At 45.0% G+C, this 143,239-nt stretch overlaps 6 protein-coding genes and 1 long non-coding RNA gene across 11 annotated transcripts in view; 4 read left to right on the top strand and 3 right to left on the bottom strand.

The window, feature by feature from the left end:
- LOC127311998 (N-terminal acetyltransferase B complex auxiliary subunit NAA25) overlaps positions 1 to 12,432 on the bottom strand; it is a 13,455-nt gene extending 1,023 nt beyond the window's left edge. Inside the window, exons 1-18 of the mRNA XM_051342477.2 lie at positions 12,182 to 12,432; positions 10,464 to 10,620; positions 10,257 to 10,375; positions 10,087 to 10,161; positions 8,385 to 8,478; positions 8,167 to 8,285; positions 7,799 to 7,869; positions 7,128 to 7,278; positions 6,871 to 7,046; positions 5,765 to 5,964; positions 5,519 to 5,649; positions 4,658 to 4,734; positions 3,971 to 4,045; positions 3,464 to 3,656; positions 2,906 to 3,025; positions 2,458 to 2,596; positions 2,222 to 2,268; positions 516 to 776 (exon numbers count right to left, since the gene is read on the bottom strand). Of these exons, the coding sequence (XP_051198437.1) occupies positions 516 to 776; positions 2,222 to 2,268; positions 2,458 to 2,596; positions 2,906 to 3,025; positions 3,464 to 3,656; positions 3,971 to 4,045; positions 4,658 to 4,734; positions 5,519 to 5,649; positions 5,765 to 5,964; positions 6,871 to 7,046; positions 7,128 to 7,278; positions 7,799 to 7,869; positions 8,167 to 8,285; positions 8,385 to 8,478; positions 10,087 to 10,161; positions 10,257 to 10,375; positions 10,464 to 10,620; positions 12,182 to 12,328 (2,352 nt within the window). The 5' untranslated portion in view covers positions 12,329 to 12,432. The remainder of the gene's footprint in view (positions 1 to 515; positions 777 to 2,221; positions 2,269 to 2,457; positions 2,597 to 2,905; positions 3,026 to 3,463; positions 3,657 to 3,970; positions 4,046 to 4,657; positions 4,735 to 5,518; positions 5,650 to 5,764; positions 5,965 to 6,870; positions 7,047 to 7,127; positions 7,279 to 7,798; positions 7,870 to 8,166; positions 8,286 to 8,384; positions 8,479 to 10,086; positions 10,162 to 10,256; positions 10,376 to 10,463; positions 10,621 to 12,181) is intronic.
- A 28,824-nt stretch (positions 12,433 to 41,256) lies between these two features.
- On the top strand, positions 41,257 to 46,876 carry LOC127311969 (sorting nexin 2B). The gene is made up of 5 exons (XM_051342449.2): positions 41,257 to 42,313; positions 44,191 to 44,400; positions 44,488 to 44,748; positions 45,806 to 45,892; positions 46,647 to 46,876. The coding sequence occupies exons 1-5, from the start codon at positions 41,369 to 41,371 to the stop codon at positions 46,737 to 46,739; spliced, it is 1,596 nt and encodes a 531-aa protein (XP_051198409.1). The 5' UTR covers positions 41,257 to 41,368; the 3' UTR covers positions 46,740 to 46,876.
- Positions 46,877 to 47,327: 451 nt separating this feature from the next.
- Positions 47,328 to 50,677, bottom strand: LOC127311981 (dehydration-responsive element-binding protein 2B). Of its 4 annotated transcripts, none has more exons than XM_071819691.1 (4): positions 50,454 to 50,677; positions 49,443 to 49,495; positions 49,239 to 49,332; positions 47,328 to 48,563 (listed from the first exon to the last, which is right to left on the bottom strand). In XM_071819691.1, exons 1-4 carry the CDS (start codon positions 50,546 to 50,548, stop codon positions 47,606 to 47,608), a joined length of 1,200 nt encoding a protein of 399 aa, XP_071675792.1. In that variant the 5' UTR covers positions 50,549 to 50,677; the 3' UTR covers positions 47,328 to 47,605. The 4 variants fall into 4 exon arrangements, with proteins under 4 accessions (XP_071675792.1, XP_051198418.1, XP_051198427.1 ...); XM_051342458.2 differs by having other exon boundaries at positions 49,239 to 49,329; XM_051342467.2 differs by lacking the exon at positions 49,239 to 49,332 and having other exon boundaries at positions 50,454 to 50,670.
- A 12,914-nt stretch (positions 50,678 to 63,591) lies between these two features.
- Positions 63,592 to 67,583, top strand: LOC127311946 (uncharacterized protein At5g01610). The gene is made up of 3 exons (XM_051342435.2): positions 63,592 to 63,829; positions 65,559 to 65,613; positions 66,964 to 67,583. Exons 1-3 carry the CDS (start codon positions 63,743 to 63,745, stop codon positions 67,332 to 67,334), a joined length of 513 nt encoding a protein of 170 aa, XP_051198395.1. The 5' UTR covers positions 63,592 to 63,742; the 3' UTR covers positions 67,335 to 67,583.
- A 1,236-nt stretch (positions 67,584 to 68,819) lies between these two features.
- On the bottom strand, positions 68,820 to 87,827 carry LOC127311915 (cytosolic endo-beta-N-acetylglucosaminidase 1). 2 transcript variants are annotated; one of them, XM_071819684.1, is made up of 11 exons: positions 87,307 to 87,827; positions 87,051 to 87,188; positions 86,665 to 86,774; positions 78,850 to 78,961; positions 78,665 to 78,772; positions 78,155 to 78,267; positions 78,007 to 78,088; positions 77,615 to 77,695; positions 77,203 to 77,258; positions 76,719 to 76,854; positions 68,820 to 69,683 (listed from the first exon to the last, which is right to left on the bottom strand). In XM_071819684.1, the coding sequence occupies exons 1-11, from the start codon at positions 87,766 to 87,768 to the stop codon at positions 68,940 to 68,942; spliced, it is 2,142 nt and encodes a 713-aa protein (XP_071675785.1). In that variant the 5' UTR covers positions 87,769 to 87,827; the 3' UTR covers positions 68,820 to 68,939. The 2 variants fall into 2 exon arrangements, with proteins under 2 accessions (XP_071675785.1, XP_051198374.1); XM_051342414.2 differs by lacking the exons at positions 68,820 to 69,683; positions 76,719 to 76,854; positions 77,203 to 77,258; ... (3 more) ...; positions 78,665 to 78,772; positions 78,850 to 78,961 and adding exons at positions 83,197 to 84,040; positions 84,321 to 84,456; positions 84,806 to 84,861; ... (3 more) ...; positions 86,275 to 86,382; positions 86,462 to 86,573 and having other exon boundaries at positions 87,307 to 87,820.
- On the top strand, positions 70,980 to 72,127 carry LOC139830944 (uncharacterized). Its single transcript, XR_011744489.1, has 2 exons — positions 70,980 to 71,394; positions 71,721 to 72,127. It is a non-coding gene; the product is annotated as an uncharacterized lncRNA (long non-coding RNA).
- Positions 78,990 to 82,854, top strand: LOC127311958 (uncharacterized protein At5g01610-like). The gene is made up of 3 exons (XM_051342441.1): positions 78,990 to 79,143; positions 80,828 to 80,882; positions 82,234 to 82,854. The coding sequence occupies exons 1-3, from the start codon at positions 79,057 to 79,059 to the stop codon at positions 82,602 to 82,604; spliced, it is 513 nt and encodes a 170-aa protein (XP_051198401.1). The 5' UTR covers positions 78,990 to 79,056; the 3' UTR covers positions 82,605 to 82,854.
- Positions 87,828 to 143,239: the final 55,412 nt, after the last annotated feature.

Here is a 143,239-nt window from a genome sequence, read left to right as displayed (position 1 = left end):
AGTAGCTTGTGGAACAAAAGGGAAGCATCAAGAATTTCTGTTGGTCCCATACACTACGGGCATAATGTTAAACTGAACAAACCATTCAATTAAGATACGCAAGAGCAACGGATTGCATAATTGACATCATACAGCATTAATAATCTTTAAAAGTAGTTCTTATGCATGTTCAACAAAAAAGCAATAAAAGATAGGGGTTGCTATTTAAACGAACACTTATTGCAAGCACTATTGCTTTAGAATTCAAGATTTAGTTTTGGGAGACTATAGAAGCAACACTTATGCTTTGTTCCTTCTACTAGAACCAGCATATAAAGAACATATAGGAGAATAGTTAGATCTGCCAGCATGTTTATTACAAAATTACCAAAAATATGAATGTTTACTATACAGATGCAATAATTATTCTTGAGATACAAAAACACTATATAATGAAAAGGGGTGACAGGAGTACAATATAGGCAGGCTATTAGGAAAGCTAAACGTAAAAAGGGAACATATATTAGTTCTCATACCTTGATAGACTTCTTGCCTGAAGACATACCAAGAATCATGCTTAGAGCATCATCCATGGAATATCCAATACTCCTAGTATATTTCTCAAGTAAGGTTCTCATTTCCCCAACAGTAATATCAGAAACAGCCCCGTTGGGCTCAGTTTCCCTGAGAGAAGATACACAACCATGCATGGAAAGATAAACAAGCCGGGGAACAAGAGATTTTCTCTCAGTATCTCTCATCTTAGGGCCATCCTTCTCGGTAGATTTGTGCTTGCACTACAATGAACATAAGGGAAGGAATGATTAAACAGAACTTGGTAGATTTATGTAACATGCTGCAAAAATTTCTGCTTAACGGAAGGGAAATATCACTTATTGCATTTGTTCTCATATATCACTCCGATCGGGATTATAAGGGCGGCGCATATCCCTCAGTCGTAAATTTAACCAACGTAATTCAAGGTATATATTTCAAAATATATATCATTAGAAAGTTTAGATGTTCTACTTTCTAATGATATAAATTTTATGTTGCACAATTCATGTTATGTTGGTCAAATGTATAACCTAGGTGTATACGCGCCGGCCTAACAGAGGTCATGTAAAGAGAGTGTTTATTCATCTCTGATTGTCAGCCAGCGATGAGGCAACTTCAACTGCATCCAGGTCTTGTGGCTTTTTTTTAGCCATTCAAAACTGTCGTAGTGTGGTGCACAAGGAAGTCGAGCTGGGTGTTTTGGGCTTTTGGCACATGCTGATATCCAGTCACTGGACCTAGGATCATGTTGCCCATGACAAGCAACATAGCCACCACCACTAGGAGATTGCCACAGGCACACGGACATTATGCATGCTGGTTTTATCAGTGTCGGCTGGTGATGCTGGTGCATGGGCTGCAGCGGTGAAGTAAAACAATATGCTATAACTTTCAGGAATAGGAGGTGGGAAGAATTAAGAACTGTGTTCTTGAAAAGAAGCATCCCGGCTAAGAATAAAAAAAAAAGTAGACTAGGCGATGCGTGGAACCTTGCTGGGTAAGGGTTATTTATTTCACCAGCAAGGTCATCCCGTCACGTGAGGAATGAACAAGTGACAGACCTAGTATTTTCAAGATGGGAGTTTGAAGTTGCAAAATTGCAACTGGACATAAATTATAAAGATCCAGGTCTACACAAAATTCAACAGTGGACAAAAGTTACAATATAATAAGACAACAAATCTTCATGTCTTATAAGTGATAATTGATATCTGATGGGTCATCCTTAAGCTTTAAGCAGAATTCATGCAAAACTCTGACAAAAAAAATAGTGAGAGGCATTTTATTTACAAATTAGGATCAAGTAAGAAACAAAATAGAACGAAAAAATTGAGATGTGTGGTCTTTGAACACATGACTTTTTACATCATCCTGTCAGAACCAAGAAATATGCCTTTTATCTTCTTTTCCGTTAATATATGTCCACTAAGCTACCAATTATTTGCTGTGAAATTCAAAAGTACATTGGTACACCCATGACCTGATGTGGGCATATACAGGGAAAGACCTCGAAAACCACCTTAGGAGGTAGACGTCTAGAGTTGTAGGGACACTCAACCAAAGTAAAGGTGGCTTGATGTAGACTTTTTTCTTCTTCAAAGTATTACGTAATACGATGAATGGAGACGATAAAGGAAAAAAACTTCTTGCTTGTGTAAATAAAGGTTCTAAGAAAATGACATACCACTTTGGCCCTAAAGCACGCAGGTGTTGAATCTTCATCAACTGGTTCTGTAAAACGACAAGTCCATAACAATAGTAAGAACGTTAGAGAAGAAGACACCTAAATGAATAAAGAAAACTAATTCCTGAGCATGCAACATAGTAATTCAAAATGGAGGGAAAAGAAAACCAAAGAGGCGCTAGTGCTAAGAACTAAGAGATACAGATAAACAATGACATGGTACGAGAAGCCTATACCTGAAAGAAAATTTACACTGCTAGTTGGTGTCCACCAAGGGCGTGCCTCGAGATCTTCATTAAAAGTTAAATGTTTCATGTTATCTTCATTTGATAATTCAACCAAGCCTCCTCCATGATTCACATTTTCAAGAACAGACTGCAGTTAGGGACAGTTTATCAGTACAGATCATAAAAAATAGCAGCATCAATACTATAATTTTATAACAAACTAATCAACACCTAAGATATAAACTGTAGGTTCCAAGAAAAAGGCAGGTTACAATAATATGCAGCCCCATTTATGACAACATAATTGTAGGTTCCAGTAATACTAAGTTCAGAATGGCAACGAGTTGAAGAAAACTATGTGCTTTTTTACTCTTCTTTGCAAACATCAATGCAACCTCAATAATTTTTTACTACCTTATCCCCACTTTATGCTTGAAATACAAAAGTAGCAACTAACCTCCACTTTCTCAAGAGACTCAGAATTCTGCTTCAGACTCAGTATTACAGAATCAGATTTTACAGCAAGATACTGCATGGAACGTTGCAAGCGGTCTTTGAACTGAACAAATTCAATTACCTGAGTAACAATGGCACAGAATAATGAGGAAATGAAACATACGATTTCTGTGGATAACGTAAATCCGGCTGTGGTGCAACCACCGACATGGACAATGACTACAAAGGATCCGTTATTTAACGGTATAACCATTTAAATAAACTTTGCCCAACACAAAGCATGGAAAACAAGTCACACGATCTAAGCTTCCATAGGCAGCAACTAAATTATTTAACAAATAATGCAATAATTTAAATAACTAAATATGGCATCCTAGATTCCAGTTTGCATAGCAGTATGTTCCTGCTGGTGACAGGGTATTTTCAAACCCTGGTCATGAACAGTAAGAACAATATGGTGCAAATTGTGTAATTGTACTCACCATCAGCAGGTAAACACAGATTACTATATACTTTTATGTTACACATGCGCAATTAGTGAGAAGAGGCTGTTACTTACCTTTGAGTAAGTACGGTGCCTATATGCAAGACAGGTAAGGTCAGCAGATTCTTTCAAATGATCATCCATGAACTTGAGATAATCCTTAACAAGACTGGCTGTTTGTTGCAAGAAAGGAGACATCAACATCTGTGGCAAGATGTGGTGCGAAACAGACTCCAGAAGAATGTTTTTGACCTCCAGGCTTGCATACCTGTGCAAGAATGTAGTTTAGCATCAATAGGTGATACCTGTTCTGATAGTAACCTCGAGGAAATAAACCAAAAAATGCCAACGCATATACGGGATTAACGGACCAAACATTATACACGAACATAAGATGTAACGGAAGCATGAGGGATGGAACAAGTGAATTTTCTTGTGAAAGCACCTTTACACATGGAGTTATCTAGGACTATCCAAAAATGGTCCGCAGTACAGCACATTAATGTAAGCAGTTTATAACATATGCAGGAATCTAAATAGCGAGAACATTCTTCAAAATAAACATGCAAAGCCAAAGATTACCATTGATGTGCTAATGGAAGAGCTCCCAGGTAAGTGTACAGATGCACCAGAGTAATCTTGTATTGCCAGACATGCCTGAGCAGACAACCAAAATACATATTATCATTCAGCTTCTAGTTACATAAATAGGAACAATACATTTTTCCTTCAAAACCATGGCTTGATTGAATATGGTTGCACCTTGCTTGACATTATCTTTGGCACATTGCTTCATGAAGTGAAACTAAAGCATTTATTTACTAACCATTTGTTTTTTTAGACTTCATCAACAAAACAGTATATTATCACAGGACATGCACACAATTTAAATAATCAATTCACATAAGTCACTGAAATTATAAGAGAAAAAATGAAAGAGATTGTTGCTACTAGAATAAAATCCAATATCTGATCTACTTCTGTGCAAGTACGGCAACAACAACTGGACGACAAATACTCTTATGCTTCAAATGTATTAATCGACGCGGTAACATAACTTGATAGTACATCATGAAAAACTAGATATTTGGCTGACAAATACTCTTATGCTTCAAATGTATTCCATATTAATCGGCGCGGTAGCATAACTTGACTGACAATAAATCAACCGTACAGAATTCCAAGACTAATGATAGTGATAGACAATGGATCTTCTGATCCCATGTTCCAAGTTCCAACAGAAGATTCGTGCATATCAAATAGACTTACTTGCGAACAGTCAATCCAAACTCTAGCACCAAAATTGCTTCCAGTAAGTATCCTAAGTTCCTTGTACGCCAGAATAGCTGTTTCAAGACATAACACAAGTGGTATATTTTAGTGCAAATATTTAAAGGTGTAAGTTCTGCACAGGTATAAATTTAATGTACAAATATCACAATCCTTTCACAGAATTACAAAATTGATGATCGACCATATCATAAAACTACAGGTTTATGTTTTTGTGGGTATGCCATGTGAACCCAGGTTTAGTGAAAATTTTTGCGAGATATTCTGGTATGCCATGTAAACCCAAACACATGTTGCGTTGTGATGCAATTGGCCCTAAGTATCTACTTCCATGAAACTGGTCCTCAAGTCTGTAGCTTTGTGATATAATTAGTTACCACTTTGTTGTTCTGTGAAACTGATATTTAAGTTTGGGTTTACATCAAACTTGTATTTTTGCGAGATTTACACGTATTAAATCTAAAGCACGCTGAGAAATATGTAACTGAAAGTAACTGGATAACAGAATTGTTCTGGCAAGTTCATGCGGAAAAAATAAAGCTCAATGTACTGAGTTATTGACCAGGTGGGTTAACCCGTTTAAAAGATATTTAGCACCAAATTATATTGTGTAATTGTAACTAAATTGCCGACTGCAACAAATGGAAATAAAATCAATTTTCAGGAAGTGAATTTACTACATTAGCTTATCTAAAGTAAACTAGAGTATGAATTATCAATTATGAAGAACCCTATCCAGATCATAAATTACTAAATCGCACTCTTTCCCGAGGATTTGGTGAATTCAATTATTCCCTATTGTACTAGTAAATAATCAGTTACAGCTAGATGCATACATACCTGCACAAGAATACTGCTAGCCATAGAAAGCAGTTCTTCGCCATGCATGCTTTCCTGGGGATCCAGGTCTCTTGAGAGAGGCAAGTTTTTGTAAAATGTCTCGAACATTCCTTTTGCAGTGCGCTGAAGATCTGAATTGGCATATGAATTTTAAGGTACAAGAATAAATGGCTCAGTTAAAATAGCACAGAACAGTTTCCAAATTAAACATATAGAAACATAATAGTGTGATTTCTGAAGGTGGACCTGCAGTTGACTTTGATAAAAATGTTCCCAAAAGTTCTTGAACCTTGAAAGTAGTTATTGTCAAACCCAGTGCTTTTACTGAAACAGACGACGCATCAAATGATCTGGATACAGTATCTAACAACTCGGTTATTTCATCATTCGATAGCATGTGAAGATATATTTCAACATCTGATGATGAGCAAGACAAGTGACCGAATCTGCAAGGCCAAAAGTTAATTTTAGCGACAGATTAGAGATGGATGTGAAACATCAAGGAAATATATCTGTATTTTCAAGAATGCAAATACGAGAAGCTCTGCAGTGTAATACTAGAGATATCTTGGAAATCCAGTAGTACACAAGAATGCACAAATATATAGACACAAATGTACAAGGGACAATATGATATGGACTCAGCAAGCAGCATTTTTACTTTTAGGAGAAAATGGCAACAGGCCAATGGAGATATAGTGTCATACAGGGAATGGAGATATAATGGCACACATTAAAATGTAGAAGTCATTCACATATGGCGTGCATGATTTAGAACTATGAACAGGAAAATTTTAGCTTATACCCATGCTTTTGCAACAGCATGGGTCATTTGTAATGGTTGGCTATAGCCTACAGGAAGTGAAGCAATGTAATGGTGTCAACTATCAAATAAAAAAAAAGCAGTATATACAAGGATGTAGATAGGTAGAGTACACAGATTTTTGGTTGGGTATTTCTGATACCGAGCAGGCAGGAGATGGTACGAAGACAACTTTTCATGAATTGTACACATGACAAGAGAGAGAAGTGAATATAAATAGACAAACATTCAATCAACTTTCACGTTCAAGTTGTAACAATTAATACAAGAATTCATAAACTGTAGTGTATATCAGAACTTCAAGGGAGAGAAGTGAATATACAGACAAATATTTGATCAACTTCCTAGTTCAAAATGCAACAACAAATACAAGAATCCATGAACTGTAATGGATATCAAAACTTCAAAAGCACCAGACACTGGCTTATTGCAAACTAAAGGCTGTGGTTTCAGTCATTCTTGCACATAGTATAGAGTATAAATAGATTCCAGATGGACATAGACAGAAAGAAGATGCACACAGACAGACCTGTGGAAATAGTTCACCAAAGCTTCCATAAACTTTCTATCGTTTGTTTTACCATTGAGGCGGTGTTGCCGTTCAATTTCAATAATGGCTAAGTGAGGTCCTCTGACAAAGTCACCAGAATCACTTTTTTGTAGCTTTTGCACAAATGATAATGCACTTGCAAGGCGAGATTCGACCTACAAACATGTATTTTCAGTAAATCAGATGCAAGTCACCAGGAAAAGGTAAACAAGAATTGCTTCAGGTGGAGGAAGTACCAGCTCCTCACTAAGAGAGGTCTTGTTCAACATAGCCGAACCTACTGAGCAAGAGGAGCAAGTATGTTGGCCAGTGGCTGGCTTAGGCAAGTTCACATCGCGCTCAAGCAAACAGCCTAAATAATGGAGAAAGGACTCCCAGTCATCAGGACTGCCCAGTCAAAAGAAGAGAGCACAATTATCAAAAACTAAACAGAAAGGAAAATTTCCAATGGCTGAATATATGGATAAAATATGCTGCAATAACTTGAGCAAGGAGAAAGAAACAAATGAAAACAAAACAGAGAAATATATAGCAATGTTACCTAATTGAGATTCAACTCGAAAGCTTAGGTCTAAATAAGGACTGCATGAATCTAATGATTTGTTTTAAACCAACATAGGGTAAATTGATGCAATTCTAAGAATCAAACAGCAATCGAAATCGACAGGCCTGGCAGGTGAGTTTGTAGCACATTTATAGTGTTATGAATATCATGAAGTATGATTGTGAAGAGAGTAGTTGGTACTTGGAAGGTGCTACTGTGCTACTCCTTCCTATAAGTAAGCTGTTTAATAGATGTCTAGAACAGCACATGTCTCGGAACAAGTTGATTACGTGTGTTTAAGCAGAAGTTGGCTTTGTAGAACAATTGAGAATACATATAAGTAGTTAATGATGGAAGAATTACCAGGATTCAAGAACCTTCTGATATATCTCAGAAGCAGCCACATAGTTACACGCTTGAGTAAGAAGTCGTCCCTGTCAACTTGAAGTCAGACAAAATGTAAGTGGTTCTCACTTTCATTAGCAAGATTTTTGATAGGGAGACGAAAAAAGGGACAAGTTAAAGGAGTCTATTGTAGGCTGGTGCAACCGACATTACAAGATAGTGTGTAGTGCTTTTCTGGAAACCGACAATAAAAACATTAATGGAGCTTAACATTTTCACTAACATCACAGTTCAATAAACTACTTTAACTGTGACTTGTAATTTAGATGAATAGTATACTATTTAAAAAACAAGACACTGTCAAAGAAAATTGAAATTGAAATTACCTGCGTACGAAGCTTGTCCTCCTCCCTTCCCATAAGAGACCCCAAATCTCCAGAAAGAATTTCTAAAGCAGCATCATACTTCGCCTGTTGTTCCAGAATTGAAATATAGAGGGCGAGCGCTGCAAGTATTATAACCATGTTAACAGAGGATAACACTTCTGCAAGCAAAAAAAAAAATACAACATGGTAAATGGCGCATCTTAGATAAGCAGGGATACCTTCTGGCTCATGTAAACTATGTGAACTTATGTGCTTTTTAAGCAAAGCTTCAGCCAGTGCTAATAATTTCTCACCTCCGCTACTAAAATATGCCTACAATGGGAAAAACAGAAGTAATATATAACAAATTAGCATATACAGAACACATTTATGATAATCATGGCTAATAATACTACAGACTCAACTGATTTGTAGATATGCATAAGTACTGCTATTATATATTTGATCAGATGACCAGGGAAGGGATATGTTGGAGCAATAAAGTTTCACAGTAAAAACTTCCAAGAATTAGGTCACTTGTGTACTTCATGTAATGTGATACTGCATCGCATCAGATGGATAATTCATACATATATATGATCAGAGAAGTGCAAAATAGTGTCCACACTGTAACAAGTTACTGCAGTGCTCCCGATGAAATAACATCACATCTAACAAAACCAGGGGGTTACCTAAAATTAACTTCGCGGCATTGTTGGCTAGAAGAGTTGATAGGTCAACCGTAGTTGGGGCCCGTGAGACCAGCGGCGTTAAAAAAAATTGTTTTCCCTGTCTCCTATTTTCCTTTATCTCCCCCATGACCGACTCCCAATCCCTCCCAATATTATTTTTCTTATCTAACCTCTTTAGTGATTGCTATACAACAATATTTGAGGGAATCGTTAACTGGTCATTGCTCGGTCGGCTGGCGAGTAGAAGATTAATAGGCAAATCGGCTGATTAATCAGTTAATCAGCTGCTCGGTGACCCTCCCAGCAGGGATTAATCAGCCGATTTTTTTAGCAGGGCTATACACACATGCAGCATGTGCCACTCATCCCCTACGTAGAAAAGCAAATTTGCAGATATCAGCAGCTCCGGAAACATCATTGTTGCATACAGTCTGGTTTCATTTTGCATCAGTTTATTCAAACTGCTATAGTAGTCTTATTAGGGTTGGTCCGTAAGTGCATATATCTTACTCCACAAGTGCCTGTGTGTTTTCTCACACAACAATACGATGCAAATGGAAATAAGATCAACATGTGCATTTCATCTCTGAATCAACAAGATATGTTACACTAATACTTTTTATCAGTCAGACTAATACAATTTTGTCTGTTCTAGCATTTCTTAGTTATTCCACAGATAGTTTTATTTGTTCCACCAGCACTCTTCTGAATCATTACACCAACATTTTTACCTATATTACACTAATGATTTATATATTCCTCACACATATTATCTCCTAAACTATAAGTTGTTAATTTCTTAGTAAATCATGAATGGCATCCATAGTACCTTCTATTTCTATACTTACGCATACTTTCATTTGCTCACATCACATTTATAATGAAAGAACTTCGGACAAAAGAATTGCATTTTATTATACACAATGTAGGAATGTGGTATTCTGTTTTGACAAGAAAAATATCCAAAACTAGAAAGGTCCAGAATATGGGAAGTCCAATGATGTAATTATATCGACCACCCAAAAGGTGTCTACTGCATCCCTCTCTTTTGTTCCAACTTCCAACGCCTAGAACCATCACTCCATCAGCTTATACATATACACATATTATATGAGTGTTAACAATGGATTCTTTTTATTTAGAGCTTTATTAAAAATCAGTGAGCAAGAAAGTAACAGTGTGACATTACAATACTTAAAGAAATTTGCAGATGCAGAACTTCTAACTCATTGATATATGATGAACCTACCTGCAGAAGAATACTGCAAACTGACCAAAGCAAAAACCTTTCTTCTCCTACAGTTTTGTACATTCGAATTGCTGTCTGCGAAACATACAATGGTCAGAGAGTCAAAACTGGAGAGTCAAGAACTGAACCAAGGAACAAAAAACAGAGCAACTAGCAAAGTACCATCATACCTGTTGTTGCTTCACATATGAGTACTCTCTGACATAGCAATTAAAGAGTCCCATCATTAATTCCAAGTTATTAGAGTATTTTGTACAAGCATACTCATAGCATGAAGTTGCAAGATCCACTGGCAGAAATATAATTATAGTCACGTGATAATTCAGGAAAAGCGATGATGTTAAAGAGCTAAGACAAATGGCGAAGTATAAACATACATCTCTCAAGCCTTTGAAACACTATCTGTAGTGTACTGAGAGTGAGATCGTCAAAATGGAAAATGTTATTTGAGTACAATAGCTCCTTGGCATTCAAAGAGACACTCAGTGCTTCATCAGCCTTTCCCATCCTTTCCAAAGTAAGAGCCTTGAGGGCCTGAAATAAAACAGTTAAAAAGTGATGTTTATTTGCATTCTAAATACAGCAAAGGTAAAGCTTGTAGGTCTGATCAACACTGAGTTAATCCATTTAACTAAAAAGGATAGAGCCATGAAAACAGTGGTCCAGTTAATCTTCAAACAAACATAAAGTAACAAATAGAGGCCATGCTACACTGTCACAAAACAAATAGAGCATGCTGGCTTTGCAATCTCCAGATTGATTTAGGATACAGTTCTATGATATTACAAACTATAGTTGCGGACTAAATGTTTATGGAAGAGCTTAAGAAGGTACGAACAGTGCCTAATCATAAGTGTCTGAACTAACTGATATACTTCCGTAACTAAAGAGTTAGCATCGTGCAACCTGCTGGGAATAGGAATTGGCTTCGATAATGGGGCTGGGCTTGAAAAAGGCGAAAGGACAAGTTTAAACCAAATGAGTGCGAGTTAATACTTACTCCCTCCGTTCCCTTGATTACGCGTAAAAATTGCAGCACGAGAATTAAGGCGGGTTACAAACCGTGCATGTTTTCCGGTCATGCCCCTAGTTAATAGCTCCTCACATTTATTTCTCTCTCCTTTTTGTTGGGCGGCTTCTCCTTAATTGTAGCTAACAGCCACGTGCACCCAATCACCATCATATGCAGGCACAGCGTCTCCTCTATTCCAGCGCTGAGGAAGGGCAGTTTCGGTTATTAGCTACTCTACAAAACCTGCGCCTTGTTTTGTGGAGATTTTTGCCAACAATAAAATTACGCCTTACTTAGAGGAGCGGAGGGGGTATGAGTTAAGCAAGTGAAAATCACGTATATCCAGAAGTTATTTAGCTCCGCTTCTATTAATAACGCTCCCTTTCCCCTACCTCTCTAGCTTCAATGTCAATTTATTTGATCTACTGCCCGTTTACTACTGCATTCTACCTTACTCCCACCATATTCTCTCCAACTTCCATATGTGCCCATTTACTACTGCATTCTACCTTACTCCCACCATATTCTCGCCACCTTCCATGCAACTTGGCTACGCAGCAATCTAGCGACATCTTGCTGGGGAGAGGAAAGAAGACCTTCAGAGAAACCAACCATGGAGTAGACAGCTCAGCTTAAGGAAGAGTGTGTAGCTTCAGAGTGCCAATAGTTCACCAGGTTGGTCTGAACGGTTTATATTTCCTAGGATAGCCACAAGCTCCCACAGCCCTCAGTAGGAAGCCTCCTATTGACTCGCCCACCCAACCAGTCATGGTGCAAGCGCACATGAACTTCCTAATACGAGTAAAATGCAACTATGGGATGGTCCAGAAGTTAACTAAGCCAAAACAGCTCATGCAAGTCAGTATAAGCTCGAACCAGCAAACAAATCAGCACAACGCACAGCAAGTAATCCAGCTTCCATCCACGCAAGCAGCGCCCCAATCCATTCGACCAAAAATCCACGGCACGCTTCAAATTTAAAGTTGCCGAAGCAGAGCACGCCCATTTCCAAACCAGATTCACCGGGCAGTGAGAGAGAAACACACGAAAATGGGGGGGACGAGGCGGAGCGAGGGGGCTCACGAGAACGTAGGGGGAGGTGGGGTGCTTGGCGAGGAGCGCGGTGCAGAGCTTGAGCGCGGCCTTGAACTGGCGCGAGTCAACGGCGTCCCAGATCGGCCGCACCCGCCGCTCCGGGATCCCGCCGGCGAGCCCGAACTTGCTGGCCATGTGCAGCCCCGCCCCGCGCGATCTAGGGTTAGGGTTTTGGGCCGCCGGGAGGAGGAAGAAGGGGAGGGCGGGAGGCGCGGCGCGGAAGGGTTTATCGAGTCGGGATGTGTGTGACGGCGGCGGTGCGCGAGGCGACCCGATGTGGGCGCGCCCGAGGAAGGAAGGAGCGTGGTCTGGTAGGATCCGGACCGTCCGTGGCTGGATGGACGGTGGAGGTACGTCAGCCGTGTGGACAGGGAGGAAGATGCCGTGAGCTCGTAACCCTATCGTGGGGGGTGTGGAGTTCTGGGCCGTTGAGTTTTGGATGAGCGGTTTAGATTGAGGCGACGGGTCTGGACCGGGAGAACTAGAGCTGCCACTGCACAGAACCGGATGAGGTGACGAGGCGCCACAGAATCTCAAAAGGGTGACAAATGAACCAAACACACACAAGCAAGCAACAGCAACCTATTTCGAACTCACACAGACAAGCAGCATGATCTTCCATCCATTTAATAAACCTAATACAGGTAAACAGTAAACTGCAACTTACAATAAGTCCTTACTTTAGTGATTGTCCAGTCTACTAAAACAGTTTGTTCTTCCGTCAATGTATTGGATGTGATGAAAGACTATGGTTGTACGGTTATGGCTCGCGTTATGTTGTTCTTGTCCACTCCCAACATGCTCGTGTGTATCTGGTTTTTGAAGACTTGCAGCAGTGGCCTTGGCAAGCGGGGATATGGTGCTCCTTGCATGGTGAAAACCCAAAGTCTAGCATTCATTGGTTGTACCGGGCAAGGCTTTGTGAAGGCATTGTTTTAAGAATATCGGACTTTCTCTAGGGCTAAGGTCTTCGATCGGGCAACGACAACGCTTGTGCATTGTTTTCTTCTTGCATGTGTTGCTTTTGGAGAATCTCTTTTGTAGTTCGGGAGTGGTTGGTTCGAGTGTTCTGTGTTTGATCACCGCGATGGGATTTTTTTCTTTTTTGCATCTTTTTGTTCGTTTGTGTGATGTCTTCGGGTGTCTTGTTGGTGTGGAGGTTGGGTATAATTGGTAATAATCTTCGAGATACTAAAATATTCCTTTTATAGAATGGTATCCTTTTCGGAGCGGATAGAGTACTAAAAAGGCGTTCTTCCGGAGAATTCAAAATATGTGGGCAAAACAACAAAGGTCTATTATCGCTTTGTTAGAAACATAGAAATATTGTGTTATCTTCTTAGCTTCATATACTTATGTAACAAGAAAGTTCATTCAGAAGTTTCAAATGAGCAATCACTCTAAAGATCGAGATCATTGCATCGGTCTTGAGGCTGTTAAGTTGGTCGCTGTCATTCTCTTGAGTGGTCAGGTTTTGGGCCTAGTTTTAAACAGAGTTACTTCCTCTGTTTTACAATAAGTGTACTGATTTAATCTAGATACATACATTAAAATTCTTCTAGATATGTTGACATCTAGATAAAGCTGCTGACATTTACTTTAGAACGAAGATAATACTCCTAGTACTTTGTAACATTTACCTTAACGCGAGCTTTGCATTTTGTTGAAGAAGACATCACTCGCTCGAGAATACTGCGCGGCAGTGAGCCACGCTAGCTGCTATCTACGGCCCATTGTAGAACGGAGGCTCGGCAATAACCCGTCCATTTAGCTGGAACCACGCGGCCCATCACAAGCCTCGACCAGCGGCGGCGGAAAGAAAGAGCAGCAATGCACGAGGTCCACGCCAGCGGGCGCTCGCCCATCACGTCGATGCGATTGTGGTGGACCCAGCCGTGTAGTGAGTCACACAGCGCTTCTCGGCCGGGCGGAGCAGGCGACGCGATCACGCGAGCAGCGACGGCCGGTGGCATCGCATCCTCCGCCACACAGGACGGATCTGCCGGGGCCCACCGATCGCGAGCCTATCGTCACTGCCGTCCGATTCCAAGCATCGCCGCTGTTTCTTCCTGAACCAGGCGCTGCTCACAGCTTCCAGCCAACTAACCCGCACCGCCCGGTGGGCTTACCGCATCCGATCGTCTCCCCTGTGTTCGTCTAAGGGCGTGTTTGGTAGATTGGGGGAGCTCAGATTTTCCCTCCTCAATTCACCTTTCGTTAAGAGAAGTTGTTTGTTAGGTCGGTTTGGGTCAACTCTCCACTGCCCAGCTCATCGAAAAACGGACGTGAGCCCTGCCCGAGAGCGAAGCTCAAATCGAGCTTTGCTACTCATCCGGGACGAGCTCATCCCGCAAAACACTGTTCGCCGGTCCCGCGAGACCCCCAGACCCCCACCCGACGCCTCATTTCCCCCCCCCCCCTCCTCCTCCTCCTCCTCCTTCTCTCATGTGTCATCTTCTCTCGCGTCTCCTCGTCAACGCCAGCCACAACCTCCTCGACGACTCGACGACGGCCTGCGCTGCCGCCTCGTCCTGCGGCGCCACACCACGGTACGCTAGGGAGTAGCTCCACCACGCCACGTACGAGCGAGGGGCAGCTTCACTAGGGGCCGATGCCTCCTCGACGCTGGCCTGCCCAGCTGCGCCACGGACGAGCCAAGCCAGGGGCGAGCTCCGCCACTCCACGAATGAGGGCCAGCTCCGCCAGGGGCCGTCGGCTCCTCGCCGCCCGCCTGCCTCCTCCTCTTCGCACCACCAGCGCCGGCTCCAAGCGCCACCACGGGCTCCGCTAGGGCCAGCTCCAAGCCCTGGAACGGCCGCCAGAGACGCGTCGCCATGGCCGGATTCTCCACGCCACGGCTGCGATATACGCGCCGCCATGGCCGGATTTCTCCACGATGCGGTGGTTGGATGAACCAAGGACCCGGCTGCTTTTTATTTTTCTCGTTAGGGACCTATTTGTAAAATTTCTTGGCTCAGCTTCATCTCACCTCATACAAGCCACCAAACAACTTCTTGGTTCAGCGTGGGTGAACACACCCAACCCACGAAACACATGAAAAAATCTGAGAGCAGCTTGTATGAGGTGAGCAAATCTCAGCTGAGAAACACAAGCTGAGGGGACCGATCTACCAAACACACCCTAAGCACTGGCGGTCCGGTGCAAAAGTTGATCGGAAGTGAGCGGCGACTATTGGATTCACCCGGAGTATAAGCCTGCAAACTCCGTGCACCACACTAAGATCGATACTCTTGTCATTTTTAGTACTCCTAGTACCTTTTTTTTTGAGATAACTACTCCTAGTACCTAACATCATACAATGATACAAAGTACTACTACCTCCTGGAATGGAATGCAGGTAAAATTTCACATTCGGATTTTGCACACGGATAGCATCGACTACATCTAGAATTTATGCTACATGTTTTTGAAATTTTTGAATCAAGTTTTTGTTCTTTTTTTTCAAAAAATATGGGGCTCAATCTCGCTCGGAATTTTTTTTTTGCGAAAATCTCGCTCGGGCTCTAAATGGCTGCACCCCTCTTTTGGTGTGAGGGCGTAGAGCTCCAGCAATCGATAGTAAGATTTTTTTATATTTTCTCAACCATAATAAAAATATAATTTTTAAATAAATTTATAATCCTATTTTAGGTAGTAATTATTTCCTTCTTTTAAACAACCCAAAGCTCCTAAAGAATTCAGATTGCCTTTCATTAGATAAGCATCGGAGCATAGCTTACAAAAGGACACCAAATAAACATAGAAATACATCTAAGTCCCCGAATTTTACATGGATGACCCTAGACTAAAAACACGAAGTGCGATTGGGTCCTTGATAGCCATCATCCGAACTAAACCTCGCTGCAGCTAGGGACGAACCACTCGGCACGACAAAATCACCATGGCAACAAAGCCCGCACACCATGACCTCTGTACTGCAGCTAGAATTGCATCCCATCAGGCACCTAGTCCAAGAGGAATGAAGAATCCGCCCTTCGACTAGAAAAAGCAGAGAGTCTGCGGAGACCAACATCCAGCCGATTGCATCGTCGCTCCTCCAAGGAATCTTCTACTGTTTTGCTCGAACATGATCTGTAGGATTTCGATATCTGCAACACCCCTGCTCTTCGACCACCACGATGGCAACATGAGAGAGCAAGTAGCAGCAGAGGCTAGTCTTCTAGACTAGGGAAGATAGGACAACAAGCTTATTGAAGATGGAGATCCAGCCAGACTCCCACACGGACGCCATCCATGATGGATGCCACAAAGCACTCCAAGACGACATCAAGCCAGTCAACACCATGAAAGCAAGACCAAACCTATACCTAATCCTAGCACTACACCTAACGCTACTCTGTGATAGGGGAGGCCGACCTCCTAGCTCATATCTCACCGCCCAGCAAGAGTGGCCGGATCTGGTGGTTTCTGTGAGACTCTCAAATGTGTGGGGAGTGGAATAGAGAAGAGTTCTTCGTAGTAACTATTTCTAACTTACACTAATTGTTAGATCCAAACACTAAAATTACATGCTCGCACAAGACCTATTACACAAGAAGGCGAGTGATGAAAGGGAATATTCTTTTGATGCATGCTCACACAAGACCTATTACATCCTTACTAGGCTTCACTCCAAGCCGAGCAAGAAGGGACGTCATCGATGACCGATGTTCCGCCATTGGTTAGTCCAAGAATGGCATGCCACTAGTATCATGGTATCATTTAGAGGTTGATATCATTTGATATATTCTTATTACCGAGAGATGTCTTATTTGCATTCACGCCGCCTTTTAGTAGAGATGCTAAGTTAAATTCTCTACCAGACAAAAGAATTATGACCGCTTATCAATAGTAGGGACTCAATGTGGACTCATTTACACCTCTACTACCTCTATTCAGATTTAATCGACGCAAGCTATCTACATGCATAAGCTACCTTTTCTACACAAATTGCCTCGATTTAATCCGAACAGAGGGAGTATTTTTAATATTCAGTTAATGGAATCACCATTGTACTACTCCCTCCATCCCACTAAGATTCATGGGATGGAGGGGTACTATGGATACATTGTCCATCATGACAGCTTACTAGGCTGTCAAGTGAATCCCACTTTTTTAGAGACAAGTGGATCCCACTTATAAGCTTCCAAACTGGATACTTTTTTTTTGAAACAAATAATATATTAAGCTAGCAAGCCGCCTCATTAAAAACCTTCCAGTCCCCTTAGGTACCCTGATAAGGAAAAGAGTGCGTCTGAAACTTGCTGCCACCACATCAAAGTTAAGTTACATCGTTTATCAAGATGCTAACAATAAACCTGGGTGCCTCAGCCTCCCAACTACTAGAGCTATTAATAATGAAACTATCCCTAGCTATCTCATGAGCCACTTGATTAGCTTCTCTCGGGCAGTACTGGAAAGAAACAGACCCTATATGTGATCGCATGTCAGTGCAATCCGCAAAAACTGCTGCTGCTTCATTCCACCAAGTTTCTTCTTCCGTACATGCTTGGATCACCTCCAGGGAGTCTGACTCCGCCACGATAGTGCTGCAACCCATCTTGATCGCAAGAGAAAGACCCTCTCTCATAGCTATTGCTTCCGCCATCAGAGGTGAAGCTGCATATTGCAGAAAGGAACTAGAAGCCGCCACAAAACCACTTTGATAGTCACGAATAATAGCCTCAGTCGAGCCTGCATAAGAGTCCACATGAAATGATGCGTCAATGTTTAACTTCACCTCGCGAGGTTCTGGTTTCAACCACTTGTTATCAAATGTCACGTTCTGGCCTTGGGCCGATAACTTTGCCGAGTTCGCAACTATGGAGAGGATGGATATCATGCAACGATATGATGTAGGTACGTGTGACATAGGCATCCCCAATGGGCCTGCCGATGATAGTACCCGGGGTTTACTGAAGGCCCACTACCCGAAGAATAAGAAGACTCGGAAGCCCAAGATATTGTTAGGGAAAGCTAGAGTTGTAATAGGAAGCATTATTTGTAATCTTGCGGGAGGAGTTAGAAACCTTCCCGGACTCTGTAACTTGTACAATACGAATCCCTCGGCTCCGCCTCCTATATAAGGGGGAGTCGAGGGACACAGAAGGCATCGAATCATTGTTTCTCAAACCCTAGTTTGCATATTCGTCGAGTACTTTTCGGCTGAAACCTTCGAGATCTACTTGCCCTCTACATCCAACTAAACCCTAGTCTACAATCCGTAGGCATTGACAAGTTAATACCTTGTCAATTGGCGCCGACCGTGGGGTCTAGAGGCGACAAGGAGCTGATCTCGATGGCACGTTCAAGATCGTCGACTTCATCAGTAGCAAGCAACATCATGGACAGAGGTAAACATATCGAAACTGGTCTCGTTGATTTTATTCCTCACCCGCCCTCCCGTTTGGATGCATATGCGTATCTGGAGGAGCCCATGAAGATGACGTTTGGAAAATTCCACTTCCACGTCGAGAAAGAAGGATCGTATCGTCTCGAAGTTCCGATCTCGTCGGGATTACCAGCGGTTGGTCCTGATTTCTCAAGCGACAAGGAGATTTCGTCGCCACGTTTCATCGGCAGCAGGGCAAGTGAAAAACTCGCCAAAATCTTCAGTGACATGTCCTTCGAGTCATCGGCGGACTCCTATATAAGCGATGATTCAAGCGACACCGATAGCTTCGATTTCATCGACAAATCCATCTCTATTGGGAAGGTCTTCACCAATCTCTATGATGGCGTCACCGAACCAAACAAAGCGAAAACTCCAAAATATCACCAAGTTTATGCCATTGGAGAAGCAAGTCGCGATCAAGAGGAAACATCAGAGGCTTTCGACGATTTGGGAAACCCCTATGTTGATCCCTCAGATCTAAGGAGAGGTTTGGGCACTAAATATGTCGGGCCCACACCACGTGCCAGAGTTCAACTTCCACAAGCAGCCTGGGATAGAGCTACGAAAGCTTTGGATGGCTCTGAACCAATGGAGACAACTGCTACAGTCGAAGAACTGCAAGCTTATCAATATAGACTCGCCCGAGCTGGAAGAGAGTTGGAAAAACAGACAGCTACTTTGAACAGAAGAAGGGAGGCAGCTTCCGCATCAAGCAGGCGACGAGCGGAATTAAGTCGACACTCAGAAACTTCGGGAGATAGTCACAGAGAAGCTCGAAGGAGAGCAAGATCTCGGCTGCAAAATATACCGGAAGCTGAAAGAGAGACTCTAATCCAAAACATCGACATGTCCTTTATGTCAATCGACACGAGGGGGAATATTATCCCAAAAACACCGGAAGCAGGATACATGGCGACACAAGCTTTCATCTTAGCGTCCAGGCCACCTCCCGGAGATCCAAGAGAAGCGTTGTACAACATGGCCATGGCAGGATGTGGAGCCATGGGAGCAGCGTTCACGGCCACACCTCCCGAAGGAACTGCAAGGCAAAATAGTCCGAGACCTACCGCAGCAGTGCAAGATCCACCAAGAGCAAGTAGAGCCAGGGACACAGCAACTCAGGCCAGAGTCGATAGAGCGCGACAAGAAAGAAGGGAACGTCGGCATTCACCAGAACTTGCTGAAGAGGACATGTGTGGACTTCCATGTTTCACACGACGGGTCCGAAAAACTCGAGTTCCATCAGGATTCAAGCTACCCGATAGTTTCAAAAAATTCGATGGCCTGCAAGACCCCGAGGATTGGCTTGTGGATTACCTCGAGACAGTAAAATTGATTGGCGGGACCAGAGCGACAGCCATGCAGAGCATCCAGATACATCTGAGCGGAGCCGCCAGATCATGGATAAAAAAGCTTCCCCCAGGTTCCATCGACAGCTGGGAAAGTTTCGAGGATGTGTTTATCAAGAATTTCCGGTCAACCTGCAAGAAACCTGCGACACTAGAGGAGTTGAGGTCATGTCGACAAAAGCATGATGAATCAATGAGGAAGTACATCCAAAGATGGAACATCATCAAAAACTCGGCAGAAAATATATCTGACGAAAGAGCGATAGATGCATTTGTTGCAGGAGTTCGGCGAGGAGATTTCGTGGAGGACTTGGGGAGGACAAACCCAAGAACAGTATCAGCTTTAATGGAGATAGCAAACAGATGGGCAGATGGCGAAGATGCGGTACATAACAAATGACATAGGTCCCCAGAGGAAGATCGCAGTCGAAATTTTCAAAATAGACGTCGATTCCCCCGTCAATTTTCAAGTTACGATGCACCTGGCCAAATATCGGCTGGCTTTCGGGGAAACAATGGAGGAAACAGTAGAGATGACTACCAGAGAAGTAATGCACAGCAAGGCGACAATAGAGATAACAGGCAAAATAGCGGGCCAAGGTTCCAGAGACCTTTTGTGTCTCCCGAAGAGATGATGAACGGGCCGTGTCAGATGCATTTCTTTCTCGATAGCAATGGAAAAAGACAGTCAGGACACTTGCAAAAGGATTGCCGAAATTTCCAGGCAATGTTAAGGTGGGCAGGACATGCAAATGCTCGAGCAGCTCACGTAAATCCTCAAGGACCTAGGAGTGAGATTCACTTGCCACCTCCCCCGCGGTTCTGAGACGAAAATCGACATCGGCTCGAGAATAGCGGCACTCGCTCCACCGCCTTACGTCGATCCTAACTCTAACGGAGCGGTCTCGATGATTCAGAAAGGCGAGGCCATCCAATAAAGCTCGTAAAGTAATCTCGCGACAGTGTTTATGGCGGAGAAGATGCCACCACCAACGATCGAGTACCTTAACCGGTCGAGCAAGATATCGGCTTCACAATAGCTGATCATCCACAAGAAGTTCCTCGACCAGGGCAGTCAGCATTGATCTTACCAGCAGTAATTGCGGGATTCGATGTATCTCGAGTATTCATAGATGGCGGCAGCAGTCTAAACCTTATGTACGCAGATACGCTAAGGAAGATGAATATTTCCCTCGCAAATTTAAAACCAACCGACACACGTTTCCACGGCATCACACCAGAAAAGCCAAGTTACCCACTGGGGAAGATCAATCTCGACGTTCAGTTTGGGACCCGAGAAAACTACAGGATAGAGAGGTTGGAATTCGAAGTTGTGGATTTCCCGTCGCAGTATCACGCTTTGTTGGGGCGACCAGCATATGCCAGGTTTATGGCGGTACCACATTACACGTACTTGCTTTGGAGGTTACCTGGACCTAAGGGACCAATCACGATCAAAGGAAGCTTCGCTAGCCGATAAATGCGACAAAGATTTTCATCGACTATCGAAACTTTCGGGATGCAGCGAGTACGCAACGTCAAGGCTCATGACTGATTATGATGTGCTGCCAGACGTAGGGAGGCCCAACAAGGAATCAACTTTCAATACAGCAAAAGATTCTAAGGAAGTGCAGATTCACCCGACAGATCCGAAGAAAACGACGTCCATCGCAACAAACATGGACCTCGCATAGGAAAGCGCGCTCGTCTGGAAAATCTTCGCATGGTGTCCAGCTGACATGCCAGGAGTACCCAGGGAACTTGCCGAGCACCACCTAAACTTGGATCCTATTGCGAGACCAATCAAGCAACCTTTGCGGCGTTTTTCGGAACCAAACCGCAAAGCTATGCTTTGTCGTAAATTGATCGACTTAGAGAAGCTGGTTTCATCAAAGAGATATCATCGAGGCCACTTGGGTAGCTAACCCAGTGATGGTGCCGAAGAAAAACACGAAAGTCCTTCGCATGTGTGTCGACTTTACGTGCCTCAATAAACATTGTCCAAAGGATCACTTTCCCCTCCCAAGGATCGATCAGATTATCGACTCCACGGCAGGATGTGAACGTCTTTCCTTCTTGGACGCATATTCTGGTTACAATCAGATCAGATTAAAAGAAGACGACGAAGCTAAAACAGCGTTCATCACACCGTACGGCGTATTTTGTTACAAAACAATGCCCTTCGGGTTGAAAAACGCGGGAGCAACATATCAACGGATGATGCAGAAGTGCCTAGCAACACAGATTGGGAAAAATGTACAAGTGTACATCGATGACGTCGTCATCACATCAAAAAAGGGAGCAACACTAATCGAGGACTTGAAAGAAACTTTCGACAACCTCGACAAATTTTGTCTCAAGTTGAATCCGACGAAATGTTCTTTCGGCGTCCCTACAGGAGAACTTCTCGGGTTCCTAGTTTCAGCAAGAGGGATTGAAGCAAATCCCGAAAAAATCCAAGCTATCGTAACAATGAGGAAGCCAACAAAGTTGAAGGAAATACATCAGTTAATCGAGTAGTCGCAGCCTTAAGCGATTCATCGCCGGTGGGAGAAAAGGCGCTACCATTCTACGCCCTAATCAAACAAGGAGAGAAGTTCCAGTGGAACGAAGAGGCAGATAGGGCCTTCGAGGACCTTAAACGGAAAATTTCGACACCACCAATTCTAGTGGCGCCAAAAGAGAAAGAACCGCTCCTGTTATATATTGCGGCTACACATCAGGTGGTCAGCACGGCACTAGTTGTCGAAAGAGAAGAAGAAGGAAAACTCCATGGAGTGCAGAGGCCAGTATATTTTATCAGCGAAGTATTATCGCCTTCAAAATAGAGGTACCCGCAGTACCAAAAGCTAGCATATGGAGTATTCACAACCGCAAGAAAATTGCGTCACTATTTTTCGGCGCATCCGATAATAGTGGTCAATGAGGCGCCTTTATCCAACATACTCAATAATCCAGAAGCTACAGGCCGTGTCTCCCTTTGGGGAATAGAATTTTCTCCTCGGGACATCACGTATGAAAAAAGAAAGGCAATAAAGTCACAAATTCTACCAGACTTCATCGCAGAGTGGATGGAGTTGCAAAACACAGGACCTCCAGATTTATCGAGAACCTGGACTATGAACTTCGACGGGTCCAAAAGGTTAGAAGGAGCTGGAGCAGGGGTAATACTCATATCACCTGAAGGCGACAAATTGAAATACGTCCTGCGGATGACGTTCCCAAACGCATCTAATAACGAGGCAGAATATGAAGCCCTTATACATGGGATGAAGATGGCGAAAGCCTGTGGCGCAACTCGACTAAAAATATTTGGCGACTCACAATTGGTAGCTCAGCAAGTCATGAACCAATGTGATGCGGTCAATGATAGCATGGTGGCGTACAAAGAGATGTATAATGAGCTGGAGAAGCTGTTTGACGGATGCGAAGTAAACCATATCAGTAGGCTGAGCAATGATGAAGCCGATGTTCTTTCAAACATCGGGTCGCAGTGCCTCGCAATTCCCCCAGGTGTGTTCTGGGAAGAAATAACAGAGAGGTCCACGAAACCGAAGAAACCAACAAAGAAAGAAAAGAGCGAGAAACCCTCGGGGGCTGTGAAAGAAGCATTGGAAGAAGAAGACGAGGAACAGGATCTAGTACTGATGGTACAAATCCCATGGATGCAAGCGTACATATCATACATCCTAAGAAAGACAATACCCGATGATCCAGTTGAAGCAAGGCGAGTTATTAGGCGATCCAAAGCTTTCACGGTGGTCAAAGGAGAGTTGTACAAACGCAGTATCTCGGGTGTGTTACAACGGTGCGTCACACCCGAAGAAGGAAGGATAATTCTGAAGGACGTACACGAAGGAGTATGTGGCCACCACGCGAGCAGTCGAGCTATTGCAGCCAAAGTTTTTCGAGCAGGATTCTACTGGCTGACAGCAATTGAGGACGCAAAGGAGATAGTGCGAACTTACGACGCATGTCAGAGATTTAGCGCAAAACCTCACTCTCCGGCAGCAGAATTAATGCCAATACCCTTATCTTGGCCTTTTGCTCAATGGGGTCTCGATATGGTGGGAAAATTACACAAAGCTTCGCCAGGAGGATACGAGTATATGTTGATTGCTGTTGACAAATTCACCAAGTGGATAGAAGCAAAGCCGATAAATTCACCAGATGCAGCATCAGCAATAAAGTTCGTGAAGGGCATCGTTTTTCGATTTGGAGTACGTCACAGCATCGTCACAGACAATGGCAGCAACTTTACGTCAAAGGAGTTCAAGGCGTACTGTGCAGAGGTAGGCATCAAATTGCACTTCGCGTCAGTTGCACATCCTCAAACCAATGGTCAAGTCGAGAAAGCTAATGGCATTATCTGCAATGGCATCAAGAAACGCTTGTTAGGACCACTGGAAAAAGCTCGACATACCTGGCCAGAAGAGTTACCAAGTGTGTTATGGAGCATCCGAACAACACCAAATACAGCAACACAGGAGACCCCGTTCTTCCTAGTCCACGGAGCAGAGGCGATCGCCGATAGAAATAGAGCATGACTCCCCAGAGTCACAGAGTACAACGAAGAAGTTTCCAGGAAAGCTTTGGAAGACGACGTCGACGCACTCGACGAAGCTCGAGACGAAGTATTGTCAAGGGTAACTAAATATCAGCAGGACCTGAAAAACTACCACAGTCGACGTTTGCGACCAAGATCCTTTCAAGTTGGAGACCTAGTTTTGCGACTCAATCAAGAGCGTACTGAAAAACTTGAGTCACCATGGTTTGGCCCTTACGTCATTAAGGAAGTAATCGAAGGAGGAGCATACAGGATAAAAGACAAGAAGACAGGGGTTCCCGAAAAAAACCCCTGGAACGTGGCACAGCTAAGGTGTTTTTACGCTTAGTGTCAAAATATAGTCCTCCTTGTAAAAATACAATGTACTGAAACGCCCGCGAGTTTTTAGACGCACTCTTTTCCTTTTTCGGGGCACCGAGTGGGGCCGAGAAAGGTTTTTAATGAGGCGGGCTCGCGGTGCTGCAATATAATAAAGATAGTGGAGATATACTTGTTATTCTTCGACACGCTCGGGGGCTCAATGCCTTCAAGTTACAAAATATATACAATATAGATAAACTAGACTTACCGAAATATTTCGCCTTGGTACAAGAATACCTCGCCAAATAGAACATCGGAAGCTAACAACTGTAAATATAGCGTACTCGTCAAAATATTATTGCTTTGGTCTGAAAACCTCGCAACAATATAGAACGTCACCACCAAGACACTCGGGGGCTCATGCCCATTGATAGCAAAATATATATATACCTTCTCGCAATAAGAGAAAAATCTTCGGGATAACAAAATAGTACAAACTCCAGCCAAAAGGCTCGGGGCTAGACGATCAAAAATAAAAACAATACATACTTACAGAGTTGACAGTTTTACAATATAGATCATGTTTACAAAGACGTATCAATGGTGAAACTACAACAAGGAAAAAGGAAAACCCTCAATGGATACCTAGCACATGGTCTATGGTTATTTGTTCATTGGAAGGACGGGTACTGTGCTCGGCATAGCTACCCTTCACGAAGAACTCAGCATCCATCCGAAGAAGTTCATCCATCATATCTTCGGCTACAGGAGTCACCAGATCATCAATCTTGCTCATGTTTCTCTTTTTTTTCGACATTTTAGCCAGGCACGTGGGAACAATTTGATTCACAGGCAATTTTGGATAGCAAATCTTTATCATCATCATAGCAAATCTTGCGCCAGCAGAGAGTTGAGCCCGCACAAAGCCATGGATTCGAGGAGCATCTCGAAATTTTTCCATTAATGCAGGAAGAGTTTCTGGCATCTTGTTGCGAGGGAACATGGTTCCATAAACTAAAAATAAAGTCTTCGTACAGAAGTCAAGGAAGTCACGGACCTGAGCCGCGCGATCTTGGAATCTGACAATTTGGCGGGTACACTGAGGAGTAACCCAAAAGTTAGAACCATGTTGTGTAGCCAGTCTGAGCAAAACATTGGCTCGAGCTTCAACACGTTGATCTTCGGCAGCAGTATCCAAAAATGAGCCTGGTACAGCAAATAAATTGATAAGGAAAAATAGCAAATATAACACCCAGCATGGTTATGAACAAGAAACGTACCTGTCATGTCCAAGCTAGCGTCAGTCATTAGCTGAAGCATATAATTTTCTCGAGAGGAAGCTTTGGTAGCCTCGGCAACAGTAGCATCCTGTGCAGCAATGGCTTCTTTTGCTTGTTGAAGGGCAATTTTTTCTCTCTCGGATGCTTGTCGAGATTGTTCCATCATCGAGAGTTTGTTTCTTCATGGATTGAAGTTGCTGGCGTAATTCTTGCAAATCTTGCGACAAATGTTGTCTTGAAGAACCTTCGATGAGGTTATCATTGACTAGTGTTCTCTTTGAGAAGGAGGAAGCAGGAGAAGTATCGGCAGAATAAGGATTGACAGAGTAGTTATCAAATATCAACTGGAAAAGAAAACACCAATATCAAAGGATTGCATAAGACAGAATTCCATTGATCTTCAAGAAATTTACATGGATATTACAGAAGGAGTTCTTCAAAAGGACTACTAAGGAAACCGTCGCCAAAGCTAATATGGCGACAATAGCTAAAGAAACAGGAAAAATAAAAAGAAGGGGCATTCAACTAGACCTCCGGCTTTGATGAGCTAGGAGTTGAAGATGGCTTGATCCCGAGATAGGACAGGATTTTCTTCGTGTTGGGCTTTGCCGCCTTGATCAACGATCGCCATCTTGTCTGCTCTATCTGTTCTGTGTCGCCTACTTTCGCCCAGTCGATAGTTTGTTGGCTATCAGCGACCAAGGCAACAGTGCTTTCAACAGCAATCTTCATGTTCTCCTGGCGCATCTTCAGTCCAAGATCTCCTGGTGGATTAAAGCACTTGGCAAGAGCAAGGAAAGTTGCGGGTTCCTCTTTCTTCGGGAAGAAATAGGGGAAGAGTCGCGACAACCCTGCTTTAGCTTGATCAATGCCCTCGCGTGCTTCTGTTCCATGAAATTCAAGGAACGAAATGGCGTCAAGAAGAGGATCGTTGTCGGGATCTTCAAGTTCAAATTCTTGAGATGTTTTACCTGTCAAGATAAAAATTTATTGATCAACAAACGAGTGAAGGAAAGAAAGTCGAAAGGATGTGAAGTGGTTCAGATACTTACTGACAAAGCGACGGTTTTGCGACCTTACGCGCTTAATGATCGCTTCCTCGCGAGCAGATTGTGCGGCTACATGCTCGCTCAGCGAAGTCTCGGCATCGTGAAGTTTCTTCTTAAGATCTTCGACACCAGCAGCATCGTTCTTGGCCTTGTCAGCCTCTGCTCTAGCTTGAATAGCATCTGATTCGGCCTTCTTACGAGCCTCTTCACTTTGCTCTAATTTTTGAGCAAGTGCGTTGGCACGCTCGTTGCCTCCCGCCAGTTTTTCTGCCAAGAAAAAATTAAACTTAGTTAAAAACATCGACAACGAAGGAGTAAGAAGGCAAGGGCAAACATAAGCAGCAAGGCATTACCTTCAGTCTTACTAGCATACTCACGGTACCCAATGAATTGGGCACCGATGCGAACAAGCTCTTTGATCATAGGTTGTCAAAGAAGGACAAAGAAAAAATGTCGATATGGGAAAAATATGATGGCACGAAGAAGCAAACAGAAGAAATATAGACAGTGACAAGAAAATTAAGAACTTACATCATCCAAGAGAGGGTTAGAGGAGCTACTCAATTGGAGAGTAGGATCCGGGATTGTTTCAATCCTTGCCCTTTTTGGTGAAGGGACAAGGGGGCTTGGAGGAGGACTAGAAGCGCCGACGTTTTGTTGAGGAGGCGAGGATTCCTCTCCATCAACTGGCGCCTCCGAAACAACTAGAGTATGTGACGTACTCGTTCGAGCAGCCACATCAAAAGCTGGTACTTCTTCCTCATCATCACTGCGATTAAATGTTGGCAGCATAAAAAGCAAGATAGACAAAAATCTTCGAGTACAAAAATAAAAATAAAAAAGAGGTGACTTACGAACTGATGAGGGCCTCAAGGTATGGATCATAAGCTGCCTTCTGATGTGAAGGAACAGCTTCTTCGGCTTTGGAGGTGCCGGAATCTTCGACATCACTCCTTTTCCTTTTGTTCTTTGGAGAAACATCAGGAGGAGGAGATTGTGCTGATGCAGTACCTTCAGAGGCAGCCTCCTTTTCAACAGATCCCGCAGATTTTCGAGAATCTGCGGGTTCATTCACAAAAGAGGGGGCATCTTGGTTGTCATCGGTGACAACGGCTCTTTCCTCGACTTCTCCACCTTCAGGAAGGGGAGGAAGCGAGACAAGATTTGGATGGTTCTATATAAAAACAGGGGAAGATGTCAAAAAGAAGGAGTTGCAAAAATATAGCAAGGCAATAACAAATCAATCGACAAAGTTTACCTTGGGAAGCGCATTGGTGGCGCTGTACGGTTTTACACGACAAGAAGAAGGGACAGAATCTTTTTTGCTGAGAGAGGAGATTTTTCGGACAAGCTTTTCTAAATCCTTGACCTTCCTCCAAATCCGCTGACAACCGATCTACGTCCTCGTCGCCAGTATACTTCCAGAGAGGGTATTTGCGAGCTTGAAGAGGCTGCACTCTGGTTCGAAGAAAATACGCTGTAATTTGGATACCTGACAATTCTTTGCCGCAAGTATTTTGCAACTCATGGATGCGAGTCATCAAGGCCTCTGTCGATGTTCTTTCTTCCTCGGTAGCCTCTGCATCCCAGGAGCGCCGGCGAAGGATTTTCTCGGCACCATCGAAAGGGGGGATGTTGTCTTCAGCGCATCCATGGTTCTCCTCCTGGATATACAACCACTTCTTGCGCCACCCTTGAACTGAGTCAGGGAGTTTGACGTCGAAGTAATCGACTGTGGGGCGAACAGAAATAACAACGCCGCCTATATTATAGGCGACGTTGGGGGAGCCATTGCGGCGACAAAATAAAATGCGCTTCCATAGCGCCCAGTTAGGCTGGACGCCAAGGAAGGCCTCACAGAGGGTGATGGAAATGGAGATATGGAGGATTGAGTTGGGTGTGAGGTGGTGAAGTTGAAGACCATAAACAAAAAGCAATCCACGGAGAAAAGGATGAATGGGGGCGGAAAGACCGCGGATGAGATGGTCGACGAAACTTACCCGATACCCCATTGGAGGGGTTGGGTAGCTTTCTTCACTAGGGAAGCACAGCGCTTTGGGCTTCTTGCTAATCCCTAGCTTATTCAAGAGATTGATGTCCTGAGAGGAAATTTTGGACCTTTCCCACTCCGCGGTTCCCAGATCTACGGCAGCCATTGACGATTCAGGCGTGTTGCGCTTGATCAACCGACGCGGTGGCATCAACAATGGCGCAGGAATGCAGCTTGGAGAAGATGAGCTTAGGAAGTTGTGGAGCGCAGGCGGAGGTTTTGCAAAGAAGAGCAGGAGAGCGGCGCGAGCGGAAGTGCTCGAGGAAGAAGAAGGAGATCTTATGTAGAGGTGCGGCGAAGCGGCGGACCGTTGGATGGAAAAAATGTGTGACAGATGATAACCACGTGGTAACAAGGGTAAAAAAGTATTTTAACACTAAACAAGTTACGGTACGTGCGCCAGGAAAAGTGGAGGACGTGTGTCCCCCACCTACACGACGTGTCAAGATAATGGATAATTTGGGCCCGCAAGGCAGTGGGAGAAAACTTCTCGCCATTTTTGGATTCGCAATCGTGGCTATCGTCAGCAATAACGTCACCTTGTCAGAGACAAAAATTCGACTCACCAGCGGCATAACAAGGCGACATGGAAAAAATATCGGAGAGCCTTTGTTTAAATACAAGTTTTTGATCAAATGCTCGGGGGCTACTTTGAAAAAATGAAAAGATCAAGAAAGACAAAATAGAAACGGCATGAGCCTATGATCAAATACAAATATTTGTTCATAGCCTCGGGGACTACTCCCATCGGGAACGCTGTTCGCGCACCCGAGAAATTATAAAACTTCGGGAGAGAAAGAAAATATAGCGGCATAAGGCGTGGAGCCTACAACCAAGAACAAGTCCTTGATTGTAGCCTCGGGGGCTACTCCCATCGGGAACGCTGTTCGCGTGCCCGATGAAATTATAGAAAATAAAGAAAGAATGGAAAAATGAAAGATAGAAGAGCAAAAGAGTATATTTCGAGTTATAAATAACTCTGCATATACTCCCATCGGGAAGAGCAATATAAGTCATCTTTGACTCAATAAAATGTGCCATTCCAACAGCCGAATAAGCACTCGACAATATATTCTCAGAACGCCAAAGTTGCGATCAATTTCTGAATGCCGCAAAACTTTGCAAAGGTAAGACCCCAGATCCGTTCTGTGAGGCGTGGCGCCGTCTCTGACGTCGGTTTGCTACTTTTATCCGTATCAATAGATACGAAGAAAAATCCTAACGGATGCGTTAGGTACCCGATAAATATAACTGGGACTCGACAGAATGGTAAGACCTTGTTGCGGTCAAAACCCACCGGCGGGCAGCGACGGGCAACACAGTAGAGCCGGGAACAACTTAGGGCTGCGGCTGGCCCTGGTCCCTCCGAGCGACGGCCCGCAAAGCCTCTGGTACACACGTCCGATGCTGATGCAAGGGCGTGCCACCTGACCTATACCTGGTCAGGAAGGTGATGGAGATGCCTCGCTTAGTTTCCTGCATGGCATACACGTAAACATTAAATACGAGCCTCGATCGGCTCTCAGGTTATCCTGTGAATCGGCTCAAGGAGCCGATCCACCCATGATTCGTACGAGGTGCACAAATATATGGTGGTCCTGCTTGATCAAGATAAAGCTAAAGTGATCTACGACGATTTAGGGTTTTCACCGCATAATCGGATCATCCTACTCACGATTGGGCCTCGCGGCCACGCACGGTGATCGTAAGCCGATCCTAGACAAGGCCTAAAAACCAACACGAGGTTGATCCCCGGAACATCCTGTCTAGGACTAGCAAACGACACCCTACGTGCCGCTGGATCCTCCAACCCTTTGTAAGGCCTAACTATTGCAGATATTAAACTAATCCTTGAAGAACAAGGAGCAACCGTAACGGATCGGATCTACTAAATAATGATCAAGCGGGGTGCCGCCCCCACACCTAAGATAGGTGTGAGGGCGGCTAGATATGCAAGGGTTGCACTACGAATAGCATATGATACGAAGAACAATGCTAACCCTAACACATCTATGATAACTACGTTGCTCGCCATCAAAAAGACTTCAGTACGAGCAACGCATGAACAACATAAAGCTTCTGCTGCCTAGATCGCAAGATGCGATCTAGGCAGCATGCTGCTTACCGGTAGAAACCCTCGAGACGAAGGAGTTGGCGATGCGCCGAGATTGATTTGTTGGTTGAACGTTGGTTGTTGTTTATTTCATAAACCCTAGATACATATTTATAGTCCAGGGGACTTTCTAACGTGGGAATAATCCCCACCGTGCACGAGACAAACTCTAACTTCTAAGATGCGATCTACTATAATACAGATACACGGGCAATCTAGCCCAAACTCTTCGTGTAAGGCCGCTTCAGAGATCTTCCACGTGTAATCTTCCAAGCCCATCTCCCTTACGGCCCACCTCCTGATTTGGCCAAAATCTGGTGATAACAGACCTTAAGCGGCACCTGTCGAAGTTTACACCAGTATCCCGAGATCATGTCCAGGGACGTGATTTTGAAGTAGGTTTTTGCGGATTGCCACTAGAGCAGTTAACTAGTACCTGATCCGTCAGATGAACTAGCCCCAACTACCATTATCCCTGCAAAATATAGAAATTTATGTGAAGAAATATAGAAAGGTTTTAAGTTGTCGAGTGAAAATAAACAGTGGAGATTTTCCCTGACTCTACGATTCAAGCAAAATCTCGGGGGCTACTGACATAGGCATCCCCAATGGGCCTGCCGATGATTGTACCCGGGGTTTACTGAAGGCCCACTACCCGAAGAATAAGAAGACACGGAAGCCCAAGATATTGTTAGGGAAAGCTAGAGTTGTAATAGGAAGCATTATTTGTAATCTTGCGGGAGGAGTTAGAAACCTTCCCGGACTCTGTAACTTGTACAATACGAATCCCTCGGCTCCGCCTCCTATATAAGGAGGAGTCGAGGGACACAGAAGGCATCGAATCATTGTTTCTCAAACCCTAGTTTGCATATTCGTCGAGTACTTTTCGCTGAAACCTTCGAGATCTACTTGCCCTCTACATCCAACTAAACCCTAGTCTACAATCCGTAGGCATTGACAAGTTAATACCTTGTCAACGTGTTCTTCGCGGGTTCTTCTTCTTCGCATCCATCATAGATACCAGCTTGTAACTCAAACAAGTTCTTTAAGCCCCACATTTTCCAACCCTTGGACATTATTATCTTGCACCATCAATAGATTCTCCAGGACTGCAGAACCTGACCGATCCACCTGGGTAGCTTCATCAATGATGTTACTAATCCCCAAATGCCTCCAAATCTCCTGGGCTGCTGGGCAAGTAAAGAGGAGGTGCAAAACATCCTTAGGTCCCAACCTGCAGATCGGACATGCACCAGAAGTACCAATATGTCGGTTGGCTAGGATGCTCTTCAACGGAACAATACCATGCAAGGAACGCCAGATGAATACTTTCACTTTGCCCGGAATTTTTAATTGCCAAAGGGTCTTCCAAACAGGATTAAGCGCTGAGACACTTGGTCTTGCTAGTTGATTAGCCGATGTTTCGTAGTGATGGCGCCATTGAAGATGATAGCCAGACCTGACTGTGTATCTTCCATGCTTGGTAAAGTGCCAAGCAATAAAATCCTCGAATCCTTGATGATTGATCGGAATTTGCATGATTCTTCGGACGTCCAAAGGGTTGAATAAGACATTCAGCAGCTCCTCATCCCATGTACCAAAAATCGGACTAATGAGTTCGCTCACCCTGGTGTACACCGCGCCCGCTCTCGGCGATAAAATTCGTCTAGATGGGCTCGAGGGGATCCAGGGATCCTCCCAGATTTTGATATTGTCTCCATTGCCCACTCTTCAAATATATCCTCGTTTAAAGGTCTGTAGTCCCGCTATGATACTTTGCCAAGTAAATGAGCTTCCAGACTTGCCTTCTCACCTTCTCTATATGATTTGACAATTCTGGCTCCATCCCCTCGGAAACTGCAATGGCATTAAATCTCCACCAGGCTCCTCATTATTTATCCGTGCCGATCGATTAGCCCTCTTCATCCCCTTCCTCTGTTCTAGCTATCGGCACCCAAAAACCCTCTCCCCCTGTAGCAATGTCTTCCTCTTCCTCTGTCTCCTCCGGCCTCTCCCTCCAATCCTTCTCTTCGAGCGAGCCGGAGTGGAACTCCGATCACGGACCAGACGGCGACCTGCCTCTGACCGATGGGGAAGACGACCTCAAGTTCCTCATCGAAGGGGAGCTGATAAGCGAAAGTGAAGATGACCTCCATCCCTGGGTGAAACCCACCTCCTCCGACGGGAAGGGGAAAGAAGTAGAGGAAGAAGAAGAAAAAGAGGAGGGCGGCCCCTCCTCCCCCGCTAAGCTTCTGCCGGCCAAGCGATTCCGCGCTTGGGCGGACAGCGAAGACGATGATGATGACGAGGAGGAAGAGGAGGAGGATGAATCCTCCTCCTCCATCGGGTACCCACCGACAAAGCGCTTCCGCTCTTGGGCGGATAGCGAGGATGATGATGATGACGAGGAAGACGCAGCTCCGGCCGAGGGCTGGGGCAGCAGCGACGAGGAACTTCCTGGGAGCAGCGTCGACGACATCGACGACGGCGACGATGAGACCAGATCCTTCTTTTGAGAGCCATCGGCTCTTTCTTGTAAAGCTGCTCCTTTGAATTAATGAAAATTGTTCCTTCAATTCATCTTTCAATTAATCCAATTTCAATCCTTCCGCTTGCCACACCAAGACCGATAGCAACGTATCGGATTCTTTTTCCCTTAGACGCCCATGAAGCCAGACTCAAATATCGATTAGACCGTCATCCTAGCGCTTCTCGAATTCAGACTGCGATTTGATACCTGACCATAAATTTTCGCAATCCCATAGCCGATGACCATTCATCGGCTATTCTGAGAATCCAGTCCCTTCCCTTTCTTGCAGCAACAGGACGGTCCAAAACCTGTAAAAGCCGACGGCCTCCTTTTCCGGCTCCTCTCCGTAGCTTTAGCAGTCTTCTTCTGCAACACCTCACTGCTTTCAGAGAAGACCACGATGCAGGGTCAGCCGATGCAACTCCAATTGGCTCCAAAAACAGAGCATCTACCAAATTAGCTGCCCCCCGAGCCTTAATCAAGGCGAGAATACCAGCGAGGATGCACAGGTCAAACCAAAAGGCTTTGACCTTAGGCAATCTGGCAATCCGAGATAGCCACCACGAAGAGTCAACCGAGCTTGCCCTCATTGATCAGCTTTCTTCCGCTGAACGTCGATGTTGTAGATGAAGCACCAACAACTTAACTGACGCAAAGGGTTGAGCACATAGCCGGCAGGTCTTGGTCTTGTGTAACTGTACTAGAGTCGATGACTGTGCATCGGCTTTGTTCCTTAGTTCTAAAGTCGATGCCCTTGCATCGGCTGTAAAAAAACCCCCAATATTTCACTGCTTATGTGTTTATCTGCACATGCTCACATGTTCATCTGGTTTAGGTGCCCCCCGAGTCGAATCTGTCAGGTAACTGCAGATATCGGCTCTGTAGTTCAGCCAAGGCATTGCATTTGCACGTCGGCTCCGGTATGACCAAAGTTGCCTCTTCTTAACTCCTCAGCCGACGTAAAACTGCTGCCAAGTACATCGATGTTGAGCCCAAGCAGAACATGTGGTGAGGATAATTTTTTGACCGATTGCTGGGATCGGCCTCCACATTGATCGAAGCGCTTCAATGAAGGTTTTGTAATGTTCCTTCATAGATCTTTGGGGCCGATCCCAAGGACCGGCCTCGCCACGTTCGCTCATCGGTTTATTCTTGCTACACGGTCAGGCCGGTGGACAAGACCATCCCAACCTCATCCTTTGTCATGTCGATGCACTCGCTGTCGTCCACCTTGAGTGCATCGTTTAATCCTGGAGCGCTAACCTCCGAAGGAAGGATGAACACCATATTTGTGCCAGCCGATGTATCATCATCGGCTCTCCTTTGCTTGGGGCGCCACTCCATTTTCCGTGGACGACCCTCTTTATCCAGGGTCCGCTGAACTTTCGCAGCCAGATCAGGTCGCGCCTTCCTTAGCGTATGCAAGTATAACCTTTCGGCTTCCTCCAAGCCGCGCAATCGCTGAACCCTGCGCTTTTGGGAACGGCTGAGTCCGTCAGGGCACCACCTTGGACGGTGGTACCTGTCTTCTTCTTCTTCTTCTCCCTCGTCTTCTGAATCCTCGAGATCTTCCAAACGAGGGGACTCAGCGCATTTGCTTTGTGTTGGGAGAGGCCCTAGACGTTTGAATACGGACACGTTGGCTGCCTCCTTCTTCTTCTGGTTGCATTCTGGGCAATTGCCGATTATGGGCAATCGGCTCATTCCTGAATCCCAGCAGTGTCTGAAGAAGGGACAGTCCCAGTGCCTGTCCTCGTCGCCTTGCTCCCTTGTCTTTTCCTTGGCACAGCGCTCGTGCTCCTCCTCATCGCGATCATGCCGACGATGTCTTCTGGCTTCCCTAGCCAGACGATCTCTTTCGTCCTCATTACTGGATCGTCGGCGTTGGTCATACTGACTCACATACTTGTTGAGGAGGTGATCAGAGAGGGGTCGCTGATATCTTATGTTCTTCACTTCTCCCTCTGTGACGTAGCGCTTGCCATCATGACGGAGCCGATCGCGTGGAGCGGCCTCCTCTGTGTCCTTGCTATGAGAGCAGCTGCCCTCGTCTCCATCCTTGCCAGCGTGGTGTCCAAGTCCGACCATGTTGATGCTGAACGAGGATCCTGGCTGGCAACCTTCAGGGTAAGTGCATTCCACCATGTTAACGGCGGGGAAGGGTTGGGTGTCGACCTTCATGGCGTACTGGTTGAAAATCAGACGTCCTTGTTCTATCGCCATTTGGATCTGCTGACGCCACACCCTGCAGTCGTTGGTGGCATGGGAGAGCGAATTATGTCATTTGCAGTATGGCTTTCCATTCAGCTCTGTACCGTGGGGAATTTGAGACCTTCGGGTATCTTCAATCGCTTCTCCTTGAGCAGGAGGTCGAAGATTTGCTCGGTTTGGTTACGTCAAAATCAAACCCCACGGGCGGACCTGGTGGCTTAACCCATTTGCGGGACACGGGGTTGCCCCGAGTCCATTCAGCCACCGCTACCTCTTGATCTCCCGCGAAACTTCGTCTTCCTCTGCCTCGACCGGGACTACCGCACGCTTGAATTTGTCCTGGTACAAGTCCGGTGGCGCTGTTCATATGCCGACAGCTTTCGAACCATGTGCGCCGGTGAGGGGTAGTCTGCTTGGGAGGCCATGTCCTTGAGCGGCGCTGCAAGGCCTGCCATCGCCAACTCGGCGCTTCCTTTTCATCACACGAACCGAATAACATCGGTTCCTAAGATTCCTGAAGCGCTGGATGTATTCTGTCACAGTTTCTCCACGCTTCTGACGTATTTGTGCTAGATCGGCAAGGCCAGACTCGGAAGCCTCTGAGTGGTACTGCGTATGGAACTGTTCTTCCAACTGCTTCCAAGTCCGGATCGAGTCTGGTGGCAACGAGGTGTACCACCCGAAAGCCGATCCCGTGAGGGACTGTGAGAAGAACCTCACGCGTAGTGGATCCGACACTGAGGCCGTTCCTAGTTGTACCAAATATCGGCTCACATGCTCGATGGAGCTGGAACCATCTGATCCACTGAATTTGGAGAAATCAGGGAGCCGATATTTAGGTGGCAGCGGGATCAACTCGTACTCGTCGGGGTACGGCTTGGAATAGCCGATTGCCCTCCTTTTCGGCACCATGCCGAATCGGTCTCTCGATATGGTACTGATCCGATCCGCTGTCTTTGGCTGCAGAGTTGAACTCGAAGATTCGCGGGGTGGCGTACTTAGCCAGCCATGCTTGCTTTTCCAGCTACGAGCCAACTGCAGGAGCTGAGCTCTGGAGGTTCGTCGGGGTGGCGTACTTAGTTAGCCACGTCTGCTTCTCAAGATCTGTCGCTGACGTTCCTCCTGTTTTCCCAGAAGTCCCTGATGTTGTGGCCTGGTTTGTGAGCGCCCAGTTACCGCAATCTGGCACATACGTGCACATGTACCCGTGAGGGATCTCCTTAGGTGCCTCATGCAAGAACTGGCAATCACTAGGGTCACCACCGATCTTGTAGACGACGAATGCCGGTGAATTCGGCACTTCTGGTGCTGCCAACGCAAATGGCAGCGGTGGACGGGACTGGAGTGGCAACTCTCCTTGATGCGTCCCGAGAGCTGGTCCTGACGGCGAGTACTGGTGCCTCATGATCTCCTGGATCACCCGAAGAGCGACACGCTCCAACGTGTTTACCAGGTTCTCAGAGTGGCGGTGTAGCGAGTGAGCCACCAAGTAGTTGATCTCCTGCCGCAGGGACTGGTGCGTTCTTCGACGGGCGTAGAGGTCTATCCCATCGAGTGCACCATCAGCGAGAACCCCTTCCACCTGATGCCATGTGAACGGGTTACGTGGAAAGAGCCGATGAGGTCGGCTTCGAGGATTGCTTTGACCTCGTCATACTTCTTCTTGAGCTCGTCGGTCAGATCCTCGTACGTGACTGGAGTGCCGTCCGCCATCTCAGATGTAGATGGCGATGTGGTTGATGAAGAAGCTTGTCCCACCGGGCGTGCCAGAATGTGTTGCGGTCAAAACCCACCGGCGGGCAGCGACGGGCAACACAGTAGAGCCGGGAACAACTTAGGGCTGCGGCTGGCCCTGGTCCCTCCGAGCGACGGCCCGCAAAGCCTCTGGTACACACGTCCGATGCTGATGCAAGGGCGTGCCACCTGACCTATACCTGGTCAGGAAGGTGATGGAGATGCCTCGCTTAGTTTCCTGCATGGCATACACGTAAACATTAAATACGAGCCTCGATCGGCTCTCAGGTTATCCTGTGAATCGGCTCAAGGAGCCGATCCACCCATGATTCGTACGAGGTGCACGAATATATGGTGGTCCTGCTTGATCAAGATAAAGCTAAAGTGATCTACGACGATTTAGGGTTTTCACCGCATAATCGGATCATCCTACTCACGATTGGGCCTCGCGGCCACGCACGGTGATCGTAAGCCGATCCTAGACAAGGCCTAAAAACCAACACGAGGTTGATCCCCGGAACATCCTGTCTAGGACTAGCAAACGACACCCTACGTGCCGCTGGATCCTCCAACCCTTTGTAAGGCCTAACTATTGCAGATATTAAACTAATCCTTGAAGAACAAGGAGCAACCGTAACGGATCGGATCTACTAAATAATGATCAAGCGGGGTGCCGCCCCCACACCTAAGATAGGTGTGAGGGCGGCTAGATATGCAAGGGTTGCACTACGAATAGCATATGATACGAAGAACAATGCTAACCCTAACACATCTATGATAACTACGTTGCTCGCCATCAAAAGACTTCGATGCGAGCAACGCATGAACAACATAAAGCCTGCTTTGCCTAGATCGCAAGATGCGATCTAGGCAGCATGATGCTTACCGGTAGAAACCCTCGAGACGAAGGAGTTGGCGATGCGCCGAGATTGATTTGTTGGTTGAACGTTGGTTGTTGTTTATTTCATAAACCCTAGATACATATTTATAGTCCAGGGGACTTTCTAACGTGGGAATAATCCCCACCGTGCACGAGACAAACTCTAACTTCTAAGATGCGATCTACTATAATACAGATACACGGGTAATCTAGCTCAAACTCTTCGTGTAAGGCCGCTTCAGAGATCTTCCACGTGTAATCTTCCAAGCCCATCTCCCTTACGGCCCACCTCCTGATTTGGCCAAAATCTGGTGATAACAGACCTTAAGCGGCACCTGTCGAAGTTTACACCAGTATCCCGAGATCATGTCCAGGGACGTGATTTTGAAGTAGGTTTTTGCGGATTGCTACTAGAGCAGTTAACTAGTACCTGATCCGTCAGATGAACTAGCCCCAACTACCATTATCCCTGCAAAATATAGAAATTTATGTGAAGAAATATAGAAAGGTTTTAAGTTGTCGAGTGAAAATAAACAGCGGAGATTTTCCCTGACTCTACGATTCAAGCAAAATCTCGGGGGCTACTGACATAGGCATCCCCAATGGGCCTGCCGATGATTGTACCCGGGGTTTACTGAAGGCCCACTACCCGAAGAATAAGAAGACTCGGAAGCCAAGATATTGTTAGGGAAAGCTAGAGTTGTAATAGGAAGCATTATTTGTAATCTTGCGGGAGGAGTTAGAAACCTTCCCGGACTCTGTAACTTGTACAATACGAATCCCTCGGCTCCGCCTCCTATATAAGGAGGAGTCGAGGGACACAGAAGGCATCGAATCATTGTTTCTCAAACCCTAGTTTGCATATTCGTCGAGTACTTTTCGGCTGAAACCTTCGAGATCTACTTGCCCTCTACATCCAACTAAACCCTAGTCTACAATCCGTAGGCATTGACAAGTTAATACCTTGTCAACGTGTTCTTCGCGGGTTCTTCTTCTTCGCATCCATCATAGATACCAGCTTGTAACTCAAACAAGTTCTTTAAGCCCCACATTTTCCAACCCTTGGACATTATTATCTTGCACCATCAATAGATTCTCCAGGACTGCAGAACCTGACCGATCCACCTGGGTAGCTTCATCAATGATGTTACTAATCCCCAAATGCCTCCAAATCTCCTGGGCTGCTGGGCAAGTAAAGAGGAGGTGCAAAACATCCTTAGGTCCCAACCTGCAGATCGGACATGCACCAGAAGTACCAATATGTCGGTTGGCTAGGATGCTCTTCAACGGAACAATACCATGCAAGGAACGCCAGATGAATACTTTCACTTTGCCCGGAATTTTTAATTGCCAAAGGGTCTTCCAAACAGGATTAAGCGCTGAGACACTTGGTCTTGCTAGTTGATTAGCCGATGTTCCGTAGTGATGGCGCCATTGAAGATGATAGCCAGACCTGACTGTGTATCTTCCATGCTTGGTAAAGTGCCAAGCAATAAAATCCTCGAATCCTTGATGATTGATCGGAATTTGCATGATTCTTCGGACGTCCAAAGGGTTGAATAAGACATTCAGCAGCTCCTCATCCCATGTACCAAAAATCGGACTAATGAGTTCGCTCACCCTGGTGTACACCGCGCCCGCTCTCGGCGATAAAATTCGTCTAGATGGGCTCGAGGGGATCCAGGGATCCTCCCAGATTTTGATATTGTCTCCATTGCCCACTCTTCAAATATATCCTCGTTTAAAGGTCTGTAGTCCCGCTATGATACTTTGCCAAGTAAATGAGCTTCCAGATTTGGGTCCTGCCTTAAGAATATCCCCCTGAGGGTAATATTTAGCTCGGAGAACCTGCGCACATAATGATCCTGGAGCATTTATAAGCCTCCAAGCCTGTTTAGCTAACATTGCTAGGTTGAAAGAATGAAAATTCCTGAATCCCATGCCTCCTTCATTTTTTGGGTAACACAGTTTCCACCAAGCCATCCAATGTATTCTTTTAGAGTTTTCATCATCGCCGCACCAGAATTGAGAAATAGCATCCATCATACTTTTGCAAATACCTTTAGGAATTTGGAAGACAGACATTGCATACACTGGGATTGCTTGTGCCACAGCTTTAAGCAAAATTTCTTTCCCTCCCATAAAAAGCAGCTTTTCTTTCCAGCCATTTATTCTCTGTATAATCCTCTCAATGAAATGTTTAAAACAATCACTTCTGTCAGCGCTTACCAACGCCGGTAACCCAAGATATTTATCTGATAAGGCCTCCGTGTCAATATGCAAAGCTTCACAAATTTCAGCTCTCACTAGTACATTTGTATTTGGAGAGAAGAAAATACTTGACTTTGATAAACTCACCATCTGTTCCAAATTTGCATAGTAGGTATCCAACACTTATTACAAGGAAGTTGCATTAGTCATATCAACTTTCATACATTTTAGTTTTTCAGTTGGGTAGGATCTCAATAGTAGACACCTTTTTTAAGCTTAATCCAAAGTGGAGTGTTTTTAATGCGGTTCGGGCTTGCTGTTCCTTCCGTGCACGGTAACCCCAGCTCGTAGTCCGCATCCACCACGTGATCGTGTCACGTATCCCAACCACGCGGTAACCCCACCGCAACAAACCGCCGGAACCTTCGTCTTCGTCTCCGCCTGCCCATCCCCACAACCTCCACTCTCCGGCACGCTCGCCCGCCTCGCCTCGCCGTAGCCCTTGCCATGATGTCCTCGTCGCCGCTCGCCGGCGCCGGCGACGGCGACATGGAGTCACTCCCCCTCGCCGCCGCCTCCGACTACGCCTCCGTCGCCTCCACCTTCGACCCGCTCCTCTCCACCTCACCCCCGTCCCCTCCCGCCCCCGCCCCCGCCGCCTTCCCCCTCTCCCGCGCCTCCTCCTCCTTCGTCGACCCGCCCTCCTACGCCGACGTGGCCGCCGCCTCCTCCCCGCGCTCCGCCTCCTCCTCCCCAGCCACCCCAAGATCCGCGCGCGCCGCCGCGTCCTCCTACTCCCACATCGCCGTCTCCGACCCAGAAACCGCGGCCGAGCCCGCCGCCACCTCGCTCGTCTCCGGATCCGCGCCCACCTACGTCTCCTACCTCGTCACCAGCGCCGCCGCCCACCCCTCCGCCCGCCGCCACGCCGTGCGCCGCCGCTTCCGCGACTTCGTCACGCTCGCCGACCGCCTCGCCGACGCCTTCCGCGGCCACTTCGTGCCCCCGCGCCCCGACAAGAACACCGTCGAGAGCCAGGTCATGCAGCGCGACGAGTTCGTCGCCCAGCGCCGCGCCGCCCTCGAGCGGTACCTCTGCCGCCTCGCCGAGCACCCCGCCATCGGGCCCAGCGACGAGCTGCGCGTCTTCCTGCAGGCGGAGGGCAGGTTGCCGCTGCCCACCAGCACCGACGTCGCCTCCAGGATGCTCGACGGCGCCGCGCGGCTGCCGAGGCAGCTGCTTGGGGAGGATGCCGTGGCGCCGCCGCAGGACGTCGTGCAGCCGGCCAAGGGAGGGAGGGACCTGCTACGGATTTTCAAGGAGCTCAAGCAGTCCGTGGTCACGGACTGGGGTGGTGTCAAGCCGCCGCTCGTGGAGGAGGACAAGGAGTTCCTGGAGAAGAAGCAGAAGGTGCAGGATTGGGAGCAGCAGCTCAGCAGCGCATCCCAGCAGGTAATTTCCTAACTTAGCTAGGACAGTGAGGCATAAATACTAAGCTCAGTAGCGCATCATAGTAGTAGATTATTACTAGTTCTGCCCATAAACAAAACTCGTAACCTGCTTTTATTACTAGTTGAGTGATGAAATGCCTCAAATTTTCTAATTTCTGAACACTCTGTTTGTTGAACAACAATGATCTTCTCCATTATATCTAATTATTAACAAACTACGGTGTTCAACTATCTAAACATTCTCCTCCATACATGTTTGACCAATGCAAGAAGATAGTGTGGTGCATTGCCGGAGCAAAAAAGCTGCAGGTTCTTAGGGAATAGGTTGTGGTCGTTAGCTTTTCGTTCTACATTCTGCTACGTACCAACATATTTGTGGTCACTGTATATCATTATCTCTGTTGAGGGAAAAAGTTACAATCTTTCGATGCAAGTCACGCAATGCCCATGTAATTGTAGCACTGTCCTGTAATTACTATTTATATCATACTACGATACTAAGCGTCTTTGCGCTTGGTCATTTTGTGTAGAACTAGAATGCTGGGAATGCTCAGGTCATCTGATGGAACGATCTTTCCAATTAGGTTTATCTTTAGGCTGCGTCTTAATTCTTGTGTTCACCAATCAGCTTGTCATTGGGGTTCGGGAATGTTAGGGCCACAAAGATAGAATATAAAGAACCCACCACTTCAACGTAGGTATCTTAGTTCTTTGGTTGCTCAAAAAATTGTAACTTTTATCTCACGCAAGATACAAGAGCCGACTTGGCATGAGTTCAGAAGCAAGTGAGGTGGGCTACTGGATGGAAGCATTTAATGTAGTACGAGTAATTTTTTTGTTGTGTTTGTAAGGTTTCATGTAGTTCATCACTAAATCGTGTGAGCTCATGGACGAAGAAGATATGGGAAGGGAAGAAAAATCACATCTTAGATGGAAAGTTGGTAAAATACAAATGGGAATTCATTACCACACGCAGAAATAGTCTACCCACAAATGATTGCAATCGTATGAAGTACTTACTTTATTGTTCTTAGTGTGCCAAACACATGAGCTAGCTCATCAACTTTATGGACCTACTTTGCTCCCTGCTGTAATATTCCCCTTCAATACTACCAATATATTTATTATATCATGACCCATACATACACCCCCAATATGTAGCATTAGCACACCAATTATATGAGGTATGACCGTATGAGATTGATAGGACAGCATATGGATGCTATGATGTTGCAGTTAGTTCAGTGCTGAAAATGCATAAATTTGGAGAAGTATGCGGGACGAGTTAGTAGAGACATAAAGGTTTTAGAGTCGCTTCACTGCAGTCAACTAGTACTAAATATTTCTAAAGTGACCTATGCAAATCTTCTGTTTCCTACTCCCTCCGTTCTTTTTTAATTGACTCAAATTTAGTATAAAGTTGTACTAAATCCGAGTCAATTAAAAGAGACCGGAGGGAGTATCTGTAAAGGCCATTGTGGTACTGTGCCTATCTCCAGTATGTAGTCTTTTTTTGGTTTCTGATATATCTATGCTTGAACAAGCGTTTGTTTTCTCCTAGATGGAGTTCTTTTGGGTGTATTCTCTCAATTTGATCCAGAATTTGCACCAACATTATACACTGGAGGGAATAATCATGTCAATTGAGCCCCCAGGACCACACTACTACCAGTTGTAACTTGTAAGACTAGTATATACCTGGTAGCATGAAGCGAATAATTGATGGGGTATTTAACTTGAAGTAATGTCACTTCATGCCAAAGGGTGCATACAAAAATTTGGTGGAAGCTTTTGAGGAAGTCTTGGTAGTGTACACCTGGTGCTGTTTGAAGGTTGTTTATCATTGGTTTATGAGTTTGTTTTGTTTCTATTTCATAGGCTGAAGCACTTGTCAAGGCTCAGCAAGATATGGGTGACACAATGGGTGCTCTTGGATTGGCATTTGTCAAACTTACAAAGTTTGAGACGGAGGAAGCAATGTACGATTCTCAGAGGATAAGAGCTGTTGACAGCAAACGTATAGCCACAGCAGCTGTCAAAGCCAGCAGAACATGTCGAGATTTGAATACACAAACTGTTAAATATCTGGTACTATTTCAATTCCTCCAGTTCTATTTTTATAAACTTTCATAGCTATCAAGTAATTATATTCCATGGGTCGTTTCTTTTTTGCAGGATACTTTGCATGAACATTTGGGGATTATGCTCTCTGTCCATACTGCATTTTCTGACCGGGCAAGTGCTTTGTTAACTGTACAAACGCTTATGTCAGACCTTGCATCACTACAATCAAGGATTGAGAAACTCGAAGCTGCATCATCGAAAGTGTTTGGTGGTGATAGAACTAGGATGAGGAAAGTTGAAGAGCTGAGGGAAACTATAAGGGCTACTGAAGATGCTAAGTGCTGCGCGTTAAGGGAATATGAGAGAATCAAGGTAACTGGCATGCATTTTCTGAAAGATAAACTGATGGATATGCTTTCATAACTAGCAATGAGCATGTCAAGGCCATTGGCTGTGCAAGCATCACTACTACTTTTAGCTGATAAAAGTGTGATGATATGTTATATCATTAGTTTCTTTGCTTTTGCAAGGAATCAGTTTCTAACAAGAGTTAGCTCAGCTTTGGAATAGATAGATTCTGCCACTTCCATATTGAAGTTTCTAGTTGAGCTAGTTAATAACTTTGTTGAACATTTTACTTCAGTTGATATCTTATATTGTGTAAGATACTACTCCCCGTCATGTCAACTGTAACAGTTATTCCAGTATGGTGTTTCCTATACCTATATTTGCAAATCATTTAACACATATTAACTCTAACCTGGTGCTAATAGTTGAAACCCACCTAAAAAGTTCTCTCTTCTAATTCTGTGGCCCCTCTCTTCTGCCGCTTCAGGGCGTTTTGTGCAAAATACTGCCTATGTGGCACCGTGGCGGGGGTCAAACCTCCACGCGCGTGCAACCCAAAGCTGATTGAGCATAGGACCTGTGGTGAACAACTTAAATACTTTTAGGAACCAGATGTGCAGTTTTGGAGAATTGGGAGCAAATCTACACCTTTGGCAAAGATTAGGACCTCCGATGCATTTTATTCTTTTTCAACTATTCGGTCGTATAATTGGAACTACTAGTCGAGCCAGCATAGGAAATACTGTTGATCTTCCTACTTTGTGAGCATGCCATATATATTTCTTGTTTATCTGTTTGCATGAATCATAATGTGCAACTAGTGCAATGAAACCCTCGAGGGCCCATTTAGAATTTCATTGGAATTCACCCAGAAGACAGGATTTTGTGTGTGTTCTGAGCAGAGGTCCTTACTGGCCCGTAGGTGGCCAATATTACAGTGGTGGCCGTAGCTTTGTTTCCTTCGATGAACTTGTTTTGAGCATTGTGCTTTTTATCTTTTGCAGCTTTGCTTAGGTGCCCAATGTATGAATATTTCAAATTTGTGGCAGATATCTTACTCTTGTTTACACATATTATGCAGGAAAATAACAAAGTTGAACTCAGCAGATTAGACAGAGAAAGGAGGGAAGATTTCCTGGAGATGTTGAAAGGATATGTTACAAGCCAGGTATTATTTCAGATATCTGAACATTGCATTAGCTCTTTTGTGCAAACGTTTAAACCTTGTCAGGACTACTACATGGCACTGTTCTGTACCTTAGTGATTAGATAATTAATTGTTACATATACTAGAATTTGCTCACCAAGAGTACTTTGTGGAGTAGATCACACATGCTAAGCCTGCTGCCGAGATGTTTTTGTTTTCTGAGAAACCTTTGGGTTTTATTAATTCGCTGGAAAGATCGTGACAATAATATATAACAGGGCAATTGGAGAAACAATAAATACGTAAGTTAGTCAACCAAATTTAGCTAAAGCATGCGGTGCTGTGAGCCTGTGACGCCTCATTGCCATGTGCTGGATGTCCTGCGTCTTTGCCTCGGTGAAATCATTAAGCATTTTGGTATCTCATGGACCAAGGACCTGGCATGGACAGGTCCTTCCGCAACACTACCAGGCACCTTCAGGCCAGGACCTCCGCTGTTTCAGGATGGCAAACAGAGAGCACAGCGATTCAGTTTTGGAAATCAGCGTTCTCAATGTGTAGCCTTTTTAGCTAAAAACATGTCTTCGTCATTAAAATAAAGTAACAAATAGAATTGACAGTGAGTAGATCTCTTAATGTTGTATCATCTGCTTTATTTTGTTGTTTCCAGCCAGCTTTGCATATGTTTACTCTTGATTCTAGTGGTTCCTTCTTCTATACATAATATAATATACTGCTGTTTAAACCTGTTCTTGACTATTCGATATGTACACAGGCCGCATATGCAGAGAAAATAGTCGATGGTTGGGAGACGGTAGCGGAGGAAACAAGTGGATATGGGAGAAGATCAGATAACATGACATCTTAGTATGTGGTTTATTGGATGTGTGTATGTACAATGTAATTTTAGGATGCATTGCGAATAGAAGAAAGATGGACCCATTTAATATTTTCTCAGTTATATATCATCTGTCTCAGCTCAGATGGCTGGGGGTTTGTTTTTTCGCTTCTGCTTTATTCTTGATTGTGTGGAATTTCTGTAACTCTCAACCAACTAAAACTTCACTACTAAACGTGAAGCTGCACTCAGGAAGGTACTCAACTTAAGTGAAACGTTAGTCTAATTTCCACCAGCGACAGAAAAGATGGTTTTGTGATCAGGTTTGATGGTCAATATTTTACGCAAGGAAAGAACCGGTGAAGCCAGAGTTGTCAATTAAAAAGTTATGTTCCGATATTCATAGCTCATTGGCATTAGATTTATTTGTTCCTGCCCGATTAACCTGAACTGATTCTGGTTTTCAGACCTTATCAGCAACTAACGTTATCGTGGCTATAGTGAGCTAATACTGCCTCAAACACGGTTTGGTCTCAAATCAGCGCAACAGATAAACGACATAAAACGAAGCAGAATACCATCAACAAAACTGAACAAAATAAATAGGAGACCAGCATATGGTGAAGGAAATGCACTGCATTCACTTCTTTTCTTTCATTTCACTTCTCTTCCAAAGATCGTCATACACGAATTTAATTGAAACATAAAGTTTCCATGCCTAACAGAACTACAAACAAAGCACAAAAATCTAGCTTAACAAGCTTATTAGTTCTGCCAAGGAATCCAATCCGGTTGACTGTTTGATCTTCTTCATTGGAGCGAACCAACACCAATGTGTCTGGCAGATGCGCTAAGCCGACCAAACGCCACAAACATGGCTTGGCCGCTTGAAGGAATCACAACCCCTCAAAGAACTCGCTTAGCTCAGCATCATGGAAGCCAGGGTTGTACATGTTCCGGTCCTCTGATATCCACACTGGCAAGGGATCAGCAGACTGTAGCATGCCCTCCAGCGTGCTTGGGTCAACGCCATCCAGGTACAGAGGTTCCTGTTGGGTCATCTCTGCGACAGTGTTGGCTCCGTCCTGGCACTCGTCCCAGGAGCCCCCAGTTGCAGCCTCAACTTCCACTGGGTCGGCCTCCATCATTCTCAACAGCTCTTCAATATCAAAGCCTTCATCCTCCCAATCTGGTAAATTGGAAATGGGCTCCAATGGCTCAAAAACATCCTCTTGAGATGTGCTCCTTGAAGTGCTTGAGCCAGCTTCAGGAACAGAATCTTGTTTGCCGCAGTCAGAGATGACAGATTCCAGCACATCTTGTTGAGACCTCACTGGACTTGAAATCTCATGAGCTTGAAGCCAATTATGTGAGGAAGACGCTATGTCAGTGTGGTTAGATGTTGTGGTAGACTGGCATGATGTTGAACCACGGAGTAGAACACCTTGAGTGGCAGCTGGTACAGCCACATCAGGAATTTGTCCATCCTGCAGTGGGAAATTAGTGCGGGCCAGTGGACCATACATCGCCCTGGCTGCCTCATCGTAAGCTCGAGCCGCTGTTTCGGCAGTAGGGAACGTTCCGAGCCAGAGCCTGCTGACCCGATTCGGCTCCCGAATTTCAGCAACCCACTTGCCCCATGTCCGTTGCCTTACACCACGGAACCCACACTGTGTATTCTCAGGCCCGCCTTTCCCCTGCATACAGCCCTTCTTTGAGCCCTTTGCTGGTGGCCGCCTCGCCCGCTTTGCAGATGCTGGATCGCGCTCCAGCTGTTGGTTGACCTCTTTCCATCGCCTGATCGTCTCAGAGACTGAATTAGGCCCGTCACGAGATCTCCGAGGTCGCTTTTTCCTGCATAACAAGGAATAGCAGTTAGTACTTTGATTCTCTTCAGTAATTCATTCACCCGATTCAAGTACAAAAATCAATCAACCAAAAGTACACAATATGACAAAACCTACTACAACAAAAAGACAGCATCTCCACAGAAACGTTCAGTTCAAACGACTACCAAAACTAGGTGCCACTAACAAACCATCTCCACAGGAACAGGTGTACATTGACAAGTAATCACTTGCCTACAGACATACCATCTCCTCTACTTAACACATCTTAAACCCAAGACTGTGCAACAACTAACAGCATACAATTTCTACAAAAAAATGACTACCAGTGTTAAATCATTACATCTGCTCATTTAAAGTATTCTGAACTAAAGATTGTGTTACAACTAACCAGAAATAAATAAAAATAAAGAACCCTACAAGTCAAATTTTTTGTTAGTCATTATATCTGTTACTTATGGTCTCTTATATGCAACTTAAGAACAGTTGGAAGTTCGCAGTCAGTTTGATTGAGACCACATCCACAGAAAGTGATACCATAAACCAACAGTTAGACCACAGATCGAACAACTATTTAGAATCAACTATTCAAACGAACTGGCCAACGGTCAGCTAGAACTCAGTCATAGCTCACATGCTCTACAATAAATAGAGCAGCCAGACACGGAACGGTTCAACACACCGCAGAATAGACGCAGCCACTGGCGGCGCAGGTCCCTTGGGGTTCTGCTGCGCCCAGAGTGCATATTCATTACAGGGAAGAGCACTGCTTCCTGCTGAAACACAAACAGTTACTTGAGCTGGTTCTTCGAGCGTCATAAGCGAGGTACCCATCTCAGTCATACTTCATGTTTTTTTGTGTACGAGAGTGATCAAAGCATCATACCTATTTGTTCGACGAAAACATGACTCCGGGTATTTGCCTCTGCTCCACATGTTCTAGTTACCGAAAAGACAAGACAAACAGGTACAACACGTATCAGACACTGGATATACCAAGAAAACTGACAAACAAGACAACAATTTGACAAGAGAATACATCAAGTTAAGACCAACAGCACCAAAACAAGTTAATAACACACGTTCCCGTTATAGTTAGTACCGACTAAGTTACATAAACAACACTCCTAAACCAGGAAACAAATCGGCCCATGAACTTGCACAAATGTTTCTGTGGAGATGGAACTGGCTAAAGTTTTAACAATTTCACTGCTAGCTGCAAGTTAGGTAGCTCCTAGTAGTAGTTACTAATACACGTTCCAGTTAAGTTAAGTTAATACTGATGACTAAGCTACATAAACATTACTCGTAAACCAGGAAAGGGAACCAGCCGATGAACTCATACAAAGTTCCTGTGGAGATGGCACTGACTATCATTGACAATTTCACTGCTAGCTACAAGAACAGATCAGAACTAACACAGTAACACTTGTTCTACCAAGACCCAGACCAGACAAAGATCATAGCTGAAGTACACAAGCACCCAGTATCAACCTGAAGTACAGAAGCACCCCTAGTATCAACCTGAAGTACGGAAGCACCCCCAATTTCGGGGCCTCAAATCGATTTCACCCAAAGGATGACTCGCAACAGCACCCAACTCGAAGGACTACGACCCCGGTTCCCCAATCATCACCAATCGTAAGAAGGGACTCCGTATCCTACGCGACACCAACCAGATCTGAAACCCTAACCCCCAAATTCCTACACCAGAAGCCCCCAAACCGGCGAAACAGCACCGATCCGCCCACCCAAACCCCCGATCCCAACCTCCACACCACGAATCAGGCCAACCCCCGACGGATCGGACCTCACCCCCCACCAATTCCGAACCCTCGAAAACAGCACAACTAAACCCTAGCATAAGCAGAGCATGTTCCGGGCAAAAAGATCTCACCTTCCAGGCTGGATCGCCGGGATCTCGAAGGTGGGCGCGTACGGCAGCGCGGCGGCGGCCGCCGCCGCAGCCGCCTCCATCTGGTTCACCGTCATGGCCGATCCGAGGATCGCCGCGGCTCCGGGGCTCGCTATCTCGTCGCCGCCGATATTTTCTGCTCGCGGTGTCGAGTCGAGATCGAGTTGCGGAAGAGGGGAGAAGGAAAAGTCGGAAATCTCAGGAATCCGTGGTGCGACGCCAATTTATAGCCGGGTGGTGGACCGGGCCCACGGAACTATCTAGCTCACTCGGGCACGGTTTGGGGCGACCGGGCCCCGCGTGTCAGCGACGTGTGCGCGTGACGTAAGCGGTGCCGTGGCGCGTGCGGAAGCTTCGCGAGACTTGGTCCCGAAGCAAACTCTGCTTCCCACTTGCGGTTTTTTATTGGGTGCTGATTGGGCAGAGGCTCCTCTGGGTGGGTTCCACGTGTAGGACACGTTGGATCGTGAGATTCAGTGTGTCGTGGCTGCTGCCTGCTGGATTTGGATTGAGCTTCGGTGACTTTGTCAGGGTGACTTTGCCGTGACTTTGAGCGACTGATATGTGGACCCTTTATTATTTAGGCCTCACTTGATCCCACTTGTAAGTGACTCAAAGTCACTGACTTTAGGGGCTGGCAAAGTCACCGAAGCACTGTCCGCTGGATTTGGACTCGAGTCAGTCAGTGAGTCGTCTGCAAGAACGAAGAAGGGAGATGATCGAACTATGCCCGGAATACTTGATTAAGGTATATTTTCTTCTTCGTGTATGTTCTAGCAGTTACTATTTCCTTAAGCATCAAGGCACTTTCCTTATACAACAATATACTCTCTTTAGTACTCAAGGTATACTTTCTTCATCGTGTATGTTCTAGTTGCTTGATCATTAAGCATCAAGGCACTTTGCTCATACAAAAATAATACTTCTACAATCATACTCCATCCCTTCTTTGTGAGCGAACGTGTATTATCTAGCGAACAAGAGTTTCTAACTTAACCTACCAACCTCCGCCATGAAGTTATTACGCATGAGATCATCATCGACAACGCCATTGTCTTCCGTGGAAGCGCCATGCTCGGATCCTACACCTTACCTAACAACTCCCGTGCAAGTGGCTCATCCCATTCTATAGGTGGTGGTTTCCGTGACCATTTTCAAGTTTTGCTAATTATTAATCTTCAGTTTCATTTATCTTTGAAGCCTTTCTAGGGAATTTTGTCAAATTCGTTACATAATGGTTGACCACATGGGCGTACCCACGCTGTGCTACCATGTGTCACATGACACCGGCTAAAATCTCATTTCCCTGCTATATTCTATGCATTTGTAGCGTATGACACCCCCACCTCTAAGTGATAATTATGCGTGACTCATAAGAGGACGTCGGGTTGGTTTTGTTCTAGCTCCGCCCCATTTGAGGACGTAGCTTCATCTCATTTCGCATGACTCTCTCGTTGTAAGTTTTCGGTATTGATCATACGAGAATTATTAATTAGATGCTAATCTCCCTTCTCCACTTCAACGTCTCCGTGCTTGGTGTGCGTGATTGTGTTTCTCTCAACCTTTCTCACCTAACCTATGGATCAACTGCTTTGTCAGTCCACAATTTCATGATAAGCCTGCACATGGACAATGTGATTTCATTCTGACAATATTGTTAATTATAACTCCTCAGTTTATTGTTTAAGTTTGGACTTACGCTAGATGGATTTTGTTTAATTGATCACGCACGGTCAACCGTCTAATTTTTTTTCTAACAATTAGCTTCATCTTTTTATTCTACACAAGACTACGATGTTGTAGTAAGTCTTTTAAGTTCGACAGTTCGTAGACGAAGTTGCTGCCAACTGTGGTAATGTGATGTAAGTTCACAATGTAAATACAAGGTGAGAGAAATCCTATGTGCACATAGCTAAACACACAAACTTCAGGTCCAAGGATGCAACAAAACACTATGCTCAGGCCGGCCATACGTGGCCTCGTGGGTAACCAAACAAATTTGACAGTATGGTGTAAGTGTGCATGTAGTCGCCCAGGTTTAGTTGGGCCATTGCACTCATCTCCTTACACTCATTTTAGCCCAATTGTGTCACGTCTGATGGTGTGCCTTAGGCATGGATGGGCGCCACCGTGAGCCAAGGCGTGTGTGTGTGGGTGGCGCCAGCAGTGTGTGTGTGTGTGTGTTAAGTTAACGGGGCCCACGGGCGTGTGGGAGGTAGGGCTAAGGGCCAGCTGTGTGGCGTGGTGTGTGTGGCTACATAGGGGGATCTGCTGTAACCGGAAGTCTAAGTCTGAAGAAATAGAAACGAAGCAAACTATCTCCTTCTCTCTGCTTTGTTTTGTTTCTCCTTTCTTCCTTCACACGATTTCTGTGTGTAGATCTGATCCTCACGCTGATCATCATACCAGCAAGGGGGATATTACACTTGGTATCAGATTTAGGAGTTCCTCGGTGTTGTGCTGGGTCGTGGTGATTTTTCCCCTCCAATCTGAGTTGTTATTCCTGGGTCGGGTCGTGCTAGGAGGAGATCGATTTAGGTTGATTCTTCTCCCAGCGCTGTAAACCCTCGCCCCGGTTGCTCGATTGAGACGGCACACCACGGCGCCCGCCAAACCTTCCCTGCAGACGCAGTACATCCTCGACGCCATGGGCGACGCGAGGGACGCGACGGGTGCTGCGATCGACAAGCTCCAGAAGAGCCTCGATCTCCTCCATGGAGTTGTCGCCGGCGTCGACACGGCGCAGCATCAAATGCGTGCCCAACTGGAGCACCAGGCCGCGGCGATCGAGTCCAGCTCCACCAAGCACGATGACACGGCTCGGATCCTCCAGGCCCTTCTCGCCAAGGTGCAGCGCTTGGAGGTGAGCCCGGAGAAACGAGGTACCACGGCGGAGGAGGAACCCGATCCAGGAGGCGGCTTCGGCCGGGGAGGCGCTGGTGGCGGAGAATTTGGCGGTTCTGGTGGTGTGGGGCAAGACGGTGCGGGTGGTAGTGGATCCGGTGGCGTTGGCGGCGGGGGACTTGGAGGTACTGGAGTCGGTGGCGTTGGCGGAGCAAGCGGTGGCGGATCGGGCGGAGTTTGTGGCGGCAGGATGCACTCGTTTCACCATGAGCAGAGCGGCCGTGTGCACATGCCGAAGATGCCATTTCCGAGGTTCGATGGCGACCACCCTCGCGTATGGCGCGATAAGTGCCACGACTACTTCCGTGCCTTCAACATCAGCCCGACACTCTGGATTACCATGGCCACCTTACATATGGAGGGTAACGCTGCTCTCTGGCTTCAGTCATATAAACAGAGACACTCATTAGGACAATGGCCGCAGTTCATCTTGGCAGTAGAAGCAGAATTTGGCTCTGACGATCAAAGGCGTAGTCTCAAGGCTCTGGTTGCTCTGAAACAAAATGGCACTGTGGAGGAGTACCAAAAGGAATTCCAGGCACTTGTTTACCAGGTTTCAATGTACAACCCTCACTACGACGATCAGTATTTCATCACGCAGTTCATCCAGGGCCTCAAACCTGAATTGCGTCCGATGGTGGAAGCACAAGTGCCGGTGTCCCTGGAAAGAGCTTATCTGCTGGCTCGAGTACAACAAGAAGTGTTGGAGACAACAAAACAGAAAGGTCCACGCTATGCTGCAGCAACGCGACCTGAATCTTCCTCCGCAGGGGGCGAGGCGTCGAGGCCACCACTGAAATTGGCAACAGGAACACTCTGGAAGGATCGGCAACTCCGGGATTATCGTCGCGCCAACAATTTGTGCTTTAAGTGTGGTGACAAGTATGATCCTACACATCAATGTGCTCTCAAACCTGCTGCAGTGGTCAATGTCATGGAACAAAATGAATGCCCGATACTGCTATCTGAGGAAGTGCTGAACCTTATCGAGATGGATGACATTGCTGAGGCCAAACAGCTGAGCCTATCGATCAATGCCATGGCTGGGTCAGAGAGCTCCAACTGCCTTCGCCTTCGCGCACTGGTGGGAAATCAGGTGATGCTCATCTTGGTGGACTCGGGCAGCAGCAACGGCCTTTATAAACGCCAATATGCTGGACCGGATAAAGTGTGAAGTTACAGACGCTAAGCCAATGCCTGTTAAGGTGGCAAATGGTCAGTACATGTACACCTCCAAGATCGTACCAGCATTGTCATGGTGGTCTCATGGAGCTACATTCACTACAGCTATGCGTGTGCTCGACCTGGGTGGCTATGACGCCATCTTAGGTATGGACTGGCTCAAGCAACATAGTCCAATGGTGACTGATTGGGAAAAGAAGTTCCTCTCGTTTCCTTATGAAGGAAAACAAGTCACTCTGCACGGCGTATCAGCCAATCAACAGTCTGTCCGCGAAATTTCCGTTGAGCAGCTGGCTAAATGGACAAAGGGTAATGAGGTTTGGGCAGTAGCAATTATTCAACCACCTGATGCACACTGTAGCGCTGACAACCAGCATCCACCAGAGATCGCGGCACTATTGCAGGAGTTCAGTCCAGTGTTTGCAGAGCCAACGACACTGCCACCTCCACGACAGTATGACCACGCAATCACCTTGCAGCCAGACGCAGCCCCATTTAATGCTCGGCCATACCGTTATTCACCGGCACACAAGGACGAAATTGAGCGCCAAGTCGCCGCCATGCTACAGGCTGGGATTATTGTGCCAAGCATGTCGCCGTTCGCGTCTCCGGTCTTGCTAGTGCAGAAGAAGGACGGCACCTGGAGGTTCTGCGTGGATTACCGCCGGCTCAATGACCTCACAGTGAAGAATGTGTTTCCAATGCCGGTCATCGACGAGTTGCTCGACGAACTTGCTGGAGCTAGGATCTTCTCCAAGCTAGACCTGCGTGCCGGTTACCACCAAATCAGGGTGTTGCCGGCGGATGAGCCCAAGACCGCGTTCAAGACTCACCAGGGACATTATCAATTTCGTGTGATGCCCTTCGGTCTCTGCAACGCGCCGGCGACGTTCCAGTGTGTGATGAACACGATTCTGCAGCCATGTCTTCGCCGCTCTGTCCTAGTGTTCATGGATGACATCCTCGTGTACAGTCCTTCCATGGAGGAGCATGTGAAGCATCTGCGCGAGGTCCTTTCTATACTGAAGGCAGAAGAACTTTTCATCAAGAACAGCAAATGTTCCTTCGCGTGCGACAAACTTGAGTACCTCGGACATATTGTCTCGGGCGCCGGCGTGGCCACAGATCCAAGGAAGACTCAGGCCATGCAAGACTGGCCACAGCCCACCACTATCACCGAGTTGCGTGGCTTTCTGGGATTGACTGGGTACTACCGCAAGTTTGTTCGGAATTACGGCATTATTGCTAAGCCACTCACAAATCTCCTGAAGAAGAAAGGATTCCTCTGGGATGCCTCGGCTACGGCTGCGTTTCTCGCACTCAAAGAAGCTATGATGACCACACCAAGGTCTGCAATCGCGCCAGACTTCACGAAGCAGTTCACTGTCGAGACTGACGCCTGTGACACTGGCATAGGCGCGGTTCTGATGCAAGATCACCACCCCCTGGCTTTTCTCAGCAAGCCGTTAAGTGTGCAGCATCAACATTTATCGATATATGAGAAAGAATTTCTCGCTCTAATCATGGCCGTTGAGCGTTGGCGCCCTTATCTTCAGAGAGGAGAATTTGTGGTAAAAACTGATCATCATAGCCTCAGCTTCCTGGAGAATCAGGACCTCCAGTCCCCGCTACAGCGCAAGGCAATGGCCAGGCTCATGGGCCTTCAGTTCAAAATTCAGTATAGGAAGGGCGCAGAGAATCACGCGGCGGACGCTCTATCACGCGTTGGCCACTTACTAGCCATCCAAGCCTGCTCATCAGTGCAGCCGGCGTGGCTCCAGGAGGTGCTCAATTCGTACACCACGGACAAGGTGGCACAGGATCGTCTCGCCCAATTGGCATTGGCCAGCCCGGATGAGCATGGGTACGAGTTAAGCCAGGGACTGATTCGATTCCATGGACGCCTCTGGATCGGCGACAATGCCGCGTTGCAGACCAAGCTCATCGCCGCGCTCCACTCCAGCGCCGTGGGCGGTCACTCCGGCGCCAGCCACTTACCCGGCGCGTCAAGCGGCTCTTCGCGTGGACCGGCATGAAGACGGCGATTGAAGAATTTGTGCGCTAGACACCTGCCGGCCACGCCAAGCACACCCACTCGCACCCTGCTGGGCTGCTGCAACCACTGCCGGTTCCAGCGGGCGCGTGGCGCGACATTACGATGGACTTCATCGACGGCTTGCCGGTGTCCGATGGTTTTGACGCCATCCTGGTCGTCGTCGACCGCTTCACCAAGTACGCGCATTTCATTCCACTCCGACATCCTTACTCTGCTCCCAAGGTCGCCAGGGTCTTCGTCGACAACATCGTCAAGCTTCACGGGATGCCCCACTCGATCACATCTGATCGCGATGCCATATTCACCAGCAACTTCTGGAAGCTGTTGTTCAAGACTCTGGGCACCAAACTTCAAGATACGACAAAAGACCATCCGCAAACTGATGGACAGAGCGAGCGCGTCAATCAGTGTCTCGAGATGTTCCTTAGGTGTGCTGTGCAGGACAAACCCAAGCAATGGCGTGCCCTGCTGCCGCTCGCTGAATTATGGTACAACTCCACCTTCCATACTTCTTTGGGTTGCTCCCCATTCAAGGCTTTGTATGGACATGAACCCGATTTGGGTGCACTGCCGGTTGTCGAGGAAGATTCACCAGTGTCAGGCATGTTGATGGATCGTGCTGCTCAGATAGAGATACTGAAGCAACGACTGACTGAAGCGCAGAATAGGATGAAGATGTATGCGGATCGCAAGCGGTCCGAGCGGGAGTTCCAAGTGGGCGACATGGTGCTGCTGAAGCTTCAGCCCTATGCACAAGCATCAGTGGTAAACAGACCATACCCTAAACTTGCCTACAAATACTTTGGGCCCTATACTGTGTTGGAAAAAATTGGTCAGGTGGCTTATCGGTTGGCTTTGCCGGCTGAATCCAAAATACACAATGTGTTTCATGTATCTCAGATCAAGGAGTACCATGCCAATCATACACCAGTTTACAAGGAATTGCCAGAACCACCCGAGCTTGACACAACTGATACAACTCCAGAAAAGGTTCTTGATCGCCGGCTGGTTAAGAAAGGGAATGCTGCACTACCTCAGGTGTTGATCAAGTGGAAGAACTTGCCCGATGATGCTGCTACTTGGGAGAATTGGGAAGCACTCAAGGTTAAGTTTCCATGTGTGCTGACTTGGGGACAAGTCAGTTCTGCTGGAGAGGGTACTGTCACGTCTGATGGTGTGCCTTAGGCATGGATGGGCGCCACCGTGAGCCAAGGCGTGTGTGTGTGGGTGGCGCCAGCAGTGTGTGTGTGTGTGTGTTAAGTTAACGGGGCCCACGGGCGTGTGGGAGGTAGGGCTAAGGGCCAGCTGTGTGGCGTGGTGTGTGTGGCTACATAGGGGGATCTGCTGTAACCGGAAGTCTAAGTCTGAAGAAATAGAAACGAAGCAAACTATCTCCTTCTCTCTGCTTTGTTTTGTTTCTCCTTTCTTCCTTCACACGATTTCTGTGTGTAGATCTGATCCTCACGCTGATCATCATACCAGCAAGGGGGATATTACAAATTGGTTCTCTCGCCTCGATCCGGCAACATCGGATGTTCCTCCTGGTCTAGTTGAAACCCGAGATGAACTGAAAAAGCTTGAGCAAGACTGGAGGACGCTCATGAATCACTCGAAGACAATGGCGGGGAAGATATTGTTGATGGCTGGCGCTAGAACAGGGATCGGTTGATCATGGCGTATTGGCGTCTACTGGGGATCCCTGCGTGGGTGTTGTCCTTGTTTCTTTTTGTTGTGAGCGGTGGTGGTTTTTATTTTTCCTATCTTTTTCTTTTGTTGAACTGGTTTTTCTAGGTGTATAAATTGTTGTGTTTGTCTTGCTTTCATAAAAAAGCCAGGCCCCTCTTGAGGGGGTCTTGTATCTAAAATAACTAAGGTTTAAAATAATGCGCTAAAAGAAATAACGGTGGCATCCTTCAAATGCTATATTGTGCTAGTAGTGTGCTATATTTTAAATATCATTTTGAAAAAATAGATATAGTCTAAAAATAAAAGATTCTAATACAAAAGTGAGAGATTCATACATGCATAACCACATATAAAAATAGTTCTCTATTTTTTTAAAGCCTAAAATTAATATTTCACGTGGCAATGTCATACTGTAGTATAAATTATTCATTAAGAATTATCAGTATTACTGATATTATCTCTAGATTCAGAAGAGGAATCAATAGATTGACGTTCATCACCACAACAAACAAAAAGAAATTTCTTCTTTTCTTAACAATAAAAACTCAAACCTTGTACTAATATGTTGTAAAAAATAGCGAGCTAACGGTATAATGTTTTAGCGCGATATAACATGCTATTTCATAAATAGCGTCATAGCGAGTAAAATTAGTAAAATTTAGTTTGAATTGTCAAAATATGCTATAGCGCATTATTAACGAAGAAATAGCCGAAAAGTGCTTTTGGCTCCCGAGCTCCAGTGCTCTCGCCATTTTAAAAAATTAAAAAATGTTTATTAGTTATCAAAAAATCTGAAAAATAATTATGTAGATTGTGAGTGATACATCTCACAATCATGAAAATCTCCAACCCAAAATTCTTTTTTACTTTGTGCTAGACAAAAATAACAAAATCTGACATGTTTTTGGAGATTTGAAAATGACTCTGCACTTTTATCTTTTTTTGTGTAGCTTAAAATATAAAGTATTTGAAATTGATATTCTACACATTTGTGGGATACATTATTGGCTACATGTAGATTTGTTTCAAAAAAAATTAAAACGTAAATATGATTTGTAATTTTTTTTAAAACGAGATCACTGGGTACCCGTGTGTACCGAATCTCTGTCCAAAAACCTTGAAAATAACCCGAGACGAACTCGTTCCACGCCGAGTCGGGTCCGACCTCGATGCAAGAGGGCCTGCCCTCCGCCTAAACATCAGACTAAGCGGCCGCCACGGCGCCACCGTTCCCAAATCGATACTACCTAGGTTTCCAAATCGAAAACCCACCAGCGAACCTCGGATCGATCTCGCTGCAGCGCAGAAGGCGATGGCCGGCGAAGAGGGTCACCTGGGCACCGCGCCGTTGGCGTCCGTCGTCGCAGCAGAGGCAGATGCGGCGGCGCCGGCCCAAGGCGCCAAGTCGACGGTGGCGGAGCAGAGCAGGACGTACCGGATGCCGCCGAAGGTGGTCGAAGAACTCCTTTCCTTCGAGCACAAACCCACCCCGCTTTGGGGCGACGACGACGATTCCGAGCACAAGGAGATGTGGAATGGGGCGGTCGACTTTTTCAACCAGCTGAAGAAGGAGCTCGCCGTGTCCCAGGCCAAGCTGCGAGAGGAGCAAGAGACGAAGGGCTTCGTGGAGCTCGACGACGAATACTACGACGAGGTGGCTAAGCGATCACAAGCCAGCCTTGAGGACTATCTCGAAGCCAAAGCCGACCTTGATGCTTTCGTGGAAAAGTTAAACCGCGCGCGACGAAGAGGATAGAGACGAGGAGTCTAACGGAGGCATGAAGATAGAGAGAAAGGACTGAACAGAGGATTCGGCATCACAACGTGCACCACGCCATATCGATCTATGTTACGATCTGCTCTACTGTCTATGGTGCTGCTTAACTTTTACTGGCTGCTTCATGAGGTAGATCATGAATGAGATTCGATTATGGCCTGAATGGGCTCATAACATTTATTTGATTCCTTTATTCATCAGACAAGCCGGTAACGAATTTGGATTCAGTTAACTTCTGGACTGTTTCTGTTTTGTCGTCTGCCATCTAGCTTGAAATTGAAGCTTTTCCATATTCACATGATGAGAGTGGATTTGGTGATCGGGTGTATACGTGAGCACGCGCTCATCACCGTTGGATTTGGTCTACCACCGTTGGATTGTACCTCTCACTAACGGCCACTACACGGCTGCCCATTTCCGTTTTTTGTGCGGGAAAAGCTGTACGTGGACCCCACACTATCATCTCATCTTCCTTTCCCAATCTCCCCAATCCCATCACGAGCGGGGCACCACCAGGTTCGGACTCGTACGAGCAGCTGGAGGTGGCCCGCAAGATCACCGCCGTGGCCGTGGCCGCTCGCGCCTGCCGCCTGGAGCACGAGGCCGCCCGCCTCCGCCAGAAGCTGGCCGCCAAGGACCGCCTCGCAGCCGAGCTCGCCGAGAGGGCAGGCGCGCTCGACCGAGCTCTCCGCTGTGGCGGACCACACTAGAGCACGCCGGTGGCATCCCTGCAGCTGGAGCACGTCCTGCTATGCGCGGACAGCATGGGCGGCTTGGACGCCGGCCTCCGCGGCTCTCCCCATATCCTTGATTCCTGCGCCATGGTGGCACATCCCGGAGTAACGACAGCACTGACCTCGGGCGGCGCGGTCGGCAATGTAGAGGAGCGGCGTCCGCGGGGAAGCACCATGAGGAGAGGAGGAGGCCGCGGCCAGGGGCACAGAGGTAGGCGCCGCGGCAGGTGGAGGGGCCGGTGTGGCGGCTCGCAGGTGCGAGTGCTTTGGCGGCGGGCCCTCTCCCGGACCTCCATGGGACGCGACGGCGAGGAGCGGTCGCTCTGGCCCGGCGGCTTCCTTCCCAACCTCGACCACCTCCTTCCGGTCGACGCCAGAGACGCCCTTCAATGCTCCAGCTGAGATCCGCCCGAGCGATTAATGAGCAATTACTGAGAGATCCGCCCGAGCTGAGATCCTTTGCCTCGATTTCTCTTCAGTACCGGTCAGCCGGTCAAGCACAGGGGCGAGTCCATGGGGCGGTTCTATTTTTTCGTTTTCTTTCTTAGGCGTGCGGATGAGATCGTGAGGTAGACTTTACTTTACGCTCGTTTCCACCAAACAAACAACATGACACACGGTGTTAGACACGTGTCAGTCTGGGACCGCGTGCTCACGTATACACCTGGTCACCAGGCTTCTTTTGTTCACATGATCCGTTTGAAACACATTATATGATATCTATAACAACAATATATGATGTGAGAGAAAATATATATGAGATCAGACATCCACTATTGTTTTGGTTCCTTTAGTTTATTTTATACACGATAACCACTTTTTTGTAGATGGTTCTAAGACCAGTAATATGAAGTTGTGAGATGATCATGTTAGTGAAACACATATTAAAATATTATATTACTTGAGGTGAACTTTTTGACTGTTAAATTATTAGGCAATTTGAGAGTGAGTTTAATTACCAAAAGCAACATCGCATTAGCAATAGCCAATATCTGACTTAACCACATGAGTAAGACTGAGTACATCTAACAGATCTGCACATGAAACAAGAACTAGTGCAGTGTAAGAGAGGATGGGCACGTACATTGCGATCGGGAAGGTCGTCACACCAGCTTCATTGTTGAGGTCACCCATGGTGTTGTCGGGGTTGCCAAATCCACAGAGGCCGGTGATAAAGCAGCAAGTCGTCAAAGAGGAAGTAAGCCGGCGATGAAGAACTCGAACAACATTGAGCAACTGCGTTGAGTCGCTCCCTAAAAATCTTATCACCCTTCCCCCGGTTCAACCGACGGGGTTTCGAAGGCTTGCTCTTCCGGACGGTGGTGCACACAGTTGTCGGGATGGGAAAGACCAGAGAATGGCGCATTAAAAGGAACCCACAACAAGCGAGAGACTGAGAGAGGAGTGGTCGAGCACACAACCATATACAAATATTGAGTTGAAACTTACCAATGCAATTTTTTTTATCAAATAACATGACTATTTGCTTCAATTTTTAAATGAGAAAATTAAAAAGGTAAGATTTAGAACTTGCTCCAGTGTTGATATCAATGGGAATAATATTTTGAGGCCAACCACAGTGGCTAGAAAAATGGATATAGTAGATACAATGTCAGATTTTTTTTTATTTAAAGGCTTGAGTGAGTAAGGAGTTGTCACCTCTTGTTGACAACTCGCCTACCATATATGGCGTTGTAACTATATCATAACGTTGGGACCGAACCGATATGTGAGGAGGCATGAGAAGTGATCAGGAGGCGGCAATCACAAAACCCATCTAGGGTTAAATTTCCCTCGTCGGCGACGCTGCCGGTCCACTCCATCTTCGTTGGTCTTGGGGACTTGGAGGTGTGGCAAACCACGATCCCTCGCCGGTGGGGGTTTCCGTTCTTTCTTTAGACTATTTTTCATTGTTTTATCCAGGATGGTGAAGCAGTGGCTACATCCTCAAGTCAGAATAAGGTCCTCCAGTCTTGCCCCTCGATCTAGTGGTGCGTCTAGTGCCAACAGAAGACACGTGAAGTCGTGTGCCCGACAGATCTCCTATGATTCGATCGGTTTGCATGTTCGTTGATGTGGTTTTAGATTAGTCTCTTCCGATCTACGATTGTCATTATTGACGATTGTTGTTGCTCTGACGCTGGTACTTTAGGGTATTAACACAACAACATCCCATATATCTACCACAACAAACTCTCCAACAACAATCATTGCCCGACTTCGTGATAGAGACGCGAGGACAACGACACACCTTCCGCAGTTTTGCTCGCGCTAGTGTATGCAGTCACTCCGATCGAGAAAGATTGACGCGAGTGGTGTCCATGACTAGCTTATGTACATGCACATGCCAGCGTCGATTTAAGATGATCAGATGGAGTAGATCAATAATATCGTAATTTAATGTTACATATGTTGCTATTTTGTATAAAACTTTAATTAAAATTTAAAAATGTTTGACTTCGAAAAAAATACACTTATTCCCGGAGGAGGGAGGGAGTACATATCCCTATGGTCTGTGCTTGAAATAATTAATAATTAAACAAAATTAGGTATGGAGGCCACCTCAATCCCTTTGACGTGCTACGGCCGCAATGATTTGCTCACCTGACGCCGTCAGCTTCGGGAGGAAAAAGCTAAGCGCTCTACCAGAAACACCCGGTCCATGAACCCACCCACATGGTCACGAATCTTAACGCGCGCTATACCGGCCTAGATATCCCAGAGTCCATACACCGCGTGCACGGCCTAGATATCCGCAGCACCGCCGCACGACCCGCCACTGGAAAGCGTAGATAGAGTAGAGTCCGGTAGGTCGCGGGCAGGCTCTCCCACCTCACCTCCATCTCCCCCGATTCCGGCGATCCAAGCCGAATCCGTGCGGCTCGAGGCGGATTTGGGGGGCGGGGAGGAGCAGAGGAGGCCAGGAGGGGAGATGGACCAGGTGCTGAACAAGGTGGGGAGCTACTGGTTCAGCAAGAGGGCCAGCAAGGAGATCGACTCCATCGGCGACGACCTCAACGTACGCGCTCCAATCCTTTTCGAATCTTTGGCCTACATTGCGTTTCTATTAGGGAAGGTTTCCTGCTGTTTGCGCCGGCGCTTATAGCCTGAAAAGTGGGAATGGGCTAAACTATATTGAGGATTATTCGCTTGGGTTTGCCATGCGATTTTAGATGCCCAGATGTCATCTGTGCGCTGTGTTAGACTGGTTCATGTTCTTGCGAGCTGTTGCGGAAGTAGGATTCCATCTGAATTGCTTGAGGATTTTCAGCTGGTAGATTGCTTAGTCCCAAGTACTGTATTAATTGTCACAGTTCACCAACGAGCTTTCAATACTCCAAATAGATCGGGTTTACAAGGAAAGATGTAATTTAGCAGGAACCATGTAATTCTACCTGTAGCCCCGCGTGGGTGGTCGATTTAAGTTAGGTTCTACAATATGCTCATGCGATTTAAGTTTCGGCCTACAGGCTTCCAAGTTCCAACACAATTACAGACAATATAGTTTGTGCAACTCCATGACTACACACTTGACCTCTCCGCTAGCAATGAATTTGTCTCTCTGTACAAAACATTACCTATGAAGGTGTGCAAGATTATTTACCAAATACACTCCCAGCTGGCAGTAGGCGACTTCTAATGTTCTTTACTTGCTGACCTCAAATTGTATCTGATTCGTAAATATACTGAATAGGCTAGAAAATTCAGACATTTTTTAGTTACGAATCTACTTGCGCCAGTCTGATGGGCCAGCTTAAAGATACTAAATGTAGTGGTTGCATCATCTGCTGGCCCTTTTTGGCAAGCATGTCTAGTAGTAGTAGTAACAATCTTTGGCTAGTAACTTCATAATTCCTAGTTGACCGAGTAAAATCTTTGAAACTATGGTAGTATATCCTACTCATAACCCTCCACAACTATTCATTACTGCATGGTATTTGCTGTAAAAAGGAGGGGCTGTACTGATGAGAGGCATGCTTGTAAATCCACGGTAGGGCTGTAAAATGGATATGATGGTCTGGTTATACTTATATCTACTGGACAGAAAAATGTAGTAGCTGTGGTAGAAACTGATTGCTCATGGCCTGTGGTGGTGGTAGGAAGATAGAGGAAGATGTAGAAACATATCGTAGCTATTCATATCCATTACCAGGAGACTGTGTGCATACGTTGGTCTATTACTGACACTGATTGCGCTCTGCTGAGTTCTGTGACTGGAGCTTCTTAAATTTTCTCTTCTGTTGATTTAGCCTAACACACAAGCACGACTCATGTGATGTATTCCTCTTTTACTCCTAACTTCACTCCTAATAGATAATTCTAATTTTGTGATGTAGCACTGAAATTTATACCAATTAGATTTTAGATACTTAACATATGCTTTAATTAAATACTTTTAGTTGAAAATTCATATGTCTATTAAAACCCTGCTTATTATTTGACGAACAGAGATCTAAAAACACATATCTATGACAACCTACAAATACTTTCGGAGTACTGTATTCAGAAAACTCTGCAGCAAAAAGCGCAAGGTTGATAATACTAGTTATCTCTGTTATACTCTGCCGTCAGGTTTTCAGCATCGAAAGATCTTATTTTTCCAATAATGTGTTTTACGGGTTCTTTAATATTGTTGTAATATCAAGATAAATATACTAGTAAAATGTTTGCCACCTTTTATGATGTAAACCAAAGATCTATATGCAGTTCTAGCTTCTAACATGCTATTATTTACGTAATGAATCCAGTCGGTCTCTTCCAGCATCGGTGGGGGAGCTAAATGGATGGTGAACAAAATCAAAGGTATGACATTTCTATTCTGTATTTTTAATGGCAAACATTGCTGTAGCAAATACCTGCACCACCTGATAAACTGTACATGTACTGCTGGTACAATATGTCAGCAGTATTTAGAACTTCACCATTATAAGTATGACACAATATATTGCGTACTTCTGATGAAGCTCATTAATTAATACACATTGGTATGTGGTACGCGGATGAAAAATAACAAGTTCTGTTTCCACGTTATATCGAATGTAGCTTCTTGAATGTGTGATTTACATGAAATAAGTTAAATTATGTACTTCAAACCGTCACATACTGATGGTTGGGGTTTATTAAATTGCAAAGGAGGAAGCTGATCTTTAAATTTCAAGTATTTCTGAAAGCTATTGTAAAATGTTGACCTATTACTATCTATCATTTCAGGTTCTAATAAGAGAAAAACAGCTTATACTCAAATGACCATTGTCTTATTAAGTACCTTGAAAATATATCACTTACCAGTAATAAAACATGAGTAATAATAATTAGGGGTGTGCAAAATTGACACCGGTGGAAACAGTTTCAAACCGGCCAGTGAAGGTAGTTCATTTCCTTTCACAAATCTAATCTCCACCTCCATTTTAGTACTGTACAAAAAATTGCACTAAGCTCAAGTCAGCTAAACCATGAAACCATTTTCCCCACCCCTAATAATAATACCAGATTATTCATTATTCTGTAAGGGGCCACATTTGCTAGTTTTTGGAGCTGTGCAAGGTTTTGACGAGCGAACTAGTGATGCATTGAAGGAAAATATCCACTCTTATTTCCTAATCCTGTAGTATTCTAGTACTTCAGTTAATGCCTGTTCCCTTTTTGTGATAACCTGAAATGTGGGGCATCGATTTAATTGTATTGAATAGAAACGAAAGGTACTATCATGAATTGAAGATGAAATGCGTGTCAATATCATCTTGAAACTAAATCGATGATAGTACTGTTCCCAGTTGTTTGCGCTGTTTTGTTTGTTCAAATGGGCATCAATTTCAGGTGACATATTTTGGTTGCTCAAAACGACTCAGATCCATGTAAAGTAATTCTTAGTAAGGATCCATCTGCATCATGACTTGTGAGGAAGATGTTACACTAGAAAGTACCATGTTATATTGGCATGTGGATTGAGTTGATGGTCTTACTCTGGCTCCCCACCTGTTTATAGGCAAAAACTAGTTGTTTTGTTCCTTTGTCTCTATCTGTTCATCTTGTAACAAAAAATGCTTCTCATGCACGTGCAAAACTTTCGGATGTTCTCTAGAAAAGGCCGAATTTCTAATTTTAACTGATTTTTTCTTATACTGACCTGTGTGCAACATGTCTTGGTCGTAGGGAAGCTGCAGAAAGCATTACCAGATCTTCTCAAAGAATATGACATGCCAGCAGGCCTCTTCCCAAGGGATACAACTAATTATGAGTTCAATGAAGAGACAAAGAAGCTGATAGTGTACATCCCTTCAGCTTGCGACGTCGGGTACAAGGACTCATCAGTGGTGCGGTTCTTCACTTGTGTGACTGGCTACCTTGAGAAGGGAAAGCTTTCTGATATCGAGGGCATGAAGACCAAGGTGCTTGTATGGACCAAGGTGACCTCCATCAAGACCGAGGGCTCAAAGGTCCATTTCACTGCTGGCATGAAGAAGACCCGCAGCCGCGATGCGTATGAGGTCGTCAGAGATGGTATCATCATAGACAAGTTCTAGAGCACACCTGGCCTGACGGATGAGCATACCTGGCCTGACAGATGCAATGTAATTACTTAGATGATGCTTTCCCTCCTAGCTTATGTCAAAATCTAGTGTGCTATCGGCCTATAATCAATGGTGGTGGGATACACTTTGATCTCGTGACTGTTCCTGTATCTTAAAATATTGGCGATTATTCTCTGTGATTCTGATTCTTCTATCAAACCAAAGGGGTCGTCAGGCCACAATATATGAGCCGGTTTTTCATTCTGACTGTTAAACTTAGTTGTGCGGTTGGAGTCTGAAACCGTCTCAACTTGCCAGAAGACTTGCATTGTGAGTTTGTGATACAAAGAGGTTCTGAACGAGAATTCTGTTTCTTTCAGAAAATGTGGTACCGAGCTCGCGGAGCTCCTTGGTCTGGTGGAGGTGGCGGTGGTGGTTTGTGTGTGGCGGTGGCGCCGCTTCTGCACATGAGGTGTGTCTGCGGACTGCGGGCTGACAACGTTTTTCGATCTTCGTCTCGCTGTCCGGCCGCGTGAGGGTGTGGTGGTTCGTTTGCTCCGGGCGAAAGCCTGACCGCGCGGCGTCTGTGGATGTCGCTGTCCTTCTATGTCGCTGTCCTTCTTGGGGGGCGGTCGTGGAGCTCTACGACCTTCGCTGCCTCGGGTTCACGTCTTCGGGTGAAAGCCTTGATCCTATGGGATCGGACGACGGCGTCGATTCTTCGTCGTGTCCCCTCTTGAGGGCGTCGTCTTGAAGGTGGTGACCCCCTTCGCGCACTCCGGCGGGATAGGCACACATGGCTTCTGGGTTGGCAGGAGGTCAACCGGAGGTCCGGGTGTTCCGGGTAGAGTCTTGTGAGGCAACGACGATGGTGGTGACCAAGGTTTGGTTGCGGCAAGGTCATATTAGTCGGCTTCGTTCCGGCGTGTTCGAATGTCTTCGTGGTGATCCTTCTTGCTGTGAAGTCGAAGCCACCCTCGGGCAGTGTACGATGACCTACGTGGGGCGGTCCGGTGAAGGTCCTATTCGGCGCTTGTCTTGCGCATCTCCTCTCCGAGGCTCGTCGTCAGAAGCGGAGCTGCCGGTCTCTCTCCGAAGAGCCATCTGTTTGGCATAGGCCGGCTTGAGCTTCTTAGCTTTTGTGGGTAGCCAGGGTGGCTGGGTGTGCCCTTGTGGCGGTGTGTGTGGTTTGGGTGTGCTATGGCACAGTTGTTGTTGATTTTTGCTCGGTTTTCTCCTAAAAACCGGGCACCTTCTGCTTAATAAATGGATGAGGCAAAGCTTTTGCCTCCGTTTCGGAAAAAAAAAACTCCTGAATGAAGAGGATTCTGCAAGTAGGAGCAGGAGGTTTTCAGAGTCAAAATGCATCTTAAAGAGCTTTCACATTTTCTAATCGTCGAAGGTTGTAGCTTTTGCCCTTTTGGTTACCAAGTATCAAAATTAAGATAAGTAATACCAGTACAAGCAAGCAGTATATTTAGATAACAATAAAAACTTTTAAATAAATAGATCACAGCAGGTTCTCATCAGCAAGCTTGATTGATCTGTTCTAATTTGAATTATTCTTTATGTTGTCAAAGAAATGAGATGGTATGCTACATATTCACCATATTAATGTTACACAGAGTGATCAACTGGTACCAAAAATAACTTTGGACATTCCTCTAGTTCTTGGCAACTGCCATCATGCCCACATGCTTGAATTATAAATTTCAGAGAAGTAACTTCATCGGGAACCTGGAGATTTGATACATAGAAGGCTTCAACACTTGCAACTCCAAGAAAACTTCTGGAAGCCTTAGCATTTGAATCCGCAGTTAACTTCTCCACATATACATTATACTTCATGAATGATGCCTGACGGCTGGTATTCAGCTTCCAGCTAACTTTCAAACTCAGAAACTTAGATGTGTTGGAATTTTTCGACCATGATATGTACCCGCCTTCGATCATCCATGATTTTGCTGGTGGGAACAGCTTGTCATCATTGCTGTTCCGAATACTTACGTGGCCTAGCAATGCATGGTAAGGTAATGTTCTGCTTCCATTTGCTTCCGAGCTTCCATCTTCCTCTGATTCTGTATTGACTTCGCCAGTAGTTTTCAGCGTGCAGACAATGTTGATTCCAGTTAATGTGTGGCTGGCACTGGACTGGACAGTTGCTTGGTAGAGGACCCAGTTTTGGTTATCTGAAGCGTGTGGCGCTACCTTATCAGATTGAACATACAAGCTATACATGCGATTTTGTTTCTTCCTATCGAATGTTGCTATGTCGTCTGCAACGAGAATGGAAGTATTCTCCTTGTTTCTAGATGACAAGTCCAGAGACAAGCCTACGGCACAGTTTGCATCAGCATTGACCTGAATCAATCAACCAAGAAGGAACTGTATCATTTTTCTGAACAGAATATGGCTCAGAGAACACTAAATTAAGGGTTGACGTCAAGTGTTGTTGGAGTATCTGTTGGGCTATCTTCTTGTTCTCTGTTGTGGCCCATCTGGCCTAGCCTAGTCGTGACCTATATAAGTTGCTTCTATCTCTGTAACCCTATGCTGAGAGAGTTCCTCCCTGCAGCCTCCTTCTACCTCAGGTTAGGCCCTCACCTCTGTCCACATGGTATCAGAGCAAAGGGCAGTGAGGGCAACGACGGGAAGGATTGCCGATCTGGAAGCCTAGTCTGCTGTGGCAGCTAGGAGGAAGAGGAAGAGGAAGATAGTAGGCTGCTGCGGCGGCTAGGAGGAAGAAGAAGGGAGCAGGCTGCTGCGGCGGCAAGGAGGGGAAGGCAGTGACGAGTAAGAAGACGAAGAGGGCATCCTGCGGGTAAGCCCTTTGGTGTTTCTGAGAGGTTAGTTTGGTGTCAAGCATGGGGGACAACAGGGATTTGGCCAAGGCTCTGGAGAAGCTGGCAGAACTTATCACTACCAAAGGAGATGGAGGGAGGATCTGCTGGAGGGGGAGCAATCGTTCCTCATACCAACATCGGTCAGAAACTTGAGCTGCTGGCGAATGAAATCAAGTTGGAAGGAGTGGCCAACTATCTCCGGTGGTCAAGGAGGGCGCTGTTGATTTTGAACTCGAAAGGGCTGGATGAACGTGTGAGTGGTGAAGCTGCAGAACCAGCGGACAAGGCCAGTCCGGAATGGAAACAGTGGAATGCCACAAATTCTTTGATTGTGGCATGGTTGCTTAACTCTTTGGTTCCTAACATTGCTGCTTCTGTAGAGGCACTCACAAAAGCTTCAGAGGTATGGGACACCTTATCAAATCTATATTCTGGAAAGGGGAACATTATGTTGATTGCTGAGATTGAGGATAAAGTGCATGACTTGCAACAAGGAAACAAAACTGTGATGGCATATGTGGCTGAGTTGCAGCATCTTTGGGGAGATTTAGATCATGTTGATCCACTGGAACTTGCCCATGGGGAGTGTGTGAGTGCTGCTGCAAGCTGGATTGAACGTCGGCGAGTCATGAAGTTCTTGAAAGGTCTCAATCAAGATTTTGAGGGGAGAAGAGCTTCTTTACTGCATCAAACCACTACCCCTTCTCTCAAAGAAGCCATTGCAGCTATGTCCAGAGAGGAAGTGCGTCTGAATATGACAAAGGGAAGCGATTCTGTCCCGCATCCGACCTTCTACACTACTGAGAGACAAGAGATAAGAGACTGCTATACTTGTGGACAAAAGGGACACTTGAAGCATCAATGTACCTCCTTTGCTACACCCAGTAGGGGGAGAGGAGGATACACACATGGCAGAGGAAGCTACAGAGGAAGAGGTGATGGCAGAGGTGGTGGACAGCCATATGGATAGCAGTATGGAAGAGGTGGTGGACAGCAGTATGACAGAGGTGGTGGACAGCCATATGGACATCAGTATGGCAGAGGTGGTGGACAACCATATGGACAACAATATGGCAGGGGTGGTGGACAGCAGCACGCTATATCACCCAAGGCACATATGGCAGCAGCTTCAGAGCCAACTACCAGTACCTCTCAGGGACAATCAAAGGAAGAAGGACAGAATGAAGCAACCTTTGGGAACTTTGCTCACTATGTCTACAAAGATGAAGGTAATATTGATCGAGTTTCTATAGCCACTCATAATGCTAATTCAGATTGGATTCTTGATTCTGGAGCATCCAAACATGTTAGTGGGAATATTAGTGAGTTTGACTCTTATACTAAGTATCCTCCCACACATAGAGGCACTATCCAAACAGCAGATGGCACAGCACAATCTATAAAAGGGGAGGGGTCGGTGCAATGTACACCCAACATAAAATTGTCATCAGTTCTACATGTTCCTGCTTTTCCAGTAAATCTGCTATCTCTAAGTGCCCTGATTGATCAGCAGGACTACCGTATAATAGTTGACAGATATATGTGTTTAATTCAGGAAAGGGAGAGCAGCAGGAAGATTGGGACTGCAACCAGGCATAGGGGTCTTTGGCACATAGATCGTGACAAGATGGGGCATGATGCTAGTTCTGTGTTTGCTGCGATTGTTGGAGGAAAGGAGAGTATGGCCCTAGTTCATCATTGTCGAATGGGCCACATGGCATTTGATAAAATGTTTCGAGTTTTTCCCGATGTAATGAATGGAGTGGACAAAACCAAATTATGTTGTGATGCCTGCGAATATGTTAAGCATACGGGAACCTCTTATGTTAGTAGAGGGATCAGAAGTGTATCCCCATTTGTGTTAGTGCACTCTGATGTATGGACGTGTCCTGTTGTGTCAGTAAGTGGCATGAAGTACTTTGTGACTTTTATTGACTGCTATTCCAGAATGACTTGGATTTATCTTATGCGTCACAAAGATGAAGTATTCACTTGTTTTCAGAGTTTTTGTGCCTATGTGAAGAACCAATTTAATGTTCAGGTGCAAGTGATCAGAACTGATAATGGTACTGAATATATTATTGAAACGAGGCAAAAGACTTGCCATTTTCATTAATAGAGAAGAAGTACAGAATTTGGCCAGTTTATTAACGGAAAACCGGCCGAAAACCGAAACAAGTGCCCCGACGCTCGTCATGGAGCACGACCGCCGCGGGGGCACAGAGCCTCCGAAGCGAGAAGTCGTCGCGGTTGACCTTCAACGTCATCGTCATCACTCTTCAGCGACTCCGACTTCACCGAAGAACCAACCACCAAGACCCCGCCGAAGCGGCACCGTGAAGCTCAAGCCGGCCACCGCCAAACAAGCGACTCCTCGTGAAGCAACAGGCAGCTCCGACTCTGATGACGAGCTCCGAAGAGGATAAGCGCAAGACATGCGTCGAGGAAGATCATCGCCAGAGGGCCACCCAGCAGGTCATCGTACGCTGCTCAAATGAAGAAACTCGACAAACCATAGCAGCTCCGACTCCACCGCAAGCGAAACACAAGACGAAGAAGCTCGGACGCTCGCTGAAGCCAAGGTCTTGACGCTACCAAAACATCGCTCACCACCGCCATCGTTGCCACACAAGCCACCACACGGACCTCACACATCACCGGCCACCCGCCGAGATGCCGTACAAGTCCAGCCTCAGGAAAGCACGCTGGGGAACAAAGTCTTCAAGACGACGCCCCCAAGAGGGAAGCGACGTGGATCGACGCCGTCGTCCGGCCCTGCCACGGCCTAGGCTTTCACCCGAAGAACTAAGCTCCGGGAGCGGAGGAGGTCGAAGGCTCCATGAAGGCCCCCAAGAGGATAGCGACATCCGCAGCTGCCGCGCCATCAGCTTTCGCTCGGAGCAGCCGAACCTCTGCACTCCCACGTTGCCGAACGGAGATGAGGGAGACCCACAACGCCGCCGGCCTGCGAACCACTGGAACAAGCACCTCCCACGCGGCGACGACGCCACACCACGTAGGACCACCAACCTCACCGCCGGCAGGAGCCGACGCCCGCCGCAACGAGCAACCGACAACAACCGGCAGATCACCACCCGCGCAGAGGAAGAAGCAGGGAGAGGGGCCGCCACCCCGCTCACCCTCGCCGGACAGCAGCCGTGAGCCGCCGTCGACGCCGCCACATCCGGGAGGAGCCGGAGCTCCGCCCGCCGCCGCGCCGCCGAACCACCGGGGCGCCGAGCCAGCCGCCGCCGGCCAACGACCCGGAGCAAGCCCGGGCAGGCCCGCAGGAGCCCATCTGGGCCCGCAGACGCGCCGCCAAGCCCCACCGCGCCCGCTGCACCACCTCCGGCCCCGACCTCGACCTGGCCACGGACCACCGGCCGCCCGCAGACCCGCCGGCGCCCGGCCGCCGGCCCACCGCGCCCGCCGCACACACGCCGCGCCCGGGCGAGCTCCTCCTCGCCAGGGGTCGCGGGAGGGGGAGAGAATGCCCCGCCGCCACCTTCCCCGGGGGCGCGCGCGGCTTTGCTGGGCCCCCTCCGGCGGCGGCGAAGCGAGGGAGAGGGGAGGAGGGGCGAGAGGCGGCGGCGGCAGGGTTCCCCCCTGTCGCCAGAGGAGGGCGACGCGGGGGGAGAGACGCGGTTGGTGTGAATATATCAACAAACCTTTTGCTGATTTCTTATCTTCGCAAGGTATACTGCACCAGACTTCATGTCCTGACACTCCTCCCCAGAATGGAGTTGCTGAGAGGAAGAATAGGCACATTCTTGAAGTGGCCCGATCTCTTATGTTTACCATGAATGTTCCCAAATTCTTATGGAGTGAGGCAGTTATGACTGCTACGTATTTGATCAACAGAATGCCTTCAAAGATTCTAGGTATGCAGTCTCCTTGCCAACTCCTTCTAAATAACAATGATTTTGTTGTACCACCCAAACTCTTTGGTTGTACATGTTTTGTAAGGGATCACAGACCGTCTGTTGGCAAGCTAGATCATTGGGCTATCAAATGTATCTTTATTGGCTATTCCTCCAGACAGAAGGGTTACAAGTGTTGGAGTCCCACTGACAGGAGGACATTTGTAAGCATGGATGTTACGTTTCGCGAGTCAGAACCATTTTATGACGGTGAGAGTGATCTTAGTGGCTTGTTCCAGGGGCTTGACCATCTTGGTGATGCTCAAGAGGGGGAGCAACAGCAAGGTGGTGATCAAGAGCAGCAAGATGGTGATCAACAGCAACATCAACAAATTCCTATTGTAGCGGAGATTCCTGCAATTCCTGGTACACCTACACCACCTAGACCCGTACCACCACAAAGATGGCTGCAGAATCCACTTGTGTACTCTAGAAGACAAGTACAAAGGGAGCAAGTAGATGCTGTGGAGGAGCAACAAGACCAGGGGCAGGGGGAGCAACCTATTGGACCTGAAAATCAAGAAAGCACAAGTGTAGATTCTGCTGAGGAGAATCAATCTCAGACTGAGTCCAATAATAGCCTAGACTTGCCAATTGCAATAAGAAAAGGGGTAAGGAAAGTTGGGCCCCCAAAGCGACTGAGTTATGATGACTATGACGTAGGAAATTATATTTCTTACGAGGCATTGTCACCCTCTTTTCGGGCTTTTGTTGCTTCACTTCAAACTGTATCTGTTCCTAAGGATTGGAAGGCAGCCAGGTTGGACCCGAGATGGTGCAATGCTATGATGGAAGAATTGGAGGCCTTGAAGAAAAATAAAACATGGGAGTTGACAGATCTCCCTAAAGGAAAGAATACAGTAGGTTGTAAGTGGATCTATTCTGTAAAACAAAATGCAGAAGGAAAAGTGGAGAGATATAAGGCAAGACTTGTGGCAAGAGGATATAGTCAGACTTATGGCATTGACTATGATGAGACGTTTGCACCAGTGGCAAAAATGAGCACTGTCAGAATATTGATCTCTTGTGCAGCAAATTTCGGATGGCCCTTGCATCAACTTGATGTCAAAAATGCATTTCTGCATGGTGATCTTCAAGAGGAGGTGTATATGGAGATGCCACCAGGATTTGTCAGACCTGAAACTAAAGGGAAGGTATGTAGACTGAAGAAATCTCTATATGGTCTCAAACAATCTCCACGGGCCTGGTTTGATAGGTTTAGACAAGTGGTGTGTGGTATGGGATATGGTCAATGCAATGGAGACCATACCTTATTTTACAGACATTCTGAGCAGAAAATCACTATCCTTGCGGTGTATGTTGATGATATTATTATCACGGGAGATGATGATGTTGAAATCGCAAAACTGAAAGGATGCTTGAGTCAAGCCTTTGAGGTGAAAGATTTGGGAAAACTTAAATACTTCCTTGGAATAGAAGTTGCAAGATCGTCAAAAGGGATAGCACTATCTCAAAGAAAGTATACATTGGATCTCTTAGATGATATGGGCATGCTAGGGTGCCGAGTGGCTTCAACTCCTATTGACCAGAATAATAAAATCACAGCAGAGTCTGGAGAACCCATAGACAAGGAGAAATATCAAAGACTTGTTGGAAGACTAATATACTTATGCCACACAAGACCAGATATATCATTTGCAGTGAGTGTAGTGAGTCGCTATATGCATGATCCGAGGGATGGACACTTGGAAGCAGCTCAAAGAATCTTGAGATACTTGAAAGACACTCCGGGAAAAGGATTGTGGTTTAAAAGTAATGGACACCTAAATGTAGATGGATATTGTGATGCAGATTGGGCTAGCTGCCTAGATGATCGAAGATCCACCTCAGGGTATTGTGTTTTTGTTGGAGGAAATTTGGTGTCATGGAGAAGTAAGAAACAATCTGTTGTCTCGAAATCAACAGCCGAAGCAGAGTACAGAGCTATGTCACAGGGCCTGGGTGAAATGTTGTGGGTACGAAACCTTCTAAGAGAGCTGAAAATTTTAAGGCAAGGAAGCTTGAAAGTGTGGTGTGATAATATGTCTGCCATAAACATAGCAAACAACCCTGTCCAGCATGAGCGCACCAAACATGTGGAGATAGACAGATTTTTCATTAAAGAAAAGATTGATGCAGGGATTATCTCATTGGCTTATGTGAGATCAAGACAACAAGTGGCAGACTGTTTAACAAAAGGACTAGGATCAAAGGACTGTCATCTTGCCTGTGACAAGATGGGGATGATTGACATTTATCACCCATCTTGAGGGGGAGTGTTGGAGTATCTGTTGGGCTATCTTCTTGTTCTCTGTTGTGGCCCATCTCGCCTAGTCGTGACCTATATAAGTTGCTTCTATCTCTGTAACCCTATGCTGAGAGAGTTCCTCCCTGCAGCCTCCTTCTACCTCAGGTTAGGCCCTCACCTCTGTCCACAAGTGTTATCATGGATTCAGGGGCCTAATGTCAATGTTCGTAACAAGAAACATTTCTATAGTGCGATTGTGAAATAAATTTAGTTTTCACAGAACTCAAGTCTCCATTCGCTTTTGCATTTAATAGAACAAGAGAGTATGCTTACTGATCAACTGGAAGAGTTAAAATGACATAACAGATGAAACAGATCTTCTCACCGAATAAAACAGAAGTACAGACCCATTTTCCATGTATAGTCCACCGTTAAAAAGCTGCTCTGAGAAAATAACATTCTGCTCAAGACTTCCGTTGACTGTCACAGAGCCCCCACCACTGAACTGCTCGTCCTTGAAACTGTATATTAACCAGCGAAAAAATTGTTATAAATTGGAAAAGACCTGTAAAAGAAATAGTATGAAATGTAAAGGGCAAATAGAAATGACTTGCTCTCTGATCAAGTGCATAAGATGGGGATGAACATTGCAACAGAGTTCCTCATTTCTTTGAGAAAACCCGAGGGCAAGGGGTTCATCCCCATTTGGTCCTTTTTTTCAACAAAATGCACAATGAATGCAAATGTGACCACAAGAAATAATCAACAGTCATTCCACTTGTTTGAAAAGTACACTTTAGCATACGAAGTGGAAACATACACAGGAATTCAAGGCACACATAATTACGCCTCACTTGTGGTGAGCTTACTTGATAGAAGTTTGCACCAGTGTCTGAACTTCATCTCCAGTGTATTTAAGCATAGGCTGACAAAAAGGGGGCATGGTAATAGGTTAGTTAAGGTTGGGTTGACAAATATCACCCTTAAATCCATAAGAAAAACACCAGCAATTTTTACAGACAGAAATGGTAGTAGCATTTTGAAATGGAGTTTCAACCTGCAATTTAAACCTTTACCTGGTAAAAAACTTATTTATTGAAGTGCAAGAAACAATTTTTTTTTGCTTATCATCAACATATATGTCAAGTAGTTTTTTTTTTTCAAATCATGCAGGGCAGCATAATCTGTTTTTAGGTATTACTATCATTATGTGTCAGGGTGTATAGAGTGTGAACAATGCTATGCAGAAGACATGACCAACAGGATCTGGCAGCATAGTACCTGAAAGTTTTGGCAAGAAATATTGTTCCATGGATCACTAGAGACTTGTAGACCTTCATAACATACCTGATAACCATGACCCTGGACAGAACATACAAAGGAAAGAACTTTAGGCAACTTTGATACTATTTACTAATTATACTCAGTGCTAAGTATCAAGTTACACATGTCAAACATGGCACAAATAGCTATTCACAAGTTAGCATTGAGGACCAGCATTCCTGGGGTTAGAGGTTTTGTAAACAGCTTCAACATCATATGACATGCGTACGCTGCAGGTACTATCATGATATAGATTCTCGGTACATGCATTTATTTACGTCTGCACCCAATATAATAAAGAATGATGTTCAGATAATTGGTGCAAATACTAATAATCACTGGGAATCTACCTGATTAAAATCCGAGTAGAAAGGTAACTCTTTGGGATAGCTCTGAAGAACACCCCATGAATTTTCAACAAGGCCCCACCAACTGCAGCATTTCTAGGTGATTCAGAATAGTATGTTAGAACTTAGAAGCATGAGAACAGTACATTACCGATTTTGTGCACTCTGAAAGTCAGGTGGTTGGTTAGTTTCATATATCCATCCAGGAGCAAATATGGCGGTAGAGATATCATCTTTCTTCAGTAGATCAAGGGCAACATTTGTCTAGCAAAATAGACATTAATGCTTAAAACAAGGTGATGAAGAATAGATGCATTTACAATCTAGAAAACTGAAATTAGAGGGATGATCTACTGCATTACTGTAGCAGCCAGGCAATGTTTTGCAGTTGGCATGTTTTAAACTAAATATGATAATGTAAAGTAATAAGCCCAGTGAGATACTTAAGCATTAGCGTATGCATCAATTATACACTTAATATCTGCAGGATAATTGTTGAGTTACAATGAAATACCTCACTACAGTAGTTTGGTTGTCAGTTTCAAACCAGAGTACAAATAGAGAGGTATGCATTTTTTTGCATTAACTCTGCAAGTATAATTCTTATTGGAAATAATTGACAATCATGGCCTGAACCAAAAACAGAGAAGCGTTCACATACATTCCACTGCCCACCACCATAAGTATTTCGGCCAAAAACATCAATACCCATGTACACATCGTACTTGCGGTCTCCAGCAGCTGCAGCTGAATCTTGTGGATATTTTTCCTACAAAAAGCATCCCAATATTTTCAGGTCATCATCTAAGCGAGATTGCGGGGGACCATAGAAAGAAACAAGGTTACCTTCCAAGTATAGTTGACAAATATGCCGTCACACAAATCAAAGAACGGCTTGTTGTATTTATTGAGCTTATCCTGCCAGCCGAGCTTGCCATTCACAGTAACTGCATCATACCTGTAGAGCCAAGAAAGGAACACCAATTTGTTCATCAGACAAGCTCCACAACTAATTTGGGGGGCGGGGAGGAGCAGAGGAGGCCAGGAGGGGAGATGGACCAGGTGCTGAACAAGGTGGGGAGCTACTGGTTCAGCAAGAGGGCCAGCAAGGAGATCGACTCCATCGGCGACGACCTCAACGTACGCACTCCAATCCTTTTCGAATCTTTGGCCTACATTGCGTTTCTACTAGGAAATGTTTCCTGCTGTTTGCGCCGGCGCTTTGCCTGAAAAGTGGGAATGGGCTAAACTATATTGAGGATTATTCGCTTGGGTTTGCCATGCGATTTTAGATGCCCAGATGTGATCTGTGCACTTTGTTAGACCGGTTCATTTTCTTGCGAGCACTCTGTTCTGCTGCGGAAGTAGGATTCAATCTGAATTGCTTGAGGATTTGCAGCTGCTAGATTGCTTTGTCCCAAGTACTGTATTAATTGTCACAGTTCACCAACGAGCTTTCAATTTCCTTGGGAAATGACTCCATATAGACCGGGTTTACAAGGAAAGATGTAATTTAGCAGGAACCATGTACTTCTACCTGTAGTCCCGCATGGGTGGTCGATTTAAGTTAGGTTCTACAATATGCTCATGCGATTTAAGTTTCGGCCTACAGGCTTCCAAGTTCCAATACAATTACAGACAAGATAGTTTGTGCAACTCCATGACTACACACTTGACCTCTCTGCTAGCAATGAATTTGTCTCTCTGTACAAACATTTCCTATGAAGGTGTGCAAGATTATTTACCAAATGGTATCTGATTCGTAAATATAGCCAATAGGCTAGAAAAGTCAGACATTTTTTAGTTATGAATCTACTTGCGCCATTCTGATGGGCCAGCTTAAAGATACTAGAAGTAGTGGTTGCCTCATCTGCTGTTTTTTTGGCAAGCATGTCTAGTAGTAGTAGTAACAATGTATGGCTAGTACCTTCATAATTCCTAGTTGACCGAGTAAAATCTTTGAAACTATGGTAGTATATCCTACTCATAACCCACCACAACTATTCAGTACTGCATGGTATCTGCAGTAAAAAAGGAGGGGCTGTAGTGATGAGAGGCATGCATGTAAAATGGATATGATGGTCTGGTTATACTTGTATCTACTGGACGGAAAATTGTAGTAGCTGTGGTAGAAGCTGATTGCTCATGCCCTGTGATGGTGGGAGGAATATAGAGGAAGACATAGAAACATATCGTAGCTATTTCATCCATTACCAGGAGACTGTGTGCATACTTTGGTTTATTACTGACTCTGATTTGTGCTCTGCTGAGTTCTGTGACTGGAGCTTCTTAAATTTTCTCTTCTCTTGATTTAGCCTAACACACTAGCACGACTCCTGCGATGTATTCCTCTTTTACTCCTAACTTCAGTCCTAATAGATAATTCTAATTTTGGGATGTTAGCACTGAAATTTATACCAGTTAGATTTTATAGATACTTAACATATGCTTTAATTAAATACTTTTGGTTGAAAATTCATAAGTCTATTAAAACTCTGCTTATTATTTGACGAACAGAGATCTAAAAAGTAAAAACACATATCTATGACAACCTACAAATACTTTCGGAGTACTGTATTCAGAAAACTCTGCAGCAAAAAGCGCAAGGTTGATAATACTAGTTATCTCTGTTATACTCTGCCGTCAGGTTTTCAGCATCGAAAGATCTTATTTTTTCCAATAATGTGTTTTACGGGTTCTTCAATATTGTTGTAATATCAAGATAAATATACTAGTAAAACGTTTGCCACCTTTTATGATGTAAACCAAAGATCTATATGCAGTTCTAGCTTCTAACATGCTATTATTTACGTAATGAATCCAGTCGGTCTCTTCCAGCATCGGTGGGGGAGCTAAATGGATGGTGAACAAAATCAAAGGTATGACATTTCTATTCTGTATTTTTAATGGCAAACATTGCTGTAGCAAATACCTGCACCACCTGATAAACTGTACATGTACTGCTGGTACAATATGTCAGCAGTATTTAGAACTTCACCATTATAAGTATGACACAATATATTGCGTACTTCTGATGAAGCTCATTAATTAATACACATTGGTATGTGGTGCGCGGATGAAAAATTAAAAAGTTCTGTTTCCACGTTATATCGAATGTAGCTTCTTGAATGTGTGATTTACATGAAATAAGTTAAATTATGTACTTCAAACCGTCACATACTGATGGTTGGGGTTTATTAAATTGCAAAGGAGGAAGCTGATCTTTAAATTTCAAGTATTTCTGAAAGCTATTGTAAAATGTTGACCTATTACTATCTATCATTTCAGGTTCTAATAAGAGAAAAACAGCTTATACTCAAATGACCATTGTCTTATTAAGTACCATGAAAATATATCGCTTACCAGTAATAAAACATGAGTAATAATAATTAGGGGTGTGCAAAATTGACACCGGTGGAAACAGTTTCAAACCGGCCAGTGAAGGTAGTTCATTTCCTTTCACAAATCTAATCTCCACCTCCATTTTAGTACTGTACAAAAAATTGCACTAAGCTCAAGTCAGCTAAACCATGAAACCATTTTCCCCACCCCTAATAATAATACCAGATTATTCATTATTCTGTAAGGGGCCACATTTGCTAGTTTTTGGAGCTGTGCAAGGTTTTGACGAGCGAACTAGTGATGCATTGAAGGAAAATATCCACTCTTATTTCCTAATCCTGTAGTATTCTAGTACTTCAGTTAATGCCTGTTCCCTTTTTGTGATAACCTGAAATGTGGGGCATCGATTTAATTGTATTGAATAGAAACGAAAGGTACTATCATGAATTGAAGATGAAATGCGTGTCAATATCATCTTGAAACTAAATCGATGATAGTACTGTTCCCAGTTGTTTGCGCTGTTTTGTTTGTTCAAATGGGCATCAATTTCAGGTGACATATTTTGGTTGCTCAAAACGACTCAGATCCATGTAAAGTAATTCTTAGTAAGGATCCATCTGCATCATGACTTGTGAGGAAGATGTTACACTAGAAAGTACCATGTTATATTGGCATGTGGATTGAGTTGATGGTCTTACTCTGGCTCCCCACCTGTTTATAGGCAAAAACTAGTTGTTTTGTTCCTTTGTCTCTATCTGTTCATCTTGTAACAAAAAATGCTTCTCATGCACGTGCAAAACTTTCGGATGTTCTCTAGAAAAGGCCGAATTTCTAATTTTAACTGATTTTTTCTTATACTGACCTGTGTGCAACATGTCTTGGTCGTAGGGAAGCTGCAGAAAGCATTACCAGATCTTCTCAAAGAATATGACATGCCAGCAGGCCTCTTCCCAAGGGATACAACTAATTATGAGTTCAATGAAGAGACAAAGAAGCTGATAGTGTACATCCCTTCAGCTTGCGACGTCGGGTACAAGGACTCATCAGTGGTGCGGTTCTTCACTTGTGTGACTGGCTACCTTGAGAAGGGAAAGCTTTCTGATATCGAGGGCATGAAGACCAAGGTGCTTGTATGGACCAAGGTGACCTCCATCAAGACCGAGGGCTCAAAGGTCCATTTCACTGCTGGCATGAAGAAGACCCGCAGCCGCGATGCGTATGAGGTCGTCAGAGATGGTATCATCATAGACAAGTTCTAGAGCACACCTGGCCTGACGGATGAGCATACCTGGCCTGACAGATGCAATGTAATTACTTAGATGATGCTTTCCCTCCTAGCTTATGTCAAAATCTAGTGTGCTATCGGCCTATAATCAATGGTGGTGGGATACACTTTGATCTCGTGACTGTTCCTGTATCTTAAAATATTGGCGATTATTCTCTGTGATTCTGATTCTTCTATCAAACCGAAAGGGGTCGTCAGGCCACAATATATGAGCCGGTTTTTCATTCTGACTGTTAAACTTAGTTGTGCGGTTGGAGTCTGAAACCGTCTCAACTTGCCAGAAGACTTGCATTGTGAGTTTGTGATACAAAGAGGTTCTGAACGAGAATTCTGTTTCTTTCAGAAAATGTGGTACTGACTCCTGAATGAAGAGGATTCTGCAAGTAGGAGCAGGAGGTTTTCAGAGTCAAAATGCATCTTAAAGAGCTTTCACATTTTCCAATGGTCGAAGGTTGTAGCTTTTGCCCTTTTGGTTACCAAGTATCAAAATTAAGATAAGTAATACCAGTCCAAGCAAGCAGTATATTTAGATAACAATAAAAACTTTTAAATAAATAGATCACAGCAGGTTCTCATCAGCAAGCTTGATTGATTTGTTCTAATTTGAATTATTCTTTATGTTGTCAAAGAAATGAGATGGTATGCTACATATTCACCATATTAATGTTACACAGAGTGATCAACTGGTACCAAAAATAACTTTGGACATTCCTCTAGTTCTTGGCAACTGCCATCATGCCCACATGCTTGAATTATAAATTTCAGAGAAGTAACTTCATCGGGAACCTGGAGATTTGATACATAGAAGGCTTCAACACTTGCAACTCCAAGAAAACTTCTGGAAGCCTTAGCATTTGAATCCGCAGTTAACTTCTCCACATATACATTATACTTCATGAATGATGCCTGACGGCTGGTATTCAGCTTCCAGCTAACTTTCAAACTCAGAAGCTTAGATGTGTTGGAATTTTTCGACCATGATATGTACCCGCCTTCGATCAACCATGATTTTGCTGGTGGGAACAGCTTGTCATCATTGCTGTTCCGAATACTTACGTGGCCTAGCAATGCATGGTAAGGTAATGTTCTGCTTCCATTTGCTTCCGAGCTTCCATCTTCCTCTGATTCTGTATTGACTTCGCCAGTAGTTTTCAACGTGCAGACAATGTTGATTCCAGTTAATGTGTAGCTGGCACTGGACTGGACAGTTGCTTGGTAGAGGACCCAGTTTTGGTTATCTGAAGCGTGTGGCGCTACCTTATCAGATTGAACATACAAGCTATACATGCGATTTTGTTTCTTCCTATCGAATGTTGCTATGTCGTCTGCAACGAGAATGGAAGTATTCTCCTTGTTTCTAGATGACAAGTCCAGAGACAAGCCTACGGCACAGTTTGCATCAGCATTGACCTGAATCAATCAACCAAGAAGGAACTGTATCATTTTTCTGAACAGAATATGGCTCAGAGAACACTAAATTAAGGGTTGACATCAAGTGTTATCATGGATTCAGGGGCCTAATGTCAATGTTCGTAACAAGAAACATTTCTATAGTGTGATTGTGAAATAAATTTAGTTTTCACAGAACTTAAGTCTCCATTCGCTTTTGCATTTAATAGAACAAGAGAGTATGCTTACTGATCAACTGGAAGAGTTAAAATGACATAACAGATGAAACAAATCTTCTCACCGAATAAAACAGAAGTACAGACCCATTTTCCATGTATAGTCCACCGTTAAAAAGCTGCTCTGAGAAAATAACATTCTGCTCGAGACTTCCGTTGACTGTCACAGAGCCCCCACCACTGAACTGCTCGTCCTTGAAACTGTATATTAACCAGCGAAAAAATTGTTATAAATTGGAAAAGACCTGTAAAAGAAATTGTATGAAATGTAAAGGGCAAATAGAAATGACTTTGCTCTCTGATCAAGTGCATAAGACGGGGATGAACATTGCAACAGAGTTCCTCATTTCTTTGAGAAAACCCGAGGGCAAGGGGTTCCTCCCCATTTGGTCCTTTTTTTCAACAAAATGCACAATGAATGCAAATGTGACCACAAGAAATAATCAACAGTCATTCCACTTGTTTGAAAAGTACACTTTAGCATACGAAGTGGAAACATACACAGAAATTCAAGGCACACATAATTACGCCTCACTTGTGGTGAGCTTACTTGATAGAAGTTTGCACCAGTGTCTGAACTTCATCTCCAGTGTATTTAAGCATAGGCTGACAAAAAGGGGGCATGGTAATAGGTTAGTTAAGGTTGGGTTGACAAATATCACCCTTAAATCCATAAGAAAAACACCAGCAATTTTTACAGACAGAAATGGTAGTGGCATTTTGAAATGGAGTTTCAACCTGCAATTTAAACCTTTACCTGGTAAAAAACTTATTTATTGAAGTGCAAGAAACAATTTATTTTTTCTTATCATCAACATATATGTCAAGTAGTTTTTTTTTTCAAATCATGCAGGGCAGCATATATCTGTTTTTAGGTATTACTATCATTATGTGTCAGGGTGTATAGAGTGTGAACAATGCTATGCAGAAGACATGACCAACAGGATCTGGCAGCATAGTACCTGAAAGCTTTGGCAAGAAATATTGTTCCATGGATCACTAGAGACTTGTAGACCTTCATAACATACCTGATAACCATGACCCTGGACAGAACATACAACGGAAAGAACTTTAGGCAACTTTGATACTATTTACTAATTATACTCAGTGCTAAGTATCAAGTTACACATGTCAAACATGGCACAAATAGCTATTCACAAGTTAGCATTGAGGACCAGCATTCCTGGGGTTAGAGGTTTTGTAAACAGCTTCAACATCATATGACATGCGTACGCTGCAGGTACTATCATGATATAGATTCGCGGTACATGCATTTATTTACATCTGCACCCAATATAATAAAGAATGATGTTCAGATAATTGGTGCAAATACTAATAATCACTGGGAATCTACCTGATTAAAATCCGAGTAGAAAGGTAACTCTTTGGGATAGCTCTGAAGAACACCCCATGAATTTTCAACAAGGCCCCACCAACTGCAGCATTTCTAGGTGAATACTTTCAGAATAGTATGTTAGAACTAAGAAGCATGAGAACAGTACATTACCGATTTTGTGCACTCTGAAAGTCAGGTGGTTGGTTAGTTTCATATATCCATCCAGGAGCAAATATGGCGGTAGAGATATCATCTTTCTTCAGTAGATCAAGGGCAACATTTGTCTAGCAAAATAGACATTAATGCTTAAAACAAGGTGATGAAGAATAGATGCATTTACAATCTAGAAAACTGAAATTAGAGGGATGATCTACTGCATTACTGTAGCAGCCAGGCAATGTTTTGCAGTTGGCATGTTTTAAACTAAATATGATAATGTAAAGTAATAAGCCCAGTGAGATACTTAAGCATTAGCGTATGCACCGATTAGACACTTAATATCTGCAGGAAAATTGTTGAGGTATACTGAAAATACCTGACTACAGTAGTTTGGTTGCCAGTTTCAAAGCAGAGTACAAATAGAGAGGTATGCATTTTTTTTGCATTAACTCCGCGAGTATAATTCTTATTGGAAATAATTGACCAACATGACCTGAACCAAAAACAGAGAAGCGTTCACATACATTCCACTGCCCACCACCGTAAGTATTTCGGCCAAAAACATCAATACCCATGTACACATCGTACTTGCGGTCTCGAGCAGCTGCAGCTGAATCTCGTGGATATTTTTCCTACAAAAACTCATTCCAGTATTTTCAGGTCATCATTTAAGCGAGATTGCGGGGGACCAGCAAAAGAAACGAGGTTTACCTTCCAAGTATAGTTGACAAATATGCCGTCACACAAATCAAAGAACGGCTTGTTGTATTTATTGAGCTTATCCTGCCAGCTGAGGTCGCCATTCACGGTAACTGCATCATACCTGTAGAGTCAAGTAAGGACAGCAATTTGTCCGTCAAACAAGCTTCACAACTGAGATCAGCCCTGCTTATCATCGCAGAGTAGAAAAGTACCATATGACTAAAGATCCTGGCACAGCAGCATGCATTGTCTTGGTTAGATGATTGACAAACTCTTTGAGGTTATCGATGAACTGAGTGTCGAGTTTAACCTCGATATTGATCTGAGAGACAATAATTTGGTATCAGCAGCAGGCATATATATATGTGTCCAAGAACAGCATCGTCACAGATCGGATAGAAACGTTGGGATGAATAAATTTAGTCGGAAAATGGGGAACAGTTCACGATCTCATGCATATCAACCTACTCAGAATCTCAGTTCCCATCTGCAAGAGGAGCATGTTTTCAAAAGGTGTATTGCTTTTTCACTAAAAAGTAGTGTATCACTTCACTTGAGACGCCAAACTCAAAAGATACCAATGGGAAGGAAGCATTACCAGCCAGCCATCGAAGCCTAACGCAGCAGCCAGCTCCGCGAGCCTCTCGGCGTACATGTGGGCAGAGTCCTTTGTTGCGAACATCTCCCTGCAGATCTCTGCGCCTTTCTCCCACTCTGTGATGAACGTTCCCAAAACCTTGGATCAAAAAGGGAAAAGTAGAATTACATGTCCACTTAGGCGAAGTCAAGCAGCAGGCAAGACCTTGGAGCTGGGAGTGTTGGAGCATTGGAGGAGGGAGGTGAGAAAATGAAACCTTGACGCCGTGGAGGTGCGCGGCGTTGGTCCAGCAGGGCGGCGGGAGGGTGACGAGGTAGTGTGAGAAGTAGACGAAGACGTCCATGAGGTGCCAATGCCAGAGCGCGTATGCGTTGGGGTTGGCGCCGCCCTGCGGCGCCGCGTCGTCGCGGTACCCGCCCTGCATGTCGTGGCACACGAGGAGGCGCCGGCGCGCCGGGAGCGGCGCCCCGGGGCAGGGGAGCGGCGTGGAGGCGCGGTTGAAGGGGAGGTGGAAGTTGGAGGCCTCGGAGAGGTAGGAGCGGGAGGCGAGCGCGGCGAGGTCGGTGATGGGGTAGGAGATGGGCGGCGCCGGCTTGGACGCGTCGAACGGAGGCTCCCACGGGCGCCGGTCGTCTTCGGAGACGGCCGCGGTGTCATCGGCGGAGGAGAGAGCCATGGCGCGGAGGCGGCGGAGGAAGCGGCGGAGAGAAAGAAACATTTGCTCTGCCGTGAACCGGCGGCGAGGTGGAGCCGTGGAGGTGGACTGGTGGGGTGCCTGCCTACCAATTTAGTCCTTCAACTAGTCAACTATCACAAAATGATCAATTTAGTCCTAAACATCAACAAGGGACCGGCCTGCCTTTTTAGCCTTATAAATGTCATCAACTCTAATCCCTAAGCCAAGCTAGTCATAATTGTATGAAAGTATTTATTTAGTTTCCAAAAGTTTGTAAAGTGTGTCACCTCAAGTCTTACCTACATATGTCCGTGTGGCAATGTTGATTCATGCCACGTAGGCAACACTTGAAAAATCCGTAAAATTTTCTATCTTCCAAGTTTCCGCCTCCTCCCTCCCTATGTATGTCTGGGGATGAGCGCATCCGGCCGTGCCACCAGCCCCATTCCCCACCTCCTTGGGGTGCCTGTAGTATGCTCCATTTCGTTCCCCTCCTCTCCTCGGACCGCCACTCCCCAAGCTTTGGAGGTTGCGCCTCCAACGGCGATAACCACACTACCGAATTGGATGGGTCGGATGATATATCCAATAAAATTTTAGGGCCCTGGTGCCCTAGGTTGCACCACACCTAATGTAGGTAGTGTGGGGATCAAGGGTGACCAGAGTAGCCGATGACGACTGCACCAACGGGCGGTGGTGGCGCCCAGGTTGAACCGATGCGTTGGACTCACACGTGCTAGGAAGAGAGGAAAGATGGTGGGGCTCACCACTAAGCTAACTAGGCTCTTGACGAGTTCTCAAAATCATAGGAGTGCGATGACAACGACAAATACAAGCGGTGGTCGATTTTTGAAAAGCTTTATGGTAAAAAAAACTGCATATGTGAACAAGTCAACATGCGACGAGGTAGATCAGACCCGGGTAGGACTTGAGGTGGTAGACTTACGAATATTTATGATTTAAATATGCATTTTCATATAATTAAAACCAACTTAACATCCCAACACATTTATGATCTCGGGCGCATTTTACTCTTTTTAGTGGCCTAGCTAAAGTAGGAGCTTCACTATAGGTCCGGTTGGTGTTCGTTTATGGGCAGTGTTGTGCTAGAGATGCTATAACATTTGGCTTTTTTTGAAAGGGATTTCTATTTTCGTGCCCTCGGTTCCTTAGTTGTGCTCAGTTTTCCCCAGCTCCTTAGTTTTTCCTCAGTTTTCCCCAAGACCTTGTCTGAAACCATCACAGATGTTGTAACGGCTGGTTGCCCGACGGTTGACCGTTATCTTCTGACTAGTGGGGCCACGTAGAGCCCGCAAAGATACGTCAGACCATCCATCTTTGTTTGACCGTAAGCATCGCTGTATCCCTGACCAAAACACGCACGAGTGGGGCTTCGGTATATCTAATGACAAGTGGGCCATGGCGCTGATACAAGGGGCAATACACGGGTAGGAATAGATTTTTAAACGGAGCTCTACAGCGATGGCACGGAGGAGGTGGCCTGCGGGGTGCCGAGATGAGATCGACGTCCACAAAGAACTGCATGAGGCGAGACCAGACGCATTAGATAGATATGAACTAGACGCGTTTAACCATGCAAAGAAGAGAAGAAATGGTCGACGACATCGACGACTACCTCAAAACTTTGACTGACCGTGTCCGACACGAACACGAGCAATGTAGAGAAAACTAGTGTCTCTCCTTTCTGGCGTGTATAGATGGGTGCTAGAAGAGTGTGGTGGCGAAGGGAAAGACCTCGCGGTGGTCTGTGGCGTCCAACATAGCGGGGCGGCGTGGCCGTGCCCACATCGGCGTGGATGCATGTTTGGCATTGGCATCAGCATGTACGTTCGTCATTGGCCTCGGCGGTATCTCTGGTGTGTCAGTGATCGAATGAGGGGACGGGATTGAGGGTGCATCCCGACGGTGACCTAGCAGTGGCGTCGAGCATAGCCGTTCTGACCATGCCGATATCGGCATCGGCAAAGTTTGGAGGCTGTGGTGCTCGAATCAAGGAGGGATTTGTTTCTTGTACGCCAAAAGTGATTTGAAACAAGTTTCGTGTTGAAGGTTAGGTAACGAAAGTTTGTAACTAAGCCCAAAATTATACTAGCGCCATGGTGAGGTTCTTTTTGATAGAGCTATACGGTTGGGCAAACTTTTTTGACACTTTTTAGATAGGGTTCCTTGTTGTTACACGTATGGCATCATGTATGGCAAATTTGGGATCATTTGGAGATGTTCGAAAAAATCACTTTGCTTAAACGCATGCCGTTTCGTCTCAGTCAAACCAGCTTTTCTAACAAGGTGATTTATTCTACCTCCTCTAAATGACCTCAAATTTCATACAGCTGATCTTCTATACATAGATAGATAGATAGTTTCGTTTTTATATTTTTCAAACTTTTTATTTCTCTTTATAATATCCAATTGATTTTCAGGTCAAAACCTCGAAAAACAGCATCATGTAAGGCATCATTTTCGCCATAAATTTCAGATTTTGTGAAACTTTCCCTTTTAGATATTCCTTGTTGTTATAGATATGGCATAATGTATGCCAAATTTGGTTAGGTCTCACTGAAACCAGCTTTTGTAACAAGTTAGGTTTTTTCGACCTTCTCAAAAGGGATTTTTCTACCTTCTCTAAATGACCTCAAAAATCATACAGACGATCTTCTATACAAAGATAGGTAGATTGTTTCGTTTTTACATTTTTTTGAACTTTTATTTCCCTTTATAATACCCATTTGTTTTCAGGTCAAAACCTCGAAAGTTAACATAACTAGATGGTGAACCCTTCCAAACTTCAAATATAGAGATAGATAGATTGGTTCGTTTATCATTTTTACCGTGAATAGTAATGGCGGTGATGGTCTATCATTTTTTGCGTGAAAAGTAATGGATACAAAAAATCGGTGATGGTTTATCATTTTTTGCGTGAAAATTAATGGCTACAACAAATCGGTGATGGTTCATCATTTGGGATTTTCGTGAAAATTAATGGCTACAATAAATCGGTGACGGTTTATCATTTTTTGCGTGAAAATTTATGGCTACAACAAATCGGTGATGGTTTATCATTTTTTTGCGTGAAAAGTAATGCCTAAAAGAGTTTATAATTTTTAGCGTGTGAAAATAAATACAGAAAACCGCCCTTTAGCATACTTAGAGAGTAGAAGGTAACCACCGACAGAGAGAGAGAGGGGTTATCCTACCCGTTAGATCATACGATCAACGGTCGGCGGGCACGATCCGCGTGACATGGGCTAGACCAATCAGGGCAATGTTGCACGTGTGAGAGAATTTGTGGAGGGAGAGGGCAAAACTGAGTAGTATCAAGAAACCAAGGGCACCTATGTAATAAACAGACTAAGGGATTCAAATATGAGATTTAAAAAATGGAAAATGCGTGTTTTGTACAATAAAACCCATCTTGGCCTATCTCAAACTATTTGCAATACAAATATACATGAGTGTGAGAATTGTGGCCTCATTTAGACAAAGTATGTTTTGGGGAAAGCTGTTTTGGGAAGGGCTTATTGTGGAAAACCATGCACCTTCATAGCTACTAGGTGATTTGAGAAGGCCTTTGAGAAGTGGCAATTTATGGTAAAACTTGATTTATCTATGACTTATCTATGTTTTGAGAACTGACAATTTGTGGTAAAGACTCCATGAGTATGTGCCACTATTTTTCGGAATTTTTTGCACATTAAATGACTCATTTAACTAGTTAATCCCATTTGTTGACTGTCTGTTGACCAGCTACTTGAGGGTAAAACTGAGCATATTGCACTAGCCAGTATTAGCACTCAAGGGGAAAACTGAGCACACAAAAAATGCTAGTATAATGCTCGAGGTTATACCTGAGTATATCTAAATTTCCAGGGTTAGACTCGAGGACGCGTGTTGCGGTGCAGAAATGAAAGACGTGCAATATTTGACGCGTAGACGCCGGTCGCGGTGCAGAAGTTGAAGACGTGCAATCGTGGACGCGTGGCGCATTGCAGAAGTCCAAGACGTGCAGACGTGCAGCGGTGGACGCGTAGGACGCGGGTCGCATTAACCACCCCTTGCCTTTATAGACGCCTCCTCCCACTATCTCTGTCACTCTCACCCGCCTACGCAACACCGCCTCTCTCACGTCCCATCATCTTCTCCAAAGAAAAAAACCCTCTCCCTCTCCCTCTCCTCTGCCGGCGAGATGGACAAGGAGAATGCCAATCCCATCGTCCACGGCGCCGTCGGCTCCAAGCGCGACGCCTCCCTCTTCGACGCCGTCCCCTCAACGGACGTCGCCGCCGTCCCTCAACGAGACGCCGCGCCGCCTCCGCCGGTGCCTCGGAGGCCGCTGCCGCCGCGCGCGGGCAGATCCCCCCGGGAGGGGCCCCCTCCGAGCCCGTGCCGTACGTCCCGCCCCGAACCGCTACGACACCTCCATAGAGGACCCATGGAACGAGGTAACTACGGTTTGCTTCCTTTTTTGTTCCCCATTCCTTTTTGAACCCTATTTGTGCTGGTGTAGATGGATCTGTGGATGGATGAGTATTGGGCTAATATTTGTGCCGATTTTATTCCATTTTGCTTTGATCCCTCCTTGATTTCGTTTAAGATTTGGGGTTCGGCCGTTCGGTTAATTTATGCAAGTAATAATGGGATCTCAATCAGTTAATTTATGCAAGTAATCATAGGATCTCAATCAGTTATTTTATGCACGAATCAAAAGATATCAACCGTTTAATTTTGCAAATAATCTGGAATGTGTTCAAGTTCAGATCTGGAATCTGTTTCTTTGCCTATGATGAATCGGTGGGCACAGATTTTTACAGGGAGGGTTCAGCGAACCATTTCTGTGTACAAATCTGTTGTGCATGAGCTTTGGTTCGCTTACACCGTCCCTGTAGACATATAATCGTGTCCACTCTAACTGAGGCTGCCTCTCTTTTTCCTAACTTTGTTATCATGCACGTTTGCAACTCATTCACTAATAAATTCCCATTTGATATGGATCAGCTGTCTGGCAGCGACGTCGGCAGCGACGACGAGCACCATGACGTCAAGACTCGCCAGGTGCTGCGGAGGCTGCAGGTCGGCCAGTACGTCTCCTACCTCGATGTCGCCAAGGGTGTCTACAGGTGCCCCTTCTGCACTAGGAGGCTCGGCGGCACTGACTTCAACTGCGTCCTCACGCATGCCGAGAACATCGGCCACACCAACCCCAAGGTCGACGCGTCGGTGAACCCCAACTCCTTCCGCGCCAAGCACTTGGCGCTCGGCATGCACCTCCGCAACATCCAGCGGGTGGAGATCTCCAGCGGGTGCATGCCTCCGCTCAAGCCCAAGGCTCCCAAGGGGAGCAACAAGTGGAGGCAGAGGCAGATGGGGTAGGCGGAGTCCTGGACGTGTGCTGCTGCTGCCTCCTACATTTTGTTGTTGGGATCCCTTTGTTGTTAGCTAGGGATCCCTCGTTGTTATGTTGTTAGTATGATGGTGCTGTACTGCTGTGAAGAACCTCGAACCCTACTATGTTTGGCTGCTGAATGCAGCTTATTATCTATATTATCTATCCCTATTCTACTATATGACCTTGTGAATTTATCGTACATTCCCTGTAGATTTGCTTCTAGATTTAACTACATACATATGGACCAGATGGAGTACTAGATTGGGCTCCCTACTAGATTTGCTGCCATATTGGGCAAACAACGAGGGCCAAAAGGCACAAATAATAATTGAAGAAAGACAGAAATGCAAGCTTCTCTAGATTTGATACTAATTAGGTGAAAAAAGGCAGAGAAAAGGAGGCAGAAAAGGTACTCTTAAAAGGAAAATGCCAATGACCGAGAGAGACAAAACCCAGCTCCTGCTCACGTGCAACCAAACGCTATCTCGTCCTGTCCCACGCGGTCCCTTTCTACCAGCCCCACGCGACGCGGGCCCACACGACGCGGCCCCACACGTCAGCACGGAGCGGTCAACTTAACGGGAATCCTGCCGTCTGAGCTGCCTTCTGTGGGTTTCAAACAAGCACTTGGGGAAAACTGAGGAAAAACTAAGGAGCTGGGGAAAACTGAGCACAACTAAGGAACGGAGGGCACGAAAATAGAAATCCCTTTTTGAAAAGGCAACCTCTACATCAATCGATGTATATAATTTTTATTTAGATTTTATTTAATAAAGATCTGCAAAGAGCATACATCACAAAGCCAAGGCCACCACTCAACAACTACAAACTTGATAATGGTGAAGAAACATATCATCATGGCCTTATACCCTAAAAACACAAACAATTCCCCTAGCTAAATATCAGGTGCATCGCTGAGTCACCCTATGACAAAACAAGAGCACATATCCGATCCAGCAGTCCATCAACAAGGGCCTCTCAACGAGTGACCTTCATTGAGGCCCCACTGCACCACATTGCCGAGACTCGCCATCGTCGACTCAGTAGACGCACACCACTCCACCTCCTACCTCCAGCATCCGATAGATGCTCCCAAAAACAATGCCCTCATGAGGGAGAGCGACACTGACAACCATAGTTCAATTTGGGCCACTTAGCTCTAGGGTTTCCCCTAAGAGCAACGTGGGTGAGTGCATGAAGTCTGCAGTAGCGATGCCTTTAACAAGGTAAGGGCGCGAACACGCTGCCATCCCCCAAGTTGAATCGCCATAGTCATCACTACCATCTATTGTTGTTGCAGATCCAAGGGTTAGCCTCCATCCTCCAATCGTTATGTAGATCCATCCATGGCCACATTGATATAGTAGAGATAAAACAACCGCTTTCAGATTCGGAGAAACTCTAAACTAAATGGATAAACCATCGTGCTTCTCAAGCTCCTTCTAAAAACCAGATCTGATGTTTTCATAACGATATCCTAATGAAACTGACACAATGACTAAACTGACACTTCTATAAAGACATCCTTATGAAGTTGACATCGATGACCCGACAATGTTTTAAGAAGAAGGCCGTAGACCTACTTAAAATTCATAAAGCCATTGTCGTTTCCTATTCGACGGTACCCCGGAGGAGGGATCCTCACGGAAGGGGGAAGAAGTAGGGTCCATAGGGCGGAGAGCACTCGGGATGGTGGTACGCGATTTACCTAGCTTCGGTACACCTGCTCAAGGACAGAGCCTACTACTGCTTGTCTGGAATTATCTGGACGCTTTCGTGTTGTTACAATGAGTTGTGGTTGTGCCTCTAGGGGTCCCAGGATCTGGCTTATAAAGGCGTCCGGATCTAGGGTTTACACGGAGAGTCCCAGTCGAAATACAAGATGCCTAACTACGAAATATACATTGTCGTGCACATCAAGGATCCACCTAGATCTAATCTTGCCGTCATGGATCCGAATACTTCATGGGCCTTCATGGATCCGCCTAATCCTGTAGGTCGGTCGGGATCCGGCTCCTATTCTTGGGCTGAACTTCGTCCATCTTCTATTGATAGCAACTGGGCCGCCCGATGGGCCATATGTCACCATCACCATCTGTCGGCCACCCGGGCTTGCCGGATCTAGACCATGTCGTTGGCATACCCATAAAGTATACCCACAACAGTAGCTCCTGAAGTTCTTCAAGATTCATCATTCCTCCGCCTATCTCTACTCAGATCCGAAGAGAATCTCGAAGAGCTACCAAAACTTCATCATTTCTGACTTCATTCAACCGAAAATCATTCGTTCTTCTGTAACGGTAACTTAGCAAATTTTTCGCCCACATCATACCTTCCTCTTTTCCCGCGCTAAATTTTCGGAACTGCGAATCTTAGCAGGAGATATCGGAGACGTGCTGTTAGGTCACCGCCGCTTCAGTTTCACCGCATTTGACCTAGGACATGTGGCGGACATCCAACGGCGGGACCGTTCCGTTCCCACCGTAGGATCCGACTCACGAATCTCCGCGCGAGGCCTATAAATAACCCATTCGCTCGGTCATTTTTTACACTTTCACCTCTCCTCACCACTTCATCTTCAACCTCGCGCCAGCGCCGCCTGACGGATCTACGCCGACGAGCTTCTTCTCGGAAACTTCATCCACCGCTGACAAGGTATCAACTTGTCAATGCCTATGGATTGTAGGCTAGGGTTTAGTTGGAAGTAGAGGGTAAGTAGATCTCGAAGGTTTCAGCCGAAAAGTACTCGACGATTGTGAAGACTAGGGTTTGTAGACAATGATTCGATTATCTCTTCGTCCCTCGACTCCCCCTTTATATAGGAGGTGGAGCCGAGGGATTCGTGCTATACAAGTTACAGAGTTCGGGACGGTTTCTAACTCATCCCGCCAGATTACAAATAACACTTCCTACTACAACTCTTAACTTTCCTTAATATATCTTGGGCTCCCGAATCTTCTTATTCTTCGGGTAGTGGGCCTTCAGTAAACCCCGGGTACTATCTTCGGCAGGCCCATTTGGGATGCCTATGTCAGTAGCCCCCGAGATTTTGCTTGAATCGTAGAGTCAGGGAAAATCTCCACTGTTTATTTTTATTCGAAAGCTTTAACCTTTTTATACTTCTTCACATAAAATTCTATATTGTACAGGGATAATGGTAGTTGGGGCTAGTTCATCTGACGGATCAGGTACTAGTTAACTGCTCTAGTGGCAATCCGCAAAAACCTACTTCAAGATCACGTCCCTGGACATGATCTCGGGATACTGGTGTAAACTTCGACAGGTGCCGCTTAAGGTCTTACCATTCTGTCGAGTCCCAGTCAAATTTATCGGGTACCTAACGCGTCCGTTAGGATTTTTCTTCGTATCTGTTGATACGGATAAAAGTAGCAGAGCGCAGTCTTTGGCGATGCCACGCCCAGCAGAACGGATCTGGGGTCTTACCTTCGCAAATTTGCGGCATTCAGAAATTGATCGCAACTTTGGCGTTCTGAGAATATATTGTCGAGTGCTTTTCCGGCTGTTGGAATGGCACATTTTATCGAGTCAAATATGACTTATATTGCTTTCCCGATGGGAGTATATGTAGAGTTAATTATAACTCGAAATATACTCTCTTGCTTTTCTATCTTTTATTTTTGAACTTCATCGGGTACGCGAACAGCGTTCCCGATGGGAGTAGCCCCCGAGGCTACAGCCAAGAACTTGTGCTTGGTTGTAGGCTCAACATTTTAGTCCACCTTGTCACTATAGTCATTATGTTCCAATATGATCTTCTTTTTATCTCTCGGGTGCGCGAACAGCGCTCCCGATGGGAGTAGCCCCCGAGGCTACAGCCAAGGACTTGTGCTTGGTTGTAGGCTCCCGCAATTTCTATACTGCCATACTCGAAATTTTACTTTTTGTCGAAGTAGCCCCCGAGCATTTGGGCAAAAACTTGTATTTGATCAAAGGCTCCCGAAGTATTCAAATAACTCCTCCTGTCACCAATCTTCTTTTATTTTATTGTCGGCATGCTTCCCTTAATCAAATTTACTTCATCTCTGTTTAATAGTCGTGATTTTTCTGCCCTGTGGGTCCATTGCTTCTACCACGTTGACACGTCGTGCAAGTGGGGGACACACGTCCTCCGCTTTTCCTGGCGCACGTACGGTAACGCTTATCTCAAGAAAATACCTTTTTACCCTTTTATCTAGAAGATTTGTTGTCACCACACGATTTCTTCATCCAACGGTGCATTGCTTCACCCGATTCTTATATAAACCTTTCTTCAACCTCCGTTCACTCCCTCACTTGCGCCGCACATCTGTTCCTCTTCGCAAAAGCTTCCCCTGCGCCCAACTCTCTCTGATCTTCCACACTCACGAACATTGCTTTGCCCATTGCCGTTGATGCCACCGCGTACGCGACTCACTCGCCACAAAGACTCCGTAATCCAAGATGGCCGCCGAAGATCTTGAGTGGGAGAGATCTAAAATCTCCAACCAGGACGTCAACACTCTGAAGAGGCTTGGCCTCATGAAGAAGGAAAACGCCATCCGCTTTCCCAGTGAAGAAAGCTACCCCAACCCTCCAATGGAGTATCGGGTTAGTTTCGTTGATCACCTCATCCGCGGCCTTTCGGCCCCAATTCACGATTTCCTCCGCGGCCTTCTTTTTGTTTACGGGATTCAACTGCACCAGTTGACCCCCAATTCCATCCTTCACATTTCCATTTTTATCACACTTTGCGAATGCTTCCTCGGAATCCCTCCTAATTGGGCTCTGTGGAAACGCATTTTCTGCCTCCGCCGCAATGGCTCCCACAACGCCACCTATAACATAGGCGGCGTTGTTATCTGTGTCCGAACTGATGTCGATTACTTCGACGTCAAATTTCCTGATTCTGTCCAAGGATGGCGCAAAAGGTGGTTCTACATTCACGAAGAAAGCGCCAACTCTATTGAACACAACATATATCCTTTCGACGGAAGTGCCAAAATTCAGCGCCGCCGCTCCTGGGATGCCGAAGCTTCCGATGAAGAGAAAAAGGCGACAGAGGCACTCATGTCTCGTATTCATCAGCTTCAAAACACTCGAGGCAAAGAGCTGTCTGGTGTTCAAATCACTGCCTACTTTCTTAGGATTAGAGTGCAGCCTCTTCGTGCTCGCAAAAATCCCCTTTGGACGTATTCTGGTGAAAACGACGCCAATAGAATCTCCGAGTGATCTTTCTCGCAAAGGACTTGGAGAAATTGATTCGAAGAGTTTCCCGCCTGGCCAAGAAGGATCCTATTCCCTCCTCTTGTCGCGTGGAACCATACAGCTCCGCCAATCCTCTCCCCGAGGTATTTTGTCTTCTCGAGTTTCTATCTTGTTCCGAATTTTCCCTGCATCTCATTGTATTGGTATCGCTCTAATTTTTCGTTTGTCGCTATTTTCTTACGTAACCATCCTACTATGACTTCCTTCCTCCTCTTCCCGAGGATGGAGAAGTCGAAGAACAGGCTATCGTTGCCGAAGACATCCAAGGTTCTTCTATTCTCGAAAGTGAAGTCGCAGGTTCTCACAAATCTGCGGCTTCCCATGAAAAAGAAGTTGAATCTGAAGCCAGTGAGTCGACGCAATCCCTTCCTCCTGCTGTTTCCCCAAGGAACAAAAGGAAAAGGAATGATGCCGAGGATTCTGGCACTTCTAAGGCTGAAAAAGTTGTTCCTTCTCATCCGAAGGCAGCTTATGATCCTTATATTGAATCCTTCGTCAGCTCGTAAGTCGTCTTTATTTATTCCTATGTTTGTACTCGAAATATTTATCTTGTCTTGCTTTTTATGCTGCCGATTTTTTGATCAACAGTGATGACGAGGAAGAAGTACCAACTGTTAACGTAGCTCCTCGGACAAGCACGTCATATACTGTACTTGCCTCGGACACGCTAGTTGAAGGAGAAGAATCCTCGCCTCCTCAGCAAAACGTCGTCACCACAACTCCACCAGCAAGCCCCCTTGCTCCTTCACCAAAAAGGACAAGGATTGAAACAAATCTTGAACCTGCCCTTCAATTGGCCAGCTCGTCGACTCTGCTCTTAGATGATGTAAGTTTGTCGATATCTATATTTCCGCTATTTTGCTTCTTCGCGCCTTCACTCTCTTTTTCATGCCTATGTTTCTCTTGCTGTGTTCTTCTTTAACAGCCCATGATCAAAGAGCTTCTCCGCATCGGATCCCAATTTATTGGGTACCGTGAGTATGCTAGCAGAGCCGAAGGTAACAACTTTTATACTTGCCGTTTTTCCTTGACTTTTTGCTCCTGTTGCTTGTCGCGATTTTTGATCTTTCTTCTCTCTCTTTTTTATATCTCGACAGAGAAACTTGCAGAGGCCAACAAACGTGCCGACGCACTTGCTCAAAAACTTGAGCAAAGTGAGGCGGCTCGTAAGAAAGCCGAACTTGTTGCTAGCGAAGCCAAGGCCGAGGCTGATGAAGCCAAGGCAAAAGGTGCTAGTGTCGAGGAACTGCAGAAAAAACTTGAGGATACTGCATCTACCTTAAACGAGCACAAAGCTGCACAAGCTTCTCGTGAACAGGGGATTCTCAAGCGCACCAAAACACAAAGTCGCCGCACTTTCGTAATATTATTGATTTCTTCTATTTTTATGAGAGCCGCTGTTTCTTATTGTTTGACCAACGCTTTGTTTTCTTGACAGATCAAACAAACCAAGATTTTGATCTGGCGAATCTGTCGATGACCCTCTCCTTGACGCACTTTCCTATCCTGAGCTGCATGGGTCCGAAATTCGTGAAGGCGTGGCAAATGCTAATGCAGGATTGTCGGCGTTGTTCCCCTACTTCTTCCCGAAGAAAGAGGAGCCCTCGACTTTCCTTAACCTTGCCAAGATGTTCAATTCACCAGAAGACCTTGGACTGAAGATGCGCCAAGAAAATATGAAAATTGCCATCGAAAGCACTGTTGCTTTGGTTGCTGACAGTCAACAGGCTATTGATTGGACGAAAGTTGGCGACACCGAGCAGATAGAGCAATCAAGATGGAGGTCGCTGATTAAGGCAGCCAAGCCCAACACGAAGAAGATCTTGGCCTATCTCGGGATCAAACCAGCGTCGACTCCTAGCTCATCAAGGCCAGAGGTCTAGTTGCATGCCTCTTTATTTTTCTTTCTATGTTTCTTTTGCTCTTGTCGCCAAAGTAGTCATTTGGCGACACGTACTTCCTTAGCTCCACTGTAATGCCTTTGTAATTATTCCGAGAGATTAATGAAAACTCTATCTTTGCTTGTTGTTTGATGTTGTCTTGTCTAAATTTCAGTTGATATTTGATAACTATACTCCGTCTTCCGCTCCTTCCAATATTTCGCCTTCTTCTTCTCGCTCGAGGAGAGCTTTTCTTGATATCGCACTGTCGAAGATACCTTGTCGCAAGAACTGGATGAACTTCGACGGAACTTCAGTATGCGAAGAAACAAACACTTGTGATGATGGAGAAGTCTCATAAGTCATCTGAAGCCGAAAAAATTGCACTTCAGCAAGCTCGCGAGGCCGTGGCTGCTAAGGAAATTGCTGCTTCCGAGGCTGAAAAGGCGACTACTCGAGAAAATTTCATGCTCGAGTTAATGAATGAAGCCGCATGCATATGCTCGGGTATGCTTGTTTCATCCTCCGATATCTTTCATCTTCATGCTATGTCTCTTAAAGGTTTCTACTTCGTTGTTTTGATAGGTTCCTTTATTGATGCTTTGCCGAGGAAGAGAGGGTAAATACTAGGACGAACCTCCTTGTTAACCTTTCCCTTGACCATGGTTCTCTATTTTGGGCTACTCCGGAGAGGACCCGCCAAATCGTCAGGTTTCAGGATCGCACCTCTCAAACTCGCGACTTCCTTGACTTCTGTACCAAGACCTTGTCTATGGTTTATAACTCCATGTTTCCTCGGAACATTCAACCAAAAACTCTTCCTGAGTTAATGGAGAAATTCAAAGAAGCTCACAGGATCCATGACTTCGTCAAAGCTCAATTGGTAGCTGGCGCCAGATTTGCTCTTATCATGCTCCAGATCTGCCACTCAAATCTTGACCTTACCCAAGTTGTCGCGAAAGTTCATCAGAAGGTAAAACGTCGAAGAGTTGGTGTTGACCGAATTAACACGAAGGTTTCGCCTGTAGCCGAAGAAATGATTGAAGACCTTCTTCGGATGGACGCCGATTTTTTTGCCGATGGTCATTATGCTGATTTTCTTGGCGCTGCTTCTGAAGAGAACAGAGTTACCCTTGATGACATATTGAATCAAGGCTAGCTGTTTTCCCCTTGTAGATAATTCTTCTTTGTGACCCATGACTATGATTATATTGTGAAGCAATCATTATATTTCTATGTTTGTCTAGCCCCCGAGTGTTTTGGTGACTCTTTACTGTATTTGTATATTGCGAGGTTTTGAACCAAGGCATTTATGTATTTATGGCGAATATGAGCCCCCGAGCTTCTTTATTGAGTACTACGAGGTATTTTAATACCAAGGCGAGGCTTTTCTTTTTCGATGAACTATATTGAAATTCGTCGGAGCAGAGACTTTAAGCATGTCGATAAAGAAAAGGTTATATTGACACTATCTTTATTATATTGCAGCACCGCGAGCCCGCCTCATTAAAAACCTTTCCCGGCCCCACTCGGTGCCCCGAAAAAGGAAAAGAGTGCGTCTGAAAACTCGCGGGCATTTCAGTACATTGAAGTTTTACAAGGACTATATTTCAACTCTAGGCGTAGAACCGCCTGAGTTGCGCCACGTTCCAGGGGTTTGGCTCCTCCACCCCTGTCTTCTTGTCCTTTATCCTGTATGCTCCTCCTCCGATTACTTCCGTGACAATGTAAGGGCCAAGCCATGGTGACTCGAGTTTTTCATGACTTTTTTGCGTGAGCCGAAGAACTAGGTCTCCCACCTGAAAAGATCTTGGCCGCAAACGTCGACTGTGGTAATTCTTCAAGTCCTGTTGGTATTTGGTTACCCGAGACAGTACTTCATCAAGTGCGTCGACATCATCTTCTAGCGCTTTTCTCGACACTTCTTCGTCATATTCGACGACGCGTGGAGAGTTGTGCTCTATCTCGATTGGTAATACTGCTTCTGCTCCATGAACCAAGAAAAACGGAGTTTCTGTGTTCTTGTGTTTGGTGTTGTTCGGATGCTCCACAATACACTTGGTAGTTCTTCCGCCAGGTATGTCGAGCTTTTTCCAAGTGGTCCTAACAAGCGTTTCTTGATGCCATTGCAGATGATGCCATTGGCTTTCTCGACTTGCCCATTGGTTTGAGGATGTGCAACCGACGCAAAGTGCAACTTGATACCCACCTCTTCGCAATAATCTTTGAATTCGTGGGATGTGAAGTTACTGCCGTTGTCTGTGACGATGCTGTGGGGCACTCCAAATCTGAAGACGAGGCCTTTTATGAATTTTACTGCGGATGCTCCGTCTGGTGAATTTATCGGCTTCGCTTCTATCCACTTTGTAAATTTGTCGACAGCTACTAGCATATACTCCTTTCCTCCTGGCCAGGATTTGTGTAACTTGCCCACCATATCAAGTCCTCATTGGGCAAAGGGCCATGACAATGGTATTGGTGCTAGCTCGTCACGGAGAGTGAGGTTTTGCGGCAAACCTTTGACACGCGTCGCAAGTTCTTACTATGTCCTTGGCGTCCTCGATTGCTGTCAACCAGTAGAATCCTGCCCGAAAAACCTTGGCTGCAATAGCTCGACTACTTGCGTGGTGGCCACATATTCCTTCGTGTACATCCTTCAGAATTATTCTTCCTTCTTCGGGTGTGACACATCTTTGCAGGACGCCTGAAATACTCCGCTTGTACAATTCCCCTTTGACTACCGTGAAAGCTTTGGAGCGTCGAATTACTCGCCTTGCCTCAACTGGATCATCGGGTATTTCTTTCCTGAGGATGTACGATATGTACGTCTGCATCCATGGTATCTGTATCACCATGACCAGGTCCTGATCTTCTTCTTCTTCCTCTTGCTTTTCCTTGGTAGCCCCCGAGGGTTTCTTCTCCTTCTTTTTTGATTTTGTCGATTTGGTGGATCTCTCTGTTATCTCTTCCCAGAATACACCTGGCGGGACTGCAAGGCATTGCGACCCGATGTTTGCAAGAACATCGGCTTCGTCGTTGCTCAACCTACTAATATGATTTACTTCGCATCCATCGAACAACTTCTCGAGCTCGTTGTACACCTCCTTGTATGCCATCATGCTATCATTGACTGCGTCACATTGGTTCATAACTTGCTGAGCCACCAATTGTGAGTCGCCAAAGATTTTTAGTCGAGTTGCACCGCAGGCTTTCGCCATCTTCATCCCGTGTATGAGAGCCTCATATTCTGCTTCATTGTTAGATGCGTTAGGGAACGTCATCCGAAGGATGTACTTCAACTTGTCGCCTTCAGGTGATATGAGTACTACTCCTGCGCCAGCCCCTTCTAGTCTTTTGGACCCATCAAAGTTCATGGTCCAGGTTCTCGACAAGTCTGGAGGTCCTGTGTTTTGCAACTCCATCCACTCTGCGATGAAGTCTGGCAAAACTTGCGACTTGATTGCTTTTCTTTTTTCATACGTGATGTCCCGAGGGGAAAGTTCTATTCCCCAAAGGGAGACACGACCCGTAGCTTCTGGATTGTTTAGTATATTTGACAAGGGAGCTTCATTGACCACTATGATCGGGTGTGCCGAAAAATAGTGGCGCAATTTTCGTGCTGTTGTGAACACTCCATATGCTAGCTTTTGGTACTGAGGGTACCTTTGTTTTGAGGGCGACAAAACTTCGCTCACGAAGTATACTGGCCTCTGCACTCCATGGATTTTCCCTTCTTCTTCTCTTTCAACAACTAATACCGTGCTAACCACTTGGGGTGTGGCTGCAATATACAGCAGGAGAGGTTCCTTTTCCTTTGGCGCCACCAAAATTGGTGGTGTCGAAATTGTGCGCTTCAAATCCTCGAAAGCTACTGTCGGCCTCTTCGTTCCATTGGAATTTATCTCCTTGCTTTATCGGAGCGTAAAATGGTAACGCTTTTTCTCCCCGATCTGCGGCGACGAATCTGCTCAAAGCTGCGACTCGCCCAGTTAGCTGATGTATCTCTTTCAACTTTGTTGGCTTCCTCATTGTTACTATAGCTTGTATTTTGTCGGGATTTGCTTCAATCCCTCTTGCTGAAACTAGGAACCCCAGAAGTTCTCCATTGGGACGCCAAAAGAACACTTCGTCGGGTTCAACTTCGGGCAGAATTTGTCGAGGTTGTCAAAAGTTTCTTTGAGGTCCTCGATCAGCGTTGCCCCCTTTTTTGACGTTATGACGACATCATCGATGTATACTTGCACGTTTTTCCCGATCTGTGTCGCTAAACACTTCTGCATCATCCTCTGATATGTTGCTCCCGCATTTTTTAGACCAAAGGGCATTGTCTTGTAGCAGAACACGCCGTAAGGTGTAATAAACGCTGTTTTGGCTTCATCATCTTCTTTTAATCTGATCTGGTTATAACCAGAGTATGCATCCAAAAAGGAAAGACGTTCACAGCCTGCCGTGGAGTCGATGATTTGATCGATCCTTGGGAGGGGAAAGTGATCCTTAGGACAATGTTTATTGAGACACGTAAAGTCGACGCACATGCGAAGGACTGTCGTGTGTTTCTTCGGCACCATCACTGGGTTAGTTACCCATGTGGCTTCTGTAGATATCTCTTTGATAAAACCAGCCTCCTCAAGTCGATTTATTTCTGATAGCATGGCTTTGCGGTTTGGTTCCGAAAAACGCCGCAAAGGTTGTTTGATTGGTCTCGCTACTGGATCCAAGTTTAGGTGGTGCTCGGCAAGTTCCCTGGGTACTCCTGGCATGTCAGCTGGACACCATGCGAAGATTTTCCAGTTCTCACGGAGGAACTTGACGAGCGCGCTTTTCTATGCGATATCCATGTCGTTTGTGATAGATGTCGTCTTTTTGGGTCTGTCGGGTGAATCTGCACTTCTTTTGAATTTTTCTCGGTATTGAAAGTTGATTCTTTGTTTGGCCTTCCAACGTCTGGCAGTACGTCGTAATCAGTCATGCTTTTTGATGCCAAGTACTCAGCTTGCATCCCGAAAGTTTCTGACAGCCGGTGAAAGTCCTTATCGCACTTATCGGCTAAGGCAAAGCTTCCTTTGACTGTGATTGGTCCCTTTGGTCCGGGCAACCTCCACAGCAGGTATGTATAGTGTGGTACCGCCATAAACCTAGCATATGCTGGTCGTCCCAACAGAGCGTGGTATTGCGACGGAAAATCCACGACTTCAAATTCGAGCCTCTCGATTCTATAATTTTCTCGGGTCCCAAACTGAACGTCAAGATTGATCTTCCCCAATGGATAACTTGGTTTCTCCGGTGTGATGCCGTGGAACCTTGTGTCTGTTGGTTTCAAGTTTGCTAAGGATATGTTCATCTTCCTCAATGTATCTGCATACATAAGGTTTAGGCTGCTGCCGCCGTCTATGAACACTCGAGAGACATCAAATCCCGCGATAACTGCTGGCAGAATAAGTGCTGACTGCCCTGGTCGAGGAACTTGCTGCGGATGATCTACTATGGTGAAACCAATATCTTGTCCTGACCAATTAAGATACTCAACTGTTGGTGGAGGCATTTTTTCTGCCATAAACACCTGTCGTGAGATTACTTTCTGAGCTCTATTGGACGGCCTCCCCTTCTGAATCATCGACACCGCTCCGTTGGAGTTAGGATCAACATAAGGTGGTGGTGTAGGTGCTGCCGCTATTCTGAGCTGATGCCGATTGTCGTCTGTAATCGCGGGAGGAGGCGGCAAGTGAATCTCGCTTCTGGGTTCCCGAGGATTTCTCTGTGTTGCTCGCGCGTTAGCGTTTTCTGCATACCGCAACATTGCCTGAAAATTTCGACAGTCTTTCTGCAGGTGCCCTGACTGTCTTTTACCGTTGCTATCAAGGAAAAAGTGCATCTGACACGGTCCATTCATCATCTCTTCAGGGGACACAAAAGGCCTTGGGAATCTAGGCCCTCTATTTTGCCTGTTGCGTGAATCATCCTTGTTATCACCTCGCTGCTCATTGCTTCTCTGATAATCATCTCTGTTGCTTCCTCCTGTGTTTGCCCGAAAGCCTGCCGAAATTTGCCCTGGAGCGTCATAGTTCGGATACTGCCGAGGAAATCGTCGCCTTGGTTGATAGTTTCGACCGCGGTCCTCCTCTCGTGACTGTGCCGTTTGTTGTGGACAGCATCTTCTCCATCTGCCCATCTGTTTGCTATCTCCATTAACGCGGATACTGTCTTTGGATTGGTCCTTCCCAAGTCCTCGACAAAATCTCCACGCCTAATTCCTGCGACAAACGCATCTATTGCTCTCTCGTCAGATATATTTTCTGCCGAGTTTTTGATGATATTCCACCTTTGGATATACTTTCTCATTGGCTCGTCTGGCTTTTGTCGACATGCTCTCAACTCCTCTAACGACGCAGGTTTTTTGCACGTGGATCTGAAGTTCTTGACGAACACATCCTCGAAACTTTCCCAGCTGTCGATGGATCCTGGAGTGAGTTTCTTTATCCAAGATCGTGCGGCTCCACTCAAATGCACCTGGATGCTTTGCATAGCTGTTGCCCTGGTTCCTCCTGTGAGCTTCACCGTCTCCAGATAGTCGACTAGCCAATCCTCTGGATCATGAAGGCCGTCGAACTTTTTGAAATTATCGGGTAACTTGAATCCTGAGGGGACTCGAGTTTTTTGGACTCTCCTCGTGAAGCATGGTAAGCCGCACATATCTTCGTCGTTAAGCTCTGGAGATTGCCGATGATCCCTTCTGCTTTGCCGTGCTCTGTCGACCCTTGCTTGTGCTGCTGTGTCTCTTGCTCCACTTGGTCCTTCAGGTGCTGCCGCTGTTGCTGCTGCAGGTCGTGGACTATTTTGCCTTGCCGCTCCTTCGGGAGGCGTTGATACAAACGCTGTCCCCATAGCTCCAACTCCTGCTACCGCCATATTGTACAATGTTTCCCTTGGATCACCTGGAGGTGGTTTAGATGCAAGGATAAAAGCATGTGTCGCCATATACCCAGCTTCTGGTGTCTTAGGGATGATGTTTCGTCTTGTATCTATCGACATGAAGGACATGTCGAGGTTTTGGACCAAGTGTTCTCTTTCTGCTTCGGGTATGTGTTGCAGCCTTGATCTTGCTCTGTTCCGCGCCTCCCTGTGGCTATCACCCGAAGTTCTAGATTGTCGACTTAGATCTGCCCTTCTCCTGCTGGATGCAGAAGCTGCCTCCTTTCTCCTGTTCAATTCAGCTGTCTGTTTTTCCAATTCCCTGGCAGCTCGTGCGAGCCTATATTGATATGCTTGTAATTCCTCTGGTGTGGCCGTGGTAGCCATTGGTTCTGTACCGTTCATAGCTCTCGCGGCTCTGTCCCACGCTGCTTGTGAAAGTTGAACTCTATCTCGCGGCTCTGGCCCGACGTATTTGTTGCCCAGGCCTTGTCGCAGATTGGAGGGATCGACGTATGGATTTCCCAGATCGTCGAAAGCCTCAGATGTTTCCTCTTGATCTTCAATGGCATAAATCTGATGATACTTTGTACTCAGATCTATGTTAGGTTTGGTGACATCATCGTTGAGATTGATGAAGACCTTGCCCACTGTGATAGATTTGTCGATGAAGTCATAACTGTCGACATCACTTGAGCCATCGCTTATATATGAGTCCGCAGATGACTCAAACGACATGTCGTTGAAGATCTTGGCGAGTTTCTCTCTTGCTCTGGTGCTGACGTAGCGTGTCGCCGAAGTTTCTTCTTCTCCTGACTCGGTTGATGATGCATAGCTTGAAAAATCGGAATCGACCGCCGACGATCCCGATGAATTCGGAATTTCGACACGATACGATCCCTCCTTCTCGACGCGAAAGTGAAACCTTCCGAACGTCATCTCCATGGGCTCCGCCAGATACGCATATGCATCCAAACGGGAGGGTGGGTGAGGAACAAAATCGACAAGACCAGCAGCGATCTGTTTACCTCGATCCATTGTGTTGCTTGCGGTTGACGATGTCGAAGATCTTGAACGTGCCATCGAGATCAGATCCTTACGCCTCTAGTTCCCACAGACGGCGCCAATTGACAAGGTATCAACTTGTCAATGCCTATAGATTGTAGGCTAGGGTTTAGTTGGAAGTAGAGGGTAAGTAGATCTCGAAGGTTTCAGCCGAAAAGTACTCGACGATTGTGAAGACTAGGGTTTGTAGACAATGATTCGATTATCTCTTCGTCCCTCGACTCCCCCTTTATATAGGAGGTGGAGCCGAGGGATTCGTGCTATACAAGTTACAGAGTTCGGGACGGTTTCTAACTCATCCCGCCAGATTACAAATAACACTTCCTACTACAACTCTTAACTTTCCTTAATATATCTTGGGCTCCCGAATCTTCTTATTCTTCGGGTAGTGGGCCTTCAGTAAACCCCGGGTACTATCTTCGGCAGGCCCATTTGGGATGCCTATGTCAACCGCCGCTCCAGGGCCCGCATCGACCTGAGCTGCGCATGTTTGATCCGGAAACGAGCTCCGTCACCGATCTTTGGTCTCGCCAGAGGCCAACGCGCCAAGTCTACGAGCTCGACCTTTGCCGGCGCGACGGGGAACTGCCATGCCTATGTCGGTAAGTCAACTGGACTTGTAGAAGATAGTTACAATATGATCTGGTACTTAAGCTTTTCATCATCATGCCTGCAGCTGGAAATATGTTTGATAGCTCCCCTATATTCACCGATAGTTCTCCGAGTAAGCCTTCACCAAACTCAGTGGATCCAACCTTCGTCGAACCCTTAGCGTTCCTTCCGCCCAATGTTTCCAACATTAGACTAGCTCAACCTTACTCCGCCTCTTCCAGCAACCTCCTCGGACGCATTCCAACAATAGAGGAAATCCAAGCGGAATTAGAAGGGCAAGCTCGGATGGCGGCTAAGGTACAAGAAGCGGAACTGAAGAAGGCTTCAAAGGTCCGGAACCGTAAAGGGGAAAAGACCAGTGGTGGCCCTACGACATCACCGAATCGGAGCTCAGGGCCTTCGAGAAAGAAGGGCTCTTGGCTCCGTAGTCCAGGAAATTAACCAAGGACTCGATCACCCCTACTCCGGATCCTGACGAGCGGGTCTTCACCAAGGCTTGGGTGGAACATGGACTCTCGCTTCCGCCCTCGGAGTTCTTCCTCTTCGTGCTCAGCACCTACGGGCTCCAGGCACATAACATCTTCCCCAACTCCTACCTCATCCTCTCCAACTTCGCCACCCTTTGTGAAGGATATCTCGGAGTCCGTCCGGATGTCCGGCTCCTCTAGTTCTTCTACAGGGTGAAGAAGGAGACGAAGGACAAGACGATGGTCAATTGCGGAAGCATGACCTTCGTGCTCCACAACAAGAGGGTGTTTCCGCCCCTCGCTTCTCACGAGTCCGTCCGATACTGGAACACCGGATGGTTATATCTGAAGAACGTCACCGTTCCGGGTCGCCACGACGGCCTCCCCTCCTTCAACAACAATCCTCCGGTGGAGCTCTCTAGTTGGAGCTGCATCCCTAACCTTGCCCAGCATCCAGAGCTGGACAAGATGGCCCTTACCTTGAGAATCTCATGGCTAGTCCACGATGGTCTGACTGGAATGGACCTTACCTTGAGCTGGTTCACACGCCAGATCCAGCCGCTGAAGTACAACAAGCGGTTGGTCTGCGAGTACACCGGAGTTGGCGACCAGCTTCGTGCGACCAAGGACAAGTTGCTGACGAAATCTATGAACAAGAGGATCCGGACGCTCGTGAAGCTCACCTGGTGCCAGGAGGTCCCGGAGATCAACAAGGATATATATGTCAACAACACATGCCCTCGGGTACGTTTTGCACTTAGTCATTTTGCTTTTCACCTTTAAATCATTCTAACCTTTCAACACTTCATCTCCAGCTCAACACTCTGGCGAAGGAACAATTTCGAGTTATTTTCCGTATCCCGACGGACGCTGGGAAGGCGGAGGAGGATCCGGAGGATGAGGACAATGACGAGGAAGAGGAGGAAGAAGCTCCCAAGAAGAAAGCCGCTCCTCGCGCCACCAAACGCCCTCGCGCTAAAGCCTCCGGGACCAATGCTGGAACCAACGGCGAGGCCTCCGCCAAGAAGGAGAAAACCGCTGCCCCCTCCGGCCCTCGGTGCCTTAATTCCAGGAAGGCGGAGCGCGAGCGTATCAAGATGCTCGCTACCTCCGGAAGAGGAACGCACCCGACACTCCTCGGAGCCACATAAGTTCTCCGGACCACAATCTCTTTTTGTTATAAGGTTGAACTTGTCACTTATTTCATTCATTACTTGGTTCAGGAACCAAAAGGTTGCCGCTTCACGGGTTTCAACCCATAAACCAATCACCAGCTTCATCAGGTCATCTCTGGCTGTAGGCCCCAGCACCCCAGTTCCGCCAAGCACCTCGACCGTTGCTCCCCAACCAACTCCGCCTGAACCTCAACCGACCCCTGAGCCCGCTGCGGAAACTCAAGTGGAAATATTTCTAGTGAGCTGCGGGCAAAAGGATGGAAGCTGCTCCGCCACCAAGTGGGCTGCCCCTGAGGAGGCTCAAGACAAGGGCCAAGAGGAGGTAGAAGTCACATCTACAGACAAGGCTGAAGCTACGGCTCACACTACAAGAAAAGTTCTGATACTCAACGTCCAATTTTCGTCAGGTATGGCCCCTTTTTCGTCGCCTATGGGCCTAACCCGACGATATGGGTTCTGTGGTCGAAACTGCGTCAGGCAAAGTCCTACCACATTTTTTTCGGTTCGTCGCGTTCAGGTGCCCTTCCGCCAAGGTAAATCGGACATTTGCACAAGTGTTTTCAGGAGCCCGTTGACTGCTCACGTCATGCAAACTGACACGTGGCAGACGCCGTTAACTGCCAGTTAACGCTGTTAACCGGCTGAAACCCCGTGGTAGATGGTAGGCCCACATGAGGCCTGCCACGCCTTAAGCGGGCCGGCCCATTTAGTTTGCGGGCCGGGCCAGGTGAGTTAGTTTGACCGGTCAACTATCTAGCTGGGCTGGTCTATTGTGTATGTGGGCCGGGCCTAACCTCTAAGGTTGACTGGTCAAAACTTAAACGGGCCGGCCCACTAAGCTCGTGGGCCGGGCCGTATGCCTTCGTTTGATTGGTCAACAGGTGATACGTCTCCAACGTATCTATAATTTCTTATGTTCCATGCTACTTTTATGATGATATACACATGTTTTATACACATTTTATGTCATTATTATGCATTTTCCGGAACTAACCTATTAACGAGATGCCGAAGTGCCAGTTCCTGTTTTCTGCTGTTTTTGGTTTCAGAAATCCTAGTAAGGAAATATTCTCGGAATTGGACGAAATCAACGCCCAGTATCTTATATTTCAAGGAAGCTTCCAGAGCACCGAAGAGGGGCCAGAGGAGAGGCCCAGGGCCACCACACATGGTGGCGGCGCGGCCCAGGGGGGGCGCTCCCCCTGTTGTGTGGCTGCCCCGTAGCCCTTCCGACTCCGACTCTTCGCCTATAAGAAGCCTCCTGACCTAAATCTTCGATAGGAATAAGCCACGGTACGAGAAACCTTCCAGAGCCGCCGCCATCGCGAAGCCAAGATCTGGGGGACAGGAGTCTCTGTTCCGGCACGCCGTCGGGACGGGGAAGTGCCCCCGGAAGGCATCTCCATCGACACCACCGCCATCTCCATCACCGCTGCTGTCTCCCATGAGGAGGGAGTAGTTCTCCCTCGAGGCTAAGGGCTGTACCGGTAGCTATGTGGTTAATCTCTCTCCTATGTACTTCAATACAATGATCTCATGAGCTGCCTTACATGATTGAGATTCATATGATGAGCTTTGTATCACTATTAATCTATGTGCTACTCTAGTGATGTTATTAAAGTACTCTATTCCTCCTCCATGATGTAATGGTGACAGTGTGTGCATCATGTAGTACTTGGCGTAGTTTATGATTGTGATCTCTTGTAGATTATGAAGTTAACTATTACTATGATAGTATTGATGTGATCTACTCCTCCTTTCATAGCCTGAAGGTGACAGTGTGCATGCTATGTTAGTACTTGGTATAATTGCGTTGGTCTATCATGCGCTCTAAGGTTATTTAAATATGAACATCGAATGTTGTGGAGCTTGTTAACTCCGGCATTGAGGTGCTCTTGTAGCCCTACACAATTAATGGTGTTCATCATCCAACAAGAGAGTGTAGAGTGGTTTTATTATGTGATCAATGTTGAGAGTGTCCACTAGTGAAAGTATGATCCCTAGGCCTTGTTTCCAAATACTGCAATCATCGCTTATTTACTGTTCTACTGCATCTTTACTTCCTGCAATATTACCATCAACTGCACGCCAGCAAGCTATTTTCTGGCGCCGTTACTACTGCTCATATTCATTCATACCACTTGTATTTCACTATATCTTCGTCGAACTAGTGCACCTATACATCTGACAAGTGTATTAGGTGTGTTGGGGACACAAGAGACTTCTTGTATCGTGATTGCAGGGTTGCTTGAGAGGGATATCTTTGACCTCTTTCTCCCTGAGTTCGATAAACCTTGGGTGATTGATACGTCTCCAACGTATCTATAATTTCTGATGTTCCATGCTTGTTTTATGACAATACCGACATGTTTTGTTCACACTTTATGTCATTATTATGCGTTTTCCGGAACTAACCTATTGACGAGATGCCGAAAGGCCAGTTCTTTGTTCTGCTGTTTTTGGTTCCAGAAAGGCTGTTCGGGCAATATTCTCGGAATTGGACGAAATCAACGCCAAACCTCCTATTTTTCCCGGAAGGCTCCAGAACACCGAAGAAGAGTCGGAGAGGGGGCACAGGGCCACCAAACCCTAGGCCGGCGCGGCCAAGGGGGGGCCCACGCCCCCCTATAGTGTGGCCACCCTGTCAGCCCTCCTGCGCCGCCTCTTCGCCTATAAAACCCCTTTTGACCTAAAAACGCAGCACCAATTGACGAAACTCCAGAAAGACTCCAGGGGCGCCGCCACCGTCGCGAAACTCCAATTCGGGGGACAGAACTCTCTGTTCCGGCACCCTGCCGGGACGGGGAATTGCCCCCGGAGCCATCTCCACCACCGTCTTCACCGCCATCTTCACCGCCATCGCTGCCTCCATGATGAGGAGGGAGTAATCCACCCCCGAGGCTGAGGGCTCCGCTGTAGCTATGTGGTTCATCTCTCTCCCATGTACCTCAATACAATAATCTCATGAGCTGCTTTACATGATTGAGATTCATATGAGTTTTGTATCACTACTATTCTATGTGCTACTCCAGTGATGTTATTAAAGTAGTTTTATTCCTCCTGCACGGTGTAATGGTGACAGTGTGTGCATCCGTGTTAGTACTTGGTGTAGGCTATGATTATGATCTCTTGTAGATTATGAAGTTAACTATTGCTATGATGGTATTGATGTGATCTATTCCTCCTACATAGTGTGAAGGTGACAGTGTGCATGCTATGTTAGTACTTGGTTTAGTCGTGTTGATCTTTCATGCACTCTAAGGTTATTTAAATATGAACATTGAATTGTGGAGCTTGTTAACTCCGGCATTGAGGGTTCGTGTAATCCTACGCAATGGTGTTCATCATCCAACAAAAGTGTGTAGAGTATGCATTTATCTATTCTGTTATGTGATCAATGTTGAGAGTGTCCACTAGTGAAAGTCTAATCCCTAGGCCTTGTTCCTAAATACTGCTATCGCTGCTTGTTTACTGTTTTACTGCGTTACTACTGCTGCGTTACTACTGCTTGTTTACTATCCTGGGCAAAGCACTTTTCTGGTGCCGTTGCCACTGCTCATATATATTCATACCACCTGTATTTCACTATCTCTTCGCCGAACTAGTGCACCTATTAGGTGTGTTGGGGACACAAGAGACTTCTTGCTTTGTGGTTGCAGGGTTGCATGAGAAGGATATCTTTGACCTCTTCCTCCCTGAGTTCGATAAACCTTGGGTGATCCACTTAAGGGAAAACTTGCTGCTGTTCTACAAACCTCTGCTCTTGGAGGCCCAACACTGTCTACAGGAAAAGGAGGGGGCGTAGACATCAAGCTATTTTCTGGCGCCGTCGCCGGGGAGGAAAGGTAAAAGGTACTCACACTCCGGATCTCGGCTACTAAGCTATTTTTCGGCGCCGTTGTAAGTACTCGAAGCTATTTCCTTTAGATCCTGCAATTGCAACTTTTTGTTTCTTGTTTACACTAGTTAGGCATAATGGAATACAACTATGAGCTTTTTGATTTATTTCCTAAGCTAGGACATGAATTGTGTGATGCGAAAATTAAAGAACCTATGGAACCTCATTTGCATGCTAGTAGCAATATTATTGGTATGAATGCAATCACTGCTAATACTATGAATAAGTCTAAGCTTGGGGAAGCTAGTTTCTGTGATCTTTTTGGCTTCCCATCTTTAGGGGAGAAAATTTGTTCTGATAATGCTTTATCTCCCATATGCGATAACTCTAATGATGCTTCTGATATTTTAAATCCACCTGCTGAAAGTATTCCGTATAAAATACCTATGAAAATTATTGAACGCGTTATGGATAACCGCTATAAAGGGGATGGAACTGTCCATCCTGGAGATCATTTACTGTTTTTGCATGAATTATGCGGGTTATTCAAGTGTGCAGGTATCTCTATGGATGAAGTGAGGAAGAAGCTATTCTCTGCTTTATGCAGTAAAGCGGCGCATTGGTATAAATTGTTGGAGAATAGTCATTCTCTTGGTTGGGAGGAAATTGCATCTCTCTTTTATTCTAAATTTTATCCTCCTCATGAAGTGCATATTGATAGGAATTATATTTATAACTTTTATCCTCGTGATGGAGAGAGTATTTCTCAAGCGTGGGGGAGATTGAAGTCACTAATGCTCAAATGTCCCATTCATGAGCTCCCCCGTAATGTTATTGTTAATAATTTTTATGCGAGGCTTTCAGGACAACACAAGGACTATCTGGATGCCTGTTCGGAGGGATCTTTCACAAGCAAGGAGGTTGAAGCTAGGTGGGATCTTCTTGATCGGATTGAGGAGAATGCTGAAGGATGGGAGAACAATGAAGGTAAAGAGTCAGGTATAAATTATGATTATGAATGCATTGAAGCTTTTATGGATACCGATAAATTTCGAAATATGAGTGCTACTTATGGTCTTGACTCTCAAGTTGTTGCAAATCTTTATAAATCCTTTGCTTCTCATTTTGAATTGCCTAAGAAGAATTTTGATAAGTATCATGAACCTTTTAAAGAGGCTTGCATGAAGAATGAAATTGTTGTTAATTATTGCAATAAGCATGCTCAAACCCCTAAGAATGCTATTTCCTATAAGCATGTTAATTTTTGTGGAATGCATAGACCTTGTGGAATTAATCAAGCCAAAGATGAATATTGCATCCATCATATTAATGAAAAAACTAGAAAGTGGTTTAGGGCTCTAGATGATCTTGGTAAAAAAGTTTGTGCCCTCTATCCTTTTATTTGTGAAGTTTGCCATGAAGTGGGTCATTTTAATTTTCAATGCTCCTCCGATGATAATTTGAACCCAATGAGTGCTGCAAATTTGTATTGTGATGATGAAATTACTCCTAATCAGCATGATGAACTTACTTTATTTTTGGGGTGTGAAGAACTGTCGAGAAAAATCTCTTTGTTACATATGAGTGATCTTGATATTGATGATGTCCTGCATGGGTGTTTTTCTTATTGCATTGATAATAGCCATACAAATACTTACATACAAAATATTTTAGAAGATGACACCTTGCCAAAATATAATAGGACCGCTGTGTGTTTTCAACTAATTAATGAAAAGGAGGGATCCTCCCAAGTTTCTTCTATTGTTTCTGAAAGTAAATCAGGTTATGCGGACAAGCCACCCTTCAAGCCTCTTCCTCCTAAAGAAGGGAACGAGGAGGAGGAAGAGAAGAAGAAGAAGAAAAAGGGAACGAAGAAGAAGAAGGAGAATAAAAAGAAAGAGGTAACGGCGTATCCCCGCGTGAATGAGATAACGCTAGGTAACCGTAAGTATGTTGCTCCTAATGATTATTGTGATAATGAATCTGAATACGATGATCTTCCTATGCCCTTTACATATATTAGCGATCATGATTTGAATGAGCACACTACTTTTGATATTGCAAATCTCTGGGAAACTAATTCTGAAAATGATGATGATAATAATTGCCATAGTGTCAGTGCTATCCATGCTTCCTCCCATAATGATATAGAAATCTCTAAGCTTGGGGAAGAGGTGTTTGAAAATCCTTTAGCTACTGGTCATTATGTTCTTGATACATCTCCTTCTAATAACAATAATGGAGTGGACACAGATAAACCAACTGTGAAAGATAACTATTCTATTTCCTATGATGACACTGTTCCTCCGATCTCTGATGATTATTATAAAGAATGCTATGATATAGGTTCTAACTATCCTTATGAAACTTGTCATAGTCATGATTGGATTACCAAAAACAATTCCCTTAATATGCAACTTGTTTACCATGTTCAAATTCTTGATAATAATCTTGCTCCAATTACTATTAATGAGAATAACTCTTCTTATGCCAAATTTAATGATACTTCTATGCATATGAACCATGATAAGAATGTTTTAAGTGATGGGTATATTGTGGATTTCATCAATGATGCTACTGAAAGTTATTATGAGAGAGGGAAATATGGTCGTATGCATCTTAATAATATTAAGTTTCCCCTCTTTATGTTGAGAATCTTGAAGTTACTCGTGTTTTATCCTCTTACGCTTGTCACTTTGTTCTTCATGAATTCATTTGTGTACAAGATTCCTCTTCATAGGAAGCATGTTAGACTTAAATGTGTTTTGAATTTGCCTCTTGATGCTCTCTTTTGCTTCAAATATTATTTCTTGCGAGTGCATCATTAAAACTGCTGAGCCCATCTTAATGGCTATAAAGAAAGAACTTCTTGGGAGATAACCCATGTGTTATTTTGCTACAGTAATTTGTTTTATATTTGTGTCTTGGAAGTTGTTTACTACTGTAGCAACCTCTCCTTATCTTAGTTTTGTGTTTTGTTGTGCCAAGTAAAGTCGTTGATAGTAAGGTTCATACTAGATTTGGATTACTGCGCAGAAACAGATTTCTTTGCTGTCACGAATCTGGGCAAAATTCTCTGTAGGTAACTCAGAAAATTATGCCAATTTACGTGAGTGATCCTCAGATATGTACGCAACTTTCATTCAATTTGAGCATTTTCATTTGAGCAAGTCTGGTGCCTCAATAAAATTCGTCTTTACGGACTGTTCTGTTTTGACAGATTCTGCCTTTTTATTTCGCATTGCCTCTTTTGCTATGTGGGATGGATTTCTTTGTTCCATTAACTTCCAGTAGCTTTGAGCAATGTCCAGATGTGTTAAGAATGATTGTGTCACCTCTGAACATGTGAATTTTTGATTATGCACTAACCCTCTAATGAGTTGTTTTGAGTTTGGTGTGAAGGAAGTTTTCAAGGGTCAAGAGAGGAGGATGATATACTATGATCAAGGAGAGTGAAAAGTCTAAGCTTGGGGATGCCCCGGTGGTTCATCCCTGCATATTTCAAGAAGACTCAAGCATCTAAACTTGGGGATGCCCAAGGCATCCCCTTCTTCATCGACAACATTATCAGGTTCCTTCTCTTGAAACTATATTTTTATCCAGTCACATCTTATGTACTTTACTTGGAGCGTCTGTTTGTTTGTTTCTATTTGAATAAATGCTTGTGTGGGAGAGAGACACGCTCCGCTGGTTCATATGAACACATGTGTTCTTAGCTTTTAATGTTCATGGCGAAGGTTGAAACTGCTTCGTTAATTGTTATATGGTTGGAAACGGAAAATGCTACATGTAGTAATTGGTATGATGTCTTGAATAACTTGATACTTGGCAATTGTTGTGCTCTTGTTTAAGCTCTTGCATCATATACTTTGCACCTATTAGTGAAGAAATACATAGAGCTTGTTAAAATTTGGTTTGCATGAGTGGTTTCTCTAGAGTCTAGATATTTTCTAGTAAGGTGTTTGAACAACAAGGAAGACGATGTATAGTCTTATAATGCTTGTAATATGTCTTTTATGTGAGTTTTGCTGTACTAGTTCATACTTGTGTTTGTTTCAAATAACCTTGCTAGCCTAAGCCTTGTATCGAGAGGGAATACTTCTCATGCATCCAAATCCTTGAGCCAAACAACACTATGCCATTTGTGTCCACCATACCTACCTACTACATGGTATTTCTCCGCCATTCCAAAGTAAATTGCTTGAGTGCTACCTTTAAACAATTCAAAATTTATCACCTCTGATTTGTGTCAATGTTTTATAGCTCATGAGGAAGTATGTGGTGTTTATCTTTCAATCTTGTTGGGCAACTTTCACCAATGGACTAGTGGCTTCATCCGCTTATCCAATAATTTTGCAAAAAGAGCTGGCAATGGGATTCCCAGTCCCAAATTAATTAACAAAAATAGACACTCCTCCATGGTATGTGATTGTTGGATGGCACCCGAAGGATTCGGTTAGCCATGGCTTGTGTAAGCAAAGGTTGGGAGGAGTGTCATCATAATAAAACTAAAATAAAAAGGCACTCCTTCATGGTATGAGATTGTTGGCAGGCACCCGAGGATTCGGTTAGCCATGGTTTGTGAAAGAAAGGTTGGAAGGAGTGCCACCCAAAAATAAAATAAAATGGGAGCCGCTCTTTGAAGGTTTGCCTGGCAAGGGGGTTAGAGTACCCGCTACCATTCGTTGACAACAACATACACCTCTCAAAACTTTATTTTTATGCTCTCTTTATGTTTTCAAAATAGAAGCTCTAGCACAAATATAGCAATCGATGCTTTCCTCTTTGAAGGACCATTCTTTTACTTTTATTGTTGAGTCAGTTCACCTATTTCTCTCCATCTCAAGAAGCAAACACTTGTGTGAACTGTGCATTGATTCCTACATATTTGCATATTGCATTTGTTATATTGCTTTGCATTGACAACTATCCATGAGATATACATGTTACAAGTTGAAAGCAACCGCTGAAACTTAATCTTCCATTGTGTTGCTTTGATACCTTTACTAAGAATTTATTGCTTTATGAGTAACTCTTATGCAAGACTTATTGATGCTCGTCTTGAAAGTACTATTCATGAAAAGTCTTTGCTATATGATTCAATTGTTTACTCATTGCATTTACATTGTTTCGAATCGCTGCATTCATCTCATATGCTTTACAATAGTATGATTAAGATTATGTTGGTAGCATGTCACCTCAGAAATTATCTTTTATCGTTTACCTACTTGAGGACGAGTAGGAACTAAGCTTGGGGATGCTGATACGTCTCCAAAGTATCTATAATTTCTGATGTTCCATGCTTGTTTTATGACAATACCGACATGTTTTGTTCACACTTTATGTCATTATTATGCGTTTTCCGGAACTAACCTATTGACGAGATGCCGAAAGGCCAGTTGCTGTTTTCTGCTGTTTTTGGTTCCAGAAAGGCTGTTCGGGCAATATTCTCGGAATTGGACGAAATCAACGCCAAACCTCCTATTTTTCCCGGAAGGCTCCAGAACACCGAAGAAGAGTCGGAGAGGGGGCACAGGGCCACCAAACCCTAGGCCGGCGCGGCCAAGGGGGGGCCCACGCCCCCCTATAGTGTGGCCACCCTGTCAGCCCTCCTGCGCCGCCTCTTCGCCTATAAAACCCCTTTCGACCTAAAAACGCAGCACCAATTGACGAAACTCCAGAAAGACTCCAGGGGCGCCGCCACCGTCGCGAAACTCCAATTCGGGGGACAGAACTCTCTGTTCCGGCACCCTGCCGGGATGGGGAATTGCCCCCGGAGCCATCTCCACCACCGTCTTCACCGCCATCTTCACCGCCATCGCTGCCTCCATGATGAGGAGGGAGTAATCCACCCCCGAGGCTGAGGGCTCCGCTGTAGCTATGTGGTTCATCTCTCTCCCATGTACCTCAATACAATAATCTCATGAGCTGCTTTACATGATTGAGATTCATATGAGTTTTGTATCACTACTATTCTATGTGCTACTCTAGTGATGTTATTAAAGTAGTTTTATTCCTCCTGCACGGTGTAATGGTGACAGTGTGTGCATCCGTGTTAGTACTTGGTGTAGGCTATGATTATGATCTCTTGTAGATTATGAAGTTAACTATTGCTATGATGGTATTGATGTGATCTATTCCTCCTACATAGTGTGAAGGTGACAGTGTGCATGCTATGTTAGTACTTGGTTTAGTCGTGTTGATCTTTCATGCACTCTAAGGTTATTTAAATATGAACATTGAATTGTGGAGCTTGTTAACTCCGGCATTGAGGGTTCGTGTAATCCTACGCAATGGTGTTCATCATCCAACAAAAGTGTGTAGAGTATGCATTTATCTATTCTGTTATGTGATCAATGTTGAGAGTGTCCACTAGTGAAAGTCTAATCCCTAGGCCTTGTTCCTAAATACTGCTATCGCTGCTTGTTTCATTGTTTCTTTGCGTTACTACTGCTGCGTTACTACGCTTGTTTCTTGTCCTGGGCAAAGCACTTTTCTGGTGCCGTTGCCACTGCTCATATATATTCATACCACCTGTATTTCACTATCTCTTCGCCGAACTAGTGCACCTATTAGGTGTGTTGGGGACACAAGAGACTTCTTGCTTTGTGGTTGCAGGGTTGCATGAGAGGGATATCTTTGACCTCTTCCTCCCTGAGTTCGATAAACCTTGGGTGATCCACTTAAGGGAAAACTTGCTGCTGTTCTACAAACCTCTGCTCTTGGAGGCCCAACACTGTCTACAGGAAAAGGAGGGGGCGTAGACATCAGTGATCCACTTAAGGGAAAACTTGCTGCTGTTCTACAAACCTCTGCTCTTGGAGGCCCAACACTGTCTACAGGAAAAGAAGCGTGAGTACACATTAAGTTATTTTCTGGCGCCGTTGCCGGGGAGGAAAGGTAAAAGGCACTCACACTCCGGTCCCAGGTAACTAAGTTATTTTCTGGCGCCGTTGTAAGTGCTCAAAGCTATTTCCTTTAGATCCTGCAATTGCATCTTTTTGTTTCTTGTTTTTATTTCACTAGTTAGGCATAATGGAAAGCAACTGTGAGCTTTTGAAGCTATTTCCTGAGTTAAGACATGGATTGTTTGCTGCGAAAATTAAAAAACCTATGGAACCTTATTTGCATGCTAGTAGCAATAATATTAGTATGAACGCTTTGAACACCATTGTTGCTAATGATATGGAAAATTCTAAGCTTGGGGAAGCTGGTTTTGATGAGCATGATATTTTTAGTCCCCCAAGCATTGAGGAGAAAATTTACTTTGATGACACTTTGCCTCCTATTTATGATGATTATAATGATAGTGGTCTTTTGGTGCCACCTACTATGGAGAGTAAATTTTATTATGATTATACTATGCCTCCTACACTTGATGAGAATAGTAATGATAGCTACTTTGATGAATTTGCTCCCACTATTACTAATAAAACTGATTATGCTTATGTGGAGAGTAATAATTTTATGCATGAGACTCATGATAAGAATGTTTCATTTGATAGTTATATTGTTGAGTTTGTTCATGATGCTACTGAAAATCTTTATGAGAGAGGAAAGTATGGGTGTAGAAATTTTCATGTTGCTAAAACACCTCTCTTTTTGCTGAAAATCTTGAAGTTACACTTGTTTTATCTTTCTATGCCTATTGCATTATGCTTCATGAATTTGTTTATTTACAAGATTCCTTTTCATAGGAAGTGGGTTAGACTTAAATGTGTTTTGAATTTGCTTTTTGATGCTCTCTTTTGCTTCAACTCTTATTTCTTGCGAGTGCATCATTAAAATTACTGAGCCCATCTTAATGGCTATAAAGAAAGCACTTCTTGGGAGATAACCCATGTTTTTATTTTACTACAGCAATTTTGTTTTATATTTGAGTCTTGGAAGTTGTTACTACTATAGCAACCTCTCCTTATCTTTATTTTATTGCATTGTTGTGCCAAGTAAAGTCTTTGATAGTAAGGTTCATACTAGATTTGGATTACTGCGCAGAAACAAATTTCTGTCTGTCACGAATTTGGGCAGGGTTCTCTGTAGGTAACTCAGAAAAATCTGCCAATTTACGTGCGTGATCCTCAGATATGTACGCAACTTTCATTCAATTTGAGAATTTTCATCTGAGCAAGTCCAGTGCCTCTAAAAAATTTGTCTTTACGGACTGTTCTGTTTTGTCTGCCTTTTATTTCGCATTGCCTCTTTTGCTATGTTGGATGGATTTCTTTGTTCCATTAACTTTCAGAAGACTTGGGCAATGTCCAGAAGTGTTAAGAATGATTGTGTCACCTCTGAACATGTGAATTTTTGATTATGCACTAACCCTCTAATGAGTTTGTTTTGAGTTTGGTGTGGAGGAAGTTTTCAAGGGTCAAGAGAGGAGGATGATATATGATTAAGAAGAGTGAAAAGTCTAAGCTTGGGGATGCCCCCGTGGTTCATCCCTGCATATTTCAAGAAGACTCAAGCATCTAAGCTTGGGGATGCCCAAGGCATCCCCTTCTTCATCAACAACTTATCAGGTTTCTTCTATTGAAACTATATTTTTATTCTGTCACATCTTATGTACTTTGCTTGGAGCGTCTGTGTGCTTTTATTTTAGTTTAGTTATTTTCATTCTCTGAATAAATGCTTGTGTGGGAGAGAGACACGCTCCGCTGGTTCATATGAACACATGTGTTCTTAGGTTTTAAATGTTCATGGCGAAGGTTGGAAACAGAAAATGCTACATGTGGTAGTGGTATAATGAAACACTTGCATAATCTTGTAGATCATTGAGCTTTGATAACTTGATTCTTTGCAAACTTTTTGAGGTATTTAGATGGTAAGGCTTGTTGTTTAAATAAGTTAAAATTAGTAGTGGATTTTTGTCTTTAAGCTTGTGCCGTACTACAAACTCTATTTAAATAGTTGAAGGTGTAGTTGGACTTGATAGCTTTTCATGTCTGAGAGTTCATCGTAATAACTAAGTTGTGCTGAAGGTCGAGGGAGCTAGCGGGGTACTTGTGCCACCGTGAACGGCCCTCCTTGGAGTAAATTTTAATCATGCTCTTAATGATGAACCTGCTAGTTATTTGCAATAAGCTTGTGAGTTTTTTTTGACTAATGTTAAGCTACGGTTTTTGGCACTTCCACCATCCAAATTTTCTAGCCTCTTTGGTACTGTGCATTGCCTTTTGCTCACATTGAGAATTGTGCATACTTCGCCAGTACATCCAAACCCGTGGGAGGACTTTCTCTTGTTCTCCTACACATAAGCCATACATCTTCCTCAAAACAGCCACCATACCTACCTACCACAGCATTTCCATAGCTGTTCCGAGATATATTGCCATGCAACTTCCATTTACATTACATGTTGTCATTTATTATTTATATATTGATTTGCATGATTCTATACAGCTAATGTGTGGTTTACCCATGTTACGCTAGATCATTGCACATCTTGCTACACTGGCAGAGGCATACAGTTTTATACATCTTGTTTTATTCATTATGAGTTATTTGTACCAAAAAAGTGTGTTATCATATTAGGATGTTGCCCCTAAAAGTGAAAAGAGCCATGGAGGCCATCAAAAAAAAAAGAGAAAAAGAAAAGAAAGAAAAAAAATTGAAAAGAAAGAGAAAAAAAGAGAATAAAGAAAAAGGGGGCAGCATTACTATCTTTTATCCACACTTGTGATCATGTTTTAGCACCTGCATTATTCATAGTCATCATTTGTGCTCATGTTTAGCACCTATATTCCATATGAGAGAGTTTTCATGTTTTACTAGTATAACTATGTGGGGAATTTACACTATAGAACTTGGGTTGTATATTCCAATGATGAGCTTCCTCAAAAGTGCTCTAGGTCTTCGTGAGCAACCAAGTTGGATGCACCCCCACTAGTTCCATTGGAGAGCTTTCATACACATATAACTCTATGTGCATCCGTTGCATGGCAATCACTACTCCTTGCATAGCTTCGATCATAAGACTTCCTCTTGTCTAATGATCACTTATAGATTTGTAAGACTTTCTTCCATTTGGCCTTCCAAACCCCCATTAACGTTCTTTATGCCATAACATCCTGGTGCTAATACCAAATGCTTGCGCTCACCAGTTGAGTAGACTTTGAAACAGTTGATTCATGACGTTCATGTTTATGTTTACTTGACTGAATCCTTCTTATGTTGTGAAAATTTACTTGATGCTTGGAATGAAGGATAGCACTTCTATGTTGGATACTTAACACATCTTTAATGAACTATGTACGGTTTCATGTCTTTGAAGCAATAGTTCATGAAAACTTCTAGCTTGTTTAACTCTTGCATTATCATCTCTTATATCAATATAGACATTTGCTTTGAGTAATTTGATCTCAGCTCACATGCTTTACATCATTATTGGATCAAGATTATGTTGGTAGCATGTCACTTCAGAAATTATCTTTGTTATCGTTTACCTACTCGAGGACGAGTAGGAACTAAGCTTGGGGATGCTGATACGTCTCCAACGTATCTATAATTTCTTATGTTCCATGCTACTTTTATGATGATATACACATGTTTTATACACACTTTATGTCATTATTATGCATTTTCCGGAACTAACCTATTAACGAGATGCCGAAGTGCCAGTTCCTGTTTTGTGCTGTTTTTGGTTTCAGAAATCCTAGTAAGGAAATATTCTCGGAATTGGACGAAATCAACGCCCAGTATCTTATATTTCAAGGAAGCTTCTAGAGCACCGAAGAGGGGCCAGAGGAGAGGCCCAGGGCCACCACACATGGTGGCGGCGCGGCCCAGGGGGGCGCGCCCCCCTGTTGTGTGGCTGCCCCGTAGCCCTTCCGACTCCGACTCTTCGCCTATAAGAAGCCTCCTGACCTAAATCTTCAATAGGAATAAGCCACGGTACGAGAAACCTTCCAGAGCCGCCGCCATTGCGAAGCCAAGATCTAGGGGACAGGAGTCTCTGTTCCGGCACGCCACCGGGACGGGGAAGTGCCCCCGGAAGGCATCTCCATCGACACCACCGCCATCTCCATCACCGCTGCTGTCTCCCATGAGGAGGGAGTAGTTCTCCCTCGAGGCTAAGGGCTGTACCGGTAGCTATGTGGTTAATCTCTCTCCTATGTACTTCAATACAATGATCTCATGAGCCGCCTTACATGATTGAGATTCATATGATGAGCTTTGTATCACTATTAATCTATGTGCTACTCTAGTGATGTTATTAAAGTACTCTATTCCTCCTCCATGATGTAATGGTGACAGTGTGTGCATCATGTAGTACTTGGCGTAGTTTATGATTGTGATCTCTTGTAGATTATGAAGTTAACTATTACTATGATAGTATTGATGTGATCTATTCCTCCTTTCATAGCCTGAAGGTGACAGTGTGCATGCTATGTTAGTACTTGGTATAATTGCGCTGGTCTATCATGCACTCTAAGGTTATTTAAATATGAACATCGAATGTTGTGGAGCTTGTTAACTCCGGCATTGAGGTGCTCTTGTAGCCCTACACAATTAATGGTGTTCATCATCCAACAAGAGAGTGTAGAGTGATTTTATTATGTGATCAATGTTGAGAGTGTCCACTAGTGAAAGTATGATCCCTAGGCCTTGTTTCCAAATACTGCAATCATCGCTTATTTACTGTTCTACTGCATCTTTACTTCCTGCAATATTACCATCAACTGCACGCCAGCAAGCTATTTTCTGGCGCCGTTACTACTGCTCATATTCATTCATACCACTTGTATTTCACTATCTCTTCGCCGAACTAGTGCACCTATACATCTGACAAGTGTATTAGGTGTGTTGGGGACACAAGAGACTTCTTGTATCGTGATTGCAGGGTTGCTTGAGAGGGATATATTTGACCTCTTCCTCCCTGAGTTCGATAAACCTTGGGTGATCCACTTAAGGGAAAACTTGCTGCTGTTCTACAAACCTCTGCTCTTGGAGACCCAACACTGTCTACATGAAAAGAAGCGTGAGTAGACATCAACAGGCAACCGGGCCAACCCACTAAGCATGTGGGGCCCACTTTCCTGTTACTGGGCCGACCCATTTAACAAGTGGGGTCCACCATAAAGCAAGTGGGCTGGCCCAAGAAGTTAGTGGGCCGACCCAATTAGCATGTGGGTCCCTCTTTCCTGTTATCGGGCCGGTCCATTTAGTAAGTGGGGTTCACAATAGAGCAAGTGGGCTGGCCCAACAAGTTAGTGGGCCGACCCAAAAACCTGGTGGGCCCACTTTCCTGTTAACGAGCCGGTCCAGTTAGTATGTGGGGTCCACCATATACCAAGTGGGCTGGCCCAACAAGTTAGTGGGCCGGCCCAATGAGCAAGTGGGGCCCACATTTCATGTTAACCGGCAGACCCAGTTAGTAAGCGTGACCCACCATAAAACAAGTGGGCTGACCCACCAGGTTAGTGGGCCGAACCAATAAGCTTGTGGGGCCCACTATCGTGCTAACGGGCCGGCCTAGTTAGTAAGTGGGGTCCACCATAAAGCAGGTGGGCTGGCCCAACAAGTTAGTGGGTCGGCCCAATAAATTTGTGGGGCCCACTTTCCTCCTAACGGGCCGGCCCAGTTACCAAAAATGTGATGGCCCACTAAGCACATGGGGCCCACTTTCCTGTTACAGGGCCGGCCCAGTTAGTGAGTGGGGTCCACCTTAAAGCAAGTTGGTTGGCCTAATAAGTAAGTGGGCCAGCCCGTTTAGTTGTTGTTTATTTGCCGGCTTGATAGGCGCTTTAGGATTTTGCGGGCCGGCCCATATGTGATTTCGCTTAATTGGGCCATTGAAGGGATGAGAATTTGTGATTTAGATTGCGAAGAACATAGAAAGAACGTTTCCAAGGCGGCAGGGGATTAAAAGAAAAAGGAAATAGCCAAAAATAAGAGGGTGAAAAAAATCCAAGAAAAGAAACTTTATAGTACAGAGGATGACATGTGGGTCCGATGAGCCAGCTGCTTCCTCAACATTTCAAAGGCTTCATGAGATCGAAAGAAAAAGGCAAGTGACAAAAAATAAGGGGCTAAAAAAATCCAAGAAAAGAGACTTGATTGTACATACAGGATGACATGCGGGACCCATGAGGCAGCATCATCCTCAACGTTTCCAAGGTAGTAGGGATCGAAAGAAAAAGGCAATAGCCAAAAATCAGAGGGTGAAAAATAACTCAAAGAAAAGAAACTTTTATTGTACATAGAGGATGACATGCGGGTCTCATTTTGCAGCAGCGGTCTCAAAGTTTCCAAGGCGGCACGGGATCAAAATAATAAGGAAGTAGCCAGAAAATAGGGGGTCAAAAAAATCCAAGAAAAGAAAGATTTCAATTGGGCTGCATCTGGCCATCTGGGCCTTCGAACTATCCTACTGGACTCCTTTTGACTCGTACAATTTCAGCCCACTCCAAAACAGGAAAGTCCTATGTTTCGCAAAACAAAAAACAAGGAGATTCAACCTATAAGTTTGTTTATGTAAAAAATAAATTTTTAATTTATCCGTTTGCAATAGCTCAGAGCAAAATATACTGTTTATTGTCTGCAAAATAATCAAGATATCACATGTTCCTTGTACGGGGAGGCTGACATCGGGGACCCATGAGCCAGCAGCGTCGTCAATGTTTTAAAGGCGGCAGGGGATCGAAAGAAAAAATAAAGCAAAAAATCAGTTGGTAAAAAATCCAAGAAAATATACATTTATCGTTCTGAGAGGATGACATGCGGGACCCATGAGGCAGCATCATCCACAACGTTTCCAAGGCGGCACGGGATTTAAAAAAAGCAAAATAGCCAGAAATTAGAGGTCAAAATAACTCCAAGAAAGGAAAGGTTTATTGTTCATAGAGGTGTTGGAGATATGCCCAAGAGGCAATAATAAAAGTGGTTATTATATATCTTTATGTTTATGATAAATTTTTATATACCATGCTATAATTGTATTAACCGAAACATTGATACATGTGTCATATGTAAACAACAATGAGTCCCTAGTAAGCCTCTTAACTAGCTTGTTGATTAATTGATGATTAGTTTCATAATCATGAACATTGGATGTTATTAATAACAAGGTTATATCATTATATGAATGATGTAATGGACACACCCAAATTAAGCGTAGCATAAGATGACGTCATTAAGTTATTTGCTATAAGCTTTCAATACATAGTTACCTAGTCCTTTCGACCATGAGATCATGTAAATCACTTATACCGGAAAGGTACTTTGATTACATCAAACGCCACTGCGTAAATGGCTGGTTATAAAGGTGGGATTAAGTATCCGGAAAGTATGAGTTGAGGAATATGGATCAACAGTGGGATTTGTCCATCCCGATGACGGATAGATATACTCTGGGCCCTCTCGGTGGAATGTCATCTTAATAGCTTGCAAGCATATGAATAAGTTCATAACAGACCACATACCACGGTAGAAGTAAAGAGTACTTGTCAGGAGACGAGGTTGAACAAGGTATAGAGAGATACCGATGATCAAACCTCGGACAAGTAAAATATCGCGTGACAAAGGGAATTGGTATCGTATGTGAATGGTTCATTCGATCACTAAGTCATCGTTGAATATGTGGGAGCCATTATGGATCTCCAGATCCCGCTATTGGTTATTGGTCGGAGAGAGTTCTCAACCATGTCCACATAGTTCGCGAACCGTAGGGTGACACACTTAAGGTTTGATGTTGTAATAGTAGAACTTGAATATGGAATGGAGTTCGAAGTTTTGTTCGGAGTCTCGGATGGGATCCCGGACATCACGAGGAGTTCCGAAATGGTCCGGAGAATAAGATTCATATATAGGAAGTCATTTTATAAGTTTGAAAATGATCCGATGAATTTATGGAAGGTTCTAGAAAAGTCTGGAAGAAATCACTAAGGAAGGAGGAGTCCCGGAGGGACTCCACCTCCCATGGCCGGCCAACCCTAGAGGGGTGGAGTCCAAGGTGGACTCCACCAAGGGGGCCGGCCACCCCCCCTCATGGAAGGGTGGGAATCCCACTTGAGGTGGGAGTCCCACCTTGGGTAGGTTTCCCTACACATGGAAGGTTTTGGGTTGGGGTCTTATTCGAAGACTTGTAGTCCAACACTTGTGGGTTCCACCTATATAATGAGGAGCAAGGGGAGGGGGCCGGCCACACCAAAGCCACCGTGGCCGCACCCCTCATAGTGGCCGGCCACCTCCGTCTCCCCAAACCCTAGCCGACCCCCTCTCCCCCACCTCTCCCGCAACGCTTAGCGAAGCTCCACGGGAGATCTCCATCGCCACCGCCACCACGCCGTCGTGCTGCCGGATTCAAGGAGGAGCTACTACTTCCGCTGCCCGCTGGAACGGGGAGAATGACGTCGTCTTCATCAACACCGAACGTGTGACCGAGTACGGAGGTGCTGCCCGATTGTGGCACCGTCAAGATCTTCTACGCGCTTTTGAAAGCGGCAAGTGATCGTCTACCGCAGCAACAAGAGCCTCATCTTGTAGGCTTTGGAAATCTTCAAGGGTGAGTCTCGTTCATCCCCTCGTTGCTCCCATCTTCTAGATTGCATCTTGGCTTGGATTGCGTTCTCGCGGTAGGAAATTTTTTGTTTTCTATGCAACGAATCCCTACAGTGGTATCAGAGCCGTGTCTATGCGTAGATGGTTGCACGAGTAGAACACAATGGTTTTGTGGGCGTTGATGCTTATGTTGTCTTTAGTTTGAGTACTTTGCAATTTTTGTGGCATAGTGGGATGAAGCGGCTCGGGCTAACTTTACATGACCGCGTTCATGAGATTTGCTCCACGCTCGACATGCAACTTGTATTGCATAAGTGGCTTTGCGGGTGTCTGTCTCTCCTACTATAGTGAAGATTCAATTTACTCTTCTATTGACAACACTAGTATCACCGTTGTGGTTCATGTTCGTAGGTAGATTAGATCTCACTCGAAAACCCTAAACCACGTAAAATATGCAAACCAAATTAGAGACGTCTAACTTGGTTTTGCAGGGTTTGGTGATGTGATATGGCCATAATGTGATGATGAATATGTATGAGATGATCATTATTGTATTGTGGCAACCGGCAGGAGCCTTATGGTTGTCTTTAAATTTCATGTTGAGTAGTATTTCAAAGTAGTTGTAATAGTTGCTACATGGAGAACAATCATGAAGACGGCGCCATTGACCTTGACGCTACGCCGACGATGATGGAGATCATGCCCGTTGATGATGGAGATCATGTCCGTGCTTTGGAGATGAAGATCAAAGGCGCAAAGACAAAATTACCATATCATATCACATATGAACTGCATGTGATGTTAATCCTTTTATGCATCTTATTTTGCTTAGATCGCGACGGTAGCATTATAAGATGATCCCTCTCACTAAAATATCAAGATAATAAAGTGTTCATCCTTAGTAGCACCGTTGCCAAGACTTGTCGTTTCGAAGCATCTCGTGATGATCGGGTGTGATAGAATCAATAAGTGCATACAACGGGTGGAAGCCAGTTTTGCACATGCGGATACTAAGGTGGCCTTGACGAGCCTAGCATGTACAGACATGGTCTCGGAACACGTGATACCGAAAGGTAGAGCATGAATCATATGATTGATATGATGAACACTTTGAGTGTTCGCCATTGAATTTACATCTTGTCTCGTGATGATCGGACTTGGTGTGGTGGATTTGGTTCGTGTGATCACTAAGACAATTCGAGGGATATTGTTTTGAGTGGGAGTTCACCTAGTTTTTAATTATGTTGAATTAAAATTTGAACTCAATTTGTCATAAACTTAGTCTAAACTATTGCAAATATATGGTGTAGATATGGCATCCCCAATCAATTTTAACCAGTTCCTAGAGAAAGAAAAGCTTAAGAGCAACGATAGCAACTTCACCGACTAGTTCCGTCATGTGAGGATTTTCCTCGCTGGTGGAAACCTGCAATATGTGCTTGATGCACCGCTAGGTGACCCTCCTGCAGAAACTGAAACCGATGAAGTAAAGAATGTTTACGCGACTCGGAAAACTCGGTACTCTCAAGTTCAGTGTGCCATCTTATGCAGTCTGGAAGCCGATCTTCAAAAACGTTTTGAGCACCACGATCCTCATGAGTTGGTCAATGAGCTGAAAGCTATCTTTGAAACTCATGCGGCCGTGGAATGCTATGAAGCATCGAAACACTTCTTCAGCTGCATGATGGAAGAAGGCAGCTCCGTTAGTGAGCACATGCTCGCCATGACTGGGCATGCGAAGAAACTCAGTGACTTGGGAATAGTGATTCCTAACAGACTGGGGATTAATCGTGTCCTTGAATCACTGCCACCTAGTTACAAGAACTTTGTGATGAACTACAATATGCAGAACATGGACAAAGAGTTACCTGAACTCTTCGCCATGCTAAAATCTGCTGAGATTGAGATCAAGAAAGAGCACCAAGTGTTGATGGTCAACAAGACCACCAGTTTCAAGAAACTGGGCAAGTCTAAAGGTAAATTCAAGAAGGGTGGCAAGAAAGCTGCCACGCCTCCTATGAAACCTAAGAATGGCCCTAAGCCTGATGCTGAGTGCTATTACTGCAAGGAGAAGGGACACTGGAAGCGTAATTGCTCCAAGTATTTGGCTGATCCGAAGAGCGGCTTGTCAAGAAGAAGAAAGAAGGTATATCTGATATACATGTTATAGATATTTAGCTTACTGGTTCTCGTACTAGTACCTGAGTATTTGATACTGGTTCGATTGCTCATATTTGTAACTCGAAACAGGAACTAAAGAATAAACGAAGACTATTGAAGGATGAAGTGACGATGCGCGTTGGAAATGGATCCAAAGTCGATGTGATCGCTGTCGGCACACTTCCTCTACATCTACCTTCGGGATTAGTTTTAAACCTCAATAATTGTTATTTTGTACCCGCGTTGAGCATGAACATTATATCTGGATCTTGTTTAATGAAAGACGGTTATTCATTCAAGTCTGAGAATAATGGTTGTTCTATTTTTATGAATAATATCTTTTATGGTCGAGCACCTGAAAAGAATGGTTTATTTCTGTTAGATCTCAATAGTAGTGATACACATATTCATAACATTGATGCTAAGCGAATTAGATTGAATGATAATTCTACTTATATGTGGCACTGTCGTCTTGGTCATATTGGAGTGAAACGCATGAAGAAACTCCATACCGATGGATTACTTGAATCACTTGACTTTGAGTCACTTGATAAATGCGAAGCATGTCTAATGGGAAAAATGACTAAGACTCCATTCTCTGGTATAATGGAGCGAGCTACAGACTTATTGGAAATCATACATACCGATGTATGCGGACCAATGAGTGTAGCATCGCGCGGTGGTTATCGTTATGTTATAACCTTCACAGATGATCTGAGTAGATATGGGTATATCTATTTCATGAAACATAAATCCGAAACTTTCGAGAAGTTTAAGGAATTCCAAAGTGAAGTAGAAAATCAACGTAACAAGAAGATTAAATTTCTACGATCTGATCGCGGAGGTGAATATCTGAGTTATGAGTTTGGCATGCATTTAAAGAAATGCGGAATACTTTCACAATTGATACCGCCGGGAACACCACAACGAAACGGTGTGTCCGAACGTCGTAATCGAACTCTCTTAGATATGGTTCGTTCTATGATGTCTCTTACTGATTTGCCGTTATCATTTTGGAGTTATGCATTAGAGACAGCCGCATTCACTTTAAATAGAGCACCATCAAAATCCGTTGAAACGACACCGTATGAATTATGGTTTAATAAGAAACCTAAGCTGTCGTTCCTTAAAGTTTGGGGTTGCGAAGCCTATGTAAAAAAGTTACAACCGGACAAGCTAGAACCCAAAGCGGAAAAATGCGTCTTCATAGGATACCCTAAGGAAACTATAGGGTACACTTTCTATCACAGATCCGAAGGCAAAATCTTTGTTGCTAAGAACGGAACCTTTCTTGAGAAAGAATTTCTCACTAAAGAAGTGACTGGAAGAAAAGTAGAACTCGACGAGATTACTGAATCTTCACTCGTTGATCAGAGTAGCGCAATACCGGAAGTTGTTCCTGTGCCACCTACACCGGCAACAGAGGAAGCTAATGCTAATGATCATGAAACTTCGAATGAGATAGCTACTGAACCTCGCAGATCGACAAGGGAACGTGCCACTCTTGATTGGTATGATCCTTGTCTAAATGTCATGATTGTAGACAACAATGATGAAGACCCTGCGACGTATGAAGAAGCGATGATGAGCCCAGATTCCAACAAATGGCAAGAAGCCATGAAATCCGAAATAGGATCCATGTATGATAACAAAGTGTGGACTTTGGTAGACTTACCTGATAGCCGCAAGGCTGTCGAGAACAAATGGATCTTCAAAAGAAAAACAGATGCTGATGGTAATATTACTGTCTATAAAGCTCGACTTGTCGCAAAGGGTTTCCGACAAATTCAAGGTGTTGACTACGATGAGACTTTCTCACCTGTAGCGAAGCTAAAATCTGTGAGGATTTTGTTAGCAATAGCTGCATTTTTCGATTATGAGATTTGACAGATGGATGTCAAAACGGCGTTCCTTAATGGAGACATTGAGAAAGAGTTGTATATGGTACAACCCAAAGGTTTTGTCGATCCTAAAAATGCTGACAAGGTATGCAAACTTCAGCGTTCAATTTATGGACTGAAGCAAGCATCAAGAAGTTGGAACCGACGCTTTGATAAGGTGATCAAAGACTTTGGGTTTATACAGTGTCATGGAGAGGCCTGTATTTACAAGAAAGTGAGTGGGAGCTCTGTAGCGTTCCTGATATTATATGTAGATGACATATTATTGATTGGGAATGATATAGAACTATTAAGTACTGTAAAAGGTTATTTGAATAATAGTTTTTCAATGAAAGACATTGGTGAAGCATCGTACATATTAGGCATCAAGATTTATAGAGATAGATCAAGACGTCTAATAGGGCTATCACAGAGTACATACCTGGACAAGATTCTAAAGAAGTTTAGAATGGGCGAAAGTAAGAAAGGATTCTTACCTATGTTACCAGGCAAGGTCTTGAGTAAGACTCAAGGTCCGGCTACGGCAGAAGAAAGAGAATGGATGAGTCAGATCCCCTATGCCTCGATAGTAGGCTCTATTATGTATGCCATGCTATGTACTAGACCGGATATAGCACATGCTGTTAGTTTATCTAGCGGATATCAAAGTGATCCAGGAATGGAACACTGGACAGCGGTCAAGAATATCCTGAAGTACTTGAAAAGAACTAAGGATATGTTTCTTTGTTATGGAGGTGACCAAGAGCTCGTTGTAACAAGTTACACCGATGCAAGTTGGAACACTGATCCTGATGACTCTAAGTCTCAGTCTGGATACGTGTTTATATTGAATGGTGCTGCAGTAAGCTGGGCAAGCTTGAAGCAGTGCACGGTGGCGAAGTCTTCAACATAATCAGAGTACATAGCGGCTTCAGAGGCTTCATCAGAAGCGGTATGGATGAAGAGGTTCATTGTAGAGCTCGGTGTGGTTCCTAGTGCATTGGACCCACTAGTCATCTACTATGACAACATGGGTGCCATCGCCAATGCACAAGAACCAAGGTCACACAAGAGGCTGAAGCATATCAAGCTGCGTTATCATTCGATTCGTGAGTACATCGAAGATGGAGAAGTAAAGATTTGCAAAGTACACACTGATCTGAATGTAGCAGATCCGTTGACTAAAGCTCTCCCTAGGGCAAAGCATGACCAACACCAGAATGCCATGGTGTTAGGTACCTTACAATGTAATCTAGATTATTGACTCTAGTGCAAGTGGGAGACTGTTGGAGATATGCCCAAGAGGCAATAATAAAAGTGGTTATTATATATCTTTATGTTTATGATAAATTTTTATATACCATGCTATAATTGTATTAACCGAAACATTGATACATGTGTGATATGTAAACAACAATGAGTCCCTAGTAAGCCTCTTAACTAGCTTGTTGATTATTAGATGATTAGTTTCATAATCATGAACATTGGATGTTATTAATAACAAGGTTATATCATTATATAAATGATGTAATGGACAACCCAAATTAAGCGTAGCATAAGATCACGTCATTAAGTTATTTGCTATAAGCTTTCGATACATAGTTACCTAGTCCTTTCGACCATGAGATCATGTAAATCACTTATACCGGAAAGGTACTTTGATTACATCAAACGCCACTGCGTAAATGGGTGGTTATAAAGGTGGGGTTAAGTATCCGGAAAGTATGAGTTGAGGCATATGGATCAACAGTGGGATTTGTCCATCCCGATGACGGATAGATATACTCTGGGCCCTCTCAGTGGAATGTCGTCTTAATAGCTTGCAAGCATATGAATAAGTTCATAAGAGACCACATACCACGGTACGAGTAAAGAGTACTTGTCAGGAGACGAGGTTGAACAAGGTATAGAGAGATACCGATGATCAAACCTCGGATAAGTAAAATATCGCGTGACAAAGGGAATTGGTATCGTATGTGAATGGTTCATTCGATCACTAAGTCATCGTTGAATATGTGGGAGCCATTATGGATCTCCAGATCCCGCTATTGGTTATTGGTCGGAGAGAGTTCTCAACCATGTCCACATAGTTCGCGAACCGTAGGGTGACACACTTAAGGTTTGATGTTGTAATAGTAGAACTTGAATATGGAATGGAGTTCGAAGTTTTGTTCGGAGTCTCGGATGGGATCCCGGACATCACGAGGAGTTCCGGAATGGTCCGGAGAATAAGATTCATATATAGGAAGTCATTTTATAAGTTTGAAAATGATTCAGTGAATTTATGGAAGGTTCTAGAAGGTTCTAGAAAAGTCCGGAAGAAATCAGTAAGGAAGGAGGAGTCCCGGAGGGACTCCACCTCCCATGGCCGGCCAACCCTAGAGGGGTGGAGTCCAAGGTGGACTCCACCAAGGGGGCCGGCCACCCCCCCTCATGGAAGGGTGGGAATCCCACTTGAGGTGGGAGTCCCACCTTGGGTAGGTTTCCCTACACATGGAAGGTTTGGGTTGGGGTCTTATTCGAAGACTTGTAGTCCAACACTTGGGGGTTCCACCTATATAATGAGGAGCAAGGGGAGGGGGCCGGCCACACCAAAGCCACCGTGGCCGCACCCCTCATAGTGGCCGGCCACCTCCCTCTCCCCAAACCCTAGCCGCCCCCCTCTCCTCCACCTCTCCCGCAACGCTTAGCGAAGCTCCGCCGGAGATCTCCATCGCCACCGCCACCACGCCGTCGTGCTGCCGGATTCAAGGAGGAGCTACTACTTCCGCTGCCCGCTGGAACGGGGAGAAGGACGTCGTCTTCATCAACACCGAACGTGTGACCGAGTACGGAGGTGCTGCCCGATTGTGGCACCGTCAAGATCTTCTACGCGCTTTTGAAAGCGGCAGGTGATCGTCTACCGCAGCAACAAGAGCCTCATCTTGTAGGCTTTGGAAATCTTCAAGGGTGAGTCTCGTTCATCCCCTCGTTGCTCCCATCTTCTAGATTGCATCTTGGCTTGGATTGCGTTCTCGCGGTAGGAAATTTTTTGTTTTCTATGCAACGAATCCCTACATGAGGCTAACATGTGGGACCCATGAGCCAGCAGAATCCTCAACGTTTCAAAGGCGGCAGGGGATCAAAAGAAAAAGGAAGTAGCCAGAAATTAGGGGTAAAAATAACTCCAAGAAAGGAAACTTTTATTGTTCGTGGAGGATGACATGCGGGTCCCATGAGCCAGTAGGTTCCTCAACGTTTTCAAAGGCAACATGAGATCGAAAGAAAAAGGCAAGTGACCAAAAATCAGAGGGTGAAAATATCCAAGAAAAGAAACTTGATTGTGCATAGAGGATGACATGCGGGTCCCATCTAGCAGCAGCGGTCTCACCGTTTCAAATGCGGCACAGGATCGAAAGAAAAAGGGAAGAGACCAAATATCAGGTTCCAAAAAATCCAAGAAAAGAAAGCTTTATAGTACATAGAGGATGACATGCGGGTTCCATTTAGCAGCAGCGGTATCACCGTTTGAGAGGCAGCACGGGATCGAAAGAAAAAGGAAAGTGACCAAATATGAGGTGCCACAAATAACTCCAAGAAAAGAAACTTTTATTGTACATAGAGGATGAAATGCGGGTCCCATTTAGTAGCAGCGGTATCACCGTTTGAGAGGCGGCACGGGATCAAAAGAAAAAGGCAAGTGACCAAATATCAGGTGCCAAAAATAACTCCAAGAAAAGAAAGTTGATTCTACATAGAGGATGACATGCGGGTCCCATTTAGCAGCAGTGGTATCACCGTTTGAGAGGCGGCATGGGATGAACAGAAAAAGGCAAGTGACCAAATATCAGGTGCCAAAAATAACTCCAAGAAAAGAAAGTTGATTGCACAGAGAGGATGACATGTGGGTCCCATTTAGCAGCAGCGGTATTACCATTTGAGAGGCGGCATGGGATCGAAAGAAAAAGGAAAATGACCAAATATGAGGTGCCAAAAATAACTCCAAGAAAAGAAACCTTTATTGTACATAGAGGATAACATGCGGGTCCCATTTAGCAGTAGCGGTATCACCGTTTGAGAGGCGGCACGGGAACAAAAGAAAAAGGCAAGTGACCAAATATCAGGTGCCAAAAATAACCCCAAGAAAAGAAAGTTGATTCTACATAGAGGATGGCATGAGGGTCCCATTCAGCAGCAGCTGTATCATCGTTTGAGAGGCGGCACGGGGTCGAAAGAAAAAGGCAAGTGACCAAATATGAGGTCTCAAAAATAACTCCAATAAAAGAAACTTGATTGCACATAGAGGATGTCATGCGGGTCCCATTTTGCAGCAGCGGTCTCAACGTTTCCAAGGCGGCACGGGATCAAAAGAAGAAGGAAGTGACCAAAAATCAAGGGGTCAAAAAAAATCCAAGAAAAGAAAGAATTTTCATTCATAGAGGATGACATGCGGGACCCATGATCCTACATCGTAAACGGCTCGATCGGAGAGCGTTGAACGAGATGGCGCGATCGAGAAAAAAAACAATGCTAGAGAGGCTGCCATCTGGGCCCTACATCCCTGGGCGGTGCAGATTTGCGTTGACTCGGCCGGCGAACCCGAGAATTCGTGATGCACCACGTCTTGGGCCACCATACGCGACGTTTTGGACGTTTTCGTTGGGCTAGGTGGCCTCAAAAATGAGAAAAAAAAGTTTTGGCATGCACCATGGAGAGACCCAAAATCATCGACCATGGTGCAGCAGGAACCACGGCGCGACTTCAACTTCGTCAGCTATGGAAACTTTTCTTGTAGTGTCATGATGCCGTCATATTTCCAGCCAACTTAGGCGACCCTAATGTTCTTTATGCTACGCCAAAGGCGTACTCCACCAAGTTTTTCAACAAGCTCACCGAGACGGAAAAGTGGGAGCTCGAGCAGGATTTGCTGAACTCCATGCTGAACAATGCATGGGGCAAAGCTGATGCTGAATGTTCCGACATTCAGCAACACAAAAAGATACCCACGAGTTTCTCGACCAACTCCTCTGCAAGCGCAAGTTAAACCAATCTCCAGTAGCCCCCAACTATATAGGCGGAAACCAATCTTAGTTTTCACCTTGGTACTTTGAGTAAACAAATCTGGAAAATTTTAAAGTGTCGTAGTATCACCCAAGCGTCATGTCAGAAATATTACTGGCAATGATACTTCGAAAAGATCTACACTTGTTTAATTGTAATCGGAACTTATCATTTCTTAACTTTGTCACTGTTGCAGGAACAACACGCTTTGCACTATGAGCTTCACAAGAATATCTCTCTGCAATGCCGCGTCACCCTCAGACAGGCGGATCAAAATCATGATGTAAATGCGAAGATTGCGGAGCTGGAGAAGTTGCTTGAGGAAGCCCAGGGTATATCTCTGACCACTCCGCCATTATGTCGATCTTCCGACTTTCATTTTTGCTGATAATTTTGTTGCTTTGAACAGGTGCATCTACCTCTCTGTCCACTACTTTATCAGAGCTCGAGAACCTACGTTCAGCCCACAAGGACCTCGAGTCAAAACTTAAGGTGGAGGAAGAAAAGCGGGAACTAGCTGAAAAGCAGCTGGCCGAGAAGAATTCTGAGTACATTAGAGAAAAGATGATCTGGTGGAGGGGCGAAGGAGGGACAACGAAACGCTGAAGAAACTCCACGCTGATGTCCAATCTGTATGGAATTACATGACTCAAGCGGAACTAAGCTGGAACCTTCTAAATGCCGATGTGACACGCGTACAGCACGCGACCGTTGGGAACCCCAAGTGGAAGGTGTGATGCGTACAGCAGTAAGTTTCCCTCAGTTAGAAACCATGGTTTATCGAACCAGTAGGAGTCAAGAAGCACGTTGAAGGTTGATAGCGGCGAGATGTAGTGCGGCGCAACACCTGGGATTCCGGCGCCAACGTGAAACCTGCACAACACAACCAAAGTACTTTGCCCCAACGAAACAGTGAGGTTGTCAATCTCACCGGCTTGCTGTAACAAAGGATTAGATGTATAGTGTGGATGATGATTGTTTGCAGAAAATAGTAGAACAAGTATTGCAGTAGATTGTATTCGATTAAAAGAATGGACCGAGGTCCACAGTTCACTAGAGGTGTCTCTCCCATAAGATAAATAGCATGTTGGGTGAACAAATTACAGTTGGGCAATTGACAAATAGAGAGGGCATGACAATGCACATACATGATATGATGAATATTGTGAGATTTAATTGGGCATTACGACAAAGTACATAGACCGCTATCCAGCATGCATCTATGCCTAAAAAGTCCACCTTCAGGTTATCATCCGAACCCCTTCCAGTATTAAGTTGCAAACAACAGATAATTGCATTAAGTATGGTGCGTAATGTAATCAATAACTACATCCTCGGACATAGCATCAATGTTTTATCCCTAGTGGCAACAACACATCCACAACCTTAGAACTTTCTTACATCCGTCCCGCATTTAATGGAGGCATGAATCCACTATCGAGCATAAATACTCCCTCTTGGAGTTAAGAGTAAAAACTTGGCCAGAGCCTCTACTAATAACGGAGAGCATGCAAGATCATAAACAACACATAGGTAATAGATTGATAATCAACATAGCATAGTATTCTCTATCCATCGGATCCCAACAAACACAACATATAGCATTACAGATAGATGATCTTGATCATGTTAGGCAGCTCACAAGATCCGACAATGAAGCACAATTAGGGGAAGACGACCATCTAGCTACTGCTATGGACCCATAGTCCAGGGGTGAACTACTCACTCATCACTCCGGAGGCGACCATGGCGGTGAAGAGTCCTCCGGGAGATGATTCCCCTCTCCGGCAGGGTGCCAGAGGCAATCTCCTGAATCCCCCGAGATGGGATTGGCGGCGGCGGTGTCTCTGGAAGGTTTTCCGTATCGTGGCTCTTGGTACTGGGGGTTTCGCGACGAAGGCTTTAAGTAGGCGGAAGGGCGGAGTCGGAGGGCTGACAGGGGGGCCACACAGTAGGGCGGCGCGGGCCCCCCCTAGGCCGCGCCGCCTTAGTGTGTCGGCACCCTGTGGCCCCACTTCGTCTCTCCCTCGGACTTCTGGAAGCTTCGTGTGAAAATAGGCCCCTGGGCGTTGATTTCATCCAATTCCGAGAATATTTCCTTACTAGGATTTCTGAAATCAAAAACAGCAGAAAACAGCAACTGGCTCTTCGGCATCTCGTTAATAGGTTAGTGCCGGAAAATGCATAAATATGACATAAAGTATGTATAAAACATGTAGATATCATCAATAATGTGGCATGGAACATAAGAAATTATCGATACGTCGGAGACATATCAGCATCCCCAAGCTTAGTTTCTGCTCGTCCCGAGCAGGTAAACGATAACAAAGATAATTTCTGGAGTGACATGCCATCACAACCTTGATCATACTATTGTAAGCATATGTAATGAATGCAGCGATCCAAACAATGGTAAATGACATGAGTAAACAAATGAATCATATATCAAAGACTTTTCATGAATAGTACTTCAAGACAAGCATCAATAAGTCTTGCATAAGAGTTAACTCACAAAGCAATAATTCAAAGTAAAGGCATTGAAGCAACACAAAGGAAGATTAAGTTTCAGCGGTTGCTTTCAACTTGTAACATGTATATGTCATGGATAGTTGTCAATGCAAAGTAATATAACAAGTGCAATATGCAAGTATGTAGGAATCAATGCACAGTTCACACAAGTGTTTGCTTCTTGAGATGGAGAGAAATAGGTGAACTGACTCAACATAAAAGTAAAAGAATGGCCCTTCGCAGAGGGAAGCATCGATTGCTATATTTGTGCTAGAGCTTTGGTTTTGAAAACAAGAAACAATTTTGTCAACGGTAGTAATAAAGCATATGTGTTATGTAAATTATATCCTACAAGTTGCAAGCCTCATGCATAGTATACTAATAGTGCCCGCACCTTGTCCTAATTAGCTCGGATTACCTGGATTATCATTGCAATGCATATGTTTTAACCAAGTGTCACAAAGGGGTACCTCTATGCCGCATGTACAAAGGTCTAAGGAGAAAGCTCACATCGGATTTCTCGCTATTGATTATTCTCAACTTAGAAATCCATACCGGGACAACATAGACAACAGATAATGGACTCCTCTTTTATGCATAAGCATTCAACAATTATTAATTTTCTCATATGAGATTGAGGATATTTGTCCAAAACTGAAACTTCCACCATGGATCATGGCTTTAGTTAGCGGCCCAATGTTCTTCTCTAACATTATGCATGCTCTAACCATTCTAGCGGTAAATCTCCCTTACTTCAGACAAGACGGACATGCATAGCAACTCACATGATATTCAACAAAGAGTAGTTGATGGCGTCCCCAGGAACATGGTTATCGCACAACAAGCAACTTAATAAGAGATAAAGTGCATAAGTACATATTCAATACCACAATAGTTTTTAGGCTATTTGTCCCATGAGCTATATATTGCAAAGGTAGAGGATAGAAATTTAAAGGTAGCACTCAAGCAATTTACTTTGGAATGGCGGAGAAATACCATGTAGTAGGTAGGTATGGTGGACACAAATGGCATAGTGGTTGGCTCAAGGATTTTGGATGCATGAGAAGTAATCCTTCTCGATACAAGGTTTAGGCTAGCAAGGCTATTTGAAAAAAACACAAGGATGAACCGGTGCAGCAAAACTCACATAAAAGACATATTGTAAACATTATAAGACTCTACACCGTCTTCCTTGTTGTTCAACCCAATACTAGAAATTATCTAGACCTTAGAGAGACCAATTATGCAAACCAAATTTTAGCAAGCTCTATGTATTTCTTCATTAATAGGTGCAATGTTTATGATGCAAGAGCTTAAACATGAGCACAACAATTTCCAAGTATCACATTATCCAAGACATTATAGCAATTACTACATGTAGCATTTCCTGATTCCAACCTTATAATAATTTAACGAAGAAGATTCAACCTTCGCCATGAACACTATGAGTAAAGCCTAAGGACATATTTGTCCATATGCAACAGCGGAGCGTGTCTCTCTCCCACACAATGAATGCTAGGATCCATTTTATTCAAACAAAACAAAAACAAAAACAAACCGACGCTCCAAGCAAAGTACATAAGATGTGATGGAATAAAAATATAGTTTCACTAGAGGAACCTGATAATGTTGTCGATGAAGAAGGGGATGCCTTGGGCATCCCCAAGCTTAGACGCTTGAGTATTCTTGAAATATGCAGGGGTGAACCACCGGGGCATCCCCAAGCTTAGAGCTTTCACTCTCCTTGATCATATTGTATCATCCTCCTCTCTTGATCCTTGAAAACTTCCTCCACACCAAACTCAAAACAACTCATTAGAGGGTTAGTGCACA

Source organism: Lolium perenne, chromosome 1 (genome assembly GCF_019359855.2).
Source record: "Lolium perenne isolate Kyuss_39 chromosome 1, Kyuss_2.0, whole genome shotgun sequence".
Classification (NCBI taxonomy): Eukaryota; Viridiplantae; Streptophyta; class Magnoliopsida; order Poales; family Poaceae; genus Lolium; species Lolium perenne.
This window is presented reverse-complemented; position numbering and strand designations above follow the sequence as displayed.

Excerpts from the sequence above, each read along its gene's own strand:
- LOC127311915 (XM_071819684.1), bottom strand. The coding sequence starts at position 87,768 with ATGTTTCTTTCTCTCCGCCGCTTCCTCCGCCGCCTCCGCGCCATGGCT. Across the intron at positions 78,268-78,664 it reads ATGGTGGTGGGCAGTGGAAT|ACAAATGTTGCCCTTGATCT; the intron begins GTATGTGAACGC and ends CTATTTTGCTAG. Across the intron at positions 77,259-77,614 it reads TTTCTTGCCAAAACTTTCAG|CCTATGCTTAAATACACTGG; the intron begins GTACTATGCTGC and ends CCTTTTTGTCAG.
- LOC127311958 (XM_051342441.1), top strand. The coding sequence starts at position 79,057 with ATGGACCAGGTGCTGAACAAGGTGGGGAGCTACTGGTTCAGCAAGAGG. Across the intron at positions 79,144-80,827 it reads CCATCGGCGACGACCTCAAC|TCGGTCTCTTCCAGCATCGG; the intron begins GTACGCACTCCA and ends TAATGAATCCAG. Across the intron at positions 80,883-82,233 it reads GATGGTGAACAAAATCAAAG|GGAAGCTGCAGAAAGCATTA; the intron begins GTATGACATTTC and ends TCTTGGTCGTAG.
- LOC127311946 (XM_051342435.2), top strand. The coding sequence starts at position 63,743 with ATGGACCAGGTGCTGAACAAGGTGGGGAGCTACTGGTTCAGCAAGAGG. Across the intron at positions 63,830-65,558 it reads CCATCGGCGACGACCTCAAC|TCGGTCTCTTCCAGCATCGG; the intron begins GTACGCGCTCCA and ends TAATGAATCCAG. Across the intron at positions 65,614-66,963 it reads GATGGTGAACAAAATCAAAG|GGAAGCTGCAGAAAGCATTA; the intron begins GTATGACATTTC and ends TCTTGGTCGTAG.
- LOC127311981 (XM_071819691.1), bottom strand. The coding sequence starts at position 50,548 with ATGACGGTGAACCAGATGGAGGCGGCTGCGGCGGCGGCCGCCGCCGCG. Across the intron at positions 49,496-50,453 it reads CCGGCGATCCAGCCTGGAAG|AACATGTGGAGCAGAGGCAA; the intron begins GTGAGATCTTTT and ends TTCGGTAACTAG. Across the intron at positions 49,333-49,442 it reads TGTTTTCGTCGAACAAATAG|CAGGAAGCAGTGCTCTTCCC; the intron begins GTATGATGCTTT and ends TTTGTGTTTCAG.
- LOC127311969 (XM_051342449.2), top strand. The coding sequence starts at position 41,369 with ATGATGTCCTCGTCGCCGCTCGCCGGCGCCGGCGACGGCGACATGGAG. Across the intron at positions 44,401-44,487 it reads CACAAACTGTTAAATATCTG|GATACTTTGCATGAACATTT; the intron begins GTACTATTTCAA and ends TCTTTTTTGCAG. Across the intron at positions 44,749-45,805 it reads GGGAATATGAGAGAATCAAG|GAAAATAACAAAGTTGAACT; the intron begins GTAACTGGCATG and ends CATATTATGCAG.